Source organism: Pseudorasbora parva, chromosome 2 (genome assembly GCF_024679245.1).
Source record: "Pseudorasbora parva isolate DD20220531a chromosome 2, ASM2467924v1, whole genome shotgun sequence".
Taxonomy (NCBI): domain Eukaryota; kingdom Metazoa; phylum Chordata; class Actinopteri; order Cypriniformes; family Gobionidae; genus Pseudorasbora; species Pseudorasbora parva.
Window position 1 is genome coordinate 34,816,964 of NC_090173.1, and position 144,179 is coordinate 34,961,142.

General features: G+C 38.6%; 3 protein-coding genes and 1 long non-coding RNA gene across 17 annotated transcripts; 3 read left to right on the forward strand and 1 right to left on the reverse strand.

The window, feature by feature from the left end:
- The first annotated feature begins 262 nt into the window (after positions 1 to 262).
- slc25a23b (solute carrier family 25 member 23b) lies at positions 263 to 16,048 on the forward strand. 3 transcript variants are annotated; one of them, XM_067417727.1, is made up of 10 exons: positions 263 to 1,159; positions 4,352 to 4,475; positions 7,521 to 7,608; positions 7,828 to 7,939; positions 8,047 to 8,205; positions 9,531 to 9,677; positions 9,754 to 9,867; positions 11,663 to 11,830; positions 13,824 to 13,974; positions 14,146 to 16,048. In XM_067417727.1, exons 1-10 carry the CDS (start codon positions 959 to 961, stop codon positions 14,325 to 14,327), a joined length of 1,446 nt encoding a protein of 481 aa, XP_067273828.1. In that variant the 5' UTR covers positions 263 to 958; the 3' UTR covers positions 14,328 to 16,048. The 3 variants fall into 3 exon arrangements, with proteins under 3 accessions (XP_067273828.1, XP_067273839.1, XP_067273849.1); XM_067417738.1 differs by lacking the exon at positions 263 to 1,159 and having other exon boundaries at positions 4,353 to 4,475; positions 7,833 to 7,939; XM_067417748.1 differs by lacking the exons at positions 263 to 1,159; positions 4,352 to 4,475; positions 7,521 to 7,608 and having other exon boundaries at positions 7,845 to 7,971.
- Positions 16,049 to 16,912: 864 nt separating this feature from the next.
- On the forward strand, positions 16,913 to 29,271 carry znf207a (zinc finger protein 207, a). Of its 8 annotated transcripts, none has more exons than XR_010898096.1 (13): positions 16,913 to 17,045; positions 18,229 to 18,355; positions 18,442 to 18,580; positions 18,673 to 18,852; positions 18,936 to 19,011; positions 19,101 to 19,171; positions 19,268 to 19,413; positions 22,526 to 22,606; positions 24,456 to 24,677; positions 25,003 to 25,159; positions 26,281 to 26,465; positions 26,665 to 26,743; positions 27,833 to 29,271. XR_010898096.1 is itself a non-coding variant. In XM_067417780.1 (12 exons), the coding sequence occupies exons 1-11, from the start codon at positions 17,005 to 17,007 to the stop codon at positions 26,439 to 26,441; spliced, it is 1,401 nt and encodes a 466-aa protein (XP_067273881.1). In that variant the 5' UTR covers positions 16,913 to 17,004; the 3' UTR covers positions 26,442 to 26,465; positions 26,665 to 26,993. The 8 variants fall into 8 exon arrangements, 3 of the variants coding, with proteins under 3 accessions (XP_067273881.1, XP_067273862.1, XP_067273900.1); XR_010898094.1 differs by having other exon boundaries at positions 26,281 to 26,743; positions 27,833 to 27,887; positions 28,566 to 29,270; XR_010898095.1 differs by lacking the exon at positions 27,833 to 29,271 and adding an exon at positions 26,917 to 26,993.
- Positions 29,272 to 31,400: 2,129 nt separating this feature from the next.
- On the forward strand, positions 31,401 to 45,866 carry LOC137041464 (uncharacterized). 2 transcript variants are annotated; one of them, XR_010898097.1, is made up of 4 exons: positions 31,401 to 31,829; positions 41,373 to 41,720; positions 43,738 to 43,838; positions 43,923 to 45,866. It is a non-coding gene; the product is annotated as an uncharacterized lncRNA (long non-coding RNA). The 2 variants fall into 2 exon arrangements; XR_010898098.1 differs by lacking the exon at positions 31,401 to 31,829 and adding an exon at positions 37,270 to 37,345.
- A 5,405-nt stretch (positions 45,867 to 51,271) lies between these two features.
- Positions 51,272 to 112,092, reverse strand: tnrc6c1 (trinucleotide repeat containing adaptor 6C1). Of its 4 annotated transcripts, none has more exons than XM_067417830.1 (22): positions 111,257 to 112,092; positions 99,816 to 99,918; positions 99,283 to 99,304; positions 79,229 to 79,543; positions 62,998 to 65,376; positions 61,438 to 61,632; positions 61,005 to 61,168; positions 60,829 to 60,906; positions 60,538 to 60,595; positions 60,306 to 60,454; positions 60,080 to 60,211; positions 59,657 to 59,800; positions 59,399 to 59,518; positions 59,204 to 59,287; positions 58,721 to 58,979; positions 58,144 to 58,308; positions 57,850 to 58,038; positions 56,567 to 56,716; positions 55,529 to 55,744; positions 54,049 to 54,119; positions 53,812 to 53,951; positions 51,272 to 53,704 (listed from the first exon to the last, which is right to left on the reverse strand). In XM_067417830.1, exons 2-22 carry the CDS (start codon positions 99,876 to 99,878, stop codon positions 53,326 to 53,328), a joined length of 5,472 nt encoding a protein of 1,823 aa, XP_067273931.1. In that variant the 5' UTR covers positions 99,879 to 99,918; positions 111,257 to 112,092; the 3' UTR covers positions 51,272 to 53,325. The 4 variants fall into 4 exon arrangements, with proteins under 4 accessions (XP_067273931.1, XP_067273925.1, XP_067273936.1 ...); XM_067417824.1 differs by having other exon boundaries at positions 54,049 to 54,122; XM_067417835.1 differs by lacking the exon at positions 79,229 to 79,543 and having other exon boundaries at positions 54,049 to 54,122.
- Between the last annotated feature and the right edge of the window lie 32,087 nt (positions 112,093 to 144,179).

Sequence of the window (144,179 nt, forward strand, 5' to 3'; positions counted from 1 at the left end):
CTAGCTGTGTAGCCTATTATAAATGTAGGCCGTACATTTTTTTTATTATAATTGCAAAAAATAGGCTAGCTAGCCCTACTATTTAGCATTTGTTATAGGCAAAGTTTTAAGAACCACGAAAGGACGACATATTAAGTTCAGTAGCATATGCTGCGCGCTCCCGAAATCGCTTTCACCTGAAGAAGTTTCCAACACTCTTTTTTTATAATGTATGGTAGGCCTATAGCCTGACAATAGCCTTGCAATAGCCTTCAAATAATAAATTGTAGCCTAATTCCTGAAGCTGACCTAACCCAGAAACAGACCGAAGCCAATGAATCAGTTGAAGACTGCGCGTAAGTAGGCAATCAATGCCATTATCGCTCCTCGAGGCGGTTTCATAGATTTGGGTCCGATTTGTCCAGCGGCAACGGCCGGCGCTCATTCTGCACATAGAGCAGAGCGATAAAATTGAGCAAGCACGCGAATTGTAAGCGCTCGTGCGCATGTGAGCAGTAATTAATATGCGGGTCTCTCCGCGTCGCGCTAAAACGCGGTATAGCTAACCGGTGCAGGCGCGCGCTTGATGTCATCTGAGCCCAGAACAGCAGGACAATCCTGAGTTGATGGACCTGGGTGTGAGAGAAGCGATATGGAACAGTCAGTCTCGAGGATTATTATTCTAGCCAGAGGGGCAGAGGTTTAATACTTCCTGGATTAACTCTGTCGTAATTGGAACGGGCTACAGAACAACGCGCTGCTGATATTTTGCGCCCGTTTTCTTTATAATATTACACTGTAGCGGGACAGTGACAGCTTTACATGCGGCAGTTTTTGATTCACCTCAATCCACTCCTAAATCCTCGCAGTGGTGTTTGCTGAAGAAGCACCTGTATTCGAGAGGTAGGATGCAGATCCACTAACACAGCTCTGATTCTCGAGAACAAATTTGGCCCGTATTAACCGACAGCTGTTTCATATGGGCGAAGCGAGAACTCGGCTCCCTTCGTGTTGGACATGGGCTCGCTGTCAAGATAACGGTGCGTCCGACCCAGAGCGGGAGAAACGATGGGTCGAACTGTTCGACCAGCTGGATCTGAATAAAGATGGGAGGATCGACGTGAATGAGCTGCGCGCCGGATTAACCGCACGGGGGATACTTCGCAGTGAGGTAGACGAGGTGGGTCGCTCGGGACGGTAGCTACATTTGTGCACCCTAAACATGTTCATTTCTTTGAGCTGTAGCAAAATTGTGATGGATTGCTGAATTGTTTAAGACCAAACAAGACCCTGTGCTTACTTTCAGCAGGAGTGAAACTTATCCAATACTGCTGTGTCTTCGACCAAGGACAAATGATCCCGTGTAATTTATTTAAGAGTTAGACTTTCCACGCTGCAATATTGACAAACCATCAGACTCATTTGTTGCTTGTGTAAGACAGACTTGAAAGTGTTGTAAGGCAGGGAGATGTGACGTCATTAGTTTAACCTAGTAGGAGCCTGGGCAGTCAATCAATTAATTAAGTACAAAAATATAATTTAAATGAATACATTATTATTAGGCGTAATATAAACTTGTAAACTGGAATCATATTTCTTTTATATTTTCCCAACTTGTTTTAAATGAAGAATACAGTTCTGTAATACAGAACAACTTCTGTTACAAGTAACTTTCATAATCACAGTTAACTTAGCTTAGATAATTGAATATTGTGTTGGACAACAGGGTGCCTGTTTCGGGTCAAAAAGGTTGAGAACTACATATTAAAAAATAAGAAGTGTCAAGAAGTGATGAACAACACTCATAGATTTCCTGGGCATCATAACAGATTGATAAAGCATTCACATTGGCTGTTATATTTTTAAAGTTTAATAACATATATCAAATTTACAATTGATTCACAACATTTAAATGTCTCTATTAGCCTTAACCCCCCCCCCCCCCCCCCCCCCCCCCCGCAGAGACACACACACACACACACACACTATTTGTTTTGTGGTCTAATACTGCACTTTTGTTTTTAACATTCATTTACACTGTTTACACTGGGGGGAAAAAGATTTTACTTAATATTTTTGTCTTGTTTCTAGTTAAAATTTCAAAAAAATTCTTACATTAAGATACATTTACTAGACAAGTAAAAATTATTATCTTGTTTTGGGAAAAAATAACTCAAATTAAGAGAGTTTTTGCTTAAAATAAGCAAAACAATCTGCCAGTGGGGTAAGTAAAATACTCTTGTTTTAAGATTATTTTACTTATCCCACTGGCAGATTATTTAGGCCTATCTTATTTTAAAGGGGGGTTGAAACACTCAGTTTCAGCCAATCTCGTGTCAATCTTGAGTACCTATAGAGTATTATTGCATCCTTCATATCTCCGAAAAGTCTTTAGTTTTATTATATTTATAAAAGAAATATAGGCTGTACCGAGTCTTTCCGGAAAAAAACGAGCGCCTGGAGGCGTATCGTGTGGGCGGAGCTAAAGAATGACGAGCACGAACAAAGCGGTGACGTCCTCAAGCGTGGAGAAACCCATGGCTATCTCAGCTAATAGATCCAGAATCAAATCTGAGGCTGAAATAAATTGAACACGAGAAACAGTAACAGCAGGACGTCTGTGTCTGTGGTATGTACTGTATTTAGTGGCCTGTCAACATTTGTGTGTGTTTACTCGCAGTTTATGAGGACATGATTCGGTAAACCTTAGCAGTAGCAAGCGAAACGGTTTTGCACATCTGACTAGTGTAACGTTATACACAGAACAACAATGGAGTAACCGTTAGCGCATTTGAATGACGAAGCACGCGATCGTGTCGTTTACTGATGTTTACTCACGCGACGATAGCCAACAGCAGAGACATTTGAAGCAGTTTTACTCACCGGCTGCTTCCAAAGCAGGACCGACCCTTTATCGCTGGGACCGCTCGTCAAAAACACACTTCTTTGGTATGATTTGGTGAAGTCCTGTGACAGCAGTGACCGTGGAGATCCACTTTGCGATGCGACTGAAGCGATGCCTTGAAGCTTCCCGTCATTTCTGCGTTCAAATCGGTTCAAATAAAGCGCTGCCTTCCCGGAATGCTGTGCTGAAGCGTTGAAGTCGCTTGACGTCAACCATAGGAATAAAGTGGAGCGCGGCGCGCGACATAGGTGTTCACGGTCGACTGGATCTGCACCTGAGCGAGTGTTTATGGGCGTGAACAACCCCCCCCCCCCCCCCCAAAAAAAAGCAAAACTCTCTTAATTTGAGTTGTTGTTTCCCCAAAACAGGACAATTACTTTTGCTTTTCTAGTAAATACTTCTTGTTTTAAGAATGTTTAGATGTTTGGACTAGAAACAAGACAAAAATACTAAGTAAGAAAAGCATTTTTCGCAGTGTATAGTTAGAGGTTGTAAATAAAAAAAAATGAATTTTTTTTAACTAGCAGAAAAATTTGAAATAACTTTATAAAAATTTGAGAAACATTGTGCAAAATAACAGAGATTTGTTACAACACTAGTGTCCACTACTATTTAAGAAAGGGATAGGTAGGTGGTCCAATCATTTGACATAAACAGAAGAAATAAATCCACTGGGTTTGGCTGCTTAAGTTCCGGGACTGTAAGTGCACTTGATCGACACCTTGACAAGGGAAAGAGTTTGTAATATTGACAGTTTATTCACTAATACTTTGTTGTATGGCCTTATACAGTTATATTGGTTCCACTGAAACCACCTTTTATAAGACTGCAGTATACAGGATGGCAACTTGATTTGAGATAAGTGCAGAATTTAAATTGATGGCCTGCTCATAAAAATACTTTCCTAGTATAAAAGGGCTGCCTTCTTAAACTTGTTTCCACACAAATTTGAGTGCACCAAACTTTACATTTTGACTCCTGTTGCAAACAGCCTTGTTCTTGCCACAGTGACTTGAAAAAACAGTGCATATTATGTACGATTTAAGATGAAACAATGGAAGTGTCATTAAGAATGTAGCTTGGAGACTCCAAGTTTCCTTGGAAAGAGCAGCACTATGTGCCAGTGATATGTCTGTTTTGTTGGGGTGTGTGACTGTGTTAGTCATGTGCTGTGATGTAAGAGGAGAGATTAGCTTTAGCTCACAATGTATTTGTGATTCGAGCCACCAGACTACTGGCAAGGCTTTGCACACAAACCGGAACCTTGTATCTATAAGCTCAGAGCAATGCCTCTTCTCTTTCTCTTTCTCTCTCTCCTTTTGTTTTCTGTTTGTTTCTCTTTGTTCCTCATTCTACATAGGCATGGCCACAGATGCAGTGTTATATGAAGTTCACATAAGTTCACTCCTCCATCAAACCCTCACATTCTTGCCCCTAACGGCACTTTCCACCTCCTCCACCCCTCAGATTGTACGTGTGAGTGACACCAATCATGACGGCCAGCTGGACATTGAGGAGTTCACACGATATCTGCGCATACACGAGAAAGAGCTCCGACTTATGTTCCGCAGCCTGGACCGCAACAACGACGGTCTGCATTATCCTTTCACACATTATAATGTTACACTGTAACTGCAACCTCATAATACCTCACTGAAAATGCATATTTCCTTTTTGCACAGTATGATTTTTGTGTTCCATATATATCATCATTATATTAGCATTCAAAAAATTGAGGTCAGAAAGATTTATTTTATTGTATTATTTGAGAAAGAGAGGTAACACTTTATATTGATAGTGATAGTGATCTTTGGACGTTCTACTTACTATAAGTAACTTTGCAACTAAATGTCAGCATACTTTCATTAGAGTATTAGTAGACCGTCGGCTTAATATCTCCTAACAGACATTCTGCTGACTATATGTAACCTTTCAAGTACATGTCAAATTATTCAAACCAAAACCCTAACCCTAACCTAACTATCTATGAGTACTCTAATGAGAGTTAGTCGACATGTAGTTGCAAATAAATGAGACTTAACTGACATGTAACAATCGAAGTTACTTATAGTAAACTATCAAAAAAAAGTGTAACCAAGATGTCTATTTTAAAGGTCCCGTTCTTCGCGTGTTTTTGAAGCTTTGATTATGTTTACAGTGTGCAAAATAACATGAGTTCATGTTTCGCGTGTAAAAAAAAGGAGTTTTTTACACAATTTACTTATCTGTACAGTATGAGGTGCCACGTAGGATTTAAATCAAACTTCGCTTATCAATACATACATAACACACGTGCATATACACCTATACATTACTCGCATATACATGTATACTATTGGATGTTCAAAATACATATATGAAATACACGTGCACACTAATATGAAATCCATACTAATACATATAATGTTAGTAATGAATGCATACACACTTGTGAATAACTTGAATATACATATAAACTTGACGCACGCATAGACCTATAAATACTCGCATATACATATAAACTTCCATGCATATACACCTATAAATACTCGCATATACATATAAACTTCCATGCATATACACCTATAAATACTCGCATATACATATAAACTTCCATGCATATACACCTATAAATACTCGCATATACATATAAACTTCCATGCATATACACCTATAAATACTCGCATATACATATAAACTTCCATGCATATACACCTATAAATACTCGCATATACATATAAACTTCCATGCATATACACCTATAAATACTCGCATATACATATAAACTTCCATGCATATACACCTATAAATACTCGCATATACATATAAACTTCCATGCATATACACCTATAAATACTCGCATATACATATAAACTTCCATGCATATACACCTATAAATACTCGCATATACATATAAACTTCCATGCATATACACCTATAAATACTCGCATATACATATAAACTTCCATGCATATACACCTATAAATACTCGCACATACATATACACTCACTGCACGCAGACACACCTATACTCACTCGCACATACATATAAACTCGATGCGCGCGTACACATCAATAAAACACTCGCGCATACATACAAAATAAAATGTGGATGCATGCTTTAGTTCGATCTCAAAATGGGCGGGCACAAAATGCCCCTTTCCTCTGATTGGTCAACCAAAGATCCGCTCCGCGCAATCTTCATTTATAGGCCTAGCGCTTCTTACAATACAGATTATTTCAAAGCAGTTTTTACAGATAATATAAAAATTAATAGACATTGTTTTTTGGCTTTACCAACAGCTCTAAGATAAAGTTTATCGAGCTATTAAAGTTCTTGATTGAATCACTTTCGTTGTAAAAATCATTAACTCAAGACGCTTAAATGACATCTTTTTAACTGAAAACAGAACAGAAACAGAAATGTTTAATCCGCTCTTGCCGTTCATTTACATGTTTTAGAAACTATGAATTAACATTTTGCGTGTACTTGTGGGCCGAGGGTTAGTCAACAAACGGTGCAGGGGTGTAGTCCAAACCGGCTGTTCGCTGTAGGCTTTGAAAGGAAACTTCTGTTAAATAAAATATCTCGCTTGGCATTGAACTTTGAGCTTTATAATTTTACAGGTATTATTTATGCTCTAACAGCAACATTACACACTAACTAAAGTTTGAAAGATGGAATCGCGAAGAACGGGACCTTTAAACAACAGTTGTTCTTTTGAACTGTATGATGTCAAATATTCCAAAAATTAAGAAATATTAGGCAGCACAACTGTTTTAAACATTGATAATGATTAAAAAAAAAAATCTTGAGCACAAACTCATTATGATTTCTGAAGGATCATGTGACACTGAAGACTGGAGTAATTCAGCTTTGCTATCAATATCTCACAGTTAATTTATTTATTGCAATTCTGATCAAATACAATGTGGCCTTGGTGAGCCTTGGGGTCAGTTGTGGCTTAATGGTTAGAGAGTTGTTCGAATTGTTCGATTCTCAATACCGGCAGGAAATGACGGAGATGCCCTTGAGCAAGGCACCTAACACCCAATCCCTTCCCGCGAATGGCTGCCCACTGCTCCGTGTGTGTGTTCACTACTCACTGCTCCTAATGTGTGTTTGCACTAACTTGAATGGATTAAATGCAGAGGAAAAATCACATCACTTCACTTCATTAGAGACCTCTTTCAAAAACATAAAATAAATCTTACTGACCTCACATTTTGAACTATAGTATATCCTCTACGATATACATGTAGAATAAGCATTAAACGACAATTTTTTGATTCATCTTGATTGTTATACCTTTGTGAGTAATGTCTATAGAGAGAAAAAAAACGAACCGGATTGGTGCTTGCAACACGAAGCTGTTACAGTTAATGCCCAGAGCCCCCCTCAGCTAAAACGGCAGTTATGGGGGCATTAATGTAAAGGGCCTTGTGCCTCTAAACAGACATAAAATGCAAATAAATTGTCTGTCTAACAAGAACAGGTCCCTTACATGACAAAGAGATGCGTTTAGCCACTTAGCTCCGTGTTGCAAGCACCAATCCGGCTCGTATTTTTCTATAGACTGTACTCACAAAGTTATAACGATTAAGATAAACGTAAAAATTTGCCAGAGTTGAGCTTTAACGTATTTTATGACCTCAGGTCACATAGATGTTGCAGAAATTCAACTCTCCTTACACAGCCTTGGAGTGAATGTATCTACAGAGCAGGCCTCCAGAATCCTGCAAAGGTTAGAGTGCTTCAGCTTTTCACAAAACACTGTGGGTCTTCATCTTTTTTTTTTTTTTAGAGCTTAATCAATGTCATGCACACAACTACTCCCACTCTGGCTGTGTTTTCATTTGACTTTGAGATGTTTCTGTGAAGCCCACATATGTTGAGTCACACACTTTCAATGGACATAGAAAAAGCTTGTTTTAACTATTCTGTATTTCCTTTTGTGTGTCAGCATAGACAGAGATGGCACTATGACTATTGACTGGAACGAGTGGCGGGACCACTTCCTGTTTAACCCCTTGCACAACATGGGGGACATTGCCCACTACTGGAAACACTCTCTGGTTTACTTCCAGCTCTTTTCAGAAATTAGATTGTAGGCTTGATATTCCTAGATATTTTCGAATGTAAACTTCAACTGTCTTTTGAATCTGTAATGTATGTGTTTCAGATGTTGGACATTGGAGAGCAACTGACTGTGCCAGATGAGTTTTCGGAGCAGGAGCGGCGTTCAGGTGTGGTGTGGAGACAGTTGGTGGCCGGGGCAATGGCGGGTGCCGTTTCGCGAACGGGAACTGCTCCTCTGGATCGTCTTAAAGTTTTCCTTCAGGTTCAGTAATTTCTTAAAGAGGCCATATTATGCCCTTTTATAAATTCTTGATTTTGTTTCTGGGGTCTACTAGAAAATGTTTTCATGCTTGAATATTCACAAAACATTATTTTTCACATCTCACACTTTTACTTTGCTGCAGCACCTCTCCTCCCAGTCTGTCAGTAACTCTCTGTTTAGTCTCTGATTGGTCAACTGGACCAGTGTGTTGTGATTGGTCAAACACTTTAAGTGTGTTGTTCGAAAATGTCACACCCCTTACCATAACCCAAGATTAATTCCTTGGAAGGGAATTATTTAAATGAGTGATATAATGTGACGTGTACATTCGCTGAAGAAAACTCAAGACTAAAATCAAAGCTGTAATGATATTCATAGGCAGAGTTCAGGAAAGAAGGAGGTGGGAATCGGCAAATGTCAAAAATAAACAAACAAAACTAAAGTAAAGCAGCAGCCCCTCATGGACAACTGATGCATATGAATATAATAAAACACAACATAAGTAGTCCAGACCTGGCCCTCTATTGTCGTGTACTGTCTTCACTCTGTTTCTTCACAGTTTTTTTTCCAAATGTAAATTCATGTCTCAGTTACACTTAATGATGTAAAATAGACATTACTTTACACTACATTAAAAAAGAGAAAAAGAGAGAAAAATACACCAAATACAGTTCTATTTTGTATTTTTACATTAACAAAGTAATTCATGTTCTATTTATTAAGACCAAGTATAAAGTTTTTTATCGTTTTAAGCATTTTTACATTTATAAAAAGAAATAAAATAAAGGCAGTATCAATTTAAACAATATAGTTTATTTGTGAACTGCTGTTCTTTGTAACTTATTTTCGGATCATCGGTCATCCAGCTCGAGTGAACAGTGGTTAGGGGAGGCAAGAAAGACATGTTGTCCCACTGTAACTGTTCTGTTGGTGTTGCTTTTGGACAGTTACTTTAGGGAATTTTTTATGTCGCATTGTGTATGTTTGCATTGTTTTATTTTCTATTATGAATTATTTTCTCATCCTATTTTTTGAGGAGGCTCCCTTGCCCCTAGTGCTTACTGATAGAGAGAATCTCAATTAGTGGCTTTGTGCATTGTGGCTTTGCAGACTTTTTTCAAAGAGCAAAATTACACAGTAAAGATAGAGATAGAAGCATAATATGTCATCTTTAAAAGTGTTAGTATAAAGTTATATTGTCTCTGTGAATTACTGTTGTATCAAAGAACCTCAACAGGAATAAATAAATACTATGTTGGCAGTTCTGTTGTGAAAAGCACAATACTCATAATGAAAGGAGTGTGAACTGAGTGGGTTTTCAACAGGTCCATGGCTCCAGTGGTGTGAGTTTGTTTGGGGGCCTGCGTGGAATGGTGCAGGAGGGAGGATTGAGGTCCCTTTGGAGAGGCAACGGCATCAACGTCCTCAAAATTGCCCCAGAGTCAGCTATCAAATTCATGGCTTATGAGCAGGTAAGAAAAGTATAATACAGTAGCTACACGTTTAAATTGTCTAATGTTAGTAAACCATTTCAAATGTCTTGTGTAGATCAAATGGCTGATCAGAGGTAGTAGAGAGGGTGGCTCTCTAAGGGTTCAAGAACGCTTCATTGCTGGCTCATTGGCTGGAGCTACAGCTCAAACCATCATCTACCCCATGGAGGTAAGAGAAGAGGAGGAAGTGAGAGACATGAAGAAACGTTCACTTTTCAACTCTATAAGTAATGTAACCACAGACCCTTTTTGACTCAGAAATCAAAAGCCAGCATTCTAAAAACCCATTAGGAATTCCTGAGGGAATCCTTGGTAAATTAGCCTTCTAGGTTGGCCTACAAATTGACGACAAGACTAAATAGCTCTATAAAGATAAGACCTGAAGAACTCAATTGCTTTACTTCTAACTATATCGTCTTTTTATATCATAAACACTTCTATAGAAATTGTATAAAGTAGATAGATATGAGCAAAACAATCTGTCCCAGTTTAAGACAATGGACAAAATAGGGTTGAAAAACTTCAGTACAAGCTGTCAAGATGTTATCTATAAATTATAATTTTAATCATTATTATATATAGACATTAGTAGAGTAAAATACACATTTATAATGTTAGAAAATTATTTCTATTTTTCTGCTCTATTTGTTTAGTGCTGTTCTCTTCAAATTGAATTTGTATTCATTAAAGAATCCTGAACAAATGTGTCCCGGTTTCTACAAAAATACTGAAATTGATACTGAAAAATGTTTCTTAAGTATCAAATCATCACATTATAAGTATTTACATTTACATTTACATTTAATCATTTAGCAGACGCTTTTATCCAAAGCGACTTACAAAAAAGGGGAGAGTAATAGAAGCAACGGAACAGACAAGGCCAAAAACCTGTAAGAGCTGTAAGAAATCTCAATTAATTAGCACAATACACAATTTTTTTTTTTTTTTTTTTTTTTTTTTTTTTTAAAAAGACAGACATCTACAACAAAAACTCACGTCCGCACAGTGCCGAACACTGGATTTTGATAGCTAAGATAGCTACAACCCATTAGGACTAAGGCTGTTGCCCCAGCTGTTGTCGTTAATGCAGATTCAGTGGCCCAATGGGTTGGTTTTGTATTCTAGCTAAACGCGCAGCAATAGCCATCTACAACAAAAACTCACGTACGCAATATAATCAATATTTCTGAATGATCCTGTGACACCAAGACTGGTGTAAAGATGCTGCAAAATCACATTTGACATCACAGAAATAAATTACATTTTAAAATATATTACAATAGAAAACAATAGTTATTTTACTAAAGAAAAGAAAATTCAGCTCATATTTTGGATTTTCATAAAAACAGAGCAGTTAGAGGAAGACAGAACTGAAGAAGTAATGGGGAAAGGCACTAAATATTAAAAACACACTGTATAACCACAGTACATGATATGTGTAGTATGCTATTATTAATATCTGGAGGATTTGGATTTTTAAATTAAATCTTGTATTTGAACTGGTAGATTCCTTTAGTAGTCTAACTCATATAATGTCTTGCTGTTAAAGTATGTTATCTCATGTAGTGTAGTTTTTACAGCTGCTAATGTAAAGTCCAAACAACAGAGAATCATGTAACAGGGGTTTAACCAAGCTGTTCCTAATTGCTGTTTGCCTGTTTACTCGTGTTGTTCTAAATGTTCAAAGAGTTTAAATGAGCTGGGCCTAGTTGACAAATGCAAATGGAGATTGTCTTTCTCTTCCTGGTGTGCTTAAATGCAGAAAACAAGTTTCTTTTCAGATTCTGGTAATTATTTAATGAGGCAGATCAGTATCACATTTTGGAAGCCAAATCCTCTATTTATTTATTTAGACATCTTAACTAGAGCTGCTGCACTAAGTATCTGCAGCGTAAAGTTACCAGTAACCTCCAAACTTATATCTCTCAATATTCTCTTTCCATATTTTCCTTTTTGTTTCCCAGGTGTTGAAGACACGTCTAACCCTCCGAAAGACAGGGCAATATTCAGGCATGGCAGATTGTGCCAAACAGATACTGCGTAAAGAAGGAGTGCGCGCATTTTACAAAGGCTATTTGCCCAACACACTTGGCATCATCCCTTATGCTGGCATTGATCTGGCTGTCTATGAGGTATGGCTGTGTGTGCGTACTTTAACACATTTAAGTGTTTGCGAATTCCTGCTACTACTTACAGGCTGTGGGAATTCAATCAATCAATCAATCAATCAATCAATCAATCAATCAATCAATCAATCAATCAATCAATCAATCAATCAATCAATCCACTTTATTTATATAGCGCTTTTACAATCACGATTGTGTCAAAGCAGCTTCACAGTGTCAAACAGGATAATATTTCATCAAAATTAGATTTAGCTGTACAGTGATGTTATCAGCTTATTTTAATTTTAATTCATCATTCTCAGTTGCTATGGTTGGTAAAATGTTATGTATTTCACATTGCTGTGGTCTCTTTCTCACAACTCACAGGTCTTTTTTCAGGTGATTGGCTTTTCAAGCCCATGTCATTGTTTACCATTTGGTAAAAAAAGCATGTTTTATTTGTCCAAGGACACATTAAAATTATTCAAAAGTGACAGTGAAGACATTTATAGTGTCACAAAAGATTTCTATTTTAAATAAATGATTTTAATTTGAAATGTATATCTAGCAAAGAGTCCAAAACTGTATCATGTTTACAGTATAAATCAGCTTATTAGACTGATTTCTAATCGTGTAACACTGAAGACTGGAGTAATGACTGATGAAAATTTAGCTTTGCAATTGAATAAATGTATTTCTATATAATTCAATTTGTATGTAGACTGAAAATATGTTTTGAAAAATTGCCTAAAAAAGAACAAATGTATAAAACAATAACACATGTAATGGTGTGTTTCTGTTTTGAGGGAGTGTATCACACGGTTTAGTTCTGTGTCCTAGTTTTTCATTGTTTGATTATCAGTTACACCCGTTCGTTCATTTCATTGATTATTTTGTCTCCGAGGTGGAAAAAGTACACAACTCTATTACTTGAGTAAAAGTAAAAGTATTAGTGGTCAAATATTACTCCGTTACAAGTGAAAGTTGTAAAAACAGATTTTTATTTAAGTAAAAGTACAGAAGTATTTGTTTTAAAAAGTTCTTAAAGTAAATTTCCTTTTTTATGTCAACGCATTATTTTATTATTGTTGCAAAAATGCATGCTATGGCTAAACCATCATGATTTAAGCCAGTCAGTGATGCTCCAATCCAACATCTTAGCATACGACTACCTTAAACTCATTTAAATACTTGTATATAAGTCCTTTTAAGGCCGAATTCATGGACTCTATATACTGATTCAGCCCTATACACCCTATAAACTTCTCTTCCTGCCGGACCATTTACATTTTTTAACATTTTATGAGACATGCATCAAGTGTATGCCAACTAAACAAATTTTGTATATTTTCAGAAAACTAAAACATAATTTCTAAATATGGCCTTGAGTGCACACTCTGTTCCGAGGAACCATCTTCCATTTTGCTATAAACTGATCATTGTTCAAAAAATGAAAGGCGAAGCTTGAATTTACGGGTATGTCCCTCTTTGTCTAATGTACTTTCAAGATGGAGGGGCAACATGGCGACCGGCATTCGAACCCCTCCCCCGTATGTATTTTCAATGGCATATTATAAACTTACCAGAATACTTTATAACTTGGAAGAAGTAAATATACATTAATGAGCACATATAGTTTTTAAAGAACTAAGTGTTTTTAGCTAAGAATAAACTAAAAAAGTTACACAGTGTAACTTGAAGTAAAGTACAGATACTCAAAAAGTGTGCTTAAGTGCAATACTCAAGTCAATTTTCTTAATTACTGTCCACCTCTGGGGTTATTTAAGTCCAATGTTTCTTTGAGTTTATCGTCTGTTTTCGTCACATTATTCTGATTGTTTCATTCGTGTTCTGAGTATATGTGTTCTGAGTATTCTTGTTTTTATTTATTTTATTTATTGAGTTTTTATTTAATAAATTGACAACTGCTGTGAATAGATCCACCCCTTTATTTTGTTTTGTTTGCAACGACGTGCAACACAAATAATGTTTTATGTACTCTTTTCTGTTATTCTGACAGACTCTAAAGAATGCTTGGCTACAGCGGTACTGCATGGGTTCGGCTGATCCTGGGGTTTTGGTGCTCCTCGGATGCGGCACTGTGTCCAGCACATGTGGGCAACTGGCAAGTTACCCGCTGGCTTTAATCCGCACACGCATGCAGGCTCAGGGTGAGTGAGATAACATAACTAATTATGTAAACTAACACATAATTCTTATTTTATGTTATTCTGCTTATTTGCTGATATTTTTTTCTATGAAACCCAATATGTTCACAAAAATAAAAATATTTTAAAGTGCAAATGAAAATATAACCTCACTCCTCCTTTTCTTCTGAATAGCCTCAGCAGATGGTGTCCCACAGCTTACAATGGTTGGCCAGTTCAAGCACATTGTGTCCCACGAAGGCGTTCCTGGACTTTACCGTGGCATTGCCCCCAATTTCCTCAAAGTCATTCCTGCTGTTAGCATCTCTTATGTGGTTTATGAGCACATGAAGAAAGCACTGGGAGTGGGATCCTAAGGCAGAATCAGAGTGAGAAAAAAAGAAAGAACCTGTATTAAAATAGGAGCATTAGGGAGGCACAGAGGATCCCTAGAGAAAAGGATAAGGTAGACATAGTCAATGAATGACCTAAAAACCTACTCTACATTGTACATAATCACATTCCCATTGCAAAAGTATACTTCAGTAGGATGAAATGACAAAGGCAATCATTAAGAGCAATGGTTGTGTTAAGAGGATATTTCTCTGTGACTGGCAGCTTGTAGATCTCAGGTTTATTGTGCACTATAAACAGCTTCTTATCTTTAAAGGTGAACACCATACAAAGTACTTCATTTAACATGGAATAGAATGTCATTGGCGTGATTGTAAACGTGGGGTAAAAAACTCATAGGTAATGAAATACATCTAATGACAGAGAATGATGTTGAAAATAGTAGGCCTAATGCAGTATTATATATTTTTGTAATGAATGACAACCAAAGTTTCCCAACCAAATATTTAAGAAGGCGTTTTAATGTACACTGCGGCATGGAATATTTCAAATAGACTCTTCTGACTGATGTTTCATTAACATTTACAAATGAGTGATAAATAGTAAAGCATGTTTCTGCAGGGATTTACATCATTGTACGACTCATATATTTTTGTACAGGTCAGTGAGAGTTAAGCATGTTATATGCTTCAATTTAATGATCAAGGATTTGCACTCTTCAAATGATTGTGGAATTATTTATTTATTTAACCGGATCGTGGTGTTCTTTTATGACATCTCTGCTGCTTTGCCTTTTTGCAACTTTAGCCTTTTCTGATATTTCAGGCCTCATTGTTGTGTAGAGTACAGGATTTAGTGATAAACGGAAGTAAATTATATTACCGCCTTGAACAACACGGGCATTCGATGAGATGGTGACAGGGTCGTCGCTAGAGGGGAGAAAAGGGGTTACGACAACAACGTGCACCGGGCCTCGGAGACCCTAGCTACGGCCATGGAAGGGGAGCGTATTATTAAAGTTTTACATTAGATTTGGATGCTTTGTATTAATTATGGTTATGGTGAATGCTAAAAATGTGTCTCAAAGTAGTTTATTTATTTGTTTTAAGAGCTCTGGTTGTCTATATCAGAAATATGCAAAGCACTTATTTTTAAAGTTGAAAAGAAATGCATGTTTATTTAACATAAAACAGTACTGCTGTTACCAGACTGCATATCAGAAACACTATACAAACAATTGGATGCTTATTAGATTACAGGACTAAACTACAAATAGCAAAGTTATGTGTTTGGCTCTAATGAATGAACAAAATTCAAATTTTCTTATCATGTGTAATTTTATAGAATAGGGGTTCAGTCCTCTTGAAGGCCCTGGTTAGCTGCCTCTAATGCAGATTAAGCCATCTGAATATTTATATGCCTGCCTTTTTCATGTTTTAAAATGATGTATGGTTTTAGGTGTAAAAACTGTTTGAATGTAGTAATTTGAGGAATACATTTATAAATTATCTTAGAAAATAATTACCTCTGGAAACTTTTTTGTTTTTGTTTTTTTGTTTTTGCTTGGATGCATTGCATTGAGAGTAGTGTGCCTTGAGATGCTGTATTCACTTTAAAAGATGTGCATGCAGTTTTATTGCGCCAGTCTGGCAAAGATTCCCTGCTTTTTCATGTATAAATCAGAATAAATAAATTTGAGCGGCTATTAAATATATACTACAAAATAAAATGTTTTACTGATAAACGTGTGATTAATCAGAATCAAAATTTGCTTTCAAATGTTTTCATAAATCATTAGGCATTAATCAGAAAACACTGACTGAAAATATAGGGGGAGACGGGGAGTGTATTAACACAGGGTCAGTTATGACACTGTCAGTTTAATAAATCAGAAAAAGAGCTATGATGTCATCATTATCATACACACCATCATAATTGTTGAGCTCACAGGAGAAGTGACTGTGCAAAATTGTGGATTTTATGAAGAAAAAATATTTTTTTGGAAGGAAAGTAAAAAAAAAAAGTTTTGCTATAGCCTAGAAGTCATTGTATTATACAATTGTCCGACTTGCATTAAAGTATAGGTCTAGCTGTTTCTCTACTTTTAAACACAGTTGTTTTTGTGCTACATTTAAAGACCCAAAATTAATATGTTTTTTTGGCACTTTAAAATGTTATTATTTGTTTTTCAATAAAGTTTGTGCACATTAGATTGCCTAGTGTGGCTCTTAGCTCAGCAAATCACCTTTCCCTAGCCTAGCTGTTGCAGCTCACCCCAGAAATGGAATAGGTTGTTACAGACAGAACTCGTTATTTGACATTAGTCCTTATACTCTGTGCTTGTGTGGTACGTGTAAATGGGTTGTCTTTGTAGACAAATGTGGCTAGAACGTGTAGTTTGAGAGATCTAGCACAAACAACCACTGAGTTAGGCTACTGATGTTCAAAATGTGTATCATCTCCGGTTAACACGATATATTACGAAAGAACGTGAAGTATGGTATGGTAAAGTGAAAACAAGCTTAATTCAACATGTCCAAAGCTTTGCACCTCCTGTCCGGATGGTGGCGGCATTACTTCTGATCAGTTGTCAGTGAATGGGGAAAAAGCGTCGTCATGTCCTGTTTACTCCATTTTATTTCTGCTAATGGTGTGGTAGTTGTCAGTGTGCTGATTGCTGAAAAGGTTGATAAATAAGTCATGGGGAGAAAAAAGAAGAAGCAGATGAAGCCCTGGTGTTGGTATCCTTCTTTAAAAGCTATCGTACAGTTGTTCTATATGTTTCGACTTGTTTATTAGCAGGGATTGGCTCACTTCCTGTTTGCGAACGGCTAATGCATTGTTTCGCATGTTTCTCTGTTATCAAGGCTGTGTCTCAAAGCATACTGAGCTAGGTTACGTGTTTACTCACTAGACGTCATAAGCCTTTCGAATTCTATTAGAACGCCCGTTCGATCGCTGAGTGGGTATTAAAGTCACAGCCCAGTCTTTGTTCTTCAGCTGGGGATGATGGTGCAAACACGTTTTTATAATATACAGTCAGTCGGTCATTATCACTAAACAAGCCTACCAGGACCTACCAATTTATACATTCTCTTGATACATCATATATTTAGTGAGAGATGTAAATGTATATTTTTGTCTCTTTACATGTTACTTGTTGGTTTGTGCAACGTTTACACTAACAAAAACAGGCTATTATGTTGATACGGTAGAGAGTAGTCAACTACTAGAACATATAACGTTACAGTTTAGTGGTTGTTATACAACAATTTGACGGTTCAATTGCTCCATCGATCTTGCACAAAAACATTTGTTGAGAGCTTTATAATAAACAAATGTAACTGCTTTCATAGCCATTGTAGTGCCTAAATTCCACGTGAAACATTACCATGTGTAGAATATTTGGGGAAGAATACTTTTGGTCTGATTTCTAGACTGGAAAATGTAATGTTACTCTGAATTAATAAATTATCCATTTAGTGGAAATGTGATAAACTGTAAAATAATTATAAACATTTTCCTCTTAAATGTTTTATTGGGTAGAATAATCTTTATCTTCAATCCTTCTTTCATTAATTCCTCACCCTTATGTCAGTCCACTCCAAACCCATAAGACCTTCGTTCATCTTCAGAACACAATCATCTTTTTGATGAAATCTGAGAGCTTTCTGAGCCCTACATAGACAGCAATTTAACGAACACTTCCAAGGTCCAGAAAGGACCTTGTCCTTGTAACTCCAGTGGTTCAGCTTGAATTTAATGAAGCGATGAGAATAACTTAGTCAAAAGGCTTGAGAAACCGCTGTACTAGGGTGTTTATGAAAGAAGTGTGCCAAGAGATTTAAGCATCCTTATGATAACAATGTTGGCTTTCTGTTATGATTTATTTTTTTGTTTATATGACTTTAACGGCAAACTAAGGTACTGCAACAGGGATTTTGATGATGAAAAGATTCTCATTCAACACCAGAAGGCCAAGCACTTTAAGTGTCACATATGTCACAAGAAGTTATACACTGGTCCTGGTCTGGCCATCCACTGTATGCAGGTATGCGATGGGATTTTGTATTTTGTCCATATATAATACTTTTGAGTTACTGTATGTTCAAAACTATTTTTGTTTGTTTATTGAAGGTTCACAAAGAAACTATTGATGGTGTCCCTAATGCGATTCCTGGAAGGACTGACATTGAACTGGAGATCTATGGAATGGAGGGTATTCCAGAGAAAGACATGGAGGAGAGGAGACGTGTACTTGAACAAAAAACACAAGGTAGCACATTTAACTTCATATTACTTGTGCTCTTTTTTTTTTAAGCCCATGTAAACCCATAATAACTATATTCCTTTGCCTTGTGTGAACAGATAATCAGAAGAAAAGACAGAACCAAGATGACTCTGATGAAGATGATGATGATGAAGAGGCTGGACCCTCCTTCCAACCGCCAGCATCAACCGTACAGCCTCAGGCTGCCTATGCCCCTATGACTCAGCCAGGAATGGCCCCTGTCCCAGCACCAGGGATGCCACACGGAAGCTACTCAGGTATGCTTTGTAATAATACAAAAGACTCAAGCTTGTATGCATAGTATATTTATTATGTGTCTCTTAAATTACTTATCTCAAAGGAATGCCTCCAATGATGCCTGGCGTTCCCCCAATGATGCCAGGGATGCCCCCTGTCATGCCAGGGATGCCTCCAGGGTAAGCGTTAATGGAGTCTAAATATTGCCTTTCCATGTCTTAAATATTTCTTTCAATAACCTTTCTTTCCTGTTGCATGTAATCAATAGCATGATGCCAATGAGTGGCATGATGCCACCTACACATGGAATGCCCCCAATGATGCCAGGCATGCCACCAGGTACAGGAACCTTTAATATTAGGTCTCATTATGTATATTCTATATAAGAGAAATGTGTTTTCAGTTGTTCATGCTTATTTTTAATGTTGTGGTCAGGAATACCTCCTCCCATGGGCCATCATCCTGGCATACCCCATATGGCTCAGGCTCCTCCTACTAACACTCGGCCAGCTGTGCCTTCCACCACAGTGTCAACGCCACAGCCAAGTGTTTCCAAGCCACTGTTTCCCAGCGCAGGACAGGTATGCTGCCCTTCCTTGCTAGTTGCAGATCCGAAAGGCATTTGACAGAACCGAAAGTCAAATTAAATGTCTTTATTTCTTATGTCACTTTCAGGGACTGATTAGACTCGTACCAAGGGAAATACTGTACGGTCAGTTTTGTTCACTGTCAAGCATTTGGTTAGAAAGGGAGACCAGGATTATTAACACTTTTGCATCACTTCATACTACAGACTGTGATGTTTTCAGGTTTCCAGTGCTTCTAAATGTGGGTCTCAAACATAGAGTATCTAAGGCCCTGTTTACACCTTGTATTAAAATGCATTTTGGTTGATCCATTGACAAGTGGATGATACTAATTACAGGTGTAAAACATTTTGCACTTGTCCACTTTTGACCACTTCAGGCAGTCGATAACTCGTTTGGCCGGTTTGCCTTTTGTAGTGTAAGCGCTCGTGGTCGTATGCGTTCAAACAGCCACAAAAGACTGCCTACTCTCTGCCTACTGACCTAATGCACAAACATTATGGGAATCGCGTTAGCCAGGCAGGATTTAAACTTTTCCTGGATTTAAACTTTAAAATTTGCTTTTGAAGACAAAATGTACCAAGCACAATGTTCTCTCACCATTCCTGATTTCTAACACTGGCTGCATTCTGTGTGTTCTTGTGGCTATCAAGAGCAGTTATTATAAATGATGTGAGCTTATTTCATCCATTATTTCATCTCGAAAAGCCTATGCATTTACCCGCCAATAGACCTTCCCCTCAAAGAAATCAGGACTGAAGTGATTGAAAGTGGACAAAAGAGATTGATAAAAACATCAGGTGTAAACAAGGATGTGTTTCCCTCGTCTGTTTGTGTTCTGATTGATCAAAATGCATCTTAATACCAGGTGTAAACTGGGCATAAGTGCCAAAAGTGAAGTGCTGTTTTCCAATAAAAGTGTATGAATTCATACACTTTTTAGAGTTTACATTATAGTCCTGCAATTATTGCAAAGTGTTTAGGTTTCTGTTGCTGTATTTATTAATTTAAAAAACTTAATAATAATTTTAAGTTTTTGAAAACAAATTATAAAAATGTTCTTGTGTATATATGAAACGAATCGAATTTTTTTTGAAGTTGAGGTTGAACCAGTGGAAAAAAAAGGTCTACTATAACTGACTGAACCAGCAGAAAAAAACTCTGTTGTGGGAATCCTCAAGAGAACAATATATGATCTGAATAAACATTAAAGGTTGTCTGGCTATCACCAGACCAAGCTCAATTTAAGATCGAACATTGGTCTGGGGAGTCGGCTCTGTATTTTCTACTGCACAAGAGGTGTTATAAACAAGCATTATTCAAATGACTCTATGCAATTGGACAATCCTTTAACCAATCAGACCACAAGAGATGTGATCAACGGGCAACAACCCATCATTTCTCTAGCTGTGTCTCATTTAGGAAGGCTGCGTCCTTCGGAGGTCGCATTCAAAAGATCTATGCGTCATGATGGTGTATCCTTTCATAAAAGTAAATAGGACACTCCAAATGCGACCTTCGAATGTGCCCTTCTTTTACAGGAATTCGGAGTGTGCATGAGGTGTGTTCTTTGCTGCTGCAGAGAATCCACAAATATATGCGTCACCTTGACAACAATCATATTTTTTATATTATATGAAAAAACAGCACCACTGCCTGATATATATGTGCAAAAGTGGATGTGGTGTTTAAATGCAAGTAGTTTCAAGCTTGTTTGTTTTTAAGCTGTATTACCTCAAAGCTGTGGTAAACAGGATTACAAGTGTTTAGTGTTTTTTAAATGTTTAGAACAGTGCATTGCTGTCAAAGCAAGACACAATTCATTGTCAAATTGTCATTGTCAAATAATTTTCATTCATATAACTGGCGTGAGAGCGCAACGAGGCTGAACGTGTTGACATATCAACGTGATAATTCCTGCCTGTGTGTCCTACAAACAAAGGACGTCTCATTTAATTCTGATTGAGGGCAGTCCGTATACTGCATCCTTCACACGATGTGTCCCGTGGAGGACGCAGCCTTCAAAATTAAATGAAACGAGACACAGCTTCTATCTGTCATCGTAATAAACCCGCCATAAGCCTGTCTGTGATTGGTTCCTGCAAAAGTGTAACAGAAGCAGTAGAAATGAATGTACAGGTTTCCAGACTGAGTTGCCGAGCGAAATTAAATCGCCGGCAGATCAGGCTTGGTTCACCCAGTCTACATTAAAGTATTAGTTCACCCAAAATGAAAGTCCTGTCATTAATTCCTCACCCTTATGTGGACCCGTAAGACATTCGTTCATCTTTGGAACACAAAATCATCTTTTTAATGAAATCCTAGAGCTCTCTGACCTCTCCATAGACACCAATTTAATGAACACTTCCAAGGTCCAGAAAGGCAGTAAAAACATTGTTCAAATTGTCCATGTGACTCCAGTGGTTCAGCCTGAATTTTATGAAGTGGTGAGAATACTTTTGTGCACAAAAACAAACTAAAATAATTACTTTATTCAACAATTTAATTCTGGCCTGTGCCAGTCTCCTACGCAGTTTTCGTTGTGAATACAGTGCAGCTCCCGCACATGCGTCGAGGTTCTCACGTGACCAGCATCGGCTGCTGTAGAACTCAAAAGCACTCTGCAGTGGTTATAATGTAAACTTCATAAGAGACTGGCACAGGCTAGAAGAAAATGTTGAAAGTTATTTTTGTTTGGTTTTGCGCTCAAAAGGTTTTCTTGTTGCTTTCTTAAATTAAGGTTGAACCACTGTAGTCACATGGACAATTAAAAAAAAAAAATACTGCCTTTCTGAACCTTCAGGGGTCAGAGAGCTTTCACAATTTATAAAAGATATCTTAAATTGTGTTCTGAAGATGAACAAAGGTGTTCTGGGTTTGGGATGACATGAGGGTGAGGTATTAATGACAGAATTTTCATTTTTGGGTGAATTTTCCCTTTCAAAAGGGTCTATATTAACTATATTTACTCTGCTGGTAGTTTCAGAGCACAGTTTTAAATGAACTGGGGTTCAGTGTTAGGTGTGTTCATGATAGTTTTGGTGAGCAGCAGTCAGGTCCAGAATTAAATGGGGTCTTTATTGTGTGCTCTCTCTCCATGCTGCAGATGGGCACTCGAGCTCCAAGCACAAGCTCAGCCTCCTCCAGTCTGGACACTTTGTCAGCATCCTCTAAACCACTGTCCCAAGTATGCAATAGATTGCTGACTCAGTGAAAGAGCTTCTTCTTTATTTTCAACTATTGATAGAATGTAACTGCAGACAGACCTCAGAAAATTATGCCTCTTAAAAGTATTGACTTTGCTCTTGAGGATGTCTGTAGTGCTTCAGAAGAGTCAAAACACATTATTTTGAATTGAGGCTGATAAATGATAGATAGCTTAATTTTCTCTATTAAACTCAGTGTTTCTCTTTCTTAGTCTTCATAGTCCACCTTCATAGTCAATTTTAACTGTGTGTTTATATATATATACAGTGGCCCCAAAGAGTATTTGGACACATTGTAGTACATTCATGATCCAATTTCTACAACCAAAAAGTGTCCAAATACTTTATTTTGACCAACATAGCGGTTCTTTTATAATTTCCTGTAGGCCTTTAGCTATTGTTTCATCACATAAAACTAACAAACCTAATTTTGATAGAGAGGTACTGCTATTAAAAATTTGCCCTAAAATGATAATTTATAATCTCGTTTACATTTGTGTATATTTTTGCATTTAGCAGATGCGTTTATCCAAATTGAAGGAAGAGACAAACAAAACAAATTAGACCAGAGGGGAAAGTTTTGGAGAATTACATTATTTTTTTGTGAAGGACCAACAAGATGTCACTCATTCAGTGATCTTAGTTGACAGAAGTGAGCGTAAACTTGTAGGAGGGAATTGAGGTGGTCAGTCCAGAATGCCAGCACCAAAAGTGGAGTGAGGTCAGTAGGGTGCGACATGGGTTCTCTTTGGCTGATTGATGACCAGACGTGCTACTGTGTTTAGGATCATCTATAGAGGTTTAGTTGAGTTGGCTGAAAGGCCTGCCAGTAGAACGTTGCAGTAGTCCAATCTTGAAATAACAAGAGTCTGACAAGAAGTTGCGCCACATATTTTGACAGGAAGAGTCTGATTTTCTTAAAGCTACACTGTTTAACTTTTTTAGTTTTATTCTTAGCTAAAAACTAAAATATATGTGCTCATTAATGTATATTTACTTCTTTCAAGTAATAAAGTATTCTGGTAAGTTTATAATATGCCATTGAGAATACATACGGGTGAGGGGTTCGACTGCTGGTCACCATGTTGCTCCGCCATCTTTAAAGTACATTAGACAAAGAGGGACATACCCGTAAATTCAAGCTTCGCCTTTCACGTTTTAACACTCGATGGCATGGTGCCGAATGTGAAGAGGGGGATTGCCATGTTAATCTTGGACTAAATCGGCCACCGTAGGAGTTAAAACGAAATCAGAATTGAGAGGAACAGAAACTATTATTCACTGGATGGTCATATACCTTTACACCGCTAGATGGGGGGAAATATCACACAGTGTAGCTTTAATGTTGCAAGAAGAAACCTGCATGATCAGGTCATTGCTGAAAAATGGGTGGATTCATTTTATGGCTGAAAATAATCCTATACTAATGCCTAAATAAAAAATAAAACCCGTAACAAATTTATATTAAAGTAAACATTTTATTTTATTTGGGCATCACACTATTGTAATATACAGTATGAAAAATGATTTGAATATTAAATGAATTCAAAAGGAAATATTGACTTTGAGCATTAGATGGTGGCTTTTCACTGTAAAAATGTGTTTGCTCTCTATTTCTAGAAAAAAGTAAATAACACTTGATTTGATTGTTATATCTTGCATTTAAGTGTGACTCAAATACTTTGTGGGGCCACTGTATTCAGGTTTTTTTTTTCTTGCTCTGTTTTGTTTTTTAAAACTGCTTTGATTCTGTTAACTCTAGTACCTAAATGCAGCTTTATCAGAAATTAATCTTGAATGTATCTAATCTGCTATTTTGTCTCGCTTAAGGTCCAGCATGCTGGTTCTGGTGTAGCAGCCAGCTCCACTGCACCACCTTCCACTGCTCCCAAACCCACATTCCCAGCCTACACCCAGTCCTCCACCACCGCTGCTGCCAACAATAGCAGCACTGTGGCCAAACCGGGCACCCCAGTCACAAGTAAGCCCGCCACCCTCACCACTACCAGTGCAACCAGTAAGTTGATCCACCCTGATGAAGATATATCACTGGTAAGTGACCCTGTTTCTGTGCTTTGTTTTTCAAGCTTTGCAGAAATAACTGGTCAGATTTGGAGAGGTGCATGCTTGCATTGGATAAAGCAACTGGTTCATTATCTCGTTACAAACCTGTGTCTTTCTTTCCTCTGTGGAACAACAATCTGAAGAATGTTTTTGTCCATACAGTGAAAGTCAAAAAGGTCCAAAACAACACTTGTCCCCACTGACTTTCATTTCACAGTATCTTCTTTTGTGTTCCACAGAAGAAAGGGAGGAAGCTAAAAAGTCCAAATGTATGTCTTACCACCCTGCACCCTTTGCATTATCTGTTTGACAGGAGGAATTGCGAGCACAGCTGCCTCGCTACCAGTGTAAAATCCCTAGTTCGGGACAGGCCCACGTATCTTCCCCACCAGTTGCACCTATGGGAGGCGTGTTGCCGCCCCAGCAGGGCATTTCTGCGCAGCAGCCAGGTGTTAGGCATCCAATGCAAGGTATGGTGCATATGAGTGCTCTCAGACTTTTGGGTGCCCACTGAATATCAAAATAATAGCTCAAATTTTACGCTACTCTTTGAAAGGAGGCATAAATACATTTAGTATGTTACAAAAGATTTTTATTTCAAATACAAACCCGATTCCAAAAAAAATTTGGACACTACAAATTGTGAATAAAAACAGAATGCAATGATGTGGAAGTTTCAAATTTCAGTATTTTATTGGGAATACAACATAGATGACATCAAATGTTTAAACTGAGAAAATGTATAATTTTAGGGGGAAAATAAATTGATTTTAAATTTCATGGCATCAACACATCTCAAAAAAGTTGGGACAAGGCCATGTTTACCACTCAGGCATCCCCTCTTCTTTTTATAACAGTCTGAAATCGTCTGGGGACTGAGGAGAAAAGTTGCTCAAGTTTAGAAATAGGAACGTTGTCCCATTCTTGTCTAATACAGGCTTCTAGTTGCTCAACTGTCTTAGCAAACGGCATGGTGGATTGTGTTCACCGACAATGTTTTCTGGAAATATTCCTGAGCCCATGTTGTGATTTCCATTACAGTAGCATTCCTGTATGTGATGCAGTGCCGTCTAAAGGCCCGAACATCACGGGCACCCAGTATGGTTTTCCGGCCTTTACCCTTATGCCCAGAGATTGGTCCAGATTCTCTGAATATTACGATGATATTATGCACTGTAGATGATAATGATAACTTCAAACTCTTTCTAATATTGCTCCACTCTTTTTCGATAGTATTGGGGGAATTGGTGATCCTCTGCCCATCTTGACTTCTGAGAGACACTGCCACTCTGAGAGGCTTTGAGATTTGTAAATTCTCAAAAAAATGTACAAAAATTATTGCATTCCTTTTTTTTTTTTAATACACCATTTGTACAGTGTCCCAACTTTTTTGGAATCGGGTTTTTAAATGCTGTCCTTTTAAACGTTCATCAGTAGCACAACTGCTTTCAGCATTGTTAATGATAAGAAATGTTTCTTGAGTTTCACATCAGCTTTAGAGCAGTATTGTGTATTAGTGTGGAATCGCAGTGTAAAAAAAAAAAAACAGATTTTTGTTATAAATGCAACTAATCAGTTTCTTCTCATGTAGGGCCATATGGTGCTCCACCACAAGCAGTGCCTGGGTACGTCCCAGGAGGGATGCCTCCGTATGGGCAAGCCCCACCCATGGTTCCTCCTTATCAGGCCGCTCCCCCTCGGCCTGCCATTGGCATGAGACCTCCAGTAATGTCTCCTGGAGGCCGATATTGAAGAGTCGTCTCTGGTCTTCATTAGGTTTGGTGATTCAACCATTTTACCATCTAGTGGCGTGCTTTACAATCCAGATCAGTAACCGTAACCCTTCTTGCAATGAGGAGATGGAGTAATCAAACTGTGTAACGCATGGGACATTTGATTTTACCAAGTCTTTTATTTGGACCTACCCTTTGTTGCAGATCATACAGTTTGGCTTTTTTTCTCATGTTTTGTTTAGGTTTTTAGAAGTGAAGTGTAGTAAATATGGTTCGTAATAATTTGAAGCGGCTGGAGTTTCGTACAGCACCTTTATCAAGGCAAGTCACTGTAAATATACTACTGTACTAAAAGTGTGAAGCCTTCGCAGCACCCATAGGTGCTGTTGGACGTCCTGTCCCCAGCTTTGCTTGGTGAGGGCTTCAGATAGCTGTCACTGTTGAGTTTATTTTTCTGTGTCTGCTTGTCTACATTTACAGTGTTCTCTCTGTAGGGCCAATAACAAAAGGACTCCTGTGAATGATATCTGTACTGTTCCACTATGAATTGTAATAAACAATTGAAATCTAACGGCTGTTTTTTCATGAGCAAGTAAAGGACAACCCCGTAAGGTTTGTACTACAGATGATCCACATGATGGCTGTTATTTGTATGAAAGCTGTGTGTTTACTGTGTACTGGAATGCATTTATGGAAAGCCGAAGCGTTTGCATCCACGTTTGATGTTCTTTCATATTGAAGTTTGAGTTTAAAGGGGTCATATTGTAAGGTGCTCTTTTGACATAAATTGATTTTGTGCCATGTAAGCTTGATTTAACTTTAAGGCCTCCTAAAAGACCACCATCAAAAAATCTCACAATACTTGACATTTACACATTGTGATGCCTATTTGGCGTTCGGAAGCTTGGACCACCCAGTAAGCCTGAGTTCGGATGGGTACCGTTATTCCTGAACAACATAAAACCAACAATATCAAACTAACAAGGTCTCCGATCATTTCAGTCTGATCTTAGCAGTTTGAGCGGCACATTTTAGTGCAGTCGAGGGCGCTTTAAAGGTGCTACAACAGTAAGTCAATTAAATTGTAACGATCAGAGACAAAGTGGAACATTTTATTCTTGTTAGTAGGGAATAACAATGGACCTCAGAAGTAAATGTGTAAGACCCATTTAAATATTCAGCTCATTATGGAAGAACATATGGCTCTCAAAGAGATATAAACAACCATTCAGATGGCAGTCTTCCTGAAGATCACCGTCTTGTAAAAGAACCCACATGAACCGAAGAATCGTTCGTCCGGTTTAAAGCTTGTTACTTGACTGTGATTTTCAGAAAGATGCCCAGGTAAGGGTGTGACTGTAGTTCCCTGTGGTTGTTGTCCTAAACTGAGGATTTCTCTTCTCCTTGTAGCAATGCCATGGGACTGGCTGAGGCAGAGTCTCAGTGTTGCCCTGCACAGGCTGAGGCAAGTCTCACATTTTCTCTCTTTACTCTCTGTATTCAAGGGGCCTCACAGTCATTTGGCTGTTGGATGCAAACGTCCCCAAACTTCCTCTAAGTTTGGTGATGGCCCCCAGTTTTATTAATATCAGGGGAGTTTTCATAACTAACTCATAGTTTCAGCTAACATGTTAAATGTACACAAATATGCTTCAAAAGTTCGGGGTCAGAGATGAATGTTTCTTGAGCAGCAAATCATCATATTATAATGATTTCTGAAGGATCATGTGACTCTGAAGACTGGAGTAAAGATGCTGAAAATCCAGCTTTGACATCAATAAATTACATTTTAAAATATATTACAATAGAAAGCTTTTTCTGTACTACAGTTCTTACCGTATTTTTGATCAAACACATACAGAGTTCTTTCAAGTTCAAAAACATTTAAATTCTTGCTGACCCCAAACTTTAGACTGGCAGTGTATGTTAATATAACGTAATGTTATTATTTTCAACTTCATCTGTCATTCTGTCGATTACCACAGACAATGACTCGTCTCGCAGTTTGTACGAAACAAATGGGAAAGGAACATGCAGTACTTAATGAACGTTTAGCAGTTATGTCAGCTAATAAGCATTTAGAAAATGTTACTTGCATATAAACATTACATGTGTGTAATGTAATTCCCATTTTTACAAACAGAAGGATGTTGAAATTATTCAGGATGCCACAGATTCTGGCCACAAGCATTGTTGAAAATCCAGAAAAAAAAATTGAAATCCTTGTGGTAAGTTATAGTCTGCTTTTGATACAATGTAGTTTCATAATACGGAAATGATGCGGGTGACCCGTGGCACTGAGGAGTAATGTGTGATTTTGTTTCTTTGACATTTACAAGCTCTTTCATTGGTTTTGGAGATGTTTGCCATGGCACTAATGTATCAATCCACAGAACTACTTCAAGGAATCATTAAGCATCAAGCTAACTGTATAAATCAGATGGATTTGTGTTTTGTAAAGTACTGAGTCGGTTTACTTTTTCTTTTATTGGTCTGTTTACTACTTATCTGTTCCCCTTGATTTTTAAGGAAAACTTAAACCAGGACTCCCTTTACAGGTTAAGTATGATATATTTTGGATTTGTTCACCAGCTGTTGATGGGTAGAGATTTGATTAAAAGCTAACTACATTGCTTTACTGGTCACTGTCTACTAGTTGTTGTTTTTTTTGTTTTTTTGGAGTGGTAAGTTTGGTTAAGCTTATATAGTCCTTGTTTTCTAAACCATTGTTCATTTTCCTTTTTACATGATTTTGTTTTTCCTTTTTTGTTTTAGTTTCCATTTACTCATGATCTGTGTTTTTGTTTTTTTCCTGTGCAGCACAAAGTGGTTGCCTTTTCCTTTAGTCCTACTTGACAATAAAAGTTGAAATAAATAAACTGAGTGAGCTGTCTTTTGTTTATTTGGTCATATGTTGTATATTGGCTGGGTTTTACACACAGGCCTTAGTTTAATTAGGACATTTAAGTAGCTTTTGTAAACGCTTTAGGAATCATTATTGGTCTGAATCTTGAGAAAAAACAATGGCACTGACATTTCTTTTAACAAAGTATTTTAGTCTAGGACTATCAATCAATCAACTTTATTTATATAGCGCTTATACAATGACAATTTTGTTTAAAAGCAGCTTCACAGTGTTAAACAGGACAATATTGCAACAAAATCTGATTCGGCTGTACAGTTGTTCTGGAGAAAACAATGTTATCAGCTTAATTTATCATATAGCAGAAATGTTGGCAGACCAGTATTATAGTTTATAGAATTAAATAAAACCTAATTAATCCATTTTATTTCTATATTTAGTTGAATAACTTAACTTTATTATATCATAATTTTAGTGTCCCCAACTGAGCAAGCCAAGCCAAAGGTGACAGTGGCAAGGAACCAAAACTCCATCAGGGCATGATGGAGAAAAATAAACCTTGGGAGAAACCAGACTCAGTCGGGGTGCCAGTTCTCCTCTGGCCTATTAACAAACAGTATGATAATTATTCTGGCAACCATACAGGTCAGAAATCATTACATTGGCATATTAAAAATGTCTGGGTATCACGCAAGAGACAGGATTATTAAGGATGGCATGGCGATTACAGAAGAATATGATTATTTGACAGATCGGAGTCGTCGTGCCGGAGACAGGTTTATTGAGAATGACGTGCTGGTGAGGCAAATTCAGAGGAGGCACCAATTCATCTCTGCAGACACTCCAGGCTGCGCTGGTCATGTCTGCGCGCAGGGTCCACCATCCGATCCGGACACGGCCTGGATCCAGCTGACTACGGTAAACCTCGGGAAAAACAGAGAGTTGTATGCCATAGTAAAGATATGCGTTTTTAGTCTAGATTTAAACTGACGAGTGTCTGCTTCCTGAAGAGTTTAGTTGTTAAATAGGAAAAGGATTGACCGCCTGCAGTTGATTTCGATATTCTAGGTATCATCAACTGGCCAGAGTTTTGAGACCGCAATAGACGTGATGAGTATACTGGGTTAAGAGCTTGCTTAAGAACATGCCTTAAAGTTCTGCATAATTAAGGGCGTGGCCACTTTAATTGACAGGTGGATAGCCATTTATCCGCTGTCTGTTAGCCATCACATCACCTCAGCTCCGTCCATGTCCCGCTTCTTTGCCCATGTTCTATTATCCGGATGTGACGTGCAGTGATGCATTGCCAAGATGGCAACAGCCAGCTCGTCTCTATTTTGCACTTCAAAACTGCATTTCAGAATCTTATGGGTGATGTCATGGACACTACGTCCAGGTTTGTTTTACAGTCTATGGTTTTAATCAGGAGATTCTGTACTCATTCAGAAGATCTAACAGTGAAAACACAGAAACCCGGAAATTTCCGTTTTTGACCTGGAAGCGTTTTCTTACAAATAATGGAAAATTCAGTTTGGTGGGAAAAGAATTAAAGGGTTAGTTCACACAAAAATTAAAATTGTGTTACCCTAATGTCGTTCGACGCCCATAAGACCTCTGTTCATCTTCAGAACACAAAGATGTTTTTGTTGAAATCCGATGGTTCAGAAAGGCCTTCATTGACACCAATGTCATTTCCTCTCTCAAGACCCATAAAGGCACTAAAGACGTCGTTACAAAGCCCATCTCACTACAGTGGCTCTGCAATCATTTTATGAAGCGAAGAGAATAGTTTTTTTGCGCAAAAAAACCTAAATAACGACTTAAAGTGATGGGCCGATTTTAAAACAAAGTTTTGAACGTTATGAAGCAGTGTATCAATTCAGGATTCGGATTGCGTGTCAAATTGTTGACATCGACATCAGTGTCAATGAAGGCCTTTCTGAGACATTGGATTTCAACAAAAATATCTTCATTTGTGTTCCGAAGATGAACGGATGTCTTATGGGTGTCGAACGACATTAGGGTAAGTAATTAATGACAGAATTTAAATAGCAGGCAATTGATACTTTGTAGCACCAATTACAGAGAAACAACCGAACAATAATAACAAGTGTATTCTTTAAAACATCAAAAGGAAGAGAGAACAGAATGGGGGGGAAAAATCATGAAGACAAAAGGTATGTTTCCAGGAAATCTGATATTTAAATAAACAATAATCTGCTTTAAATTAATAATGGACGATGTCAGTGCTGGAAATAAATTGTCACAGAAGGAAATCATTTGGCACAAATATGGAAACATTTACATTTTTTATTTCTATACCGCTGTAATTTCAGTAGTAACACAACAGGATGCTGAATGAACTTCCTGTGCTTGGGTGGAGATTTGCTGAGATCAGTGTGCTGAAACAGTCCTAGCAGCAGATGGTGCAGAATCAACGACTTGAGAGATATGAAACTTGTCATGGATTTTTGGATTAAAAATATAATAAGTGCACTATGAGAGCCTGCTTATTTATGTGGATATTATTGGAGCAAACTTCAGGTATGTCTCTGAATGGGTACCATAATAATGTTTTTTTTCTTTTCTTTTTTTCTTTGTGAGCTGTTACATTTCATTCCAGGTTACTTGAAAAGCCGTTTCTCCTAATCTCAAATATTTTATTTAAATTTTATTTTAAATTTTATTTACCTAATTAAATTAACCTCAGATGAATGCTTGCTAATTTATAATATTGGTGTCTCTTCAGACTTTTGTACATGCCACAAAAAATGGGTGATTTAAACATACATTTTAATTATACATTTTAAGTATGCAGAATTTATTATATATATATATTATATGAATATTTTTAGTTGATTGTTGATCGGCCTACTTGTCTTTGTACAAATGCTGACCTACTATGCATATATATATATATATATAGAGAGAGAGAGAGAGAGAGAGAGAGAGAGAGAGACTACACCCCTGACAACGGGAATAATTATATATTTGGACAGAGCTTTCAACAAAACAGTGTTGATTTCCATAGGAATAACTCTGACTCCCAGGTAAACAAGAACGGGAGAGTGCTCCTTGAGCTCTGTCGAAGCCTCGGTCTGTACCTCGTCAATGGCAGGGTGAGAGGGGATTCTCTGGGGAGATACACCTACAGCTCATTTCATGGTTGCTCAACAGTCGACTACATGATCACAGATTTAGATCTATTCTCTTTCAGAGCATTCACGGTCAAACCACTAACACCCCTGTCAGACCACAGCCAAATTACTGTGTATCTAAAAAGGACAGAAAATACTAACATACATCCACAACCCAGTAAGCTGTATGACATTACAAAGAACTACAGATGGGTCCAAAACAGCACTGAAAAATACTTGACCGCATTCGACCACCCCCAAGTGTGCTTGCTTATGGACAACTTTAATGAAAATATTTATCCTCACAATGAAGATGGCGTAAATCTGGCTGTAGAAAACATAAATTACATATTTGATTATTTGGCAACACTATCTAATCTTAAAACCTCTAAGAAAATTCATAAGCAAAAACAAGAGAATGAAAAATGGTTTGATTCGGATTGTAAAAGAATAAAGACAAATTTAAGACAGCTGGCAAACAAAAAGCACAGACAACCAGACGATTCAGATTTACGTCTTCATTATTGTGAGGAGCTCAAAAAATATAAAAATACACTCAGAAAGAAGAAAGAACAGTACATTCAGAATCAGCTCAGAACTATTGAAGAATCTGTCCATTCCAACAGTTTCTGGGACAACTGGAATCTCCTGAATAAAAAGAATCATGATCAAACAACTATACAAGACGGAGACATCTGGAAAAATCACTTTGAAAAACTGTACAGCAAATTAAACATGACCATAGAACAAACACAGATATTCGAAAAATTAAATCATATAGAAAAAATAATTGGCAAATATCAAAATCCATTAGATTACCCAATCACAGAAAAAGAGCTGACAGATAAAATACAGGCCCTGCCCACAAAAAAGGCAAGTGGACCGGACGGCATCCTAAATGAAATGCTTAAAAGCACAAATCACAAATTCAAATTAGCCATAATGAAACTGTTCAACTTGGTTCTGAGTGTTGGTCATTTCCCTGACACCTGGAATAGAGGACTCATAACGCCCATATTTAAGAGTGGAGACAAATCAGACCCGCACAATTACAGAGGCATCTGTGTGAGCAGTAACCTGGGGAAGATGTTCTGCAGCATCATCAACACAAGACTCGTTCACTTCCTCACAGAGCACAATGCCCTCAGCAAAAGTCAGATTGGATTCTTACCAAATTACCGAACATCAGACCATATATTCACCCTGCATACCCTGATCGACAAACACATTAATCAAAACAAAACTAAAATTTTTGCTTGCTTCGTTGATTTCCAGAAGGCCTTTGATTCAATTTGGCATGAAGGTCTTCTGTCTAAACTTCTAGAATCAGGTATCGGGGGCAAAACATACAACATAATTAAAACAATGTACTCAAACAATCAATGCTCAATTAAAATTGGCAATAAACAAACGGAGTCCTTCACTCAAGGGCGAGGTGTGAGACAGGGCTGCCCACTATCACCGACCCTCTTCAATATTTACATCAATGAATTAGCGAAACTCCTCGAGCAATCAGCAGCTCCTGGCCTCACACTACATGACTCCTCTATAAAGTTCCTCCTGTACGCGGATGACCTGGTGCTGCTGTCTCCAACAGAAGAGGGTCTACAGCAGAACCTGGACATCCTGCATCAGTTCTGTCAGACCTGGGCCCAGATGTCAGGGAAAGAGACCCAGATGTCAGGGAAAGAAACACAATTTCACCCTTGGTATGACCAAAATTGATCATGCCACCAACTACACATACCTCGGGTTGAAATTCAATACAAACGGAAACTTCAGCTTGGCCGTGAATGAACTGAAAGAGAAAGCAAGAAGGGCTTTTTATGCCATCAAAAAATCAATCCAATTTGAAATACCAATCAGAATCTGGCTCAAAATATTCCAATCCGTCATAGAACCTATTGCACTATATGGCAGTGAAGTGTGGGGTCCTCTCCTAAACCATGAATTTGACAAATGGGACAAAAACCCAATAGAAACCCTGCATGCTGAGTTCTGTAAGAGTATCCTGAGAGTACAGAGGAACACGCCGAACAACGCATGCAGGGCCGAATTAGGCCAATACCCTTTACTAATCCACATTGAGAAACGAGCCATCAAATTTTGGAACATCTAAAAATGAGTGACCCCAACTCTTACCATTTTAAAGCCCTTAAAAACCATGAAGTGAACGCTGAGAAGAGTCCCCTAATTCAGCTGGTCCTGAGGCTGCAAAAACAAACTAACACGACTAACAATAATCAGCCTCAGGACACCGACACCCTCATCCACACAATCTGGCCCAACAAATGAGTAAAGCACAAAAAGAAAACTACCTGACCTATTGGACTGAAACAACACAAAAACAAAGTAAACTGGAATGTTATTTGGCCCTAAACAGAAACTACACAACAGCAGAATACCTGAGCGCAGTGAAAGACAGTGAGCTCAGAAGAAGAATGACGAGGTACAGACTGAGCAATCACACACTGGCCGTAGAGACGGGCAGATACAGACAGAACTGGCTGCCCAGAGAGAGCCGCATCTGCCCCGTACTGCACTGCTGGAGAAGTGGAGACAGAGACACTTCCTCACCAGCTGCCCTAACTATGAACAAATCAGAAATACATTCTATCCTAAATTCGAAATACTTTGCCCTGACTTCATAAAATCAAACAATAAAACGCAACTTCTACATGTATTAGGTGAACAAAGAGATTGTATCCTACTAGCAGCAAGATACATTAATGCCTGTCACAAAAAGAGGGAAGAGTCGACCAATCAGTGATGCGCACGCACACACACACACACACACAGAATTCAAAATTGTTCCTAGAATTCTAAATGTTTACAGATTGTTCAACTTATTACTATTATTATTATTTATTTTATTTTATAATATTCTTTATTTTATGTATGTATGTATATGTACATGTATGTTAATGCTTTGGCAATACATTGAAACAATTGTCATGCCAATAAAGCACATTTGAATTGAATTGAATTGAATTGAATTGAATTGAGAGAGAGAGAGAGAGAGAGAGAGAGAGAGAGAGAAGAGAGAGAGAGAGAGAGAGAGAGAGAGAGAGAGAGAGAGAGAGAGAGAGAGAGAGAGAGAGAGGGAGGGAGAGAGAGAGAGAGAGAGAGAGAGAGAGAGAGAGAGAGAGAGAGAGAGAGAGAGAGAGAGAGAGAGAGAGAGAGAGAGAGAGAGAGAGAGAGAGAGAGACCTGTAATTTTCATCATAGGTACACTTCAACTACAACTATATGAGAGACAGAATGAGGGAAAAAAAGAAAAGAAATTCACATTGTCTGATTTTCTGGGGCCTCATTTATAAAATGTTGCGTAGAAACTGTCTGGATGTTTGATCCAAGATTATGGCTGTGTCCGAAACAAATGCTGCTTTCAGGGGACACTTTTGAAGGCACCAAGGCATGTCTGAATCTTAGCTACACTTCCTGAGAGACCTTCATCTGATTGATTTTTGAAGGCAGCATACATGTATCCTTCACTGCCTTTGATATCCTGCAATCCTGTGCTTTCCATTCTGTTCCACATTATATTTCACCTGCAGCAGCCAAGGGGGTAATCTAGCGCTCGGAAAGCGTTCCACCCCTAGGGGCTGCCATTGCTAACCAAGCCATCACCTGCTGTTAGCATCCCATTGACTCCCATTCATTTTTGAGTCACTTTGACAGTGAATAACTTTACATCAGAGGCGTTTAAAGACTCCATTTGTCCATTGATTATTTCTAAAGAAACACGCCAATGCATAAAAGGCTCCGTTACCTTGTATCTTACACTGTCGCCCCGCAGAAGCTGTTTTTGTAAAAATAGGCTAACGATTGCGCCATAACCAACGCGACTCTGTCGCACAGTTGAGAAATTACCGTATAGACCTGAGGAGACGCTCGCAGGCAATCTTTTACTGTCTATGAGTCAGTCGGGGGGACGTGGAGACATAAAGTCTGATAAAGTCAAGGGGGAAGAATGGGGAGAAGCCCATAGTGAGCCAAAAGCAACGGGAGAAAATATTTAAAACAACGTGATTCAGATTTCACTTTCCACATCTACTAGAAGACCTACAGCTGTCAGACAGGAGGCTCACGTCACATCTACGTCGTCAAGCTCAGTCTGAGCCTGCGGCAGTTCGCTCAGCCATCAGGAAGTGAGTGCTCCTTTACTGACATCACTTAACGCCGTAGAAGGCAATGGGATCCCTCCGTCCATTTCTTTTACTGTCTATGGCAGCAGCATTGTGAACTTTTATAATGACATGTTTGGCCATTAACTTTTAAATGCATCATTATATTTAAACTGCAAACACATGATGACAGTCTCTGCATTAAAGGCCAACAAATGGCAGATCAACGAACAGCTACATTTCTCTCCCATAGGGTAGGAGATTAATCTGAATGTGGAGGATTTGAATTGTGACGAATCTGACGATGATTGACAGGACAGTTAAACGGTGACGAGATGCACGTAACTAAGGAACAGAAATGGCGAAGTAGTGTGTCCCGAACCTTGCATACTTTTCTGCTACACACTTAAAAGTATATACTTTTTCTTCACAAAAAGAGTACATACTTTTAAGGACGTAGTCAGGGGCGTAGCACCAAATTTTGGGCCCTGGGTACAAACCATCTTGCTGGGCCCCCGTACCATGTATGTGTATGTATAGAAAACTGACTTCTAAGGCCCCCCCCTGCCTCGGGCCCTGGTTACTCAGTACCCTTTATCCCCCCAGTCCCACGCCCCTGGACGTAGTATAAGTAGGCGAATTGGGACGCAGCATGACTGTTTGAGATTGTGGACAGGTGTCTTTTATACTTATAACGAGTTCAAACAGGTGTCATTAATACAGGTAACAAGTGGAGGACAGAGGAGCCTCTTAAAGAAGAAGTTACAGGTCTGTGAGAGCCAGAAATCTTGCTTTTGGTAGGTGATTGTTTTCCACCATAATTTGCAAATACATTCTTTAATTAAAGCTGCGAGCAGCATTTAGCGGGGTTCAAGCCATTTAAGGTTTTTAAGCATTTGACACCTTTTGCATGAAAGGCTTTTAAGCACTGAATGAATTTGAGAGATATCAGGTGAAATGAAGTGATAAACTGACAAAATGTGATTTTAAATATTATAATAGTGACTTTATAAAGTCTAAATATGAATTGATCAGGAGAGTGCAGAGAATCATACTGCTGTGGTTTGGTTCCTATCAGGCAAAAAACCTAGGACTAGTTTGCAAAACGAGGTTTTTAACATAATTGTGAATATTTAAATAAAGATTTGATTGACAGTATTGGTTATAGAGGCAAAGTTGTTCAGTATGAGAAGATCTATCACAATATATGCAATTACAGAGATGGAAAATACAATTTACAAGCAATTCACCAGAGGGAATACTTGGTTTTCAAAGCTTTTTAACACTTATAGCGCCCCCTATACTCCGATCTCTATAAAACTTTGCATGTGTCTTCAACATGTTATGCCACATATACCCAACAATTTTTGTGAAGTTTTGAGTTTCCCCTTAGGATTTATAGGCTTTTGAGTGTATTTTGCCACACCTCTTTTCTAAATGGCTCTGTTATAGCCATCCAAATGCAAGAAATCAACTTTTTTTTTGATAATTATTAATCTAGAGAGTCCAGAGAATTGTCCTAGACTGGTTTGGTTCTGATTGGGCAAAAAACCAGGGACTAGTTCGCAAAAGTAGGTTTTTAACATTATTGCAAATATTTATTTAACAAATTAATAGCCAAAAATGGTTCTAGATGCAAAGTTGTTCAGCATGAGGAGATCTATCATATGATATGCATATTTTGCCGATGTGTGCAACACCACGTGATTGCAGAGCCATAAAACTCGTTAGCGCCAACTAGTGGCCGATTTCTTTCAAAATTCTTACAGACCTCTAGGACCATGAGTCAAACATGCCCACTGAGTTTTGTTCCGATCGACCTCCGTTAACCCTGTCTAATAGGTGCTCAAATTTCATTGGCCGATGGCAGCCATGTTTTTTGAGATACGCCAATGTTCTCATAGACAGACATGGTACCTTGGGCCAAGACACTGCTTACCAATTTTCAAGTCAATCGGACTAGCGGTCGCGTGGTTATAGCCCTTTTTGTATTTTTTCCATGTTATAGCGCCACCAAGTGGCCAATCGTCGCGATTTTTTTATCGCGACCAAAGACTGAGCCCATAAACATGTGTACTAAGTTTGGTGAATATATCTCATTTCTTGCTGGAGTTATAGCCTCTTTAGTAAAATAGGCTCCGCCTTAAATGTACATTTCCACGCCCCTATTCGTTCATGAGTCAAAATTTCAACTTTTTTTTGATAATTATTGATATTCAGACTAGACCGAACATTTTGGCACTAGTTTGGTTCCGATATGTCAAAAAACCAGGGACTAGTTCGCAAAAGTAGGTTTTTGACAAAATTCAAAATGGCGGAAAAATTTTCATGACGGAAATGAAATCGGAGATATACGTTTTGTTCGCCAAGGTCTCCGCTTTCCAATGATATAAGACACTTGAGTGTGGACCAAACGGTTTAGGAGTTATGAGCCCTTTTGCACAATTGATTGCTATAGCGCCACCTATTGGCCAATCTGGCTCATAATTTGATAACCTTTCCTCGATTTTTGGACTACCTATTGACAAAGTTTCAAGTCTCTAGCCCTTACGGTTTGGTCTGCACGATGAGTTTTACGGCAGAATAATAATAATAATAATAATAATAATAATAATAATTAAAGCTGCAAGCAGCATTTGAGCGGGGTTCAAGCATTTAAGGGCGTTTAGGCACTGAGGCATTAAAGACATTACGTTTTATTTAGCAAGATTTTAAACACTGAAATAATAGATGGAAAAGTCCATTCACAGCCAATATAGGCAATTTACCATAGGAAATGCATGGTTTTTAAAGCTTTTTAACAGTTATAGCGCCACCTATAGTCCGATCTCTTTAAAACTTTGCATGCTTCATCAGCATGTCATGCCACATATACCCAACAATTTTCGTGAATTTTTGAGCTTCCCTTTTGGGTTAGCGCCAACTAGTGGCCGATTTCTTTCAAAATTCTTACAGACCTCTAGGACCATGAGTCAAACATGTCCACTGAGTTTCGTTCCGATCGACCTCCGTTAACCCTATCTAATAGGTGCTCAAAATTCATTGGCTGATGGCGGCCATGTTTTTTGAGATACACCAATGTCCTCATAGACTTATATAGTAACTTGGGCCAAGACACTGCATATCAATTTTCAGGTCAATCGGACAAGCGGTCGTTGTTTTTTTCACATTATAGCGCCACCAACTGGTCAAACGTCGCAATTTTTTTATCGAGACCAATAATTGAGCCCATACACATGTGTTCCAAGTTTGGTGAAGATATCTCATTTCCTTCTTGAGTTATAGCCTTTTTAGTAAAATAGGCTCCTCCCACAACATTCTTTTTCCACCCCTTAGCAACCGTAAATTGAAATTTCAACTTTTTCTCAATGAATATTGATTTTCAGACAACAGAGAACATTTTGGCACTGGTTTGGTTCTGATTGGGCAAAAAAACAGGGACTAGTTCGCAAAAGTAAGTTTTTAACATAATTGCAAATATTGAATTAATGACTTGACTGACAGCAATGGTTCTAGAGGCAAAGTTGTTCAGTATGAGGAGATCTATCACATGATATGCATATTTTGTGGATGGGTGCCACACCACGTGATTACAGAGCCATACAAATCTTTAGCGCCAACTAGTGGCCGATTTCTTTCAAAATTCTTACAGACCTCTAGGGCCATGAGTCAAACATGCCCATCAAGTTTTGTTCCGATCAGCCTCCGTTAACCTTGTCTTATAGGTGCTCAAACTTCATTGGCCGATAGCGGCCATGTTTTTTGAGATACGCCGATGTTCTCATAGACATACATGGGGTCTTGGGCCAAGACACTGCTTTCCCATTTTCAAGTCAATAAGACTAACGGTCAGGTGGTTATACCCCTTTTTATGTTTTTTTCATGTTATAGCGCCACCATGTGGCCAATCGTCGCGATCTTTTTATCGTGACCAAGGACTGAGCCCATAAATATGTGTACCAAGTTTGGTGACGATATCTCATTTCCTTCTTGAGTTATAGGCTTATTAGTAAAATAGGCTCCGCCCTGAACATCCATTTTGACGCCCTTTAGCAAACATGAATCGAAATTTCAACTTTTTTTCAATGAATATTGATATTCAGTCTCCAGAGAACATTTCTGCACTGGTTTGGTTCCGATTGGTCAAAAAACCAGGGACTAGTTCGCAAAAGTAGATTTTCGACAAAATTCAAAATGGCGGACAAATTTTCATGACGGAAATGAAATCGGAGATATACGTTTTGTTCGTCATGGTCTCAGCTTTCCAATGATATAAGACACTTGACCCTTAGGAGCAACGGTTTAGGAGTTATGAGCCCTTTCGCGCTTTTGGTTGCTATAGCGCCACCTATGGGCCAATCTGGCTCATAATTTGATAACCTCTCCTCGATTTTTGGACTACCTGTTGACAAAGTTTGAAGTCTCTAGCATTTACGGTTTGGTCTGCACGATCGCTTTTACGGCAGAAGAATAATAATAATAATAATAATAATAATAATAATAATAAAAATCAATACAATTACAATAGGGTTTCAGCACTTCGTGCTTGAACCCCTAATAAAAATCAGCACAAATACAATAGGTGTTCAGCACTTCGTGCTTGAACCCCTAAAAATCAGACAATGTGTTTTTCTGGAGTTCTCTCATTCTGTCTCTCATAGTTGAAGTGTACGTATGATGAAAATTACAGACCTCTCATCTTTTTAAGTGGAAGAACTTGCACAATTGGGGGCTGACTAAAAACTTTTTTGCCCCACTGTATGGCCAACAATGCAAAAGCATGCAATGATATGTTATTTTAATCCTTTCATTAACACTTTTCAGCATCTCAAGATTTTCATTACATCCAGAGGCTTGAGGGTGAATCAGTGGACATATTTTGTGTTGCACAATCAAGTAAACCACATCCATCGCTTCTGTACCTGCGACGAAGGTTTGCTCATTCAGAAAGTGTGCTGAACATCTCTGAAGATGGCATGAGAGCAGGTCCAGAAATTGAGAGACGCATCAAGATTTCCAGACAGCCAAATTTTCATCAGACAGCAGCATTTAATGTGACTCTTTCTGATTTAAGATGCACAGACACTGGGCTTTATGTCTGTGATTTCTCAGGAAATCCATCAGATCAGCTTTTGTCAAAAACAGCCCTTTTTCTGCTTGTGAATGCTGCAGGTTGGTAAATCTTTCTTTTTCGTTAATAAAAAATAATCCATCAGCATTTATTTGATCAAAAGTACCGAAAAAACCTAGCCTGACAAGCCAGACCCACATCAAGATGTTTGGTCTGGAAACTCACCATTGACAGGGCTCAATCCAAGGGGCGGGATAAACGGTTGTCTTTCAAACTCCCTCTGCACGCGATAGGATAGAGTTACACCAACCAGAGCAACGAAGGTGAAACAGAGCTTGTTGATAGATTAAACATTCACCGTATCCGGTCGGCTAATCTCAGAACACATCTTCCCTTTTAAGGAATGACTTCAGTGCCGTTCTTTGTTCTTTTCTCAGAGAAAAGCTTAACTCAAAGTCTTACAGAATCGCAGTCAAAGCGGATTCGAAAGACCGCTGCCGTTCACCAGTGTTTACTAGAAGCAAGCAAACGCAACTCGGCCATCGTCATTATGGCCCCGCCCGCCGACTCTACACGACGTGATTGGCCCGTCCAGATTGTGAGGAATACAGCTCAGAAGGCTATTGAGAGTTCCTAACACTTGCGGGCAGATTAAATTTGCTGCCACTAGGGTGCGTCTAGATTTCTAGGCTAGAAAAAAACCTATAAAACTGTAACTATAAAAAAATACACTGCTCAGGCATACCATTATGACTACTGACAGGTGAAGTGAATAACACTGATTATCGCCATCACGGCACCTTTAATGGGTGGGAGATATTAGGCAGCAAGTGAACATTTTGTCCTCAAAGTTGATGTGAAAAATGGGCAAGCATAAGGATTTGAGCAAGTTTGACAAGGGCCAAATTGTGATGGCTAGACAACTTGGTCATCTCCAAAACTGCAGCTCTTGTGGGGTGTTCCTGGTCTGCAGTGGTCAGTATCTATCAAAAGGGGTCCAAAGAAGTAACAATGGTGAACTGGCGACAGGGTAATGGGTGGCCAAGGCTCATTGATGCACGTCGGGAGTGAAGGCTGGCCCATGTGGTCCGATCAAACAGATGAGCTACTGTAGCTCAAATTAATGTTGGTTCTGACAGAAAGGTGTCAGAATAGACAGTGCATCACAGTTTGTTGCGTATGGGGCTGCATAGACGCAGACCAGTCAGGGTGCCCATGCTGACCCCTGCCCACCACGAAAGCGCCAACAGTAGACACGCGAGCATCAGAACTGGACCACGGAGCAATGGAAGAAGGTGGCCTGATCTGATGAAACCACGTTTTCTTTTACATCACATGGCTGGCCGGGTGCATAAGTGTGTCACTTAGCTGGGGAGCACATGGCACATAGATGCACTATGGGAAGAAGGCAAGCCGGCGGAGGCAGTGTGATGCTTTTGGAAATGTTCTGTTTGGAAACCTTGGTTCCTGCTTTCCATGTGGATGTCATATTAACACGTACAATCTACCTAAGCATTGTTGCAAACCATGTACACCCTTTCATGGAAACGGTATACCCTGGTGGCTGTGGCCTCTTTCAGCAGGATAATGCACCCTGCCACAAAGCAAACATGGCTTAGGAACGGTTTAAAGAGCATGCATTTGAGGTGTTGACTTGGTCTTCAAGTTCCCCTGATCTCAATCCAATCGAGCATCTGTGGGATGTGCTGAACAAACAAGCCCAATTCATGGAGGCCTCACCTCACAACTTACAGGACTTAAATGATCTGCTGCCAACATCTTGGTTTCAGATAGATACAACAGCACACCTTCAGGGGTCAAGTGAAGTCCATGCCTTGACAGGTCAGGGCTGTTTTGGCAGCAAAAGGGGGACCAATTATATGCCTGATCGATATATAAACTCAGAACTTTCCCAGTCAAAAAAAGACAATTTATTGAAACTGCAGCAAAAACAGTGTTACAGTGTACATTATTTTTTTTGTAATTAATGTTCCCTCACTATCTTCAAAAAAATCTAATTAAAAAAAAAAAAGTCAGAGGGTGAAATTTAAAAAAAAAAAAAAAAAATTTAGCTGGAAAAGTTAGCTCACATCTACAAACTCCCATTGTTTTATTCAGATGAGCCGTGCTCCTGTAGGATGTATTCTCATCTCATCTATACCATCTCAGGAGGAGCAAGTCTGCTCCTACTCACAGTCATCGCTCTATTTTTGACACATGTAAGGTCACACAGAACACTTCATTTAACATGTAAAAAGCAAGATTGTCATTCTTAATGGTAAAATATTCTTACTTGTCCTCAGAAAAAGCCACGTGTTCAGCAAGAGCATCAAACTACGGTTCCAATTTATGAAGACATGTCAAGTGCGCAAGGAAGCATTGCAAACCATCATCGGATCGGTCCACCAGAGCCTGAAACATCTGTTCCAAATCTAACAAAGCCTATGCTGGGAAAACCATAAATGCCCCAAAAGGACAGATCATGTGACATCAGCATCAGGCATAAGAAGAATAAAAAATGGCAGCTTTTAATGTGATATTCTGACCCATTTACAATACAGCATTTGTATTTTTTTTATTTATTTTTTTAGTTACCTGTCCTAGATATGACAAATAATAAAAAGTACACACATTCTACCTTCTCAATTAATATAATGCATAAATAACCATGGCAACATAATTGCAAATGACAATACACAGACAAGAAATATTATAAAAATATATTTAATTACAAGTACTAAAATAATGTTAGAAGAATTGTATAACCTAATTTATTTGAATAAAATGATCAAATTGGGTTAAAAGTTCTTCAATTAACCTAGTTGGTTTAAATGATTTAAGAAAAATGAGAAAATATTCTTTAATGTAATTTTAAATAAATATGGATAAATACAAGTCAGATACTTTCTGATAATTTCTCATGGGCATCTTTATTATTATTTGTTATTATTATATATCCAAATTCGCTAAATAAGTGTCATCTCGCACTACTTTACTAAAGCATTTTTCATGCTATTGGATAAGTAACCGGTTATTAAGCTTTAGTAACAACACATTATCTGTCTTCATCATAACACCACAGGACATGTGATGTCCGCCACAACACAATGACCAAAACAAATTCATTACAGCCAAGAACAAAAATGCAATTTATTAATTGTTTGAAAGAAGCTCCATAGTTCAAAACATTTTTTTTTTTCGGTGCATGTCAACAATCACATTCTATGAGGAGAGAGAAAAAGAGAGAGAGAGAGAGAGAGAGAGAGAGAAAACAAAACATTAAAAGCCACTGACTTCTTAAAATCTCAGTACAGACAATTTCCTTAACATTTAAAATCAAAAGGCAAAAGCAACCCAGTATCTCCACTCACACTCATCCCAGTTACACACACACACGCACGCACACACAGACAACCTTGAAAGTCATGGGCTACAAAAAAACCCCCACAGTGCTTCAGAATGAGACGTTCATTGGTTTAGGAATACACAGCATGGCGATGTACTGTATGTAAGAAACAAAAAATGGGAAATAAGATGGGGTCGGTGGGGGAGGGAGACAACAGAGCAAATGAGCACAATGAAAGGACACAAAAAAAGAACCCTTCTAATCCCAATGAGAGATGGGTCACAGAGGATTTAAGAACCCCACCCCCCTTGTGCATAGATCATGATCCGTATAAACCAGCTTTTTCTCTCTCTTTAAATTGATCAAATTGATACAAGAAACCCTGCCCCCAACCCCTTTTTTAGTTCTCATTATGTAATACCCGCCACAGGAGACAGAATGACAAAGAGGAAAGAAATAGTAATGCACAATGGTCCTGATTTCAACAGGAAGGGACCTCATGTTAAGAAAATACAATAAAGATTCAAACATACAGCATTCGTATGTTCTTTCACCGTCTTTTGAACAATCAAAATCATTGATCATTTTGTTTAAAATGTAAAGCAATTTCAATATAGAGATTTATATATAAAGCACTCCGTTTTTTAAAGTTCATTAAGAGTTCATTATTTGGTAAATATGTAACTGCTACGGATTTAGAAACAAAGGTATTTTCTTCTGAAATCCATAACCTTCAGTGCTTATGTTTTTCTGTAATTCTCTTTCCCTAAAAACAAACATTAAAATGGCGTGGAGTTGGTACTCTGGAACCCTTGCCTTCCTGAGACATGATCCACTTTTTTTGTGTGTGCAAGATAGTGAACAACTATGTCTTCTTTTCTCTTTTTTTTAAAAAAAGAAAGAAAGAAAAAAAAGGATTTTTTTTTTGCTTTCCCAAAAAAAAAGAAAAAAAAAAAAAAAGAAATACAGGCTTTGATAATCTATGAAAGTAACATTGCCAACATAAATAAAAACAAAAACATGACAACACTGATCAATCCCAGAGTTCTGCAAGTAGCACAATAATCTTCATTCTGTAAAGTGTTTTTGATTTTCATTTGATGGAAGTATGTCCTTTAGGATTTTCTTTCTTTTCTCTTCTCATGACAATCCCATCGCAACATTTTTTTTCCTTGAACTTCAGAAAAACATGAAATGCTTGTAAACTGTTGGTGGCCTTGCACAAAGAAACGAGAACAGAAATTAACATTAACAATAAAAAAAAAGCAAACCAGAAAGGTAGGCACCTCTGAAATGAGTCTTGTAAGAAACTCTTCTCCAGATGTCTATCCAGCTCATCGTGGTGTAACATGGGGAGTTACAAGTCCCTCTAAATCGTTCTATGGCCACAGTTCTTCAAAAAGATTTCCCCCCACATTTCATATTCATATATTTGTGTTTTTTTTTTTTTTTTTTTTTTTTAAGGTATTTTGCATTTTTTTCTCTTTATAATCTGAAAACAAAAATGGTGCAATACTCAAAATAATCCACTTCTTTATGGATTATTCCACAATAAAAGCCACTATAAGGTAGATAATCGTATTACAGATAAAAACACACTTGTTATTTTTCTCAATAAGTCCTTGAGTAAACATTAACACATGAATTGTCACCTTGTCCCCTTAGTACTTTAATATCATGTTGTACGATTAGCTGAATGAGGGGAAGCAGACACTCAGTGCAACTCTAATAACAAAGCTAATAACAAATACAACAACAATACACATCCGAATATATTTTAGACTAGCCAACAAAAGAAAGACAAAAAAACCCTCTTAAGATGAAACAAAGGCGCAAACAAATCAACCGTAATCACTAGCATACATTGGTTTGAACTCACTCACACCGTCACACGGGCAAACAAATGCATTCATCCATCATACAGTACACGCAATCTTGTGCAAACACTCACAACCGATGTCGTTTAGCATTTATTTTTTTATCTTTTTTATTTTTTTTTCAGTTTGAACTGATGTTATCAAAAAGCTTGGAAGTGTATGAATGACAAAATTATTATAAAAATTTTCACATTACATTATTGGCGCTTCTTTTGATTCAAGTATTTGTGTTTTTTTTTGTTTTGTTTTTTGTATAATTTTGATATGTTTATGCCTTTATCATCTAGGTAAATTCATGGAGAGAAGGAAACAGGGGGTTACTCAGGCCCATAAAAAAAAAAAAAAAAACTGAAGAAAAAAAAAAATATATATATATATAACCAGTTATATACATACACAGGATTTCAGATGTACATGTATATCAACCAGCATGTGCATATTCTAGCCAAAGGATTTGATTTTCTTAGAGCTCATCTCCACCCAGGCCCTGTTATTTTGTAAGATCGAAGCAGACGACTTATCTACACAAAATTGCATCTGAGCTGGGGTACATTAATCCTATAGATAAGACCCAGTATGCCCACAGTGGAGGACTGGCCACTTTTTAGCTAGCTAGCTAGTCAGAAAGACAGGCATTCCTCTGGATTCTAAACAGGCTTTGGACGCTCGTTTTTTGTCTTTTTTTCAATCTGTGGTCTCGAATACAGCTTAGAGAAAGGCAGTTAATATATATATCTTCAAAAACAGGCAATAGTGATTGTTGCTAGTGTCACAAGTGTGAAGTAAAAAAAAAAAAAATTCTTCCAGAAAGGGAGTTTCCCCTTTTAAGACTCTGTATCAACTGGCATGTGCCCCAGGCCTCTTGATACATTAGGTCCATGTGGACCTGGACCTGTTAAAAAAATAACAAAACTAAATTAAAATGTTCTGTACCGTTCCCTAAGTTCTGGGTCGGGACAGAATATATAATACCATCAATATAGCAACCCCAGAGTCATCTGTCCGCCACATCAGGGCGTCAAAGGCTTGCAGAGAGAAGCACTTCAGTCAAAGAGTGTACTACAGATTTAAAGTTTCCTTTTTCAACAATAACATTAATAATAATAATAATGAGACAAAAAAAACAACCTTTTTTTGGTTTAAAAAAAGATGTACCCAAATGTGAACCATCTACAGTGCACCTATAACATTCTGGATTCCCTGTTTAATTCTCAGCAGTCCTCCCAGGCGTATATTTGATACCTGGGACAAGGTGCTACCCGTCTGTCTTGGTGCCAACCTGCATTCTACCTCTCCATCTCCATGCGCTCTTTACAAAACAAAACACATTTCAAGAAGTAACGAGTCCCACTCTGATAGATTCATGTCTACACTGAAAAAAATGACTTTGTGGTATTGTAAAATCTATTACATTAATTCATGTAATTTTTACATTGTAAAATCAAGATTAAGTTGGAACTATATATCTTATGTAAAATGTACACAATTTATTAATGTAATAAATTAACTGAGAAGAAAGAGTACATTTTACTATATATTTACAAATAGTATTTAATGTTTTATAGTCACAGCACATTCACCTAAAAATACTAAGTAAATTTTAATCTGAAAAGCAAAGTGTGTTTGAATCTGCCTGCCCGTTTTTGTTGTTGCTCAAAAAGATCCCGGTTCAGTGGCAGAGACGGTCGGTTTGGGATGTTGCTTTTACATGGCTGACTTATTCTCGGTAAGTTCTGACCTTTCTATTTTAGATTTGTGATAACGATGTACTTCGTTTTGATGGTTTGATTATTGCATAGACGTTACGGTTTAAAATTGACTAAAAGTGAGTTTTAATCACAATAACGGTAGCTAAAGCTAAAGCTTTATCCACTTCTATAAAGTTGAGACTGGTGTTTAGTCAAAGATAGAGGGGATTAAATGTAGTTAGCCACGTTCTTGTCGAAAAAGTCACCCTGTCTGGTTAACTTCAAAATAATTTAATGTTAGCTGGCCGTGATTAAGTGCTGGCTGCCTGTGTGTGTGTCCTCTAGCTAATGTTAGCATTTTTTTTAAGTGTCTAAGTTAGTTGTTTTTATATCCACTGAAAATTTCACAGCAATTATTATATCAAAGCATAAGTTAGTCTGCACTCTGCACTAAAGAAGGAAAGTTTGGATGGCAGGTGAACTCTGATACCAAATAAGCATTGATGTATAACGTTAGCAACAAGTGCATGAATGTCAGCAAATTCTATTTTAGTGAGCTAACGACATGAAGGTCCGGTCATCTTTTTAATGAAAATAAAATGTAATGTTATAAATGTAATTCTATTTCTTAAATGGAATTGTGTTCTTTCTTTCTTACAAACTGTATGCAGGAGGACAGTCGCAGTGTTGCCGCTGAACATATCCTTAAGATGGTCGTCCATGGAGCTGATCGAGAGGATCCAGTCGATGAATGAGCATTAAGGAAAAGTGACCATTCTGTTTCAGCTGGACTATGCATGTGCTCGTCATTAAAGGGTTAAGTTAGTTCAGTTCAGTCAAAAATGAAATGTCTGTCATTAACTCCTCTCCCTAATGTCGCTCCACACCCGTAAGACCTCCGTTCATCTTCACACACAGTTTAAGATATTTTATATTTAGTCCGAGAGCGTATGCAAGTGTATGCACACTATACTGTCCATGTCCAGAAAGGGAATAAAAACATCATCAAAGTAGTCCATATGAGACATCAGTGGGTTAATTAGAGTCTCTTGAAGCATCCAAAATACATTCGGGTCCAAAAATAACAAAAACTACGACTTTATTCAGCATTGTCTTCTCTTCACCGTTTGAATCTTTATTTGAGGATTGAACACAAACACGGAAGAGAAGACAATGCTGAATAAAGTCGTAGTTTTTGTTATTTTTGGACTCAAATGTGATACATTTCATATTTGGCTGAACTAACCCTTTAATGTTAGTTATGCCACTGTTGGCTGCTGATGTTTAGTTGAACCATACATGGTTAATTCTACAGTTATTGTAAATTATAATGAATGTACCTTAACTACTTAATCAGTTGATGTGAACATTACTGATTTAATGGTTAATTGTAAATTTTGACATAATAAACTGTTCAACTTTATTGTATTTATGTGTGATTTGTGATACATGTATTTGATGCAGAGAAAATTATTACATTTATTTGGTTTAAAATAGCAACATTTACATAATAATAGTGAGTAATATAAATTAATTCAACTAAGTAATTCAAAATGTCAAATGGACAAACATTATAAAATCTACTTAATTACTTCATAAGAGTAAATAATACAGATTTATAAAATTTTCACAATAGTTATGCTCCTTTTAAAATTAAATTTACTTGATTACTTTTAATAAATACAACATGCTAAGTTAAATATAATTAAGTAACATTTACTTAATGTCTTTGCAAATGTTACATTTATAGTTAAGTACATTTTACTTAATATTGGCAAGTAAGTTGTACTTGATATCGCAGCAGTAAATTTTACTTAGAAAAACTGAGTGCAAATTGTTACAAAGATTTTATCAAGTAAATCTTACAAGTTGTTTTTATCAGTGTAGGTAAAGTCTACGATCGAGAATAACTACATTAAGATCTAAAAAACAAAAGGGACTTCCTGCATATCCTTCTCCGAGTCCACTCGCCCACCCATTTAGCATCTTTAAAGCCACATCGGATAGCGTGGATTGTTACGATAAAACAGTTTGGAGTTCTCTGAGACTGCCCTGAGACTGCATGTACGTAATGTAAGAGATCATTCAGAGAGTAAACAGTGAGGGCCTGGTCATCAGTTCAAATGAAGCGGGCCGGTTTCTTTCTTTAGGCTACACCGTAAGGAAGCTGCCTTCTCACAATGAACTGGTAAGCTGAAGAGTGGGCTTGGAGAGAACTACAGATTGAAGCTGAAGGCCGTGAACTGCACCTCTCGGTCGGTCTTTGCATAGAAGTGGAGCGCAGAGTCTCCGTTATCGTTTGCTTTTATTACTGCGAGAAGAGGCGACCAGGTAAAGTAGTGTACTCTGTCTGCCCTTTGTCGTAAGCACCAGTGTGTGGCCTGGCAGGGCTCTGACGCCGAAGTGGAGGAAAGTGCAGAGGAGAGGCAGAAGACAAACTGGGCACCATCAACCTACTCTTCTCGTTACGCCGCTACATGCGCGGCCGAAAACAATCCATATTTCCGTATTTCAAAAGCCACGGCGACGTCAGCGGCCGCCGTTTACGCTGAGGTGTGCCTCTTAATCAGAGTGTTTTCTGCATATGCGCAGCAAGAGGGGCTGGTGAGAGCAGCTACCATAGAGACCACTGCATTGACACACACACACACACACACAGACCAAAAAACAAAAAAGCGCAAAATAACGATATAACATCGACAACAGCAACAACGATAACAACAGCAATGTTGACCAAAAAAAAAAAAAAACAACACTGGCAATTCCAGAAGGGAAATACCCAATTGATCATAAAAAGTACATGAAACGAACCTGTCCACTTCCAGCTAAAGTGATCTTTGCATGAGAGGGAGAGAGAGAGAGTCTATGAGAGTGAAGTTGAGACGAGGTCGAGTGCTGGCGCAGTAGTAGTACGTACTGATTGGCCAGGTCTGAAGGAGCCACTGCTCCGGCCCAGGCAGGTCTGTTCTGGCATCTGGTGCGCCGGCCTGGCACAGAAGGGTCAAAAGTCCGAGCGTGGGCACCTGAGGCGCCACAGCAGATAGGCACTCAATGGCCACACTTATCATACAGGTAGGCAGGGCCACCAGGGCAGGGGACCCCGCAGAATCCATTAGAAACATTACAACACGTCTAGCATCTCCAGACAAAAAGGCTAATGATTTTGGAGTACTGTAACAGTGATATTTACTTTGATATATATCATCTGAAAGAAAAAGAAAAGAAAAGAAAAACACGTGAACGCTTCAGTCTTGTGGTGTTTTTTTTTTCTTCCTCGTCAGACATCGCTTCGTTTTGCTACCATTTTCGAAATGTCTGATTTCAAAGTCGAAAAACTGTGGAAAGACGAAGACGAAGAAGAAATTAAACGGCAAAATCCGTTTAGAGTTCAAAAAGGAGCATGGAGAAGTTCGGTAGATTGCTTTTCATCGTTGCTTTTTGTCAGTTTCACACGTACATGTGTAATTTGTTGGCATTAAATTCAGAGCTTGACGCTCTTGCTAAGTGCTATAAAGAAACCACGCCTTCTTTGTTTCATACTTTTGTACCAAATACAACAACAATGAAAAAAAAATGCACTTTGTCTACTGGGTTACAAGAAACACCTCTTATTTGGTTTGAAGCCCCTGTTGCCCCTGTAGTCACACTTGTCCTTGAGTGTGTAGAGGAAGTGCTAGTGAATGTTTCATCACCATGGGCTTACACACTGACAGAGTCCTCTTCTGTTCAGTCCCACGCTTGGTGGATGGGGCTGGAGACGAGTCTTCAACGTCTCTCCCCACCCCACCCGGGTCACCGAATGAGCTCCGACCGCTTCGCCGGCAAAAAAAATGGACGGAAGAGTCTGTGGCATATATTGCACGTCAGACGAACGACAATGAGGACTTGTGTTTTTCGAGAGACCGAGGTCATTAAGGAAAATTAAAGAGAAAAGAAAGCAGTCCATCTGAAAAAGTGTTTCCTGTACAGTTTTTTTAGTGAGAAGTGGTTAATATATTCCTCAGCTGTCCACGTCCTCTCAGTTTAAGAATAAATGCCTCAAATGTGCAGAGGGGTCACATACATGTCCGTCCTTTTGAGCGTAATGAGAACAAGATGGCAACAGGAGGGAAACAGGGAGGACGAATACGCGTATGCTGCGGCTAAGATCGAATCCATGACAGTCCTGGCTCAGAAATGAGAAAATGTGCAATTCTCAAGATGTTTCTTCAGAGTATAAGTGGAGTGGGACTGATCAGCAGTTAAGGCTAAAGTTTAGTGCTGTTAATTAATCCAAACAATCCAACAGGACAACTGAAAATAAACAAAAAACTGTCCAAAACACAGAGTCGGGAGAGTTGTTTTGGAATGACGCATATTTCTTCAGGGAGAGGGCAATATGCTCTGATTGGGCTGACAGGATGTGCTCGTGCCAGAGGAATTAAAAAAATGGCAGCTTGTCTCATCGGTTTGTAGTAAAATACACTTTCACACTGGTATCAGTTAATAGAGAAAAGTTTCTGTAAAGGTTCACTTCTCTTTTAGTCACAATTCTTCAAAAGAAGTCTATCGAATACTGTAACCAAGCCTAATGATCAAAATAACACAGATGAAAAGATGCAAAACCAAACAAAACCAAAAAAATACAAAAAGAAGAGGACGAAGGTCAGCAGCCTCTATGCAAGTGTGACCTCAGCCTCCTGTCTCTTGGTTTTTCACAGTTCCACTGACGCTGATTATCGCCAAATGATTTGCTTGGTTTTTGCTCGTGAAGTTTCATATTTCGCTGCGGTAGGGAATTGAGCACTTGGCGCTCTCACATGGACTCTCCGCTCAGCAGGTCTCCAGGAAGCAGCGTATTGATTGGGGTGGGGCTGCCGACCACGCGACCGTCCTCTGTGCTGGGCGGTCCCCACAGGCTGGAGTACTGCGGTACACCCCCCCACAGCAGCTCGTTGCTTGCCTTACCGCCGGAGCCCGTCCCGCCTCCTCCTCCTCCTCCCAGACCGCTGCTGTTCCAGTGGCCGATGGGGTGTGTGGCCGCTGTCCCTCCGCCTCCCAGCCGAGTTTGATTGGTGCCGGGGTTGGCCTGCCAGCTGGTGGAGGACGTGAGGGACTGACCCTGTGCAAAGAAGCGGTTCACCTCCTCTTCTCCAGCAAACTCTGCCAGTATAGTGGTGTTTCCCAGAACACACCTGAAACACAAGTGTTTAGAGAAAGAGGAGAGAAGGTTGTGATAATATAGTTGTGATTGATTCCTCAAAAAAGCAAAAAAAAAGACAAAGGTTAAAGATTGATGTACATGTGAAGAGACTTCTGGGCTTTGGCAGCCTCCTCTCTAGAACTGTAGCGCACCACAGCATTGCCCTGCGTCAGGTTGAGATGGAATGTGATAAGCGGGCCGTGCTGCATGCAAAGTGTCCGCAGTGTTGAACCATCAATCTAAATGTCACATAACAGAAAGAACAGATTTTTAACACTGCAGACAATTAAGAAAGACACTATAAGTCAATGATCATAACAGCAGCTACAAGAATACCTGTGGTGTGAGGTTTCTCAAAACCAACCAGATAGTGCTTCTGCTGGAGCTGTCTGTACTCCATGTGGTACCTACTTAGAGAGAGAAAAGAAAAACCTTACATGTCCAACCTTTTTTATAGCAGTCCATTATTAAAACAATCACAACATAGTCCACGGCGTAAAGTATGTGTGCCATTCAAAAGTTTGGGACAATTAAACAAACTAATAAAAAAATAATTATAATAATGATATATATAAGTGACAGTAAAGATATTTATAATGTTACAAAATATTTCTACCTCAAATAAAACCAGTTTTTTTTAAACTTTATTATTAAAGAATCCTGAAAAAAGTATCACAATTTCCACGAAAAATGTGAACAGTTTTCAACGTTGAGGAGAATGTTATTTTAAACTGTAGTAATAGTCACATTAATCACAATATTACTGGTTTTAAAAGTATTTTGATCAAATAAATGCAGCCTTGGTGAGTAGAAGACACTTTTCAACAACAACAACAACAACAAAAAATATCAAACTGACCCCAAACTTTTTATGAAGTAGTGTAAAAGACCTTCATACGTGGAAGGTCACCTCTGCAAACATTTGCTTTTATTAAAAACATGTTCTTATAAAATATATTATTAGAAGTTTACCTCGGCAAGCAAATTTTGCTTTCATTAAAAGTGTATTCTTATAGATATTATTTCTATATTATTCCATTAATTTTATTTAGATTACTTTAGCCATCATCAAAAGTGCAATTTTTTTTTTATAACATTGTTAAATGTTTAGCAAATGTCAAAATGATATCCATTTTTCTTGTTGTATATTATAATGTGATGCCTAAATCCACTTGTACAATTGAAACAGATTGATTTGATTTCAGTTTTTAGGGTTTTCGTTTTCATTTTATTTAGGCAAAATAGTTTTGAGTTTAATATTGGCCATGAAACCTAAAAAAATGTGTAACACATTTTCTGTATTGACCAAAACTTTAATATCGGTTCATTCCTATTAGTCATGAGGCACAACCCCTGGTCAACCCTTCTCTTTCATTATATGGAAAGAAAGCGATGTGAACATTATGCTAAACATAATAGCACAAAAGCCATATGGGTTTAAAATAACATGAGGGTGAGTAACTGTACCTTTTTAACGGTTCTACATCACTTTTTTTCTACAACAAAAAAAGTACGGTACACAAATGCTTCAGTTAAAAGCCAAGGAAGTGTGATCAAGCAACAGCGTGAGAATGTTGACTAAAACACGAAATATGCGAGACCACAAAAAAAAAACGTTTGCTACACCACCGTGCTTGTTCCAATTCTCACCTCATCTGACCCCCAATGTTTTGACTAGCGTTCACACCCACATTAAACAGTCAACTGACAAAATTCAACTGCTGCTTCAATTCGCCCACACCTTTGCCTAAGAATAGATGCACTCCGCTTGGGAATAAACTGCACCTTTCGCACACGCACACGGACACACACACACCTGAAGAGTAGGAGCTGCTCCAGCCAGCCACAAGGCCCAGTGTGTTTCCGCCCCATGTGGATGACGGCTTGGGGTTGGTCAAGCCCGGAGGTGGCCGTGTGGGAGCTGTTGTGTTCCGGGGTCCTTGTGGGACTTTCCAAAGCTCGTGAGAGAGAGAAGGCTGGGTGTGTGAGATGGGCCCTGGGGACCAAGTGGACTTCATATCAGACAGCTTTCCTGTAGATGAATGTGTTAACAGGTCAGAAGAGGAAACAGGCAAAGTATGCTAACAGACTCTTATTTCCGGTTTCTAATTCTGTGCACCCCATATGTTGTGGTGAAGGGTGTTCTCACAGCAGTCATTTAGACACGCAAAGAGAAAAGAGTGGGTTCAGCACTATGTGCGACACACAAAAAAAGAGTGCCCTTGCCACTTCCACCTCACAAAATTCACAGATAGCCAGGAACCATGCTGCACAAAGGGACAGTGTGTGACTAACACCACTGAGGGGATATCTGTAGGCGGGACAGAGGGGGAATCTCTAAGGGGGAAAGGGCCATACTTAACTTGGATGCACTAGAGATATATAGGAATGCGGCCACCATTGCTAGGTTGAACAGTAAGCATTAAGAAAAGTGTGTGATGGGGAGGATTGAGGACAGGAAGGGGATTCTGGGAGTTGTACCTGTGCTGTCTGCCTCGGGGGAGGACAGACTGAAAGAACTAGTGACAGGCCAATCGCTGGAGGGAGGCAGAGCCTCACCCTGAGAGGAAGTTGGGGTGGAACCTACAATGTGTTCCGATTCGAAGCAGGCAAGAATTCAAAGTGGAAATCAGAAAAAAAATGCACGTGAAAAAGAAAAAGAAACCTAAGTGATTGCTTTATGTGAAAAAAGTAATTCTAAACAAAACAATACTGAAATATGTAATACCTTTTATTCAGAATATATTAAAGTATTTAACTAGAGATAGCATGATGGGATTTGTTTAGGCTTTGTGCTAACGGTGTCATCTGAAAGATAATTTCTTTGAAAAGAAAAAGTGATTGGTCCTCTTACCTCCACTTCGGTCTCTTAGTAGGTAGCGATTAACATCCTGAATGTTGGTGTTGATGGTGGGCCCACTGGGAACACTCCCTGGGGTCACATTGGGGTCAGTCTCAGGGTCAATATTCTGCAGTCCTTTCCAGGGCACTCCTGGACAAAACTCTGAGGGATTTCATACAAATCAGATCATGCATGACACATTGTCTGATACCTTTAGTCAGACAGTATGTTTGGACACGCTTAAAAATGTGTGATTATCTTTACATTATATAAAAATGATCCAATCCTGTGGTTACTAAAATGACCTGACATTAGACATGTGCTGGTATAGGATAACACGGTACATCACAATAATCGAAATGCATGATATTGTTATCGTGGGCATTTCAAAATACTGTGAATAATTATTTATTACAAATGACCAATATTATTTATTTACCCATCAACTGTTTAAAAAAGTACAACACCGCTGTATGCAACGTCAAAAAGGCCAATGAGTCAAAAAGGCAAATGAGCAGCGCATGGCTGAACAAGTGAAGGAGACATGCTGAATAAAAGTATTAAAACGTTTTTCTTTAAAGTATTTCAATGTTTCAAACAGCCCTTCAGATTTGTGCATTCACAATGGTGTTCACCACAGCACCGGATACTTTATACTTAAAGACTAAAGGGTATTTATTTTTAAACTTAAAGTTTAAAATTTAGGCCTAATGGACCTGCGCTAACATTAACTAACAGTTGTCTTTTTTAACAAACATAAACAAAAAATAACAACTTGTGTAACCACTCTAGCTATTGCTCATTATTAATGTTAATGTATTATTAACTAACATTATCTAATGAGATGTTATTTTAAAGTGTTACCTATTGTTATTTATGTTTAGCTTTTCATCAACCCCAGGGTTTTGTGAACCCCAGTTTGGGAAACTTAGATCTAATCAATGGCATTTAATAAAAAAGAAATATAGCATAAAAATAAAGTTAAATTTGGTAAGTTACAAATGATAAAATAATAGATGTACTGCTCCAAAAAAATTAAGTATTTAAATATTTAATGGTTGTCACCTGTGTTTATTCTGCTAGACACCTAGGCAAACTTAAATGTCAGTTGAAATATTCATGTATTTTTTTGCAGATGTTACTTGATGTGGTATTTTTAAATCCAGTGTAATGAAATTCAGTTAATTTAAGCATGATCTAAATGTTCAAAAGTATCCAAATAATTTTGAACCCTTTCAGTGCTTTCATAATCCTACAACTAGTCCAAAGAGATTTTAAAGATGCCAGTCGGTCACCTGGAGGCCAGTTGACATTGGTCCCGTTGGAGATCTTGTCATTGGTGTTCTTTCCCTGGCCCCAGCTATCATGAGGTGCCAGAGGGCTGGCAGGAGACTCGGAGCTGGGAATCAGATTGTAGGGACTGTAGGAGTCATCCAGCTGTGGCTTGCTAGGTGGACCCAAACTGGGGCCTGCAGAGATGGCACCTGTATAACAGAGGTGGGTATGAAATATCATCAGTAAGTATCAGGCCTGATATGAATAACTATGCCACATTTTAAAGTACTGATAATTGTAATAGTGATGCATACCATGCTTGCTGTAGTTGGGCTCCATCGGAGAGGAGTTGCCAGATAGGTTCTCCATGGAGTTAGGGTGTGTCCACTGTGACAGGCGCGACTGAGGCTGAGGAGAGTCTTTCATGGACAGGCCACCCACCTCCATGCAGTTTACATTCATGTTGTGGTTCAATCCAGCTACAGAGAAGCACATATGCAAGGATCAGCGGAGGTGAATTTAAAAGAAATTTGGATTTTAAGAGAAAAAAAGGTAATGAAAATGTATGACCCAAAAATATGACTGAATAAGAGTTTATTTTTATTTTTATAAATCATTGTGATTCAGACCTAGTCGCCAATTAATCATTCAGGTCAATTTGTGAACCTATTTGACTGACTCATTGCAAAGAATTGATTAAAAAGAGAAGAAGAAGATTTGCTCACAAGTTGAGTTTTAAATATATATATTCCCATGACTTTTTCAGGATTTAAAAAATTCCATGGCAATTCCAAGATTTCTAGGACTGTGGGAACAGTGCAAAGAAGAACACATGGCTCTTTACTAGTCTAAACAGAAAGAATACAATAACAGACAGTGTTGGAAACTCACAAATAGGGTAGGGTGAGAAGGAGTTTGGAGAAGACTGTGGCTCTTTGGTCTGAAGGTCGGAAACAGAGAGGCTGGAGACCTGGGGATGGGATTGAAATGTGTCCAGAGCTGATTTGCCTGCGCTGGGATGCAGGCCCGGGTGTGAGGGGGGTGGCTGCTGCTGCTGCTGCTGCTGTTGTTGTTTCATCAGCAGAGCCTGAGCCAGCTGCCGCTGGTGCTGCTGGATCTGTTGCTGCATGTTATTGATTGTACGTGCAACCTGCAAGAGGACATGCTGGTGAACACAGAGTACACGGAACTTGCCAGCTTTAAAGAAGATATAAACAAATCAGTATTAAGAAAAGGGTTGGGAATCGGAAATTCATTCAAAATGTTTTCTATGCTAAATTGGAATTTTTAAAATTCAAACAATAGCCAACCCTAATTGAGAATCATGAGATTTTAATGCTATCATGATGACATTAGTTGGGAGGAACTGCTCACTTGCTGCTCTTGCTGTCGGATGGGGCCAGAAACACTGCGCTGTGCCTGCAACATCTGCTGCTGAATTTGTAAACGCTGGTACGCCTGCAAAATCATAGAGACAAATTTACATTAGGACGAGACAGGAGTGAAATTTAAGATTACATGCTGACAAATAAAAATGTATTCTTTAAATGATGTCAAATTGGCACTTACCAGTTGCAGCTGATAAAGTTGGTTCAACAGGGTCATATGCTGAGGGTTTATTGGTGAGGTTAAAAGTGCAGGGTTGAGACCAATGTTTTTTGCTGCAAACTGTAAAAGCTGTGCTTGAACCTGTCAGTGAAAAAAGAGTCAGAGTTCAGCATGATTTCATCACTCCCACACAATGCTCAAGTGGTGAAAAAATATGTCTCCAAATGAAGTCAGTTTCACAGTAAGGTGCTAAACCACTTTGTCCATGTCCGTGCATACCTGAGGGCTGAGAAACTGAGGCACTTGAGCGCGTAGACTAGGCTGGGACGAGTTGAGAGGTGGCACTGACGGCTGGGGAGGAGGCTGCTGCTGCAGGGCCCGGGCTTGTGCTGCTCCGCTACTACCAAACACTCCGCTCTGCATCTACACAAACACATGCCATCATACTTCTGGTTTAACATGGGCAATTTATTATCAATATCTATACAGCAAGATGGACGATGATGAATATAATGCTGAAAAACAGTGACCCCAACAAGTATCTAGGCAATTATAAAATTAATATTTGTTTGTATGACAGTCACTGTATTATATCAAACTAATATAGACGTAAAACACAAGTCCAATATACATAAACAAAACACAGAAGATATGGTTTAATATTGAAGAAGAAAATATATATATAGATCCTCATAGACCCACCTGTCTGTTGTTCAAGTTTTGCATTGCAACTCCAAGGCTCTGGCCAGGGAGTGCAGCACTACCCAATGGGAGCTTCAGGCTCGGAGAAGGCATAAACGGTGAGGTTTGGGCATCATCTGCTAGCCCAGCATCCTAAGGGGTTGAAAAAAAATCCACCACAAAGTAAAGTCTTAGTCTAGAGTGAATAAAAAGTACATGCTCTATTTAAAATGTAAGATTTATAAACCTTGTCCAAGAAGGGGGGGCGATCTGAAGAGGATTCTTTGGAGATGACTGAAGGCCTGCAGCCCATTGGTTTACTGACTAGGCCATTGTTGTAGTCAGAGATTCCCATCCCCCGTTTATCTAGTTCGGTCTTCTTCTCTAAAAGAGCGCCTACAACACAACTAATATTTAAATACAATACTCTAGCAAAGAAACGCTAAAGGATTTGAAAATTTAGGAGTCATAACACCTACTCATGGCCTGATCCAAGTTCATGTTGTTGCTCTTGAGAGCCTCTTCTGCAGGGTCTCTCTGCAAAGGCAAACACAAACACACAGTATTATTAAAACAAATATTCTGTATAGTATATACTGTCAGTATATTACATAGTATATAGTTCAGTCTGGTATATAATAATAGTCTAGTTATTTTGTAACTAGACAAGACATTTATGCATGCAATAATATAAAATTAGCCAGTGAGTATCACAAAAATCTACCCCAGGCATAACAGTTGGGATATTAACAAAGATAAGCAGCACTTACAGGGAAGCCCATGTCAGTCAGCTGCTTGATGAGACGATTCATTATCCAGGTATCATCCGGTTTGTTTGGGACTTTTCCCTTTAATGCCAGAAAACCAGAGACAGATGAGCTCAATCCACAGAATGTATTGTACATGTACATACATCACCTTCATTAAACTTGTGTAGCTTTTTTACCTTTGGTGGACCCTTTTTGGGTGGGTTTCCCCAGGAGCTGCAGGAGGAGTTGCTCTCCTGAGATGCAGTGCTGTTCCACATGTCACCATCATCCTGCTCCCACTGCCCTGCAGACAGGCCCATGTCCTCACCACCTCCCCAGCCATCTTGCATAGATTTGGGAGCTGGAGGAAGAAAAATAATGATTATTATTATCATTACTGAAATAGCAAATTATACAATCCTGCAATTGATTATATACAACAACAGGGGGCCCTGTTGTTATACATTTCAAAGCTCTGATAACTAGCACCTGACCAACATCGATTTCCAATGCTGTTCATTTGCAATTGTTTAATTGCACAATTTCTTTCTTCTTTTTTTTAATCACACAAAATCATTTAAAGCCCTAAAAACATTTTTATTTAAATAAACGTAAATTAATAAAACTAACCAGGTTTGCAGGGGGCAGATCCAGAGGGTCCATTGCCACGACCATACACCTCAGAGCCATTATCACCCCAGCTGCTACAGCTACCTTGGGGTTTGCCCCATGCTGAAGTGCCATTGTCCACACTTGCTGCAGGGGTGGCTGGTTCACCCCATGAGGGCTCAGGTTTTGTATGGACATTTGTCATCTCACCCCATCCTGCAGAGAGATATTGCAAACTTCAGGACAAGTGCACTTTATGTTATCACTGCATAATACACCATGTACTAAAAGCTTTTAAGGCTGGCACCATGCAGTATATACTGTTGGGTTCAAAAGATCTTCTTTTTTGCATTTTTCCTCTCTAAAAATTGGTATTACCAGCATAACATTTGGAGTACAAAGTTGAATTAAAAAATATTTAAAATTAAAGTTAGACTCCTCTGTCTTAAAATGGAATAAACTGCCATAATATTAAATGTCTTTAGTTCTTGGCACAGGAGAGAACTAAGGATGCCATGTTAAATACAGTTTTGGCAGAGGGAGTGCAAAGCTACACACAAACAGCAGAGGGCATCAGGTCTGTTCCAAGCATCCTGCTGAGGAATAGTGATACTCCCCACAGATGGTGGCCCAACTCTAATTACACACTTCCTCCTGGCTCAAACACTATGCTGAACTACACTCATAGACTAAATGTAAACACTATTTTGTTAGCATGAACAGTTACTCAGACTTTTGTTTCTTGACTTTCCTTATAATCAAAAATATTGTGATACATTTTAAAGGGTTACTTCAGCGATTAACATATGGCTTTGTAACAGTAGAAACCCTGGAGTATATTCGAATGATGAAAAATTACTCCGGTGAGGCAAATATCGTCAATTTGCGTCATCGGTAAAATGCTTGGCCAGACGCTAAAGACTACAGCCAGCAGAGGGAGCTATTTCCAATTTTTCAACTCGCACATCGGGGATGGGGTCGCACTCACAGCTCAGCTCGCAGCTGCTGGCATTCAGTGAGTATTTTATCTTCTCAAGTTATTTCCTATGAAAGTTAATCTTCCAAAGGAATGAACTGAAAACGCGCCAGACTGAACACGTGCTGAGAACTACTGCCGCGAGCGTGGACGCGTTTACCTCAGCTCTCAGAGCTCATTCAGCTCATCACGATGCGTGTAAAACTCCTGCAGCATTTGTGACACTTCCTCAGTGGCTAAATCACAATATATTAAACAGACACATTCAGTTTTTAATTGTAGTGCCTGTTCTCTAACTGAACTGATTTTATGAAGATGAAACCGGTGTTGGGAAAGTAAAAGTGATTCAGTAGCGGTGGCTTTGGGAGTGGCCTTGCAGGGCAGCGAAGCATTCTGGGAATTGTCGTCTTTCATCCCCATGAGACAAAAACACATTTTCTGTCTTTTCTCAGTCTAGAAAGAACCAAATTCAAAAATAATTTCATATTTCTACTACATTAATGACCCAGTTTAAATACAGATTCATCTTCTCAGCGCTGAAGTACACCTTTAACTAGTTAAAGGTCATTGACAAAAATGTTACAGTAAAAAGTATTGTTTCTTACCTGGATTCACGAGGGTTGTTCTATTGTGAGGTGGTCCCGTTTGATGTGGGCCAGCATTATCAGGGGAAATGTTATTATTGTTCGAGTTTGGCCCTCCGTGGCTGTGAGCCTGCATGGGAGGCTGGTTATGGTGGGGATGATGATGATGGTTGTTGGGTACATTGTTGGAATTGCCAGGTCCTGGTTTGCCTTGCATCCCAGGGTTATTCCTGTCCCAGAGATTGACTGTCTTGTTGTAATTGTTTGGGTCACCCCAAGCTGAGGTGCCATCATCGATCTCCATCTTTCGGCGAATAGAAGGGGGAGAGGGTTCCTCCCATCCAGTGGGCTCTCCAGTATGGTCAGGTTTAACACCTCCACCATTTCCTCCACCCCATCCAGAGCCACTCTGCTTTACAGAGCTAGGACCACCCCAAGAACCCATGCTTCCACTGCCACTATTGCCATTGGTGCCCTCCTGAGGTTTGTTATTCCATCCTTGTGGTGGCGCACTGGGACGTTGTGCATCTCCCCAGCTTCCCCCTACTCCAGGTGCAGGCTTTCCCCATCCCCTGGAGCCCTCGTTCCAGCTGGTACCCTCTCCACCCCAGGTAGAGCTGGAGGGACCATTTTTCTTTCCATCTGCAGGTTCACCCCATTCTCCTCCAGACCCACTTTCTCCACCAGGTCCATTGCCCCATCCGTGAGATGGTTTGTGCCCTTCAGCCCAGCCCTGTGGTTTGGCTTTAACATGACTATCTTCCCAGGTAGGAGACTTTTCCTCTGAACCCCAAGTTTGACCACTTTTCTGTAGGTTGCCACCTGGGCCTCCGGCTGGGGTACTGCTCCAATTTCCAGGTCCACTGGAAGGTTTCTTGTTGCTGGTTTGATCAGCCCAACCAGAGCTAGCCTGGGGTGATGGGATGGCCGTACCCCATCCAGGTGCAACTCCAGTACTAGGGCAGGGGCCCTCATTCTTGCCTCCAGAGTCAGGTCTGGATGTAGTGCCAGAATTTGGGTTGGCACTGCTAGAAATTGGTGTTGGTCCTAGATTGGCTGAATTAGAGGATGAGCCCCAGGCTTCAGTTCCACTGTCATTCTTGCGGTTGGAGCGTGCAGCTTCTTCGGTCTCCCAAGCTGTGTGCTGCCGCACTGGTGTTTGTCCCCAGCCTGTGTTGCACAGAACACGAGGGTCCATATCCTGGGCTGGCAGAATAGGGGGATCCTCATCTCTTGATAAGCGATCCCTCCTGCGAGGACGGCATTCCATGCTGTCACTGCTTCCCTCACTAGCTGCAGCATTGGTCCCACGGACCCAAGAATTTTGCTGCTGCTCTTGGGTGGGAGAGCTTGAAGAATCCCATCCTTTGGCCTCACTGTTGGAATGCTTACCCCAGTCCCCAGTTGAGGCAGCTTGTCCCCAGCCAGAAGTGCCCGAAGACCCTCCTTTTCCCCAGCTGTTACCCGAGTCCCAACCAGAGTCTTTTGAGCCACTACCAGACTTGGCATCTCCATTACCCCAAACAGGTTCCTCGTCTCCATTGACTTGTGAGGCTCCTCCTGGTGTTTGAACAAAGGAGCCCATGCCTGTAGGGCCAACCCCCCAGTTAGGCAGGCTGTGGCCTGGGCTTCTGGGCTCCTGCTTAGTGTGATTTGGTCCATCAGTGTTAAGGTTCTGAGGTTCGGAGCTGAAAGACACATTCGTGGATGGGGTGGAGTGTGGCTCTGAGGAGTCACTGGGCACAATGCTACCCCATGTGGTGCTGCCATTGCCACTGCCACCATTACCTGCAGAATTTCCATTGGCACCACCCATACTGCCACTGCTAGAGCCCTGGATGGGCAAAGAGCCCGGTGGACTACAGAGATTAGAAGGAGGAGGGTTGCTTCCTCCAGAGCTGCCGCCGCCCATGCCGGTCCCTTCATGTCCCAGAACTGGCCAGGCAGAGGGGTTAGCATTGGGGTTTAAGTTCAAGTTAAAGTTGGAGCCCCAACCCCTGGCTCCCACTGATGTGCTGGAGACTTCATTCTTCCCTTCTCCTCCACTGGCAGGAGAAGGGCCAGAGCCCCAGCCTCTGCTGGCCCCACCCTGACTAGAGAGTAGACCTCCTGAGTGGCTGGCATTGGCTTTGCTGGGGTGATTGGTGGAGAAATGGCCTTGCTGGCCAGCTCCTGTGGCCATGCTCATGCTGCTGATGTCACTGATACTTTCAGTGTCCAAGGGGCATCCTGCAGGGGCGTGGCTTTCTTTGCATGAAATGGAAGGCCACGCCTCCGTATCGTGCTCGTTGATAATCAGTGGATCCCAGCCGCTGCAGCTGTTGGTAGAGGCTGTAGTGGCACTGCGATTGAGGGATATATTCTCATACTGGGCTGCCAGGCCACTCTGTGGGTGCAGCTCTACAAAAAAGATTTGGAGAGAAAGAAAGAGAAACTATTGAAATGCTGTGCCAGTTGTATAAATTAATTGCATTCCATTATGAGATTATCACAAGGCAGCTTACTTTTCTTTATGGACTACGTTATTATAAAATGCATTATATGAATAAATGCAGAGCAATATAACATTAAATTATAATTAGAATAAAATTATAATTATAATTAAATGACATAATTATAATATTATAATTAAAAATGTATATTTGAAAAAAATATATAAAAACACTTTCTATAGAAATAAAAAGTTCTCAGAGGATAAAACATTTACATAAAAAAATACTTCAAATCATTCCTCTAAATTACCATTTTCCACATGAGATCTGCTTAGACTGATTAAAAAAAAGAAAGGTGTTCTTGTCCTTTAAGACAAATTGGGTTTTACATCAACATGATAGACATTGTTATAACATAAAAATTCACTGGTAACATCGGTGCATGTGCTGGTTCAAATGTATGTGCTAGCCTGGAGTCATTATTTTTCATTGCTGTCACCACAAAGCCTTGGTTCTACCAACCACAACCATCTCCCTCTGCTGGACTGACAGATTACAACCACAGACTTTGCTTTCAAAGATGCTCATTCTAAATCTGATTTGACACATTGATAACAACATTGAAAGCAGTGCAAATGCCCACATATGGATACTAGGATCCTGTTGTGTTAATTAGTTGGCAAATGCTGTCCAGCCTCCTGGCACTCGCTCAACTCTGTTGTTGTTTTTGTGTGGCTTTGCATGCGCATGCACAGCTCAGTCTGTGTCAGATCTGAGCAAAGCAGCAGCGTTTATGCACACCAAGCTTTCTGTCACCAACCACACAAAAAACACTTTCAACTAAAGATAAAAAAGAGGGGGTGTATAAAAGAGAATATTCAACAAAAAACACTGTCCTTCTGAACAGTCACTGCGTAGTAAAGGACGCCATTTTATCAAATCTGAACTGAAGCCAAAAAAGCTTAGAGCTGCCATCAACATCTTACAGTGTCTCGCCAAAGAAAGCTTATCAGATGAGCGCGACAAACCTCTGCCCTGCATTAATCTCTAACAAGCAATGCAATAGATTTAGGGATTTGCGTTTTATTTGCAGTTATTTGAATGGTATGCTTCCAAATCAAACAGCAGCAGTACAGCAGAGAGTAAAGCAAAAGGAAAAGCCTGTTATCAGCGCGTGGAGGATTGTAGTATGAGGTTGGAGGGGGTGGGGTCGCAGAGAAGTGGAAAAGTACCTGAAGAGAGATGTCGCCCGACCATCCTGAGAGAAACGCTAGGCTGCGCGCAGAGCACTGGCCATCCCTGTTACAATATGTCTGCTGCTCGCGATGCTTCTGAGGCTCATATTTGAAATGCTGCCAAGGAGCTGCAGCTCAGTACACGAGCGACCGCCCCGTTCGTCCCACACGGCTTCGGCAGGATCCGATCTCTTTTCCCTTACCCGGGCTTTATTTATATCTACCTCTATTCCTGATTCAGAGAGGAGACTCTCTCGTGAGGGAGGGAGGGGAAAGGGGTTGCATGGGAGTTGAAGGTTAAAGCCAAGAGCATTCCGCTGTGCCATTACAAGGGAGGAAAAACAAAACAAAACAAAAAAAAGAGATTCCTTTTCTTGTGCACCCCTCTCTTCTTTCATGCTTTCAAACTGTCAGAAAACATTTAGCCGAGACCATTCAGACTGCAATTAGCACCGCTGCTCACAATAGAGCTAGCTGAATAGATGCACAAAAGCAAGCCAGCCTCAAGAGCATAGGCTGCACTGCAAGGACTGCAAACATACACGCACAGCTCCCAGTCATAAGCGCTGATATTTAGTACACGGTCTTCTGAATATTAAAAGTACAGTGGGTGTGTTAAGTTGAGGCTCTGCATAGTAGAGGTGCGGTCCCAAGTTTAGAGGAAAACAACACTTCAATGGCTGAATGGGAAACAGGATAAACACACCAAATGAGGCTCACATGTAGGTGGGCAGGTGGCCAAGGGCTAAATGTCTGTGCAGAGTGTGCCCGCGCTTTAATGATGCAGAGGAGACAGAAAGACGACAGGAAAGCGTGCATGCTGGGAGGAAAGAAGAGATGGCTCCAGTACAGAAGAGACAGAAATACCGAAAATGAGATGAACACGTACAAAAGCACACTAGCTCTTGGCATCAAGGAGGGCATTGTTTACAAATGATCCCAGCGCCTCCCATTTACACAAAACACCAAAGTCCTATGAGAACAGACTCTTATTATACTCCAACTCAGTGTCAGCTTTTTCCAGCCAAATATGCAATGATGTAATCAAAGCTTCATTATTGATTATTCTCTATTCTGCAAATGACCCTTTTATGAAAAACCTCAAACAAGTAAATCTAAATGTTAGCTTTGGTTTTTACTACCTAAATAGTTATGTGTATTTTTTGTTTTTTTTTGTGTCTTTCTGAAGTAACTATTACAGTAAGAGTGCCAGAGTACTATCCAGGAAAAACGATGCAGCTGATGCACCATCCCATGTTGGTGACAAACTAGTTTCGGACAAATACTAGACAGATTTTTACCCATTGAATATTGAGCACTACACACACCCTTTTAACACAGCAGACCTTGCACATTTTCTGAACTCTACTTTCTATATAAATTCTATTTTATATAATAATTCTATATAATATTACTTAGCAACATCGAAGAACATTTGAAGGTGTAGTATTTTTGCAGCAAAATATCCCAAAACCACTAGGCCAGTGATATACATGCTGTTTAGTTGAATTTACAATATGTTTCCATCTATTTGTAAATTGTGAGAAAATTGCTATTTTAACCAAGGAGCCAGGACGCCGGAGGGAATCGCCTGTCAATTGCGTCATATCTGCGTTACCCTCGGTTTCCGGTTTTATTTTACAGAAATGCTTTACTTTTAGCAGTGTGAACACGTGTCATAGCAGCCGCTGAGCGAACGCAGAGTAACGTCATAACATCATTTTAAACACATTTAAATGTATCTAATATGATAAACAGCTGCGTCACCATATACTCACGACAAGATATACGCCCGTGACTGTGTCCCGTAGTAATACAATTCCTGTTGCCTGCAAGGCTTGTGTTTGAGTAACAATCTTTCCAGCAGCCTTGCTCCGCTCCACAACACCCGGTCCTGCTTTATACTACAATAACGTTATTAAACGCATCCATGAACATGATTTCTGTCAGATTCATATTTTCCACCGGCTGTGAGGTGAAGACCACATGTCCCAAGATTCTGAGCTCAAACTTGGCATCATCAAACTAGACCTTTGTTTTGAAAAGGCGCCCTCTAGCGGACGGAAAAGTTACATAGTGTAGCTTTAAAAAAAAAAAAAAAGAGAAAAAAAGGTGTGTAGCTGTGTCATTTGTTGTTATGATTAAAGGAATCCCATTGTTTTTTTTTAATATTTTGTGAAAAATATATTTTCCTCAGACTGAAATTAAGATTCCAAATAACAATTAGCATTGTTAACCTTAAATTAAACAAACTTTTAACTAAACTAAACACATCAGGAGTGTAAATGTGTATTTTACCTTAAAGTAAATAACCTATCTATATTCATACCATGCTAAAAATGGTATCTGCACTATAATTAAATTGTCTATATAAAAATGCACTAAATGTGTTTAAAGCAGTGTTGTTTTAGTATTTTTATATATAATAGTTTTGTATTACTTTTTGAGCTAGCTTTTTCATTTTAGTTACATTTTTAGTAACCATGTTATTTGCTTGCCCCTTTTTTAAATGCTTTTTAAAATATTTCTATAATTCTCTTCTTATTTAAATATCAAGTCTCAGGACCTCTGTATTCTATTCCTTCCCCCTGCAAATCCAGTGTGAATGGAAGCATATGCATCTGTACAACTTTTGCCCTGTGTTTGTATGCATTCATGTACAAATCAATAGCAGCGATACTGTGGGGCAAAGAACAGGGGGCTGTCATTTGCAAAGATGGTGGGAGAGAGGAAGGAGGGGCCAGCATGCATGAGGGTCTTATGCAACAACCATCCGTTTTTATGTACTATACCACACTCCCGCTCTTCCACAGCAGGATGCGACATCAGGAACAGGCAGACACTAGGAGACCACCAGCATCGGGCAGCAGGGGGCGACTAGAACAGATGTAGCATATGCATGATAATAAGAACTGAACCAACTAATCAAGACCAGGTAATAAAACAGTATAAACCGAGCAAGTTATTGTTATATAGATTGCTGACAAATCCGATTATCTTGATCTCAACTGTATGTGCATATTTGTTTTTTTTTTGTTTTTTTGTATTGTAAATAAAAGAAAGGGAAAGCTAGCTGTATTGGCTTGAAGCAAATTAGTCTACCAACATATTTTGTCAAATTTATTATTTAGCTTTTAGCTCATTCATTTCAGCAAGAAGATTCCCTCATTATCATTCCCTAAGCCTTCTCAGCCTGGTCAACTTCCCTTCCTGGTCACAACAATGTTAACGTTGGTGGGATGCATGCAAGTTGTATGGGCGTGACACGAAAAAAAAGAGAGAGAGAAAGTTTGTGTGGCTGGGATCAGTGCCAACACTTAGGTCTGTTTGGTGGTTGGGCGAAAAGAACACAGGACTCACTGAGGCAAACTGGCCCATAATGAGCTGATAATTCTTCTGCAACAGCAGGCCTGTAAGTTGAAATGCACTCCACAGAGCAGCCGGCCACACTGTGAAACATAAACCTCAAATCTACATACAGAAACAAATACACTAGGGCTTAAAAGCAAAGTGTGTAATGCATGTGCAACAGCAAATGCTACTGCTAAATTACTCATTCACACCATTATAAGCTGTATATCTAATCACACTATTACAGGCGTAATTGTAACACATGGAAAGGGAGCATCATGACATATTAAAGTAAAAATGTATTGATCTCCATAGTTTCTGAGGATAGAAGGCAAAGATTTTCTGTCCCTAAGGCTGTTTTACATTAGACATGTGACGACTGTAAGAAAGACAGGAGGGCTAAAAGAGCTAAAAGAGACAAGCTAAATGAATACAGCCTCTGTGCTGATGCGGCTTCTGGCTTAAAGCAAAGCTGTGGGCCATTCGGCTGCATTCCAGTGGCTTCCTGTAAAAACACACACATACAAAAAGCTAGGAGCTCTTATTACTTGCTAGGCTCCCACTGTTCGTTAAGTAACATTTAGCAGAACCACAGCTCAGTGCATGTGTCGGCTCAAAACATACACAAAAGCAAACTCATCAAGTGGAGAGAGACAGAAGAAAGCAGCAAAAGAAGTGCAAGTGTTGGTAGGTTTTTTTTTTTAAATCACCACAATGCATTCTGGGACTGACACTCACAGGCGAAACACATTTTGACAAATGCTCCAGTGTTTTTTTTGTGTTTACCCTCTGGAGTAGGGCTGTCCTCGATTAAAGATTTTTCTAGCTGACTAGTAGTCATTCATTTAAGCTAATAGTCAACTAATCATGTTTATATTAATAAGCCATAAATCATTATAGTGAGCCTTTAATTACCTCTATACACGGAAATGGCATAACAGGTAAAGTGAATAACACTGATTATCTCTCCATCACGGCACCTTTAGTGGGTGGGAGATTTCAGGCAGTAAGTGAAAATGTTGTCCTCAAAGTAGATGTGTAGAAGCAGGAAAAATTGGCAAGTGTAAGGATTTGACCAAGTTTGACAGAAGCCAAATTATGATGCCTAGACGACTGGGTCAGAGCATCTCCAAAACTGCAGCTCTATGGGGTGTTCCCAGTCTGCAGTGGTCAGTATCTATCAAAAGGGGTCCAAAAAAGAAACAGTGGTGAGCCAGGGTCATGGCTCATTGATGCACATGGGGAGTGAAGGCTGACCCGTGTGGTCCGATCAAACAGATGAGCTACTGTAGCTCAAATTGCTCAAGAAGTTAATGCTGGTTCTGATAGAAAGGTGTCAGAATACACAGTGCATCACAGTTTGTTGTTTGGTGTAGTTAATAGTTCAAATGGTTTGAGGAGCACAACAACAAGAGTTTGAGGTCTTGACTTGGCCTCAAATTTCCCCAGATCTCAATCTAATTGAGCTTCTTTGGGATGTGCTAAACAAACATGTCTGATCCATGGAGGCTCCACCTCACAACTTACAGGGCTTAAAGGATCTGCTGCTAACATCTTGGTGCCAGATACCACAGCACATATTTAGGGGTCAAGTGGAGTCCATGCCATGATGGGTCAGGGCTGTTTTGGCAGCAAAAGGGGGACCAACACAATATTAGGAAGTTATAACATCAAAGTTATGCCTGATCAGTGTATAATCCACTGTAATCAGTGCTCAAAAGCATGCATAAAGCTTGCCACAGTGCATGGGCAAATGTAAAGATTATGAGTGTCGTGAAAAAACAGAACGAGACTGTCTAAGCATTTGATTCAATATTGATCGTGTTTTCTGATGCAGAGATTAAGTCAACAATGCTGGCTCATCATCTCCACAGTGGACGGGCTTATATGCATGTTATTACATAATCTGATAATATTTGTTTTCCGCTTGAATTGGTTGAAATCCCTTAAGAATTCAAGCTTTTTATATATATGTATTTTTCATGAGAGTGAGGCAAGCTTCCACTGAGTTTCGGTTCATTTTTGTTACATGCTTAAAGGGATTGTTCACCCAAAAATGAAAATTCTGTCATTTACTCGCCCTCAAGTTGTTCCAAACCTATATGAGTTTCTTTGTTCTGCTGAACACAAAAGAAGATATTTTGAAAAATGTTTAACCAAGCAGATAGAGCAACATTGGCTACCATAGTAGGGAAAAAATACTATGGTAGTAAAATACACTGAAAATAATGACTTTGTATAATAATGACATAAATAATGACTACATTAATTCATGTAATTTATACATTGTAAAATCAAGGTTAAGTTGGAACTATATATCTTATGTAAAATTTACACAAATTATTCTTATAAATTAACTGAAAGAATACATTTTATAATATATTTACAAATACTATTTAATGTTTTATAGCCACAGCACATTCACCAAAAAATATTAAGTACATTTTAATCTGAGAAGCAAAGTGCATTTGAAATGTGCGTACAGTATTTTTTTTTTTACAAAAAGATCCCACTTGTTCAGAGATGGTCATTTTGGGATGTTGCTTTTATGTGGCTGACTTATTCTCAGTAAGTTTTGACTTTTAACTGAACGTGAGTTTTAATCACAATAACGGTTGCTAAAGCTACATAAACTCTTATTGAGAATTAATAGAGTATTTTTATGTCACCATTATGGTGATCAGTGTTTTCTTTAGTTGGGCAGTTTGATGACTTTTTAATGTTAGTGTTTCTCTGCCTGCTGAATCTGGGTTTGCTATGGGAAGAAAAGCAGAGAAAACGCGATCAGAAGCTGTCGGCTGCTTGATGATCAGAATATGATCATTGTGTAATGGCTTAATTCACCAGTCTTGTGACTGAGTATGAGCAATATACTATTAACTTTGTTTGATTCTAGAAAAGATCCAGCACGGTTTTAACCAGAAAAGTTGAATAAGTTTTATAACAGACTGTACACTAAGCACTTTGAACTCCTGCAAGCTTTTCTCACACACAGATATCAAGATTCAGCCAATGAATCTCAACAATTCATTCTGGGTCATCCATGGCTCCCAGAATGCATTGTGGCATGAAGCATGTCACCTTTTAAAATTAAATTTACTTGATTACTTTTAATAAATACAACCTGCTAAGTTAAATATAATTAAGTAACAATAACTTAATGTCTTTGCAAATGTTACATTTATAGTTAAGTACATTTTACTTGATACTGGGCAAGTAATGTATGCTTGATATCACAGCAGTAAAATTTACTAAGAAAAATTGAGTGCAAATTAGTAATTTACTTGTGTATTTTACATATAAAATAAGTGGTTCTAGTAAGTAAATATTACTTAGAAATAGCCTGAGTAAAAATTACAAGCACTTTCTGTGTGGAAAAAGTTGCCTAGCTTTTTTAAGTAAATGACACTCCAAATTTTTTTCAGTGTATGGTTGCTCTTTCTGCTTGTTATAAACATTCTTAAAAATATCTCCTTTTGTGTTCAGCAGAACAAAGAAACTCATACAGGTTTGGAACAACAAATTAATAAATGATGACAATTTTCATTTTTGGGTGAACAATCCCTGTGTAACAAAAAAACAACATTTTGTTGTTATTGTTAGTTTACAGAAATAAAAGTAGACCCTTTGCAGTTTGCATTACTCTTATGTGTATGACTAAAAATGTCAGAGTATTTTAAGTTAAATGCAAGTGATCACAAGTTTCAAGCGATAAGCCATATTCGAGATTGATGAATGATAGGCTAATGTTTGGATTTCCTGCTGTTAACGAATTGTCCATAACAACTTGTGTGATTTCGATTACTTTCTATAAGTTTTTTTTTTCTCTGCAACTAACGGACTAATACAATTTTGTTCCACCAAGCTTCTAGTCGACTAATGATAAGTAAACTATTAGGGGCTAGAGCAGTGGTCTTCACTATTTTTTTCATGAGAGCCGCACTGATAGCGCAAAATCAATAGGAGAGCCACTTTTATTGCAAAGCAGGGGCGTTTCTAGGATTTTCGTTTTAGGGGAGCTTAGCCCCCAGTGAGGGTAGGCTATGGAAAAAATAGTAACATAGTGTAGTGTCCAAATTGCACCATTAACTAGTAGCTTACAAACATGCATACCCAAACGATATTGGCTGTTTATTACTTATAAAGCAAATATTACCCCCTTACTGCATGCTCATACTTTAAATGTAATATTTGTATCCAATAGTGTTTATAATTACAGAGATTCAAAATGTTAGGGGGGTTCGGGGGGCATGCTCCCCCGAGAAAATTTTGATTTCTATGATCTACATATGTGCATTTTAAGATGTTCTGAAGGCCAAAAAATTAGATAACAATAGCACTTAAAATGTCTAATCTGATGAAAATGGCTTTGTTAATATTTCTTGTTCGTTAATTAGGCCTACATTATGAATCACATCGTAAATTGTGAAATTAGAGTAGACAAAAATTTATTAATTTGCCTGAATATTTTTGTGAAAATAAAACTTGGCCGCAAAAAGAAAATTGAAGATACAATACAAGAGAAAAATAAATGACAGATGTCTTAACTTTCATTTTTACAAAAAGTGCATATATCTACTACAGAGGCTCAGATGTACACGCACACACACCTCTGCTTCTGACGTGCGCTCTGCTCCGCGCCGCTGCGTATTGAAGAACACGCAGACTAAAAAAGACGGGACGAAGCCGAAGCCTCCCGCCATCCAAAAAAGCAGGATTACATTAATGCTGGGATGAGCGGAAGCATGCATGCATTTCCTTGACTTTCTTCATGTTGTATTTGTAGCTTGTCGTTGCAATCCTTGTGAGGCATGCAAGATGTCCATTGGTGAGGCGGTTTCTCTGTTAGAATCGTCCTAATTTAGCGTCATGGAATGTATTTGGCATGCATATGGTAAACAGTTTTTCGCCTGCATATGATACGCGTATTATACGCACACCCCCATCAAAGAGCATGTCATATACACGCCATAAAGTGCGTATCATATGCACGGCAAAACTCGTATACATTCCACGAGATTGCACACTCGTACTATTGATACGCATTCACATGTGATATAATGCGAGCCGCAAATTAAAGCTTGGCGAGCCGCGCAATGAGTAACACTGGGCTAGAGCGCTACACCGCTGCACTTCCTCCAAGAATGACGTCACTAGAACCGTTTGTTGGCTAACCCTCCACCCACAAGAAAACGCAAAATAGGGGGCGTGGTCTTGTTACTCTCCCAAGTGGAGAAGAGCGTGCATTCAGCGCTTGCATCTCCCCGTTATGGTAAGAGGCGTGACCTTTCTGGGCAAAGTGCGCTAAGCTGCTGTCCAATCACAACACGGGAAGCGCTGGCCTAATCAGAACTCGTTCCGTGTTTCTGAAGGAGGGACTTCATAGGAAATCATCAGGCCGTTTTAGGACAGAGGAAACAGCGCTGTAAGTCAATAAGTCAATTGCGTGAAAAATACTGTGTTTTTTTACACGCGAAGCATGAACTCATGTTATATTGTACACTGTAAACATAATCAAACCAAAGCTTCAAAAACACGCGAAGAACGGGACCTTTAAATGCTCAATTAATGTAGGGCTGCAGCTATTGATTCTTTTTGTAATCAATTAATCTACCACTTAATCGATCGATTAATCGATTAATGGGATAATAATTACTTTTTCTTTATTAAAGAGCAATAAGAGACAATAAGACTGGTATCTTAAAATTAACATCTAATTTGCTTTCTTTTTAGAAAAATTAAGTTTTATTGCTGAAATTGCATACATTAATAACTGTGAAACTAAACAATTTTAATGCATACAATTGCCATATTATATTAAATAAAAATCTATTTCAAATTACTTTAAAAAGGTAAACATAGTTCAATCTAAAACTAAACCTACAACCAATAAATCTAAATAGTAGTAATATAAATAACAATAATGCCAATATAAGTAATATAAATATTCTATAAATTCTATATAATATAAATATTCTATAAATAATATAAATAACTAAAAATTGTATTTATGTTGTGCAACTTAACTTTCATGTTTCAGCTTCAGCTCAGGCATGACATAAGCATTTACTGTCTTATTTACTCCTTTACTGAAGCAAAACATATTGGACAGGTTAACTTGGAACAAGAGATGCGCGGATCAGCTCTATCGTCACCGAATCAGCTGTTAGAAACAAACCATCCACCCGCACCCGGCAGTCACAACTTCAAATCCTCCGTGTTAAGCGCGATGCTATCGTCACATATTAGCTACACTGAAGTAGGTTGCTAAACAAAACAAAAAAAAACTTATTTGGTAAAATAACATTTACATAAACCAGGGTCGACAACCTATACATCACACGGAGGAATAACCGCTAGAACGTAATCAAACGCGAGATATGTTTAATTCAGATAAAGTACATCACACATGCTGATCTTTTGAGCTAATCATTCATCATTGTAACACAGCTTGTTTTAAGTTAGTAGCTATAAATATGATTAAAGTGTGATATTTAAATTACACAAATCAATGAAAGCACGCAGCTCTGAGCTCTGAAAGCACAAGCGCTGCTCATCACAAACGCGCGCGCGTTACAGCTTGTTCTGATGTTTGTTGCGCCTAGTATTGAGAACATCTAATGGTGCATTTCGAAGATATTACCAAGTAGGATATATAAAGTCTCATTAAAGATTTCACACACATCACAATGACGGTGATCCATGTGCAAAGCTGCAAACTCCATCGAGTTCATGTGTTTGGAGTCGCTCGTATCTCCTCAGCTGACGCGTGTAGGCTACTGCCGCAAATGAAACTTAAATGTTCAGCGTCGCATCCTGAAGCTCAACACACAGTTGTCTTAATTTAAAAACAGCCATATTAAATGATATTACCAGGGCTGATGCCCGCCCGTTCTCTCTCTCTCGCATTGCGGTCTTTGATCTCGACATGAGCTGAAAACGAAAGTTAAAGAACGACATGCATTCATTGCGTTTTAGCGTGATATGAGAGTTCCGCGTCTTTATTAAAATCAACATATTAACGATTTCTCTCATCCGCCTGCAATTTTTGGGATGTTTACGCACCTGAACCGCAGATATAACCACAATCCGCTCATACTCCGAGTCCTTACACAAAAAAATGTCTTTCTGCAATATCTGTGTGTAGTTAAATGGACTAAGCGAAGCATCGAGGCAGATGATTTTGCCTCGAGAATTTTTTTGATTCGATTAACTCGAGTTACTCGATGAATCGTTTCAGCCCTAAATTAATGCATTACAATTTAACTAAACTACTGTAGATTTAGTCAACTCAAATCTTATGATGTTTAGTCGACTAAAACTAGCCTGACAAGCCAGACCCACTTAAAATCAAATAAATAAAAAAAACGCCAACAGCGCGCCAGGTGGATGAGCTCGTCTGTGATTGGTTCCCGCAAAAGTGTAACAGAAGCAGAATAAATTTATGTACAGATTTCCAGACAGAGTTGCCGGGCGAAATCAAATCGGCAGATCAGGCTGGGTTTACCCAGTCTACAGACCCACATTAAGAAGAATAAATCTGCTGCCACTGTCTAGACTTCTAGGCTAGACTAAAACTAAATAGCATTTTAGTCAAAAGACACTGACTAAAACTAAATCAAAATTTGCTGTCAAAATAAACACTGGTCGTTGCCCCATGTCATTACCTAATGTGTCCTTGCCCTATAAAACGTTAAAGACCCCCTGCTTCAGAGCAGAACCAATCTATACTCTGGTATGGCACATATATGGGCCAGCACAATGACTATTCTTCTACCCTCCCAAAACAAAGACTCATGCACATTTACTGTAAGCTGTGAATCACTTCTGCCCACAAAGCTGATCGTCTGCCATCTCTCCCTTCTCCTCTCAAACTCGTTCTCCGCCACAGCAATCGAGAAGCCACAGACACAGCTGAAGACTGCCAAATCCACGAACAAACTACAACACTCTTGGCACACCCACACACCTCCAAACACAGGAAGTAGCAAAGAACAGCTCAGCATGACGGTTTCTATCCACCTAGCTTTCTTCGACTGCAAAACAGAGGCAGCAAAAAAAGCAGCATCCACTACTACCTACTTCACATGCACACATGAATGAGTTCAAACAACACTATAACAAAAAGACCATGATTAAATGTCAGCAGGAGATTTCAACAAGAGCCTGTCTGAGTGATGAATAAATAAGTCCATTTTACTGCCTATTGAACCACATATTTTGTGCCACACTCATTAGAGGCTGTTCACAAGGTATGCACTTTCATTACACTGTGCTACATTTTCATTGTTTTACATGTAAACATGTGCTAGACTGTTATATTTGACTGTTGAGCTACGCATCCCGCAAAACACACAGCACTGTAAAAATGCGGCACCCAAGTTAATATAAGTTATAAATAATAAAAATAAACATCTTAATTCTACTGCTTATGTCTTGCATTTTTAATGGCAAAATGTGCTGTGTGAATGGCCCCTTGGAATTTTCTTAGAAAATCTAAGGGGCCAATAAATAAAAATATTTTTTTAAATAATTTTTTAATTAAAAATAGCTTGCAGTAACAGGGTGGAATGAAAGAAGAAGACTGGGACTTTTTTTTTATTGCTCACTATAAATTACAAGTTGGATTTTTAATATTAATATATATTTTTTGAAAGTCTAATATTAGAGGCCTGAATATAGTTACAGATTTTCTTATTTGTTTCAGTTCCGGTTTGATTCTTGGGTATATTGTTGCATACATTAAGAGTGCAATTAATCATAAAATCTTTTTTTTTTTACCCAGCCCTATTCATTATACTGAATTGTCAATTTTATTTTCTTTGTGACTTCAACTTTTTTAAAAAACCTTCTGGAAACCATTCATCTCCGCTTAGAGTACGCAGTGTGAAAATTTAGCAGCTGCTTCTCATCATCCTACTTATTTGTAATTAGTTTTGTTGCCAAGTCTCCATTTATCAACACACTGGTAGATCGCTTTTTAAGAATGCAGTTTTATATTATTATATCACACTCAATGCTGGAGCAAGAGCCAATATCACCACAGCCTGTTCAGACCAGCACCCAAACAAACTCTGGCACAACCAGCTCATCCACTTTCCTTCAACATTACATAAAACAACAAAACAGACCACATGGTCGCCAATTTTGGCCAACACAAAGGGCGTGAGATTTTTCTGGGCTGCACCCTGATTCAGCATGCTGTCCTGTGTGTATCATGGAGGAGAGGCTGACCTGGGTGAGTCTGGCAGGAGAAGGGCTGAGGCGTAAGGCTGGCGGACACTGGCTGCGCGAGAGCCGTGCTCCCGGTGGGCAGAGGTTGACCCCGCTTCAGTAGCTGCTTGTGTTCGTGTTGACGGAAACGAGGGGGCACCTCTCTGGGCGGGTAGCGAGGGGCTGCCGGTGGCTGCTGCTGCTGTTGGTTGCCGGAGGGTGCGCGCTTGCCATTGCCACCGGTGCTGCTGTTGGCTGAGGGCACAGACGGGTTGATGGCGGTGCTGGGGTTGGTGGGGGGAGGAGGGGTGGGGCTGGGCTTGGCAGAGTCTGGCACTGTGGACACAGAAGAAAGAGCGAGAGAGAGAGAGAGAGAGAGAGAGAGAGAGAGAGAGAGAGAGAGAGAGAGAGAGAGAGAGAGAGAGAGAGAGAGAGAGAGAGAGAGAGAGAGAGAGAGAGAGAGAGAGAGAGAGAGAGAGAGAGAGAGGGGAGAGGAAGCATAAAGTTAATTTTAGCACATGCCATAATGAAAGCAAACAGGATCTGTCTTTAGAGGGATGGCTATGAGAGGATTCGGGAGGGATGAGCGGGTCCATTGAGGATGTCGGTTCGCCTGTCTCTTCCAATCACAGGAAGTCTAGACGCAGAGGGGCTCTCGGGGAGGCAAACGAAAAGAAGCGAAAGTGCCGTTTATCTTAATGCCTCGGTATTGTGGAGGAGGTAGAAACAGTTACACAATTAGCCATCATAGCTTGATCCAGGCAGATCTCTGCCTGAGGCAGAGGCAAAGATGAAGCAGTGGGAGAACAAACATCTGTGTGAATGAGTGCGGACTTATGTAACACTCCTATCTCAAAGACGGGGGAGATGCATATTCTGCTGGGGTATAAACCACTGCCTGTCTGGTGGTCGAGCAGAAGCTCGGAGGAAAAAATCCTAAAAACTATTTGATAACTCTACTTTGTGGATTTTTGGCCTTTCATTGATTTTAGGAGCTTCTGATTTTTTTTTTTTTTACCAGAATGACAGAGGGGGAAATATCAAAATCTATTCAAAAGATATTTTTATTCTAATGCATTGAAATTAAGACCTTGTTCAACGGACCACAAAACAAAACAACAACAAAAACAGCTCCGCAACTGTAAAATATATCAGGTAAGTTTTAAGTATGCATTTTAAGTTTACATATATAAAAAAACAGGAAAAAGACTGTATACCTTATGAGGGAATTAGCTACTCATTATATAAAGCACTGTGAATTACATAACTGCATCTTAAATGACTACAGAGGTTTGAAAGTGTAGGGAGAATGACTAAATGACATGATTAACTAATACAGTCTTCTCAAGGGGTTATGCGGTTCTGTACTTTTGGTGTCAACTGCTCACTGAACAAAACATTGAAAATACACTCAAAAAAGAGATTTTGTGCTTGAAAAAAATCCACTTAATCCATTAGAGGTGGGACTACACAAATTATTTTATTGTATTGTGTTAAAGTAGCATTGTTTAAACTAGGAAGAGGATTTCCACAACCCATCATTAATTTGCATTGGACTGGATAGGGAGAGTAAATGTTAACAAAGTGTTCTTTTATGCAGTTTTGAAAAAGGGGAAAAGTGAAAAGTGTTCTGTTACTCATTCATGATTAGCGTTCTTGGTGTTTTGGGGGTGTTACCATTGTGGTAAAGGTTAAAGACCTGCTAACAAGAATTCAATGTGCTTTAATAAAAAAGCAAATACTTGGACAACACTTGGGAATGCAACAGATGTAACCAGTTCCATATTTTGGCTGCCAACACCTAACATCAAGGGTCAGATTTACTAACAGCTTGTGCCAGCGCAAACACCCTTGGCGTTAAAAAACGACTGTCAGAATTTATAAAAGGCACGCAGTGAAAAATCGCCGCTAAAAAGGCATGAACAGATTATTTTTGAAACTGACCTTACTGCAAATGCATTTACTATAGGTGTTCCCCTTTCAAAAGCAAAATTTATGCAAGGAGGGTATTTAAATGAATCACACAAGATTATTTACTAAGGTTTGTGCTTGTCAATTTACTGGTATTTGTGCCATTGTTTATTTACTGCCCGAAAAAGTATGTTTTAAACCAGACGCTAATTTGCTCTGCTCTTGGTGGATCTCTTTGGTCATTATGAAAAGGATCCAGCTGTGTCCTGTGTTCTTCAATTTGCCAGTAGATCACGCATTAAGCTCTTGCGCTAATTTGCCCTGTTTAGTAAATCTGGCCCCAAATGTCTAAAGCCCCGTTTCCACCAAAATTCCCGGAACAATTTGTACCAGGAACTTTTTTACAGGAACTTTTCTCCCCCCCAGACCTGCAACTGTCTGCGTTTCCACCGCTAAATAAAGTTCTGTGAAGATTAGGCAAATTAGTCCGGTGATGTAGGACTGCGCAAAACTGCTCCTCCAAGTCAGTGACGGACAGTAATCATTTTTGCGTGTACCGATTGAAAGATTTAGTGGACTGTTTACATAAGACGTTATCTAAACCGATCTGGTTTACATGTAATGACTTTCAATCGCAATCATTTTGTCACATGCAGTTTGTCTGCCGCATCAAAAATGTCAACGCTGTTTTCTCCAGCAGCTGGAATGTGTTAACTGTAGCCATAGCAACTCTTAACGGCCACCAGGACTAATACAGTATTATATAATAAGCTATTTATTTGTTGTAAAGTGTAATAATCATGCAGAAAAAAAAAATCTTCTGTCAGGCGCAGTTAAAGTAAAAACTGCCTGGGGCAATATACGCCGTGTCATTATTCCAACATTATCTTCATAACTTATGAAATAAAAAGTTAACCCCTCAGAAAATTAGCTTTTCTCTCTTGTCAACATGAGCGCGGCACGCACTGTCACGTCATGTAAGGACGCACACTTAAAAGTAATCGGTCAGGTCGTTTACATAAAAAAATTACTGTAAAAAAATGAATAACCAGTATGGAAGAGATTCAAGCTGTGCTGCTTTTGCTGGTTATGTATAGGTTTACTAAAGAGGTAATTAACAACGACAGAAAAGAGCACTAATATGCAGATTCAGCAGCATATTCAGAAAGCTTGTAAAGCTAGATTTAAAATGTAGGTTGTCTACAAACCGGAAGGTTGGTGGTTCGATCCCCGGTTCCACCTGACCAAGTGTCGAGGTGTCCATGAGCAAGACACCTAACCCCAAACTGCTCCCGATGAGCTGGATGGCGCCTTGCATGGCAGACACCGCTGTCGGTGTATGAATGGGTGAATGTGAGGCAACATGTAAAGCGCTTTGGATGGCCATAGGGTCTGTTGAAAGCACTATATAAATGCAGTCCATTTACCATTTTACCATTTAAAATGACAATGTATATTATTATCAGCTATTACGGACATTATACGTGAGATGGCTGAGACGAACATGTGCCATCAGACAGAAAGAGCAAGACGGATATTTACTGAACGTAGACCGAACCTCGCAAAAGACTTTAAAAAATGCCGGTTGAAATAAAAAGCTAAACCAATCAGCATGTTCAGCGCCCAAGTCCCGCCCTCGAAGGTTCCTGAACTTTGAAAAAGTACTACCTTGCGAGCAGGGCCGTTTGGAGGGGGAAATATTTACCCGGAACTTCATTTAGACCCTGGTTCCTGCGGTCTAAACACACAGAGTACCACCCAAAGTTCCTGGTTCCTGGGTAAAGTTCCTGTGGTAGAAACGCGGCTTAAAGTTGTATTTAGCTTGGTAATATGTGTAATTGATAGCTAACAGTTTACTTCAAAATAAATTGATAACAAAATCATTATTTTGACACTTCAGTTTAGTTCACTTCAGGTTGCGATAACAAAATAAAGAGTTTTTTTAAGTGTACAATGAAGAGTGAAACTGGATTTGAAATAAGAACTCAACTCTCCCTCACAGCCTTTCACATTTGTGTCAGTATAAATATGCCATTTAAGCCTTTAAAGCACTTACTAAAGATCCTCACTAAAGAGGGTTTGTGGTAAACAGGTGAACTACATTCTCCAGCATCCCCTGCTTCTTTCCAACAGACTGAGAAAGAAGCTCACATTCACTATAGGTTATGCAGCTTGAACACTACATGAAAACATGAATCTTGAGCTAGCGTTGCACATGTCCTTTCAATTTCTCCCTTTCTCTCTCCCACATATGCAAGTCCCTCCCCCAGTCGTGGCCCCTTGCTCTCTTTCATGCCATGTTTACAGCACAGACGCTCTCCAGAGGCGCAGTCGCAGTGCTAAGCTGGAATCGGTGACGCCAATCCCCGATTAAGTCCAGCTCAGCCTGCCTGCCACAAGCTGGCCGACCGATCGCTACAGATTCCTCCACTCCTCTCACATACGTGCCATTGTTACAGTCGATTATGAACTCATTACATGAAGCATATGGACTGCTAAACACATGGCTAATTTCTCCTGATTATACTGGAAGTACCTGCACATTTACACTTTTACCCAGGGGCCATGAAAAAAGGCTGCAGTCAGGGCCTTTGATGAAAGGTATTCTAGAAGCTTCTATGGAAACTGTCAGCACTCGTCCAATCACAACGCAGCACTGGCGAGGGGAGGTTAGAGAGTGGAAGGGGAGGGAGATGCTATGAGTCCTCGAATGGGAGACAAGGGGGAAAAAATAATCTGTGTGTGTGTGTGTATGCATCTAAATCCAGCTCTCGGAACACTGGACACATGGATACACAACACAAACCTGTAAACAATTACACCGTTAGGAGATTCATGTGAACTGATATGCTTTAACCAGTATACTGAGACTTATTTTTAAGCTTTGTTGCTCTGATAAACGCTGTCATGTGTAAAAGCATTAAAGGGATCGTTCACCCAAATGTGAAAATTTGATGTTTATCTGCTTCCCCACATGGCATCCAAGCTAATAGGTGACTTTGTTTCTTCAGTAGAACACAAATGAAGAATTTTTTTTAACAACAACCGTTGCAGTCTGTCAGTTCAGTTGTATAATGTATGTGAACGTCCAACCAATTGTCCCAACTTTTCAACTAAAATAAACACTACTTATGACTGAATAATGAATGCAAGTGCTTTAACAGAAACATGAGTTTTTCATTTCTGCTTTGACACCCACATTGTGCAAGTGCATGACCCCATCTATTTCCATTGTAAGTGCCTCACTGTTACTTAAAAAAGAAAAAAAGTTAGAAATGATTTTCTATGGTAATGGGCATGCCATTAAATGCTGTCAATAAACATTAACTTATTGATCCCGGAGTTTTTTTTTAATCACCATTGTTCTACTGTATGCAACAGCAACACTACTACCACAACAAACACTACTTGTGCAGAAATGCAAAAGCTTATTCATCTATGAATATTATTTTATTCTCAAACAAACAAATAAAAAATGCACTGATAAATCATAAAAAAAGAAAAAAGGCTGGGTTGTTCATGTGATGCTGTCTCAAAAAAAACCCCAGGGACTGCTCTAGAAGAAAAGACTGACACAGGAAAAAGCAAACATCAGCTTCTTTTGGGGAAGTCGCATTAGATATTAAAGATGTCTGTGTGCGAAACAGCCCAAATGCACTCTGGATTCTCAGCAAATTAAGCAGCATTTCATTTCAAAGAAGGCGAGAAAAAAAAAGCATATCATATCAGCCCGAGGGAGTATTTTCCATCTCACGGTGCACCACAGATCTCTCTCTCGCTTTCACGAAGACAGCTTCATTTACTGTCTGATGAGAAATTAAATCCTTAAATGTTCAATTCTTTGACTTCACAGGACAGATGAAAGCACTAAAGGTACAAGAAAGGTGTAACGTGTCTTGGTAGGCTGAAATTACAGGACCCGAGCCCAGTCTAAGTACTGAGGAGACACCTTAAATGTAATTACAGCACACTGACTGCGCCTCCTACTACAGACACACTCCGTCCATGCTGCTAACACGTAATGACAGGCTTTCCAATATCAGCCGTGACTTCAAGCAGAGGCCAAAAAAGCGCTGAGTGGGTTTATTTTGATCAAAAGCACTTTCCAGCACCGAATTCAGACTGCGAGTGAGTTATGAGACAAGACGAAGGCATTGTGATGTGGAGATGTGAATCAGACCTCACAGAGAGAACAGGTTTTTGAGGTCAATATAATTGAAAGTTGCTTTCTCTCAATGGCACGATAGTGGCCATATGTGGAGGAGAGTACAGGCAGATATTTTGCTACCAAATCATTATCTGTCACTTTGACAGACTCTGTTGTAAATGCTGTGCCATGCTCTATTTTAAATTGTCCTTGTTTTCCCAAAAATTATATAGAGTTTGTAAAACATAGGCTACAATGATAGTTATAAGAAACTAAAATCATGTACAACTGCCAAGAGGGTTTGGAGAAAACAAAGTTATATTTATTCAGTCATAAAAAACACATTAGATTTTTTTGGTGAATATTTAAATGATTGCATCTATACAAAATTGTTGAGAAAATGCTTGGTATGTATGTATAAAAATGTATGTGACATTTCAGTTTTTTTTTTTTAACCTCTTAAACACCAGGACCATTTTTGGGATTTCCACCTGGATTTGGCCTACCCAAATTGAAAATCCTCCCATAGACACATACAGTGGTCTAAGTTCAAAATGTTGGTGTCATTTTACAGAAAACCCTTTGAAGTTACATAAAACACTGCTAAAAGTGATAAACATGTAAGTATATGTTGTCCAAGCTGTAATAATCCCCCCAAAAAGTAGGCACTTTTAGATCTTTTTTTTTTATATAATTTTTTGAAAGTGTGTAACTCAGGCCCTGTGTGCTCTAGGTGCCCTGTGCAGACAGTTTGGGCTGTTTCCACTAAATTACAGAAAATGGTGGAAAAAAGAAGTTTGTCTGTGTCAAGATTTATAAAAATGAATTTGAAGGGAGGACCCCCCTTTTTCCCCCTCTCCCTTCCACCACCCCTCCCCCCACCATATACAGTGATATAAATGCAATATCCCAGTGTCATAAATTAATTGACTATGCTGAAAATGGTACCAGAGTAATTTCGTGTAAATACATTACTTTGTCTAAAACAAATGCCAAAGTGATGCATATCTCCAGAAAGAAGAGACTCCAAGCTTTCAAATGGTACCACATATGATATTATAGCTCCTCCACAGACATTTCAAATTGAAAGTATATACATGACGATGTCATTCCCAACCCTGTACACGGTCTGTGGAGTTTTATTAAATCTGCAAAAAAAGTGCTGTGTACTTTAATGAAAGAAAAAATAACAAATGATTTTAGCAAATAGCTTTCTGTATGCATTGTGTGTGTTTGTGTGCGTTTGTGTCTGTCTCTCTGTCTGTCTGTCTGTCTGTCTGTCTATCACTGATCTACACCTTGAAATTTCTATGGCTTTTCCATGGCTGAAATATGCCTGAAAGCTCCAGGTTTTACTTTGGAAACCCTGTTCTGTGGAAAGAGCCCTCTTTCTGTCTGTCTGTCTGTATATAAAAGACAACAGAAACTTGCCATTGATCCGTTCGTTTCTTACACTAAAATCTCACTCCTTTATCTCTTTGTCATTACAACAATTATTTTTCATAATTTCTAACCCCTATTATTAATATTTCTAAAGCAGTGAAACACATCTGATATCTTTTTTATCATTAAACATGACAGAATTTTTCCATGAACATTTTATATTTAATTCAGTAAATTATATGTTTAGCCTCAGAGTGCAGGGGGTATCCTCTGTTTATGCACGTCCCCAGGAGTCAGACACATGGAGCATTTGTCCTTAGGGTGGCACTTACACAGACACCTTGTGAAGCCTTGTGCCTCCCCGGGTCCCAGACTAAGCTTGTTGCTATGGAGATACACACCTTGCAGTTGTTTTTTCTCTCTGCCTCTCATCACAGCAGAGCATCTGTCACTTCCTCACAAGACAAACAAACCTCACATAAGCTGCTACAAGATGCACAAAATGTAATAAACTGACAGGTCAAAATAAGCAGATGTTAACAGACAATATACTTTAAGTGAGGCAGCTTTATGTGCAGTTAACCAAGCAGCTGCCACAGGAAATGATGGGTAATGCTCTTCATGATAACTGCTATGTAAGAAACCATGTAATTTGAATGAGCTATGGGGAGGACACTGCATTTTTGTGCTTTGTCAGCAAGAGCAAATGCACTAACCGAGAACATCCTTCATGTTTATATAGAGCAACAATTTCCAAAAAATTTGACACTAACACTGCAAACTCAGCTGAATTTTGTTGAACCTTTTTATATAATTAAATACTATTTAAAAAAATGAAATGCCTTAAAGTACCATTTAAAACATAAATGTGTTAAGCATAAATTATTAGACTTGCAGTCTTATATTTCTTGAGCATGAAATCTTAATATTATAATTATTTCTAAAGAATCATGTGACACCGAAGACTGGAGTAACAATGCTGAAAATGAAAAAAAGAAACACAACACACACACACACACACACAGACACACAGACACACAGACACACAGACTGCATGTTTTGCAGTTTGCATGTTCTCCCCGTGTAAATGTGGGTTCCCTCTGCGTGCTCCAGTTTCACACACACACTCGAAAGGACATGCAGGTTAGATGAACTGGACATGCCAAATTGGCCTGTAGCTATAGCTGTGAATGTGCGTGTCTGAGTCCAAAGCCAGGTAATGGCTGAAGGGTCAGGAAAAGACCTGACAACCTACATTGGAAAAAACACTGCCAAGAAAATGTATAGACCAGCATATAAGAGTCAGACATGACTGACAGGGAACATTAATGCAGATTCACGTTATGTTAAAATTCAAAGACTCAAAAACTAAAATAAACTCGAAGTATGACTAGCCATCGTAAAATAGAAACAGTAGCAAACAGTTTTCTGCTTGGGTTTCAGATACCAGAGTAAATGTAACAGAATCTCAGTATCAGGCATCATAAAAATGGCTTGAGATCTTTGTGCGTGCTTTGTCAGCATTGACTAGTGCCAGTGAATAATCTTTTGTTTTTACAGTATCAAACTTTAGATGTCAAACAAAATAGCAAACTCGTGGTTCAATACCCTGCAGCAGCGAGATTAGCTCTAATACGATCTACACAAGCGAGAGTGACGTGTGACCCGACCCTGCCAATGGACACATTTCAAAGGCTTCACACACAAGATCATTAATCAGTGGAAGACAACGCAGGGAAATAATCATAACGCTCGCCTATCATGCTAATCTCATCGTTTTCCATGTTTAACCTTGCACGAACGAGAAGAGTCTGGAGATCTTAATTAGCAGCGTTTAAATATGTAGCTGTATTTAAGGCCTGCGGTTTCTCGCGGAGAGATGAAAAGACCCACACGACGAGGAGACTGGGAGCTGCTCTACATGAAAACTGGAGCGACTGGGGACGTGCCTCATGGGACGACCACAGAGCAGAGAGGAATCCTTACCATAGTCACCCTCAATTAACCACACTTCATAAGAAAACCCTCCTCTCCTCTCTGGCACATGAACTAACAAAGAGCAATAACATGATTGTCGCTGACACCGTACAAAAGCATTAATATCGTCTGTTTATTAATCACCTGCACAAAATTTTTTTATTTCAAAATGATTATTTTTTAATAACAAAAGGTTACATTTCTTGTTATGCAACTTTATATTTACTAGCATGACAGCAGATGAGCTGATTTCAATATGTTGTAGTTGTTCCAGTAAAAAGCAGTAGTATAACAATGTAAAACATCAATTTGGATTACAAACCAGCCAACTAAATCAATATCAAGGGACTTTCCTTCATCTCTCTGAAGAAAAGTTGGGAAGTCCAAATCATTTTAGTGAAATCGTTAATCCAGGTTCGTTTTTAACTAAATGGTTCATAAAAAGATTAATTGATTCATTTTAGTCATCACACTGGACAGGAATCTCTGAAAGGAGAATATTAATATTTAGTTAAATACTGCCATTTATTAATTTACACTACCGCACAAAGCTTCTTTTTTCTTTCTTTTTTTGGGGGATTTAGCAAGCATGCATTAAACTGATTCAAAGTAGGGCTGCACGATATCATTACCGCATTACCGATCATTATCGGTAGTCACATAGAAGGATCTGCGATGTGAAGTATAGGGATCATAGTTAATCCGTCATCCATACGTATTTATTTTATTAGCTGTATCCTCTAGTTATAGCAATTAGAATACGAATATGAATATAAATGCAGTTAGTTAAAAACAAAAAGCAGTGAGAAGTTTGTAGTGTAGAGATACTTCATAAAGAGGCAGACTAGTTTAAATACTTTAAACTATGATTAGCTTAGTTTCAAAGTATCTTTCCCAACATTGCATCATAGCAATGAGGCCACACATTTCAATGGGGAATTTGCTATCTCTGGACTGAGCCCACTTCTTAAACCAAGGCAATTTGTACAAGCCTCTAATCTGGGATGAAGGCCCGTAACTGCTAAACACAGAGGAACCACACAGTAACCTGCCGTGTCTGACACCCTAGGCTGGAATTAGACCAGGCCGGGTCTTATGAGCAAGAGCTTTATGATCAAAGGAACATGCGTGAAGACGAGCAGGTACACCCTGCGGAGCAGATTCCAGAGCTTGGCTCACCTGACCTGTGCTACCGGTACACATCCACCAGCGTTCTTTCGCTCCACATTCTACCAAACTGTTTGACATTCAGACAGGAATGTTATGAAGACAGATAGCTCTATTAGTGCTTCTCCCACCATCCATTTACTCTACTATTATTACTATGGTTGGCCATTTTACATGGAAAGTGATGGACCACAATTCAAAACACACACTAAAGCAAAGCATATAAAACATTTGTAAAATGTTTTTTTTTTTTTTTTTTTTTTTTAAAGGGAGATTGAGCTAGTGCGAATACACACACAGCAGGCAAAAAGACAAGATGGCGGTAGGCTGCACTGCCTGAGGGAGGCTATAAATACTGACCCAGTCAGAGAATGTTTCTGTCTCTCCACACAACCACCTTCAGTAGTTCAAATACACACTCACTCCGAATCAGAAAACCACCAGTCTTATTCGACCATGTGAGAAATTCAACAGCAGTAGACTCTCTCACACAGTGTCCTAACCAGGCACAACATAACGACAGCAATATGCGATTAAAATGTTCTCTTCTGTTTTGACCTGTGCTCGACAAGCCACACAGTATTTTTTTATTCAAAATAAGTGAACCTGAAGAAATTATATTTGGATGAAAAGATGAAACAAAACATACATTTGTCAGATTGGCCATTTTGTTTAGTGGCTCTCATGGTACTCTAGTAAGTGTAAATCATTCAGTAATTTGCACTTTCCATTCTCTCTCTCTCTCTCTCTCTCTCTCTCTCTCTCTCTCTCTCTCTCTCTCTCTCACACACACACACACACACACACACACACAAGGTTGAGAAAACTTAAAAGTTTAGGGCAACCAGCGTTTGAGTTGAGTTTTCTCAACTTAGGGTCAATAGTTGTACAAACTTTGTTTGAGTTATCTCAACTTTTTCATGTTAAGTTTCAGAGCTGTAAACATCCTTGTTAGTCAAAGAAAAGCTTTTATAGACACCAGGCCCAGAAAACGATCGAGTTGGCATCTTGACGTCATCGACTGACGAAACACCGCCTCTACAGAATAATAAGCACGTGTAGTTCAGTAGCCCCGTCCACCGACTCATCGGCTCACACTAGCCAGCAGCAATAAGCATGCTGAGGAATATAACAAGTTATTACATGGCTCTGTGAAATACTTGATTCTGATTGGTCAATCGCGCATTCCAGCGGTATATTATTTCCAGATAACACCCACTCATACGGGTACTACAAATTATCTTGACCAGTACTACTTCTATGCTTAACACTGGCGCCATCTTGTGGCTTAAACAGCCGTGGGTTACAATGGCAGACTTCAAGGCGGGTTTCCTTTATAATGTTTTTAATATAGATATTTTTCTTACACAAACGCATCGATTCGAATCAGAAGGCTCTATTAACCCATTGGAGTCTTGTGGAGCACGTTATTTGACGGACAGATGCATTTTTTATGGACTTCAAACACAACTACAACTAGGCTACTGCTTGGATTAACGTTAGCCTGGACTTTTTAAATATAACTCAGATTGTATTTGTCTGAAAGAAGAATGTCATATACACCTACGATAACTTGAGGGTGAGTAAACAGGCTTGGTTTCATTTTTGGGTGAACTAACCCTTTCAGCATTCATTTTCAACATTTAGCAAGGGCATATGGCAAATCTTCAGCAATAGATAAAGGCTTAAAGCAGGTTAGAACTGTTTTCCTTCGCGGAAGCTTTGCGTAAGAGCTAATAAAATATTTCATCTCGAGACAATATTTTGTGTCTAATAATTATTTATTTGAGACTAGTAGCCATGTAATAAGCGGGATAATGTACACCCAGCCGGTTGTTATCGCAGAATAAACCCCTTCAGAGTGATGCAAGATCTCACAATACTGTGCTTCTATACTGGATCCGACAGGAGGAATGGTGCAACACACTTATGTGAGTAAAATGTGTTTTTTATATGTAATAGTATTGCATTGTTATAGAGTGTTTTGCTTATGTGTACGTGTCTAACATACCTTTAGCACTCTGGACTCTGACGTATGGGTCAGGGCTCGAATAGCCCAACGTGCTGTGTGCTTATCAGACGGGCTACCAAAACGGTAGCCCATCGGCAGGGCGATGAATCTCATAATATTCCTTTCTTGTTCTGCGCCATTCTCTCTCTCTCTTGACTTGACATTTGAAGAGCGCGCACATGCATGCGTAGTGCACGCGGTTCACGCTTATATCGAATGATCATACGGGCTATGCAATACAAAAATTATAGTCCAATCAATCGCAGGTGGATGAGAAATAAATCATTGTGTTTGTTTGATAAAGACGTACTTGAATAATTTCGGTTCCCGCTTTCAAAACAATCCCTCCCTCATGTGAAGTGAACTGAACAGGGGAGCTGAAGCTCATTAATATGCAAATCTTCTCCAATCCTAGCTGTTGGGTGTTTACTTTCAAAACCCAGCGTTTTGGAGAGAGCCTCAAAACCAGTGTAGAAAATAGCCTATTACTTATTAGTTATGATGATTTTGAATGTAAAAACCACACAAACGTTATTAGTTGACCTCAGACAACAGTATAATTTTTTTTTAAAGCCAGTTCATGACACCTTTAAAAGCTGCATTTGTCATACAAAACATAAGTTGGATTTTTTTTACAGTGCACACACACACACACACACACACACACACACACACACACACACACACACACACACACACACACACACACACACACACACACACACACACACACACACACACACACACACACACACACACACAGCAGGCTGCCATCATCATATTGACATGAATTTGCATCACCATTTGTTGGATGTTGTAAAAATAGTTAGTAACCCATGTAAAAGCACACCAATTGAACCACAGTGTGTTTGGTTCTCTATGTAAATCAACAGGGCTTTTATTGAGAGCCTGCTGCTCCTCAGAGAAACACTCACTACTGACTAACATCCATGTGAATGTGGAGAGTTGGCAGTTTCTTTATGAAACTCAAACTGTGCCTGCCATTACAAATAAGAGACTTTGACAGTGACAAAAGTTGGCACGACACATTTTAAAACATGCCCAGCACATTTTTCATGATCTTAATGCACAAGACAACAAACATATTTAAAAACTCTTTCTATAGGAAGCCAAACATAAAGGAGTCAAAGCAAGCCACAGAAACCAAAACCAAAATGTCTGAATGTGAATAAAAAAACTGATTAATATATACATTAAGGAGTGATTCGTACCCACTTAAAATTCCATCCTTTCCCAGACTCAAGTTTGGTGCCTGTGTTACTGCCAAGAGACATTTCAGTAACAACAACAACAACAACAACAGCAGCAACAAAATTCTAAAAGCAAGTCCAAATAAAATCCAAAAAACATGTTCCACTAGGCCATGAGTCATCTTTGCACTCGCTGCTCTGCATGCACACAGTGGGTAGCGGCTGCTCTCTCAGATAGGCTGTCTGGGTAAGGACTCATGGAGCAGTAGAACGTAACCTGCTCATACAGCGGATGCCAAGGTCCCAGGGGATCAAACTCCTCCTTACGAACAGAGGAACTCAAGGACAAACAGCCAGACTGAGTCATTAGCAGTAATTAACCATGCCCTAACTCTGCAAATATGGCATAGGAAGGTGCTGTAATGAGCAGCTCCTTAAAGCAGAGCAGGTGCTAACTGACAAACAACCTGTGTGAGCTATTCAGCCTGACGTAGATCTGCTGGGTTAATACACTCCTCTACAACTGCCCCTGACCACCATAACAAACTAAAGGCTTGTTCACACCAAGAACGATTATAACGATAACTATCTTACCATCTAATCTTTCTGTTCATTATAAGTGTGTGCTGTGTTACATAATCTGCTGATTTAAATCCTTGCGATCTTTAAAGTCAGGTGGATTCTGATTGACTGTTGATGTTTTTATCATTCATCAGCTGGAAAAAATCATTCTGAAAGTAATTCTAACAAAATTGTTCATTAAAACTTGATAGTTACAGTTATCGTAACATTCCTTGTTATGAAAGGGCCTTAAGATGAGCAGGGCTCTTTGAATGACGTTTAGATGCAAGGCAATCTAAAATCAATGACATTACAATAAATAAATATAAACAGCAAAAGTCTCATTGAAATATTATAAAGATTAATTGACAAAATAACATTTATTTGACAACTCTCAATAACTACAGGATACATTTTATCATATGAACCCAAGACCTAGGTGTTCCTCTACTAGTTAAGGTACAATTCATAAAAAAATATGCTTCTAATGGTCCAACTCAAAGTAAATATATGTTCTGAGTTTTATTTTTGTGGTTAAGAATATGTTGTTTAGTTTCTTTAAAGATTGGATGACCTGAATAGTGTAAACCTCCTCAAACCACATCAGCTATTTCTTAAAAATACTTGCTTACACAAAACTTTATATCCCAAATAACTGATCGAAACTCCTAGGAATTGAACAGGACCCACTCAATCACATCACATTGGTGTGGGATGGAAGTGGAGATGTCATCCATTTTTCTTTTTCACAATCCATGACTGGTACTAGGGCTGGATATTACCAACTACCGCTCGATAAAAAACATATGCAATATTGCAAAACATTGCTATGCAGCTCAATATCATTATTGGATTTAAACTGAAACTGAGCTATGAAACAGGCCAGAACAAAAGTACATCTCTTCTTTACATGCAATATGCAACACAGTTCAATTTCTTTCTAAGGTTGACATTATGTCAAGGGCAACTAGACCAAAAGCATATAAGTGAGCAAGACAGAAAGTACCTGTGGCTGAAGTGGGAAAAAAAGTGCCTGAACCGAAACAAGTACATGCAGAAAAACTGAAGATTCTGGTTTAGCACATTCCGATTTAGCAATCTGGTTTAGCAACAATCAGCAGCAAATCTGATTAATCCATGAGGTTTATGTCTATGTGTGCACATATGGAAATTAAGTTTAAGAGAATGACTTAGAAAGTGAAAGAAAGAGATTTGGAGGAAAAAAGGGGAGGTGAAAGGGGGACGGTTGTTTTTTTTAGTCTGGAAATCTTCTGAGGTCTTTGAGCTTTTCTGAGGCCAAAACCAAAAGACTTGAGCTGACAGGAAACTTAAGAGGTTCTCACTCTCTCTTTCACACAGTTCCACTGCTCCCTTCCTCCATTGACAGAGTCCTTTTCCAAAAAATTTCTCTCTCTCTCTCTCTCTCTCTCTCTCTCTCTCTCTCTCTCTCTCTCTCTCTCTCTCTCTCTCTCTCTCTCTCTCTCTCTCTCTCTCTCTCTCTCAACCTCTCTCTCTCAACCTCTCTCTCTCAACCTCTCTCTCTCAACCTCTCTCTCTCTGTTGTGTGTATGTGTATAGGCCCCTCCTGGGCCTCTCTTGAAAAGAGAAAGATGGCCTTGCAGTCATTACTGCTCACTCAGTACCAGAGCACAGCGCTGCTTCCTCCAGGATACTTTTTAGAGATTCATGTCTGAGAGCTCACCTTCACCTTTCTCTAATGATCTCTAGGCGACATCAGGCTAAATTTAAAATTTCCTTTCAGTACTCACAGAACATAACATATTCAATATACTAGTTACTAGGGTGAGGCACGACAAGCTCATTTTAGAGCAATTTTGTTGTCAGAGAGGTCAACTAGTAAGTGATAAGTGAGGTCATCTCATTCTTTTTACTTAGCTTTAATATTTATAGTGGCAGGGTTTTAAATGGGACAACTTTTCAGTAGGCATGAGACGGTAAAGAATTGTTCCCATCGGAAAAACACACCGATAAAACCGGTATCCCCGGCTGGGGCTTTTAAAATTGTTAATTTTAAACGTAAAATGCGGACGGCCAAAGCAGTGCAGAGCAAAGCGAGTGTTTTCAATGAATTCCTTGGAAAGTTCCACTTCCATAGACAAGAACTGAAAACGTGCCACACTGGACACGCACCGTAAATGAATGCCTGTGTTCGGTTTAGAATTTGCACCAATTCAATTCACCAATTCACCAAGGCGGGTTGCTTGAATTGTGGGTTCTTTAAACTATTATTCTAATGAAAAACACAACAACAAAACGGTACCATGACAAACTCCCTTAAATAGGCTCTTTTACATTTTGCTTTGAAACCAAATCTTCAGCGATCATCTTGTTTGTCAGCTATTTGCTCTTGAATAAAATCTGACTCCTGGTGTGTTTTTGCTGTAACTCGTTCGGCTCACACTGTATTGAATAGACACTTTTTAGTTGTAGTGTCTGTTCTCTAACTGAACATTATTTTATATTACTATAAAAAATTAAAACGACGGAGGGTGGTGCCGTTGTGTCAATTTATCAAACTTCAGATTTTAAGGCAAAAAATGTCAGTCATCAAATCGCTGTTATTTATGTGTAGGTCTCTGTTTTTATAAGGACTGTCTATATTGTGCACTGAAGGTTACATCATTTAGATGAACACCTGCCAGTTAGCCCACTGAAGAACTACGATTAGCATCTAAACAGTTATAAATGTCTTCCTTTAAGGGACATTTAAATACTTATTTTATTAGAGTTTTGGAACAACTCCATGTGTGACTAAATGATGACAGAATTATAAATTTTTGGCTGAAATATCCCTTTAAGACAAACTTTTTGGCGCCCACATACAACCCACTAAATTGTGAACATTGTTTTGCACATCCTTATCTTAAAGCATGAATTACAAGGAAAATCATTTGGGGTGGTTCAAACATCACTTTATCTATTTGTTTGTATCACATTTGTCAGACTATAAAAGATCCATCACGCAGACAGTATCTTGGGTAAAGCATTTAGAAGGTTTAGGCATTAAAAGGTCAACATCGATCCAGGAGGGTTATGCTACACTATCACATTCGACTTACCCTTTTCAACAAACAAGCACTTTGGTCTATCTTACTTTACTTTACACAGAAGAAATCTAACAAACATGTCGAGCCAACCAGAACAGTTCATCCAATTTCAAGAAGATCTAACAGGCGGAAGGAACAGACATATCCTTATCAGCTGCAGATAATGTGTGTCCTCAGGTACCATAGCCCAAGAGGGGATAAAGAAAGATGTGAAACAAAGCAAAACCAGATTAGATCTAATTAGCAAAGCTCCGTGAATGCCCCTAGTGCACTCCGATTAAAGAAACAAGAGATTCTCAACACTGACTCACGCAGTTTGGATGAACGTGCGGAAGAAAGAGCTTTGCAACTCAATTCTCCAGAATATTTTGCAACGGAAGTTCCCTGAGCGCACTAAACCAGCATTCCCTCCTGTGTTAAGTCTGATGTTTGAGAGTTCCAGCATTAGCAGATGCTCTAATGAGATTTATGACCGTCTATCCCTCACATGACATAAGCCCCTCTCCCATCTGCCCCATGACAACCCTCAAAAAGCCCTTTCTGTCATCTAAAATTTACAGCCTCATACCTCATCCCTCTCAATAAAGACGGCGTGACCTGGCCAATGGGAGGCGAGGAAACCAGAGCCAAACACGTCAGCACATTCCTTCCTTTCCTGCACCCACTGTCTCTCTTCCAGTGCTGTCACACTCACTTCTCCTGTCATTCTAAGATCTGCTGCATAACACTGATTTAACCAAGACCTACTAACACAGAAGAGATGCCTTTGTATCAATGGGTGTTTCTTCTACAAACTACAAGCACTTTATATCAAGAGTTTTTTTCAGCTTGTTTCTTCTTGTAAAATTGTTAGGCTTTTCTTTATATCTCCATTTAATTGTCTACTTTGTACAGATTCTATTGTTATATACTTGTACCAAAACCAGATTGTTTATGTTAAAATATGAACTATGATTTGATAATCTACTATGATAATCTACAAAGAGCAAAAATGTAAGTATTTGCCATAGTCATAGTTGTCATAAACATTAAAAAATACCAAAATTAATAATAATGAGTTTTAAAACATAAGTGTAAAAATGTTACCATATATAATTAGTTGTGTATTTAAGACCAACTGATTGCTAGCTATGAAGACAATAAAAAAGTCAGTCATTTAAAGGGGTCATTTGAGAAATAAATTTTGAAAAAAAATCAAACCACCCCTTCAGCTTTTAATAATAATATAATAATATTCTGTCTTTTTCAGAGTTAAAGACATCCTTGTTAGTCAAAGAAAAGCTTTTATTGACAACTGGCTCAGCAAACGATCAACCTGCGAATGTGCTTCCTGTGACGTCAGAGTGCACTGAAACACCACCTCAAAAGATGAAGAAAAACGGCTAATTCTGTCCTGCGATTTGGGATCAGATTCGAACATAATATGGGCCAGGGCTTGCAAAACCCAACATCCCGGGCTAATGTGTTTACCAGTCTTAAATATTGAAATTTAAGAAATATTCGAGCGTTGTGCATGTGTGTGGCACGGTTACCATTATATCCACCAATTGGACGGGCCAAGTAATAAAAAAAATAACATTCCAATCATTCGCGGGTGGATGAGAGATAAATCATTTTGTTTGTTTGAAAGACATTTTGCGAGCCCTGTGGGCAAATCATTCCAGTTGCCGTTTTTCCGCACGTTTTCAAAACAATTCCCCATGTGTACTGATTGGGGAGCCAAAGCTCATTATAGTATGCAAAACTGTTATCCAATCATAGCAGTGGGCATTTACTTCCAAGTCGGCAATGCGACGCCCATGAAACCCAAGCGTTCCAGGAGCTAGAAAATAGACAAATACTCCTGGAATGCACTTACTTTGCTGCCCCACGAAGCCACTCCCAAGCCACTGCCTTGCAGTCACCACCCCACTGTCGTTTTCATATTTATAGTAATAGTAATATCAAAATAGTAATTGATTTCAGTTAGAGAACAGACACTACAATTAAAAACTGAATGTTCCATATGAATGCCCCAGCGGCCATACGCATTTACATTCTGTGAGTGAGATCCCACCCCAATGGGTGGGTTAAAAATATGCGGAACTAGCTCCTACTACTGGCTAATATCTGCATCATCTGAGCCTTTTTTCCAGGCATAAAATACATAAATCTCTCGTCTCGGGGGGATATGAGGGGGAGCAGGATCATCCAAATATACGAAGCGTAATGCTAATCGCTGAAGTATCCCTTTAAGGAATACAATCCTGATTTACTGCAGCGCCAGATAGAGCTGCTCAATAACATTCAAAATGTAAAAATTCCAAATGCTTCAAACTCTCAGCCGTTATGACCAGTCATGATTGATTTGTCTGTCTCTATCAACTGTTGTCTTGTGCCAGTCATTCAATTCACCCACATGAATAACTGCATTCCCACATGAAACTACCATTATAGTGGATGGTATTATGTTTGAGTTGATTCTGACAATAGCATTTAAAAACGACTGCAACACATGCAACTTAAGTTTTTCCACCCTAGAGGTGTTTAAGGAGATGCACGTGGTATGAACATATCTTTATGAAGAGAATATCCTTAAAAAAGAAACACTTTTTAACTTCATGCTTTAGTGCAGCACTGCAAAGAGAATTATAACTGACCTTTGGTTTTCTGTTCAGCAGCCTGTAAAGAAAGAACAAAAGTAGACTGAGAGATGAACACTTTCTAGTGTCTAGTGTACAAACGCTTTATAACAAGAACGTGTCGCTTATGTAAAAAAGTAAAACCAGTAAAAATGACTAGTGGACCATAACTCTTGGGACACAAGATGGATTATAATGGATATCTGCTTCAATATTATGCTAAATAGAGACCAAGATGGATGTGCTAAATCAATCCAAAGAGCAGTAGGATGTGGCTTGTGTAACAGCAGTGAATGTTAGCAAACACACTGACTTTGTAACTCCATGGTGATGTCTAAGAAGTGAGCAATATAATATCGATCTGTGTTTCACAGGCACAATTTGACATTTAACCGGTTGTTGTGAGCTCTAGTCTGTGCTTCACGTTGGTAGAGATGTCTCAGAAGCTTACGGCAGACTCAGTAAGGTGTCCGTTAAGCAGCTTTTATGAAGGGGACACAAGCACAAGATTCTACGTAAAAGTTTGTAGGTCATAGAAAAGAAGCCCTCACCTTTTTCTGAGCAGCTTCCTTCTTTTTCTTTTCCTCTTGCTTTTTCTTTTTCTTTTCTTCCATCAAATGGTTCTCCTTTTGTGTGACGTGTTTTGTCCCAAGGCTGTGAATAAGATCAGTTGTGAGTTGTTTTAGTCCCAATATTTAAAACAAACTGCTAACACATACACTCCAACTCTAAAATACAGTAACTCCGAAACATATTATAAACAACATTTATAATGTTTAACTCTAATAGAGCATTTTAAGCTTAACATTTTTTGCCAGTGATTTTTTTCTAATGGCTATAATTCATATAAGCACATTTCTAATTCATATAAGCAAATCACATTATTATGATCATACTAATTGGAGTATGATCTTAAATCTAAAAGAACCCAAGTATGCTAAAATTGTTTGATTGTGACTGATTATTAAAAAAAACAAACAAACAAAATGTCTGTTGATGATGAGAGGAAATCGACAAATGTAATCAACTGGCTTTTCACAGTAAATCAAAGCGTGGTTTATCTCCTTTAGTATTGAGAAAAACACCAACCAGCCCAACATAGATAAAGGTTCTCTCACTACCAGCACATTCATTAGATAGATAGATAATAAGGCAAAAATAAAGCAGAAATCACAGATTCAAACTAGCCTTAAAATAAATGAAAGCAGCACCAAGATATTCTAGTTATTAAGAATAGCTATCCATCTGTGAACAAATTTCAACCGTATAAGAGCTAGTCTGAATCTTTGTGCTTATGTTAACAATAGTCAGAAAAGGATGTTAACAAGAAATTCACAGGAAAAGGGATTTGCTTGGGATTCAGAGGACCATTACTTTTAGGAAGACAAACATTGACTTTGAACTTCCTTCATTGTATACCACCTGTTTTCATTAAACTCTTGCCTGAGTAGTTGAATTAGAGATAAACAAACATGACGTGATCCAGATGCACCAAACCAAGATTGAGAGAAGCCTATGAATGCTCTTCTTGTCTAATAATAATCGCTGCATAACTCTTTTAAACTAGAGATGTACAATATATTTGGCGCCGTATAGGTGCTAAGCAGATATTGCCTAATTCAATCTGTTGAAAAAAAGTCTTATGTTCATTAAGGATTTATTTATTTGATCACAAATAGAGTAAAACCAGTAATATTGTAAAATATATTATCAATTTAAAATAAAGGATTTCTATTTGAATATGTTTTTTAAATGTAATTTTGATGGCAAAGCTGAATTTTCGGCATCACTACTCCAGTCTTCAGTGTCACGTGATCAGTCTCAGTGTTCAATCGTACATCGATTACAATACTTGCCACCACTGCCACTGGCATTTCGGTTTTTTTTTTTTATAGCAATATAAAAAACATTTAGATCAGTTGGAGAACGGACACTATAACAGATTACTTTTAAAGATGACTGAAAAGATGTTTGTAGAGGATTCAAGTATTCGTTTAAGAAAGGTAAAGTTGTAAATATGTTAAAGGTCAAAGAAGTGCAACAAATCCTGAGTGTCATTGACAAATACCTTTTTGTCACTGCTCAAATTCAAATAAAAATGATAATAAATACATAATTTAATTTTCAAAATTATCAAATTACATTTGCTCTAGAAGAAAATTTAATAACAAATCCAAAATTGACAAAATAAATAAATAAATTCATATACTGCACATTAGGGCTGTGCAATATATCGTAATTATCGTAATATCGCAAATGAGCATATTGTAACAGCACGAAATATCTGAATGATTTTAATAGGGTACTTCAACATTGTGAAATGTGAACGTTTTAGGTTGACGCATATAGCAGAGAATAGATTGGGCACATGACATTGCTTGACGTTAAAAATAGTTATTAAATGCAATAAGTAAGGGATAATGTACACCCAGCCGGTTATTATTGCAGAATAAACCCCGACAGAGTGATCAGGACCCCGATGCGAAGTGGAGGGGTCTGCATCACTCTGAAGGGGTTTATTCTGCATAACAACCGGCTGGTATTATCCCGCTTATTACACGGCTACTAGTCTCAAATAAATTAGACATGAAATATTGTGTTGAGATTAAATATTTTATTAGCTCTTACGCAAAGCTTCCGCGAAAAAAAAAAACAGTTCCAAACTGCTTTAAGCCTTTATCTATTGCTGCTTAATGTTGAAAATGAATGCTGAAAGGGTTAGTTCACCCAAAAATGAAACCAAACCTATGATTTACTCACCCTCAAGTCATTATATGTGTATGACATTCTTCAGACAAATACAATCGGAGTTATATTTAAAAAGTCCAGGCTAACGTTAATCCCAGCAGTAGTTGTAGTTGTGTTTGAAGTCCATAAAAAATGCAGCTGTCCTTCAAATAACGTGCTCCACACGGCTCCAATGGGTTAATAGAGCCTTCCGATTCGAATCGATGTGTTTTTGTAACAAAAATATCCATATTTAAAACTTTATAAAGGAAACACACCTTGAAGTCTTCCATTGTAGCCATGGCTGTTTAAGTATTTACCAGCCACAAGATGGCGCCAGCGTTAAGCATAGAAGTAGTACCGGTCAAGATAACTCGTAGTACCCTTATGAGCGGTTGTTATCTGGAAATAACATACCCCTGGAATGCGCGATTGACCAATCAGAATCAAGTATTTCACAGAGCAGAGTGTAATAACTTGTAAAAAAAACACTCCTTGCAATCTCGCGCTGTCTGACACACACACACCAAAACGTACGCACAAGCCGCCTCACTGAAAGCAAGTGATGTGATCCCTTCAGTTCTGTTTCGTGTCTTGTTACACACTCAAACTGTAAAATAAGTCTTGATGAGTATTTATTTAAACAAAGTCAGTCATGCTTTAAACAACATCTCTGGTGAAAAATTAACCTAAGGGTAATTAAAGGAACTGTATGTAAGAAATGTATTCAATTAATCATAAAATGGCCCTGATATGTCACTAAACATTAAGAAATCATGTTCCTTTTAAAAACGTATATCACTGACAACAGTAGTCCGGCCAGGATATTGTCATTTAAAAACTAATGTTGATGTTGACTTGTTGTGTTTTGGCCTGAAGCTCCACCCTCCACCTATCGACCAATCACGTAGTCAGTAATGTCTCGGCATCCGGGTTGCCAGATCTGTTCTAGTTACTACAGTTGCAGCTACAAAACGTTCCTGCTGGAACCTGCAGCCTATCTGGCAACCTCGGGTCCGGGGGGAGGGGGAGAGGGGATACACCTCTCTACAGTCATTTGAAAGTGATTCCAGTACCAGTTTTGGCTACAATCTTAAATACACTTTCTTTAACACATGGTTACAGATCGGTACTTAGCACAGCGTTCGTGGCTCGACTGGTCGAGACTGTTTTCCAAGATGGCACCTGTACTGGCGTAATGTACTGTCTTTATAAAGTATCTTCTTATTAAACTGTTTGTACACTTAAAACTTTCTCAATGCTTCGGTTTGCATGTAGGGACCCTCATTATGCTACAGTGTTAGTGTGAGGCTATTTTGAGCCTTGTTAGTGGTATAAACTAGCAATTTAATTGTACTTATCCTATGCCCCATACTAGCGTTATAAGCTAATCTGTTTTTAGAGATAAAACTCGATTTTTACATTCGATTTTCATGAAAACGCATCCCAGAGAACGATCTACTCTGTAACCATGTGTTAATTAGGTTCATTTTTCACTGGAGTTGTCCTTTAAGTGAACAATATCAGATGGGGAAAGAAAACGAATATGCGTCAATAAGACTCTTTAGGCCTTAAAGGGTAGTCATGTTAGTAAAACTGCTAATACAGTAAACCTGCCTCTGTCTCTCAAACAACAAGAGAAAAAGAGAAAATCACTCAGTGCTCTTGGCTGAAAAACCTTTGTAGCTTTATTATGTATCAGTGTATATTTAATTAATATGAAGACCACTGTTTTTTTAATAACAAACTAATTAAAATAACAAAAATAATCAGCTGTCAGCTGTCTGTTTATGTTCTTGATGTTAAGTTTTAGGTTGATATAACTATACATTACCAAGTCAAGCAAAGAGTTTTTGGTATTTAAATATTTATTACATTTTTTGTTTGTTTACATGGATGTTAAAATTATATTATCAGATTTGTGATAGGGATGCACGATATTATCGGCACGGCATCGGCCAATAAACGCTTAAAAAAACAAATCCAAAAATACAATACTTAGGTTATAGCTGCATCTGCGGTGAAAAATTACTGGCTTTATTATTGTTATTTTCAGGGCTTTTAATATACTCTTATCATAAAAAGAACTGTATTAACATTTATTTATTTATTAAAGGATTATAAGAATCATTTTAGTAAGGAGACCTCAAAAAATCTGAATCCAGAATGAAAAAAAAAAGTTGTGCTCAAAATGGTGTTGTTTCCAAACAAAGGGAAAAAAAATTAACATCAGCATCAACCAAAATGAGCTGAGAAGAGGAAAAAAAAAAAAAAACATTCAGCATATCCAATTTTTTTTTTCTCAGCTCATTTTGGTTCAGGGATGCATCCAATATGGTGCATCCCTTATTTGTGACAAACACTGCTAAAACACTGCTGGTCACTTTCAAAAGTTGTAGCGACGCTTTCTATTCCCAGAAAGAATGAGAAACACATAAATGGTATTCTCAGTTTTTAAATATTTCTTTAAATGTGCCCTAGAATAAAAAAAATGAATTAACCATGCCATAGTAAAATAATAAGAGTTCAGTACATGGACATCACATACTGTGAGTCTCAAACACCATTGCCTCCTACTTCATATGTAAATCTCGTGAATCAAAAACACAACGGAAAAATAAGTGCTTCTCAACATAAACCCACATGTGACGCAAGCGTTGGGGATCATTTATATGTACACCCCCAACATTTGCATCTGTCCAAACATGTTCATTGTCAGGCGGAACTGACGGAGCCGAATCATCGGGACTGCAGGTAAACAAACGACACTCAAGGATATCAAAAACGGCAGATCATGGATACGAATGTAGGGCCCTATAATTTCCACCATCACGGAATCGCGGACGGAATCGCGGAATTGTCATATTAACGTGGAATCTGCATATTAATGCAGAATATAGTGTTAACGCAGATTTTCCTGGAATTTTACATATTTGCAATGAAATTCTGTTTTGTGTGGGAGGAGAACGTATGTCTTAGGAAAATGCAGACCGGGGGAAGCATATCTTCGTGACAACCCCTCCCGTCATTTCAGCTCGCTCTTCAAAACAATCAAAGTATGGCGAAGTTGGTCTCCACGGCTCTGCTTTCGTCAGCGAAAAAGTTAAGAAACTCAACGCTAACGGCGGTTTCACACTGCACGTGCAGGCAGTGCAGAAGCTTTGCGTATGGAGAGCGGGAGCCGCGCACCCGTTGTGCTTTACACAGGCAGCATTGGTCGCGCGCAGCTGAACCGCGGCTCGTGTATTGCAAATACCATAGACAGTAAAAGAAATGGACAGAGCTATCCCATTGACTTCAACGGCGGAATGTGATGTCAGTAAAGGAGCACTCACTTTCCTGATGGCTGAGCGAACTGCGCAGGCTCAGACTGAGCTTGACGACGTAGATGTGACGTGAGCCTCCTGTCTGACAGCTGTGAGTCTTCTAGTAGATGTGGAAAGTAAAATCTAAATCACATTGTTTAAATATTTTCTCCCGTTGCTTTTGGTTCATTATGGGCTTCTCCCCATTCTTCCCCCTTGACTTTATCAGACTTTATGTCTCCACGTCCCCCCGACTGTCTCATAGACAGTAAAAGATTGCCTGCGAGCGTCTCCTCAGGTCTATACGGTAATTTCTCAACTGTGCGACAGAGTCTCGTTGGTTATGAAGCAATCGTTAGCCTATTTTTACAAAAACAGCTTCTGCGGGGCGATAGTGTAAGATACAAGGTAACGGAGCCTTTTATGCATTGTCGTGTTTCTTTAGAAATAAAAAATGGAAAAATTGAGTCTTTAAACGCCTCTAATGTAAAGTTATTCACTGTCAAAGTGACTCAAAAATGAATGGGAGTCAATGGGATGCTAACAGCAGGTGATGGCTTGGTTAGCAATGGCAGCCCCTAGGGGTGGAACGCTTTCCGAGTGCTAGATTGTAGCATTTAAGAACATTAGTTTTATATATTTGTTTTTCATTATTTATTTAAATATAAATGTTATGAATTTGATACTGGCTATTTATTGGTTATCAGCCAAAACATGAAAACAATTATCAGTCTTAAGGTCTTAAATGTCTAGATCCATAAGACCTTCAATTTAGCTTTACATGTGCGTGAGATCACGGGAAGAATTAATTAGATAAACACACATCATACACTATAACTGCCTTGGTTTCTTCTGTATTTATAAGAGATGGTCCAAGACATAGTCAGTATGAAGTACTGTAGGAAATAGCAGTAGGTGGAGGAAGGAGGGGAAATGAGCGAGTTGAAGAGACGGTGGAGATGCAGTGGTAGGGGGTGGGGGGACCAGACGCTCTCTGGGCACAGAGCCAAAAAATGTCAGCGCTGCAAGACAAACAAGAGAGCTGAGAGCCCTCGGGAACCTGCTGGCTAGCAACAGCAGCCTACAGAGGAAGAAATCTGCAGCCTCTCCATCAGACACAATCAGGCATTAGAAACCCATAACTTCCGAGCCATTTGAGAAGACCAGACCTGACATGCCAGTAAACCCCTGGATAACACGAAAATCTCCTTTAGTCACCCAGCCACACTCAACAAATAACAGACAAAAGACTGGGTGAAAGAACCTTTAGAGTCTGATTTTATTTCCGCAGGCAACTATACAGCGGTGAAAGTGCAGCATGAAATTCCTGTTTTATGTATTCCAGACCATGTGTAGGACCCTTTTAATCCAGCAGAAGAAAACTTCCTAACAGCCTGAAAGCCAATAAAAAACCGAGAAAGGTGATTTTTCATATGTTCAGTTCCTGGCGGGCAAACAACCGCTAAAAATAGCTTTTTGGTGGATTGACTTGCATAGCGGTCTGATGACTTTCATCTTCCTCCAAAGTCACTAATGAAAGCACTTTCACAAGCTCTGCTGACAATTTATTGCCCTAATAGATCACACAAATGCCTTCCATAAAGACCCCTGTCATTATACTCAAATCACGTAGGTCTTTCAGCGATTGGACATTTGTCTCAATAAAATGCAAAACATCCAACAGTTCAGCACACTAATGGACTTAGCATAAGAGGAAACTCATGTAACGGGGGACTAAAATGAGAGTGATCAGTTCTGAGGTTATTAGTGATGCATCAAGGGAGAAAAAAAAGTTGTCAAATGAATTTTAGTGAGATTAGTAAAAACCCTGTACACAGCCATGGCTTTTCATTCTTCATTCTTTCAGTCTTCAGAAAACTTCAAGGTGTGTTTACACGACAACAATACTACATTTTTTTGCATACAGACAACATCACTGTCAAAACGACTCCCATTCGCATGGATCTACGAAACGACTAAAATCACTGTATTCTGCTTCTAGGCCAAACATTATTAATGTTACTTTGTAAAGAAACACAACGCACCTACTGAGCATGTACTACTTACGTGCATTATGCCACCTTTTTTTCACAGAGACAATACCGATATCATTTTCAAAAGCTATACTTTGAAAAGTTAGCGTTTTCAGGCTCCTAAAAATTTAGTATAGTTGCGTTAAATAACAGCATAAAGCGCATAAAAAAAATGTTTTTTAAAAAATCTATTACACTAGAGACCTATGGAACCTTGAAGGGATAGTTCCTCCCAGAATTTGTAGTCATTATTTACTCACCCTCATGCCATGACCTAAGATATTATTTTGGAGATTTACTTTTTTCTATTCTTTGAAAGTCAGTGGGGTGCAATATTTTCTGAACATTCTTCAAAATATCTCAATGGCTGAACTATTCTTTTAAGGCTTGAAAAGACCTCCAAGATAAGAGAAGAGAACATCCAAAGACCAAACTTTTTAAAATCATAAGCTCCAATCAGACTGGAGAAAAATAAATAAATAAATAACCAAATAAATAAATAAATACCATTATACAACAAGAATGCATTATAGATCAAAGGTGACAGTAAAAACAATTATTATTATAACAATTAAAAATAGGCTAAATAGGCTTTTTTTTCATAAAAGAAATCCTAAAAACGTATCATGGTTTAAACAAAAATATCAAGTAGTGTTTTCAATACTGATAATATTTTTTTTTATGAAAATTTAAATCTTTTTGATCAAATAAATGCAGCCTTGGTGAGCATTTTTCAAAAACAAAATAATCTGTTTTGGGCAAGCCCAAAGCGCATGCCTCAGTAGTGCATAAAAGCACAAGATATTTCGTTTAAAGGCACTAGCAAGCAAACTATATGTCTAGCTTTTTTTTATTCAATATACTTTTTGGAAAACAAAACACTGATTGTGGAGTCTATACACATTCCAACTGTTCTGGGAGACTGTCATCACGATGGCTTATGATTTATCTGTGCCAGTCTATTATTGTGCTATTCATCCATTTCAGATGTACCCACCCCTAAAATCCACAAATTGTGGTTCGCTTTACATATCAGTCAAAGGGTCTTTTCCTGTCTAAGTGGGCAGTTCTTGGCCAGAATAATACAATAATACTTGAAATACCATGAAACATGAATTTCAGATAAACAATAACTGTTACTTTCAGCACCTCACAATTGCTCTAGAACAGACAGTTCCATTTCTCAGCCCTGTGTGTTTTTATCATTTATGGTATTAAGAAATCCTCCTGGTAGGCTTGATGAACAGGAAGAACTAAACTCATATTTTGCAGGCAACCAGGAGGTAAAATGTGCCATTCTACGAATAAAAAATGCCTTTCAAAAGGTCAATGTATTCAAACAACTGCTACACTGAGTCACAGAGAGGCAAACCTGCCCTTGAAAGACTCATCTGAATGGCCCTTTAGCCTGAGGTTTTCAACCAATCAAAAAAAGAATGTAAAGCTTACAGCAAAAACATATCCCGAAGGTTCAAAAACTCAACCTCCCCACATCAGACCTGCGTGAATAAAGAAAACATTAGGATAACTTTTCATACACAGATAAAGACTCAAGAGAAATCTCAATCCTAGAAGCTTATGTTACGAATATATCAAAGAAATATCTACATCAAATGTCATCTATTATGATGAACATGCGGGTCAGTGGGACACAGCTCAGTCACAATCTTTAGAGATCAGCATAAATCTAACTTTGGGAAAGACAGCTGTTGGTTAGTGTCTTCTGTCCAAACAAATAAACAGATTGTGCTATTGATGAACCAGGTTGATTGAAGGCATTAATGTTGACAAGACACTACTGCACATACTATAAAATGTTTCAAAATGACACAGAAAGGATTGTAGGAAATAATTGGTCAATCCTGTAGATATATATAAAAACTTAGCATTACTTGTGATACCAGTGACTGTGGAGCTCAGATGGAAGTCCCTTTAGATTAGAATCAAGCCGCTAAACTGAAACATGTGCCAACAATGCCATGTCATCAAATGTAGAAAACAGCAACATAGTTGCATGCAGATGTATAAAAAAAACACACACACTAAAAAAAAACAGAAAATGACAGTTGTTTGCAGGATATAAGACAAAGAGATATACACACTTGCGTGTAACGCTGCCATCACAGTAATTTGTCTATGAAAAATAGCCATGGTTTTACTTCAACAAAACTTCTACTTTTGTATTTGGATAGAGTTGAATGTTGAATCAAACATTTTATTATAATTACAATTAGTATTATTTATTATACTTTCATTCATGGTTTTAGTTTTTTTTTTTTTTTTTTTTTTTTTACAGAAACCAGTTAAACCTAACATTGAGCTAACTATGGAAATTACAAGCAATTCATGGTTTTATCTGTGGTTACTATGGTCTTGCTCAAATCCCACAGTTAGGCTACTATACAGGAACTAAGTTTCATAAGGGAACCAAGAACCAGACTCAGCAACAATGATTTTACTTCAATAACCAACAGCTACAAATGACCAAACATGAAGCCACATGGAGCAAATCCCAAGCCATATAATGCTGGTAAGGCTTTATGAGAACAAGCTGAGAGGGGCAATGTGACCTAAGCTTTATGGTAATCTGAGCATTAAGTGGCCTCTTTTTGTCTGACCCTTTTTCACTCCAGGAGAACACACAGTCCTTTTCAAAGGTCTGGCTCTGACAGGGGGACCCTGACCCTGTGAGGGGAGCAGAAACTCTCCCTGCCAAATTAGCAACTGCACCACTACCACCACAGGAACAGCCATTGGGAAGTTTGACATTGTGCTGTCCTCAGCAGAGTTGTTATCCTGCACAGCCAAATGGAGTATTAAATGCGCTTACGAAATTTTACCATGGTAATATCAGTAGCCTACATCTAAATATGGGTTGAAGCTACTACAACAAAACGGTGGTAATTTGGTAAGTACTCTACTTAAAAAAGGGAAAACAAACAGTGACAGAAAGATTCTGGCAGCTTACGATGTTTGAATAATATTTATTATCAATTTACACATTTCAAAGTAATAACTGACATTTTGACGGAAACAAGACTATCACCAATTTTAGTAAACAAATTACTCTCAACTTAAGGAAAACATGATTTCGCCGATGCAACCTCTAATAAATATTTTCTCAAGAATAACAACAAATAGAAAACACAAACAAAATTAGAATCTTCAATAGAATTTCGTTAAACATTGAAATTGTTTCGATTCATTTGATGAATCTGAATCTTTCAGTATATTATAAAAATGACTGAGCCTCGAGCAGACGTTGAATGAAAAATCTTCAACCAGAAATAGCAGCTCTTCTTCCCGCGATATTTCTTCTCCGTACCCCCATGAAAATATAAACACCACCGCGGTTCTTTCTCTGCCGTTCATCGCCCAGGGTGAACGTCATTGTTGAAAGACTGCAACATGGTTTTCCATGACAAATAAACAAACAAATAGCGAGTTGCTTTCCTAGACAACATTGTATCATCAAAAGGACGTGACGGGACTCCCAGCAAATACTACACATGTTTACACAACACACCGTGTTTACACAAGTAAACGAAATGGGCAAATCACAAAATTGGTCACATTGCTAGACATTAAGCATACGCATAAGTCTTGAATACGACTGAAATCCGATAAGAAAGGGGGGCTTATGTCACATCTGTTTAGAAATTGGGCCAATGTTGATGTTTGGGGAGTAAACATTTGCACACGAAAGATAACCATCAAACCAGAAAAGACTATGCCTGATATTAAATACCCGTATCGCCAAGCGTTTGAACACAGTAACACATGGTTTAAGTGATTTCAGTAATTCTGTGTCCCAGAAAAAAAGCCCCAAAAGAAATTCCTAAAATGACGCAATATCACTGTATACCAAAAATCTCACACCCCGCCCACTTAAAATTTATAACCGTTTTAAAAAATGTCTGATCTTACCTTTATTTTCCACACGGAGCAACTGCGGTCTGCTGTTCAGATGTGATGCATGAGCTGCATGGTGAAGGTGGATGTTGTCGATACCCGTACTGACACAGATCAGATATTATTCAGTCGCAGTCAGGACAGGACACTCGCTCTTGCATTGAGCTGCAATGGCGAGCCTGACTTTCCAGTTGAGGAATTCACCTCTCAAATATGCAGGGGAATTTATCCAGATGCGGGAAAGAAAAAATCAAAAAATGCCAGTGCAAACAGACAGTGAAAATTACAATTTTGCACGTCAGCAAGAAAACTTAAGGTAGATCAGCTTTAACATTACGACGATTTAGGAGCAGCTACACACGCGTGCACCCACACAGACGCGCGCACACTGGCAGTTTGAGCTTTTGTATGCTTTTGGGTGTATATAAAGTGCGTAAAGGGAAATATTTCAGCATGCCTTCAGTTCGCTAACACGTATGTAAACGAGTCCACGCGAGTAAATGCCCCGATGCTCAGAAGGTAGGGAAATTCCAATGCATCCATTTAAAATGATACTGCACTGACGTGAAGCGTTCACTGGGTTTTCGTTTGTGGCGCTCCAGCAGCCATTTTGTTGAAACTGACAACAGCGGCTCAAGTCTCAGCAGAGTAAAACAGGAAGTGCCCCCATTCCCCAGCGGCACGTCACGTGACTTCAACTAACAAACAATCCAATCCCTATGTTAAAATATCGCTCCACCTTTATTGTTGCTATGACAACAAGGGTCGAGGGACTACCTCCTCCTCCCCCAACAACACAGACTGACGTAGCCTACACCAAGCCGTCACTTGTGTTTCTCTCATTCGATGTATTATTAAGCGGTCTCTCAGCAATGCCTAACATTATAAAACCACAGTTGTTCGAGAGAACTCTTGCATCCATTTTAGTTAACGTATCACATCAAATAGGTTTTTTTTAGACATTGTTCCACCGGCAGGGGGCGCAATTTCAACAAACCACTAGACATGACTTGACAATCATCGCTTAACTTCTTAACAGACACCTAATTGAACAGACACTCATTCATCGTATTCCCAATTATTTATCCATGACTAAGACTGACAGGTAGGATAGCCTACATCATTCCTGTTTTTGGATCTGCTAAAATACTCTCTGGCGTCTGGACTAAGACACTTCTCTATACAGAGTTATCCTATATCCTATTTGCATTGGACATTTCTCTCTAAAAAACACAATAATTACTATTTTAAAATGTGCTGTGTTCCAAAGTAATTTACAATTGGATAATTGTTATAAAAAAAATATGGTATTTGTGTATTTTATATAGCCTATAGCCCCTATTTTTGACATACAACTACACATTTCAATAGTAAAATCCACCATTCCATCAAACTAAATTGAATAATACTTAGGCCCACAAAAAAAAAAAGAAAAAAAAAAGAAGCTTATTAAAACATTTGCAAAGGAATGGACCATTTAGTTTATGTGATTTGTATTCATAATTAAAAAAAAAGTTATTTAAAGGACAACTCCTTTAAAGTTATTTAAAGCACAAACTATCTTTGTGAGTACAGTCTATGGGGAAAAAAACGAACGATTTTGTGCTTGCAACACAGAGTTATTACAGTTAATGCCCAGAGCCCCCACTCAGCTAAAACGGCAGCTTTGGGGGCATAAACGTAAAGGGTGTCTTTGTGCCTCTAAACAGACTTAAAATGCAATTAAAATGTCTGTCCAACATGAACAGGGCCCTTACATGACAACGAGATGCGTTTAGCCACTTAGCCATTGTTTAAATGCACCTGTTTTTGCCGGCTAGCTGTGTCTTGCGCTGAAGTCCCGTGGGAACTCCGTTGTAGCCGGAAAAAGTTGGAAAGAGCATCGTTTGTATGAAGAGGCTCTGCTCATCGGCTCGTCGGTTCTCAGTATTGAACGTGTCCGAAAGAAACTGTTTTCGATTCTATCCTGCTAATCAGATGCTCGTCGCGCATGCTCAGTATCAGCGGCTCGTGAGTTCATCGGTTCTCTCAGCAAAACATGACTCAGTTCAGTGAACGGTTGGAGTTACAACATGTTATTCAAGACATTAGTTTATTTCTATTCGGAGGGACTGTTAGCCTAGAAATCTAGACGCACCCTAGCGGCAGCAAATTTAATCTGCCCGCAAGTGTCGTCTGAACTCTCAAAACCCTTCTGAGCTGTATTCCTCACAATCTGGACGGGCCAATCACGTGGTGTATAGAGTTGGCGGGCGGGGCCATAATGACGACGGCCGAGTTGCTTGCCTGCTTCTAGTAAACACTGGTGAACGGCGGTCTTTCGAATCAGCTTTGACCGCGACTCTGGAAGACTTGGAGTTAAGCTTTTCTCTGAGAAAAGAACAAAGAACGGCACTGAAGTCATTCTTAAAAAGGGAGGATGTGTTCGGAGTTTAGCCAACCGGATACGGTGAATGTTTAATCTATCAACAAACTCTGTTTCACCTTCATTTCTCTGGTTGGTTGTAAGACAACCGATTATCCCGCCCCTCGGATAGAGCCCTCAATGGTGAGTTTCCAGACCAAACATCTTGATGTGGGTATGGCTTGTCAGGCTAAGGGACTGTCACTCATGTCAGAAAGTGAGTAACTACAGTTCTGCCAGAAAGACTCGGGAATAAATACTGTGACAATAATCCATTTATTAACAATCCAGCAAGCAATAAAGTACTTTGGCATAGGCCCCGTCCGTAGCTCGCAATCAGAGGGTATGGACTCTGCATATCCTGCCTGAAGACGAAGGCAGAGGCGCAGCCGACCCCCCCCCCCCCCCCCCCCCCCGTGAGGTATGGAAGGGACCATCCTGGTGGTGGTGGTGGGGTGGAGTAGGGAAGGGTTTGACTTGGAGGTGGTGGGGAGGATGGCAGTGAATTGGGGCGTCAGCATCTGGGAACTCAAACATGAGTAAGTACCGATCTTTTATACCCAAGTATTAGAATGTGATTGGATAGATAGAAGTTAAAGTGACGTAACAATTAAGTCTTCCTGGCAAGAACTTATGCTAAAGCTTTCATTAATGTGTGTGATCAGCGCTGATTTGAGACGCGAACCGTTTAGAACGATTCAGTCCGATTTGGAGGACTGGTTCGCCCGGTTCACTAAAAAGAACCGGTTCAAAAGAACGATTCGTTCGTGAACCGGACATCTCTAGAGGGATCGGGCCCGATCGGGCTCACAAGTGAAGAAGAAATGGTTCGCGTTTGTGCCTTTCCGAATTGTGAAAACTTGCAGCGAACACTTGACTAACTTACACAGACACGATACAGCAGGGGCCGGTTGAAGAAAAATACCATTCTGTGGTTAAAGACGAGTGCAGCCACTGTGGAGGTAATGTAAACTTTATTTATCCTTCCAATTGGGCACACACGGCTTGAGGAAAAATAATTGTGTATTACTCACACGACGCTCTATGGCTCTACCAAACTGGATCTGCCTTTTTTTTCGCCTACCGCTGAGTTCCCACGGGACTTCAGCGCGAGATACAGCTAGCCGTCTAAAACACTGTTTAGATGAATTTTAACAATGGCTAAGTGGCTAAACGCATCTCGTTGTCATGTAAGGGCCCTGTTCTTGTTGGACAGACATTTTAATTGCATTTTAAGTCTGTTAAGAGGCACAAAGACACCCTTTACGTTTATGCCCCCAAGCTGTCGTTTTAGCTGAGGGGGGCTCTGGGCATTAACTGTAATAACTCCGTGTTGCAAGCACCAATCCGGTTCGTTTTTTTTTTTTTTCTGTAGACTGTACTCACACAGATATAACGATCAAGATAAACTGAAAAGTTATCCTTTAAGTTTAAGACTTAATAAATAAATAAAAATTACAACTTTAATTAAAATTATTAATTCACAATATTTAAAGATTTCTCAATTCAATTTGATACTATTAACTGAAATTAAAAATGTGTAGTGTATGAAAATGTTTATATTTATTTACTTAGGTGAAAATTCACTGTTTTAAAACGTTATGTCAGCAACCAATTTGTTTTTACATGTCTGAAATGTTATTTGTCTGTTGAACTTATTTTCAATTATAAGATGTATAAAAAAAAATACATTCCACAATTGGAAATGGATTTCATAAGGCAATTACTCAGCTTATTTATGCTAAAAATAGAGGTTTAAAAGAATGTGGGCATGCATGGTCTCCACCCATAGGGACATTTTCACATTGCAACACTGATCCCCCTCTGTCCCATTCCAGCTTGCATAGACTGTGGAAGACAAATATGATCAGAGAGCTGGCCAAACATTTCGCTGAGCAATGAGCCAAAACCCGATCCCACTAAGGACTCATCTCTCTCGCTCTCATTAGCATTCATCCACCCAATGACAGCCAGAGCACTTCTGTTAGCCAGATGAATCTGAGAGGATGGCTGGGTCGCTTTAGGTAGTTAAAAGACAAGGGCTCGCCGATAAAGACGTGCTGACAGACCTTCAAGGGGCCAATTAAATAACAATCCGCCCTAATGTCATCTGCATATGGATTACGACTAAGATATGTAATGCGGTGGCAGAGGAGAAACGTGATTACTGAGTGCCTTTATTGATGGAAGTATGTATAGAGGCATAAAAAGATCAGCTTGGCAGGGAGGGATAATCACAGCTCATAGCAATTAATCTTGCTTGTCATGATAATTCAGGTTCATTATTCACAGAGTCACCTCTACAGCACAAGAGCAACATCCCAGAGTCGCAAAGGAGGCAACCCAGACTTCATCTAGGTACTGAAAAGCATCATGTCTTTTGGGAGCAACTTAAAGACAATAATATAATTACTTTTAGTGTGTGCATGCATCGGGAACATGTGTTGATTTACAGACCAATGATAGGTTGACACTATTACAGCTATTTCTGAGTTTTGTTAATATCTCTTGAGATCATTTAATGGATAAGGGCAGGTGATGGAGCAGGACCAGGCTTCCCATGCTGCATCGCAAATTGTGAAATTAGACAAAGCTGTCACATTCAAAGAAGAATATTGTTAAATCATGTTAAGAGAAGCCAGATAACAGTGGTAAAAAGCCATTTAATAATGAATCAACCATGATCAGGTCAATATGGAATAACAGGGTTGGTATTAATTATATATTAGAGTATTTATGTCACTTTTATTTTGTAGTTTTATTTAGCTCTAATTTAATTTTTATTGCCTTTATTTTAGCACTTCATCTTATAAATTTGAAATGTTGCTTTGTCAACAAAATGAAATAAAATATGTTTTTTAATAACGTTTACTGCATATATTTTTTGTTTTATTTAATAACAACTTTAACCTCTGCAGAATTTTAATATCCATCACTGTTTCAGCATCTTTCTTAATTTAAATATGCAATAAATGTTTCGTATTTGCAGCTCTGTTTAGCATATTTTACATCTATTATATATAATTACATAGATAAAATACCCTACATATTATTATATATAAAAGTTATACAATTATAATATAATTGTAAAATTAAATTAAGATTTTCCTCCAAAAACATCCACATTCCAGTCCATTTGGGCCTGTATAGCTAACAAAAAAATCCATCTCGGTTCTTTAGCTCATAGTTTATTTTAGATACATCAGCACGGGTTTACTTGTGTTCACACAGGCTTGTTTAACAATCATTAGACCTTTGTGGTCTCCTGGCATTAGGGGAGCAGTGTAGAAAGGTTAGTCAGTTTTACAGCACACATAACCATAATTGGCTTCTTTTATAGATTCAAATGAGCAATTAACTACAAGCCGCCTGTGTTGCACTTCCATTGGAAACCTGAGAATGTTCAGCAATAATAGTTTCGTGAAGAAGCCCACAGAGGCAATCAGAGCTTCCGCTTAAGCCTGCAAAGACTTGCCCATTTGGAATACTTCATTCTGCACTGAAAAAAAATTGGAGTGACATTTACTTAAAAAAAGCTAGGCAACTTTTTCCACACAGAAAGTGCTTGTAATTTTTACTCGGGCTATTTCTAAGTAATATTTACTTACTAGAACCACTTATTTTTTATGTAAAATACACAAGTAAATTGCACTGGCAATACTCATCTATAGATTGTAACTTTGACTCAGTTTACCATTGCATCCAATTATGTCCCCATTGTTGAGATTCATAGGCTGAATCTTGATATCTGTGTGTGAGAAAAGCTTGCAGGAGTTCAAAGTGCTTAGTGTACAGTCTGTTATAAAACGTATTCAACTTTTCTGGTTAAAACCGTGCTGGATCTTTTCTAGAATAAAACAAGGTTAATAGTATATTGCTCATACTAGAAACACTAACATTAAAAAGTCATCAAACTGCCCAACTAAAGAAAACACTAATCACTATAGTGGGGACATAAAAATACTCTTTTAATTCTCAATAAGAGTTTATGTAGCTTTAGCAACCGTTATTGTGATTAAAACTCACGTTCAGTTAAAAGTCAAAACTTACTGAGAATAAGTCAGCCACATAAAAGCAACATCCCAAAATGACCATCTCTGCCACCACTGAACAAGTGGGATCTTTTTGTAAAAAAAATAAATAATTCAAATGCACTTTGTTTTTCTGAGATTAAAATGTATTTAATATTTTTAGGCGAATGTGCTGTGACTATAAAGCATTAAATATTATTGGTAAATATATGATAAAATGTACTCTTTTTTTTCTCAGTTAAGTTATTACATGAATAGATGGATGATACATGGATTAAAGTAATAGATTTTACCATATCACAAAGTCATTTTTTTCAGTGTGATTGGTCCATAGCATTCAGCATTTTCATATATACCATGGCAGTATATGAGATGGGTCAGTGTACATTGTGGTTTTATGCTTGAATAGGGCAAGTATGCTCTGTAAATCAATCAAAGTAGAATTTGTCAGACTAGGCCAATAGCACATGATAGAGAAAATACCTCAGCCATGCACTCACATGAGCTGAAGTGACAGCTGTCATGCGTTGTTTATGATACATACACACATGTGTCAAGGGAAACTTCATTCAAATACATGTAGCTCGGATACTGTGTTTCCATGGGATTGGAGTCTGCCATAAGAGCTTGTTGACTGAAATCAGCACAAGCTTCCAGGCTTTCAGGAAGGAAACAGTCTACAAAAAAAAAGCAAATATTAACCACAATAGCTCTTCAAACATGAAGTGAAAAAGTTAAAAGGAAATATTTGAAAAGAATACATTTTGAAATGTTGATGGAGTCTTTGCTCAGCAACAGGAACAATTGGTTATTTTGAACGCATAATTGCTCATTCTTTCTTCACCATTAACTTGTATTCATTTGTTTTATGTACAAAAACAGAGGATGATAATATCTTTGAACTCAAAAGGTAGACGATAAATAGAAAAAGAGCATGACCGTAGATCTTCCTGATCAATACTCTGTCTGATAGAGTGTGTGTGTGTGTGTGGGGGGGGGGATTCTCTTTGCCATTTCTTATTCATTACACTTTATTGATGGAGATAGATGAAGGGTAGTGTGTTTATGTGTAATATGAGGCAGAGAGAGGCATGCTGGGATGAACAGTGAGGTCCAAAAGAGTGCTCTAGTGGAAATGCTTTCGCGTTTCTTATTAAATGCAGCATATATATCATTACAAATTATACAATATTGGAATGAATATTTAGCATAACAATTAGAGCGTAAAGTTTATTTCACTCTAAAAACACATGTTGGGTTGATTTAACCCATAGTTGATTGATTTTTATTATAATGATTTTTTTCATTTATTTCGTATACATGAATTAATTCCTACGGATTAACTTAAATCCTCTATACTTTTTTTCAAATAATCGATACAACCACTGGCTTGCATGATAATTAGAGTATAGCATATTTTAGTTTGTAATAGATATTTCCAACATTTAAAGGGGTGATGAATTGAGAAATCAACTTTCCCTTGAGCTTTTGATATAAAAGGTCATAGTAATATAAGATTATCCTGTAAATTTCCGAGCTGAAAACATTCCTTGTTAGTCAAAGAAAAGCTTTTATAGACACCAGCCAGGTGCACACTGTGCGATTTTGGCCACGATTTGGCCGTCTGAGACAAATTTAGCAAATCCTAAAAGATTCCTCTGATCCTAGGCTAAAATTTGTCTTTGGTCGTTAGTTTGACTCATGTTCACCGGCCGCTGATTAATGAGCGCTGAGATCAAATTTTACCTCAGATGAAATTCTGGCAGTGTCAGAAGATTTGGCACACAATCCTGCAGTGTGACTTCTCCTACGACAAGAGTCAAATATCTCCGTTTTTCAAGACAAACTATGACCAAAACGAGTGCTAGAGATTTCTTTGTAGCCAGCATTTCAGTCCCGTGTGTAATGCAGCTCACTGTCACCGAACACGTCATTCGTTGATGATATAAAACTCTGGACAAGTTTTCTTGCTCGCGTCCGTTTTTAGCGCACCTTCACTATCGTGCAGTCTGACATTAATGACAACTGAGATCTTACAGTGTGACACGGCTTACATCGGGGATCATGTTCGTACAGTCTGACAAGGGACATTCGCAAAGGATTTTGAAAAATCGCACAGTGTGCAGGACCCATAAGATATTTAATTTAATTTCCAAAAAATATTAGAAGTAATTCAAGTATAATTGAAAAGTCTCTGTTGTCCCAAAAACTAGCCTACCTACTTGCTAAAAACAAAACAAAAAAACAATGACCCAAGTCATAGTTTTTGTTATTTTTTGACCAAAATGTATTTTTGATGCTTCAAATATGTTAAACTAAAACCACTGAGGTCACATGGACTACTTTGATTATGTTTTTATTACTTTTCTGGACATAGACAGTATACCGTACATTTTCAATGGAGGGAAAGCTCTCTGTCTAATAAAATATTCATTTTAGGGTGAACTAACCCATTTAACGGTAACATTCATAGGAGATCCTTGCTCAGCTTTTACAGTGAAACCTTCAAAGTCAATAGCCTTTTAATAGTTGGCAAACATATTTTGCACCAATCTGTTATTGCGTCTTTTTCTAATTTCTGGATTAAATGATTTTTGAGTTTCCGGCACTGAAACACATTTTATTACTCGCCATGGTGGCAACTCTCAGACAGTTTTTAGTGGCAATGTGGATTGATGTAATTGGTGGTGCACTGAAATTCAAACAAGAGAATCAAAAATATTACAACAGCATCGCTTTTCTTGCACATCAAAAGTAGGCAAAGCAGCAAATTACTATTATTCAACATATCCTAGCTTTTTACAGAAAATATTCAGATGCAACCCCTTTTGTAATCATTAACATTTTCATAAGTAACTCTAATGGATTACAGTTACATTTAGTTTGCAATTAAATTGCGTAACTCAGTTACATGTAACTAGTTACTCCCCAACACTCCATATGATACATTTTCAAAAGTTTCTCTTGACTTAGAAGTACTGCAGAATGGTCTTGATTTTACATAATTTCTTCGCAGTTTAAATAAAAAACACAAAAACATTGTATTTATTTCCAGACTTTGAATCCCATGTGAACATTTGAACCGCACTTTATCTGAACTAAGGTGCTCTAAAATTATTCTATATTTTTTTTAGTGTTTTGGCCATAGGAAGCTAGTTATTGTGATAAATAAATAAATAAATAAAATAAAAAAACACTAGAACCATTAACAAAGTATAATATAGAACAACTTCCCTGACATAAACACAGTTGCATGTGCTCACAGAGAAGCAGAGAGCTAGTGTATGTTAATAATGAGCATGCCACAGTTGCAAGCCTACAGTTCCCCCTTTCCCCTTCCCCCATCCCCAGCATCACAGTGATGAATGCATCCCTCCGGTCAATGATCCCCAAGGTCACAGGAACAGAGTATGAAGTAGAGTCTCTGCACCATGCAACATGCTCCCAACCCACTCAGGTAACAACAGCATAACTCACTCTTACAGACAAACATCAGGCTCCCACCTCCCACCTCGATTTAATCTCAAATGTAATCAAACTGGTTGTAAGGCAATGTGCTCAAGCTGGAGTGTATTGTGAAGATTGAATAATGTAGTAAACATATAAAGACTCAAAAGTCTGAGATTACAGATATCTGGGATGTTATATACCTTGAAATGAACAGAAAGTTGTAGGCGTTTGGACATTTTAACGGCAATAAATGCTATAATGTAAAATTCACAAAATGATGTAGTCCTTTTATATTTCCCCGATTTGGATATTGTCCACCCGTGTACAGTAACACTCAACAGTCGGTGGGGTCGGCACTAAATTAATAATAAATAAAAAAAAGTTCAACTTTTCATTTGTAAATTATGCTAACGATCTATATTAAGTACCAGCCATTATTTTCCAATTTAAATTTAATAAAATAAAAAATATAATCATATTTACATTAAAATAAAATTATTACAAATATATTTTTTAATACATAAGTGCACATTTAATTTCATATTTAATTTGTACACCCATCAGACCCCAAAAAATAAAGATTTAAAAATGTGCTTCATGTAAAAACATCCAAATTAATTTATTTGAAATAAGTCACAAAATGTTTATTTCCAAATGAACCTAAATATTTTACGTTACACCAACAAAACTTTAAGGGTTGGATGGGCTCATTAATGAAACAACTGCAAATTACAATATCTGAATTGGTCATTTAAAAAAACTCAAATCAATCGGCCACTGCTGTATAGGCAACATGCAAGCAAAAGAACAAAGGCATAAACACATTGGCATGTAAACATGCAAAAAAGACATTCAATTTGATCATTAATGAGCGCAGTGGAAACAATATCTACCTAATGCAATCTGAATGAAAACAAGCTTTTCAGCCGACATCATTAGCAGTTTCCACATGCCATGCTGTATTGTTCTCAGACCCTCCGCAGCCTTATTACAGAGGTCTGCCATTCAAAAGCATTCCCCACGTGTCACAGACTGCAGGCCAAGCAATCTCACATGCCACACTGCAGAGTGACACCACATTTATTAAACTTCTCCACTGGGCACACAAGAGGACAAGCACACACACACACACACACACACACACACCTTCTCTCTTCAATGCCAATGGCCAGGGAAATGGTATCGGGGGGAGGGGTGATATGAATCTGTTTCTGCATTTGAAAAACCAAAGGTAAAATTGTCTGACCTTGACTTATGGGAGTGAAGGAGGGTGGGAGGGATGGGAGGAGAAAGGGTAAGGCTGGCTGGAGAACAGGGGTGTATATTAATGAGCTGACAACAGGAGCACAATAGCATGACTGACTGTGATGGGAAGAAAATGGGCCAGGCAGGAAACAATGGTTGATGCTACCCTGTTCTTGTGCTCCAACAACCATGTTAGTAAGGATTCACAATCAGTGCTATCGCCATTTAAATGAACCTCCTACTTCTGTTCTGGGGGATTGAATTTACCTCTTTAGATGCTTGTCATAAATCTGACGGTGTGTGATTGTACCAAACAACATTCCTGTCAGTTTTCTTTGTGCTGCTGTATCCTTTTTTCCTAACTGCTGTTGACTGATGATTCTATTTGATATCATTTGTATAATTTGTTGACTGATAAGGAAACTACCGAAGGTTTGTGGGAACCTATTATTATTAAGTTCATGGACTTGAGAACTACATAAAGATGTGCCACATTTGTGTTACAGTATAAAACCGGCCTACATGTGCTGAAATAATATTGCACTGTATTTACAGTATCATTATAAATTGTAGGGTCTTTCCTTTTTTTCCTTTTTTAAAGAAATAAATACTTATGTTGAGCAAGGCCACATTCATTTGATCAATATTGACAGTAAACACAATCATAAACACAATTTCCACTATATTTTTTACTATATTTTTTAATCAAATAAATGCAACCTTGGTAAGCATAAGAGACTTCTTTCAAATATGAAAAAATCCCATCCAACGTTTTGAACAGATATAGTTTAAATAAAATAACTTGTTCTTTTCATTGTAAACACACCTCTTTTCTTTGCAAATTTGGCCTACTCTAGAAAACTCATCACTACTTGACTGATACAATTACTAATAAAATACCAAAAAACAGGTGGTAAACCGGTTTTGTTAAACAAGTTTTTTACATTTTCTATTGAACATCATTAAATGATGGAGAACAGCATTATAATCGGGCATATATCCATCATGCACACTTTCTCTATTAAAGAGCTAAATCAGGATCACAGTGGTAGAGTGATGCCAGACTCTGGCAGTCTGCTATATCTGCCACAAGGTTATCAGAGAATACAATTTGTTAGTGAATTCATTTCAATATAATTCATGTTACCTCATAATCATATGAAAACTAAACCATGTATCTTTGGTCAGTTAGTCAGAGGCAAATGGACAAACTCTCAATATACACTGATTCTGCAGAAGTATATGAATTCAGATATTATATCTTATTCAGACTCGCAGCATCAACATCATTTGCAGTTCAGCTGGGGTTAGATCGCAGATAGATTCACAACGGCTTTTCTTCCATAAGGGGCGTTTACACGACACAGTTTTCAACAAAAAACCAAAAAAAATGTATGCCTTTTAGCCATTCTTTTACACAGTGTTGGGGTAATGCGAGTTACGTAATCAGATTTTGTCAAGTAACAAGTAAAGAATTGCATTGATTTTACAACAAAATATCTGAGTTACTTTTTAAAATAAGTAACGCAAGTTACTTTGTTTTCCCATGTATTGACTGACAGCTCTCCTGTCCCCATGTTGAGAGGAAGTGCAGAGGCGTTGTGCGCTGTGTAAACATGATGGTTATTGTAGATCTAGACTAAAAGTGAACATGCATTTACTAATCTCACTTGAACAAAAACATTCTGTATTTCTCAAAATGAATAAAAACAGTAAAATGCAAAATCAGAATATTATGCAAACCTGCAATAATCAAATATATTAAATTACACAAATATACTTTATGTATTTAACCTCACTATATTAAACCATGTGCTGCCTTCTGAGCTTCGATGATCCAATTCAACCAATAGAAAAAATGACTAAGTAAACCACTTTTGTGTTTCATTTTTATTGCTGAAGTAAGTGTTGATCATTCTTCAGCGAAAGGTTTGTTTGAGCTGTGCCCTCTACTGTAGGTGTGAATCTGGATTTCCCCCAGCCTGAGGTTAATTCATTTTTGTTATTAAAAAAACAAGCAAGCCCAGCTTAGATGAGGAAAAGTAACGCAGTGCATTATAAGCATTACTTTCAATAAAAAAGTAACTGCAAGGTTCATTGTTATGGGTAGAAGGAGACGGGAACCGGTGAACGGTTAACACTTTAATCCATAAACAATTAAAGTAAAAACGGCAGCCGTCCGTGAGCACACACACATAATAAAACACAAAACAAAAGACAACATAAAATCCAAGCCTTGTCAACTACTTTTTTGTAAGGTCAGCCTAAGCACACAATTTTGTGTGCAGTTCTTTATTCTTCACTAGCTCGCACCCACTCTCATTCTCTTCTCACCCTTTCTAGTCAGGAAATACAGGTGCTGGTCATATACTTATAATATAATCAAAAAGTTGATTTATTTCAATAATTCCTTGTAAAACTTGGATATTAAATGAATTCATTACACACAGACTAATATATTTCAAATGTTTATTTATTTAAAATTTTGATGATTATAACTGACAACTAAGGAAAATCCAAAATTCAGTATCTCAAAAAAAATTAGAATATTGTGAAAAGGTTCAATATTGAGGACACCTGGTGCCACACTCTAATCAGCGAAATAACTCTAAGGTCCAAGGTCAACGCAGCCGTATACCGGGAAGTTTTAGAGCACTTCATGTTTCCTGCTGCTGACCAACTTTATGGAGATGCCGATTTCATTGGCACCTGCACAGTGTCAAAGCAACCCAAGCCTGGTTTAAGGACCATGGTATCACTGTTCTTAACTGGCCAGCAAACCATATAAAATCTATGGGGTATTGTGATGAGGAAGATGCGATTTACGTCGGACCCAGCAATACAGAAGAGCTGAAGGCTATCAGAGCAACTGGGGCTCATAACACCTGAGCCGAGCCACAGACTGATCGGCTCTATGCTACACCGCATTCCTGCGGTAATTCAGGCAAAAGGAGCCCCAACTAAGTACTGAGTGCTGTACCTGGTAATACTTTTCAAGGTAATACTTTTCAGTTGAACAAGATTTCTAAAAATCCTTTCTTTGTATTGGTTTTATGTAATATTCTAATTTTCTGAGATACTGAATTTGGGATTTCCAGTCTGTGTATAAATAATGAATATAATATACATAGTTTCATTTTTTGACTTGAAATTTGTGAACTAAATCAACTTTATTTTTATTAATTAACTTTTTGATTTTATTCTAATATATTAACGGCATCTGTATATTAGAGAGTAATGAATAAGTGGGTACAGTAGGTCCATACAACCCCAGACACACTTTCTTACAATCCACCAAAATAAATAAAAAATAAAAACACTCTCCTTAAATTAAAGTCTATATGGGATTTTCTTTTTAAAAACTATGACCAAAAAAACAACAAAAATTGAATCAGTCTAACCATTTACATAAGTAATAGCACAACTTTCCCAACAAACTGCATGATTTGAGGGGGGCTATAGCACAAAAGGGCAGAATAAACAGTTTAGCATTGGCAGGTGATGTTTAGCACTGCCATTAGCACCTCCACAAACACCACTACTGACAAAAGCAAATATATCACAATATTAATTTCTGAAAAGAGAGTTTATTTTAATCAAATGAGCGAGACACATTTCCAGTGTTTCTTTGGTTTCTTGTTGTGTGTGTTTGTACTGTGGGCCTATGTGTGTTTGGCTTGCTCTGTTGACCTGTAGAGCTCTGCCAAATCGGCACAGCATGTCTATGACAAACACTGTTTTTTTTAGCCTTCTCCCAATGAGCTGTTACACTGAGTTAGTCAAACATAAGGCAGAACAGTTTCCTCTGAAAACAGACTGCCGGCCTCCAGACACACTCGCAGAAACACCATTGCAGCATCTGTTCTAACTATCACCGCTAAAAGTCTCATTCTCACACAAGCCCGGATTTCCTTCCTACTAATTAACGATTCTCGTAGAGTCCTTGAATCACAGAGTTTGAGGACTGTCACTTCTTTAGTTTTAAATCTTAGCACAGCCTGCGATTGAGAGGATGTGCAGCAGAACAAACACAAATGACTTCCAGCTGTGGTGACTTAATGCTGTGTAGGATACTTCATGATAATGTGTGCCTTTAGCAACAGAAGATATTTCAGAAAAAAAATGTTGGATATAAAATGGAAGACATTTTGAAGAACTGTTTTGTCCATATAATGAAAGTCAATTCGATCTAGTTGTTTTTTTGTTTCGTTTTTTGTGGAAAACTTTTATTGTGTGCACAAAAACAGATCATAGACATACAGTTTCGGAACAAAGAGGGTGAGAAATTATGAAAAAATATACATTCTTAGCTGAACTAGCCTTAGCTTAAAGCCCTGATGTAATGTAACAAGTATGTATCTGACTAAGCAGTCTGATGAATTCTCGGTAAATTCTGCATGTATTGTCCTGTCCTTTGTTCTCTTTGCGGAATAAAATATACCCTTTGTGAGTCCGGTGCTTTCCACTTTATTCCCTGCAGCTGAACTGCTACATGTCATTAGTGTCTTTATGTAATAAACCACACATTTGTTATGTTTCACTGAATCCAAACATCTCCAATAGACCCAAACTGGGTTCTTTGTTCTTTGGTGAGAGAGAAATTACATGACAAAATGCCAGGTCACGACTCTTGTGTGTATGTGCTATTCAGCCATTAACAGGGGACACTTTAAGTCTAACAATTAGCAAATACGATTACATCTTCTCTATATTCATTTTTCTATGTTAAATGCAGTTCAGCTCAAAATGTCAAACACGGGGCTGTGCATTTTCTCTAATGAGTATTCAATGACTGCATAATTCAAATTGCATTGCAGGAACAGAGCAGAATTTTAATGTGTGATGGCTTTTAGACTATGGCATTTGCAGTCTTGAGGTTGTTTTTTCCTGCAGCCAGGAATGAGGTTGAGCATTCTTAATTAATTACATATTACAAAATACTACAACCAAGCAATAAAAAATGTGATAATATAGTAATTCTAGTGCTTGTCAATTGATGCTGATCATGTGATCTTTGGATGTGCAGTTTTATTCAAAAATCCAAATATGAAACAAAGCTAACCTAGCAGAGCTAAACAGAAAACACTCACCGAACAGCAGGTTACAACATTAATACAAAGACACATGGCAACACACACATAAGCACTAATGACTACACACCTGTGAACAATGATCAAACAATGAACCAATGACAGAATATGACACAAGATCACATGAGGGAATGGGAATCACATGACAAACAGGAACACACTACAAAACCAGGGGGTATTCCAGAAAGCAGGTTATGTGACATACCTGGGTATGTTTAAGAATAAGTTTGTGGATAATCTCAGCTTTCGGTTCCAAAAATGGAGGTAACTGTCAGGGTATGTAACCATACACTCTAAAAAATGCTGGGTTAAAAACAACCCAAGTTGGGTTGAAAATGCACCAACCCAACAATTGGGTTGTTTTAACCAAATGGTTGAGTTGTCTTAACCCAATGGTTGAGTTGTTTTAACCCAGTGGTTGGGTTAAATGTTGCTTAAGACAACCCAATTGCTGGGTAAGAACAACTCAACCATCGGGTTAAAACAACCCAATTGTTGGGTTAGTGCATTTTCAACCCAACTTGGGTTGTTTTTAACCCAGCATTTTTTAGAGTGTAGCAACTCAGTCTCTGAACATAGCCTGCTCCAGAGCAGGTTATGTTCCAGGGTTAGTTTGCTTAAGAGGTATTTAGATGTGTTTTATATAATTAATATAGTTATTATATTAACCAAATTTGTTTCAGAATATAATATACTGTATAATATTATTTATTCATTTTAAATAATTATAAAAAAATAAGTTGTCAAAATATGTTAATGCAATTCAAATATATTTATTTGATGTCATCTCACACACAGATCTTCTCACACATTCAATTAATTAGCATCAAACAAACAATATAATCCTCATTCTCAGTGAATAAAGATTCAGGGTATATGTGACGGTAAGTTTACCTTCAATTCACATTTATTTAGTGCTTTTCACAATACATATTGCTTCAAAGCTGCTTTACAGACAATGTATGCGTTTTCTGTAAAGAATTATATTACAATTAGAGTGATTTGTTATCAGAGGAGACTGTGTCCAAGTTATGGATTTAAGAAATGTACATATACAAATCACACAGTTAGCTAACAATGTATTAAAGGTGTCATGAATTGGCTTTTTCAAAAAATATTATACTGTTGTCTTAGGTCAACTAATGATGTTTGTGTGGTTTTTAGAAAAACATCATAACTAATAAGTAATAGGCTATTTTCTACACTGGTTTTGAGGCTCTCTTCAAAACACAACCTGGTTACTTACTTTTTAAAGTTAAAACAACAATTTTTTTACAGTGTATGTTTTCAGTGGAGAGCAGCACTGGAGACTTGGAAGTTAATGCCCACGCCTAGGATTGGATAAGATTTGCATATTTAATGAGCTTCAGCTCACTTGTTCAATTCAGTTCATATGAGGGAGGGGTTGTTTTGAAAGCGCCAACCAGAATAAACATATTTATCTAACAACCACAACATAAGTACGAACCGCACGCCATACACACACACACACACACACACACACATGCGTGCCCTTCAAATGTCAAGCCAAGATAGAGAAAACAAAGCAGAACAAGAAAGGAATATTATGAGATTCATCTGCCTGCCGATGGCTTCCGGACATTTGCGAGCCCTGGCCCAAACATGTCTGCGTGCTAAAGGTATGTTCTGTTAGACACGTACACGTAATCAAAACAATCTATAACAATGCAATACTCTTACATAAAAAAAACACGTTTTACTCACATAAGTGTGTTGCACCATTCCTGTCAGATCCAAGCCTGACAAGCCAGACCCACATAAGGATGTTTGGTCTGGAAACTCACCATTGACAGGGCTCAATCCGAGGGGTGGGATAAACGGTTGTCTTTCAAACTCAGTCTGCACGCGATAGGATAGCGCTACACCAACCAGAGCAACGAAGGTGAAGCAGAACTCGTTGACAGATTAAACTTTCGCTGTATCCGGTTGGCAAAACTCTGAACACATCTTCCCTTTTTGAGAATGACTTCAGTGCCGTTCTTTGTTCTTTTCTCAGAGAAAAGCTTAACTCCAAGTCTTCCAGAGTCGTGGTCAAAGCTGATTCGAAAGACCGCAGTTCGCCAGTTTCTGTGAAGCACATAAGCGCAACTCGGCCGTCATTATGTTAAGCCCCGCCCAACGACTCTATACACGATGTGATTGGCCCGACCGGAGTTTGTCGTTTGCAACTCAGAAGTGTATTGAGAGTTGCTAGACGACACTCGCGGCAGATTAGATTTGCTGCCGCTAGGGTGCGTCTAGATTTCTAGGCTATAGTCAGGCAGATCCAATATAGAAGAAACAACACTGTGTTTTAATCTCAAATGTCTGCAAATCCAGCATCGACCTGAGATTTGTTAACAATCGATTTCACTGTGAAATGAAGTGAACACCATTTCTTCCCCACGTGAGCTGGAACTTCATTAAAAATAAAGTTCAACCACACATTCCTAATATTAGAATCAGAAGGAAGCTTATGCAATGACTGTGTTCTTCCACAACCAGGAATAGTGCAATATCTTGCTATATTCTTTGCAGCTCCATGAGTCGGTGGGTGGGGCTTCTGAATTAGACGCGCTGTAGAGGCAGTGTTTGGTCACGCGATGACATATAAATGTACACACGATCGTTTTCTGGGCCTGGTGTCTATAAAAGCTTTTCTTTCACTAACAAGGAAGTTTTCAGCTCTGAAACTTACAGGATATTTTTTTATATTACTATGACCTTTTATATATCAAAAGCTCAAGGGAAAGTTGATTTCTCAATTCATCACCCCTTTAGTAAACAACAATGAGCACATTGAAGTAAAGAATATTGTTAAAAAATTATTAGGATAGAAAAACAAATTTAGCACTGGTGCGTGTTGATCCAGAGCTGCATTATCTGAATCCTCTCAGGAGCTGAAGTCGTCTCTTCACAGGTGTTGGTCTTCTGAAGTCTTCATAAGAGGCTGGATCCAGACTGGAGCTGACAGATTCTCTGTTACCTTGAAATGGACATTCTGAGATAAAACGAAAAAAAAAAGGAAAATAATTAGCATAGCTGCTGTTCAACTTCAAAGCATTATGTGGATGCTTGGCTAAAGAAAAGCATCTTAAGATTTAAACTGGAAGACTGAAGCCCCAAACATTATCAGGAACGCTTTTCTACAGAAGAAGACTGTTTTTGTAACATATGAAATATAATTTTCGAAAAGACAAGTTGCTGTCTAATATAACACTCAGGTATTTTACTATAGGATGAAGTAACAGTACACATCCTTCTATATATATATATATATATATATATATATATATAATGGGATTATTCATGCTGCTAGTCCTTTCAAATCATGCTGGAGAACATATTCATCAGGTTTATGTCATTAACCCAAAATTGGAGAAATTCAAGATAATGTTTAATCATTTTATTTATAATGATAATCGCTGTTGGGTTGGGAAACGGAGGAGTGTCTGATTATTGACTCAAAAAGTGAAGTGACAGTTCAGAGATCAGAATATTAATCTCTGAGCTCTAAACTGGCCTTTATCTGAGCTAATAATACATTGCAAGTGGAAGGATTAGTAATTTTAATCAGACTTTACTTACCTTATTTTCTCTCTTTCTCTCACTTAAATGCTATTTATGTTGTATGTCTATTGTCCTCCCTCACATCATTTGTTTCTTCTCCCTTTCCCTATTTAACAGTAACATTTTAAATTAAATGTGTCATTTAAATTGTACTGTGCCCTGTGTATAAACACAGATATAACCATTGCAAATTAGCATATCTGTAGGTTTTCCATTCCTTATGAGAGAAAATGTGCATAAAGCGAGAACAATGTGGGTAAGAATCATATGTGTGTGCATTGAGGGATGGCTAAGACAGTGGCAAAAAGGCATATGTGAGAGAGAGAGAGAGAGAGAGAGAGAGAGAGAGAGAGAGAGAGAGAGAGAGAGAGAGAGAGAGAGAGAGAGAGAGAGAGAGAGAGAGAGAGAGAGAGAGAGAGAGAGAGAGAGAGAGAATAAATTGCATAAAGTGAATAAAGTGCACAGTCCTCACATTTACTGAGTTGGAGTGGTAGCCATCGCTCTGGTCCTCAGTGCTTGTAGATATGAATTACTATCACCAGAGAAACTGCACTCACATCCCCTCTCCTCCTGCACATCCACCTCTCCACGCCCACCAAGAACGCATGGGTTTGTCATAATACCACTAAATGTCATATATTCACTTGCAATTATAAGAGTCTCTGGTCTTTTATGCTCAGAGAAGTGTGTAATTTCCTGCCACTAACAGCACTAAGCAGAATCGGAAAAATATTTAAATGCAATCATTTATCCATTTAAATGAATAAACAAATGTATACTATCTTTAAAAAAAGCTTTTTAGATATATTTATGAACATATTTATCTAACTTTGTGTACATTATTGGTTGAGCCAATCTTGTCCAGTTAGACATTAATGTTAATATTTTACATTACTGCAAAATAATATACATTTACTTTGTTTTTCTATCCTGAGAGAAATAATTAAAAAAAAATAGATGTCAGAAAAAGGATTTCTCAAGAATAATCTGGGCAATGAATTCAAAGACTCTCAAAAGCTTGCAGAAATGGGCAGTTAATCTGTACATTAGCCTGACTCACCTGTCCGGCATATGTCACAACACTCATTCTAATGCCTTTGACTCTAATTGACATGAGCTAAAGCCACACAACTTGAATTTTAATTTCATGGGGTTTGTAATGAAAATCACAATATGAATAGCAGCCCTTTGACAAAGCAATTATACTTTAATGAAGGCATCTATGAGTCTGATTACAGTGGCGTGGCAATGCAATCCCCCTCCACCCCCGTTCAGTTTATAACACTCTTGAAGAGCCGTGGTTAGTACAGGATCCTGGTCTGACTCCGTGATACTGGGGTCTGTGCTCCTCTCAGTGACACAAGGGAGGTTTAACTACTTAAAAAAACAATGTAATTACATAGGCACTGGATGAAATCAATTAACTCCAATGCTATGATTTAATGCGGGCCTAATTAGCATGGATGTGTTCGGGGGTGGAGGTCCAAAGGTGTGCATTCTCCTACCGTTATGGCTGTGGAGCGATTTTCTTTCTCTGTGTTCTTTTAAATAAGGAAGAGAGAGTGTGGTGGTGGTGGTGGTGGTGGTGTGTGTGTGTGTGTGTGTGTGTGTAAGGAGATGGGTTCAGTTTTATAGTGAAGGGCAAAATATATGATGTGTATTTCTTGTGATATGGCTTAATGAGATTATAAGATCACAAACATGCAGTGTACATGTTTGTGCAGTGTGTTATACAGGTAAATATATTCCATGCTAAATTTGATTTGTTCCCAAATCATTCTGCCCTATTTTCTTGTGGTTAATATGTCACTTCAGTTCATACATTCAAAATTAATTGAGCCCATGTTAACAGATCAAATTTCAATTTGGCCAATTGAAAAATTTAGATGTGATCAGTCACTTGAACATTTTGAATTGGAGAGGCCTGATATTTTTTACAGTGTGAACAGAATTTTTTATTTAAGATCAAGTTATACCAAACAGTTCTTAATTAGTCATTTGATTGATTTTCTTGGCCCATGTCCGGTTTAAGCTCCGCCCACACCAGTATCCTGTTATTTTAGTATTATATACACAAGTATAGTATTTATACATTTTGCCTAATGTAGTATGATTTTGTTGATTTTGTTATTTATTTGTTATTCATATTAGTCACTGTAAAAAAATGTTTTAGTTTATTGAAATAAAAAATTTGAGTTGATACAATGAAGGAAATTGGTTCAGTAAATTGAAACTCAAAATATTACTGTATCTGAACCACATAAAAATTATAAATCATGAAAATAGCATTTTTCAAAATTGCTTCAATGCGTCATCACAAATAAAACACATTTACCCAATATGCTTACTTTTTTTTTTTGACAATATTTTAATAAAGGTTGTCGATTCTCAAAAATTTTCATTGTATTAACTCAAATTTTTCATTTCAGTTCACTAGTAACAACAGTGACCCACATCTTCTATCTGAATACAGACATAGATCTTTTTTTTCTTTTTTTATTGTAATGGACAGGCCTTTTACCAAAGATAATGGGGGGAGAGAAAATCGGCCATAAACACTGCTCTGAAGGTGCAGATCCACTTGTCCATGCAACACTCATGTTTCGCCGCGACTTTCTCCACTTTATTCCTATGGGTGACGTCAAACGACTTTAATGCGCCCACACAGCATTCCAGGAAGGCCGCGCTGCATTTGAACCGATTTGAACGCAGAAATGACGAGAAGCATCACATCACGCTTCGGTCGTGTCACAATAGTGGATCTCCACGGTCACTGCTGTCTCAGGACTTCACAAAATCAACAAGAAGTGTGTTTTTGACGGAGCGGTCCCAGCGATAAAGGTTCACGTCGTGCTTTGGAAACAGGCGGTGAGTAAAACGGCTTCAAATGTCTGTGTTGTTGGCTATCGTCGCGTGAGTAAACATCAGTAAACAACACGATCGTGTATAACGTTAGTTAATTTATCAATGGAGCATGCGATCTATGGTGTGTGTTTAAATACATTTGTTTAGCTGACCAATATAGGTGTCTGTTTGTTTATTGTAAAACCACCCAAACATAAACCTAGCGTTCTCACAAAGCGTGCTTTGTCATTCAAATGCGCAAACGGTTACTTCCTTGTTGTTCGATGTATAACGTTACACTAGTCTGATGTGCAAAACTGTTTTGCTTGCTACTGCTTAGGTTTAGTCGCATACAATAGTCCATAAACCGAATCATGTCATCATATACAACGAGTGAACAAACGCAAATGTTGACAGGCCACTAAATACAGTACATACCACAGAGACGGACGTCCTGCTGTTGCTGTTTCTCCTGTTCAATTTATTTCATCCTCCGAATCTGATTCTGGATCATACCTGTATTAGTTGAATCTGATTGATAGCCATGGTTTATTTAGGGTAACGTTTTCTTTTCCACGCATGACGATGTCAGCTTTCAGAATCTCTCGTGCATTAGCTGCGCGCTCGTCACTCTTTAGCTCCGCCCACACGATACGCCTCCAGCCGCTCGTTTTTTTCCCGGAAAGACTCGGTACAGCCTATATTTCTTTTATAAATATAATAAAACTAGGCTGATAGCATCCCTTTTGCACATCTTTCGTCCACTAGTTTGGTTACAGTAATTGGTTAATATCTGCCGAGGCACGAAGGGAAGAGAAGAGAGAGGGAAGGTGACAAGCGAGTTGAAAGGCTTTACAGGGGACTATAGTGGTGAAAGAAGCTCCTCATTAGCCCAGGCCTTTTCTGGAGGTTGAGCTCTCCTCTCTGCGCCTGTGTATGAAACACTCAGAGGAAGGCAGAGCAGGCCGTCCTGTCCCTCATCCTCCTCTGTGTTGATGAGCAATTACGAGCTGGAGCGCTCATCAGCCACACAAAGACGTGCTCTGCCTGTCTGCTGCCCATTTTAATAGGACACTTTTCTTTATTCAGCACTCCCCCTTCAAATAGGGACATCAAAGATGGCAGGATGGACAAATAGAGAAATATGCAGAGCTTTTCTGGGTCTAAGGAGAACAGCCTTTGCTTTTATGGGGAGAGGATGAAATTAGCTGACATTTCACTTCCGGAAAGGTTGATATGAATTCTTTGTTCTGCGCACTCTAGCTTTAAGGAGTGGGTTCCTGTGAGTGCTTAAAAGGATAGTTCATCCAAAAATATACCATTAGATACGATAAATCAACACTTTTTCACTCCCAAAAGGAAGAAATTATTGTATAAATATTTATACTTTGATATGTTGTAGCAACTAACCCCACAATAGCATCAATATGTGACGAGTTGGCATAAACCGGGAGAACTGTCAACCGATTTTATGGTATTGCAGTTACATTCACATCATAACATTGCCGGCTGCAACATCAAGGTGTATGATTTCAATGAGTTTATAAGCCTTGCAGTTTGAAAACAAGCGATTATAAACCATTCAAGTGCAATAAGCAGCAAAAGAGAACACATTTTGGTATGCAAAAGCTGTCTGAGAGATACATGTGAGTACTGCAATTAGCTTACATTTTTTGGATATATAGTCAAGTTTATTGTTTTTGTGATATTGAAATTGATGATAAATGTATAATTTCATTTGTAACAAAATGTGTATCATAAAAATCTTATAGGCTATTAAAACAAAAATACTATATTGAGATATTTATTGTTATTATGAAATGATAAGATAATTAGATAGCCTTTAAGGTCCGTCTTTCGACCCAATCATAAACCCTTGTGAAAGTTCTGATGCTTGAAGTCTGTTTGTTCCGCAATCACATTCCACTGTCCAAGACGATTACTCTCTTCAATGCTTTTTAAACAAAGCCCACCTTTAGATGTAACTATCAGACATATACAGTTTTTCAGACACGCATCCTTAATAAAAAAACAGGCATTTTAAGAAAAAATATTGCAAATACCACCTAACTGTCTATTTACGTGAAGGAAAGGTATTACATCATTATTCAGTTATAGAGTCTCCTGCATTAGGTGCAGAGAGACTGTGGTAATTATTGCAGTCAGGAGGCTGGAGGTTTGGGCCCGTGTGTTCTAATCTGAGGTCATTTTAGGTCGCAGGAGCATTTAGCTGACCATATGCTGGCAGAGATGGGGCCGTCTCTGCCTCTCCCAGGCCTCAGGCTCTCTCTGTGTGGGACTCCGCTTGAACAGCTCTCCCTACTGGATAATCAGATGGCAAATGAGGCTTATGAGTATTGAGTGAGAGAGGGGAAGGCACTCTTAACCTCCTAATATAGGGAAGCCAGAACTTTCACAGCTAAAAAATCTTTCTATTTTAAAACACTAATCACTTTGTATGGAATTTAGGTAGCATTTTCAGTAACTCTAACAACTTTTTTAAATTCAAAATAAAGTACAATGACTGCAAAGATTTCGAATTCGAGAGTAAAACAAAAAATAAAATACAATTCTTTACACTATCTTATACACAAAGCATGCAACTTCGTCTCTGATAAGTGAGAAATAAATTGGACTTCACATATCACTTTTTCACACCCTCTTCAGAAAAACACCTATTAACTCAACATGATATTAATGGCTTTCACCCTGAACTCATCAGCTGGAAAGGTGAGAGTACATTAGTCTCTAATTGAGAGACAGTAGAGGCTTGAAAGTGTTGTTCCTCTGTCAGACAGAGCAACTGGGGGCCCAACCGGATCTCATGAAAATGCGTATAAATAGTAGGCTATACGAGTGTGCAATGTCGTGGAATGTATACGACGAAACTCATTTTGCCGTGCCTTTGCTACGCTGTTTTCCGCGTGCATATGATACGCACTTTATGGCGTATTATACATAGGAACCCCCACCCCACTACCCTAAACCTACCCAAGATGTGTATCATATGCACGCGAAAAACAACGTATCATATGCACGCCAAAATGAGTTTTGGCGTATACATTCCACGACATTGCACACTCGTACTATATGGTAATCATTTTGTATGGAATTTAGGTAACATTTTCAGTAAATCTATAACAACCTTTTTAAATTCAAAATAAAGTACAATGACTGCAAAGACGCAAAACGATCCGAGAGTAAAAAAAACAAAAAAAAAAACGTCTCAATTTGAATACACTTTTATTTGATTAATTAATTTAATTTAAAAAAAAAAACATATTTTAGGGAATGCATGCATCAATTAATAAAATAAAATGAATGAATAAGTAAATGCATACATCTTAGGGAATGCCCAAAACACTTTCAAATTAAAATCAAATCAAATCAAATAAAACGTTAAGAGAGAATAGAACATTTTAATAATTAAGAATGTTTAATACAGGTGAGATTATTATTTGCCTTATTAAATATCCCTTCAAAAGGCCTGCTGAGGCTGCTGTCAGGTTTTGGAGAAACAAGCGCCGAGATAGACAGCCTATAGGGCAGCACTAACTCGCCAGCTGAGGCCCTGTGATTGCTGCCATGGCAACGGCAGGCAGGAGCTACACAACCTAGCAAACTGCAAATGTCAATTAACACAGATATGTAGATATAGTACTATAGTGGCTATGAGCAGAGACACGTTCTGTTCTGATAAGTTATGTTAATGTCCTGTCATTAGACAAGAGCAAATGAGTGAATATAGCATACAGCAATGACAGAAAGAGTGAAGGACTGTCTGCCTTGTCTAACACATCAGTATGTGTTCAGTTCTCTCGTCTCCATCTTGTGACTGGATTGGCATTTTGGTGATGAGGTTAAAGCCAAGGAGAGACAGGCAAAGATGCACCTGCCTCTACTAATCCAGATATTGATCATCATCCTTGCAGTAGATCAATGGAGACAATGAGATGCAGGCTGTAACCTCTCGAGAGGCTTGAGACGAGAGATGATTTACTGTATTCCAGGCCCTCTCCTACAAACCGTCTAGGGACTTGATTGGGACTCTGAAGGAGGCAACACAATGTTTACTGCCAGGATGCGATCTCAAAGGGGATATTATACAAATATAGAGCTGCACCAAAAACCACACACTCACAGACACACACATTTAATTGCCCAAGGGGGGATATCAAGCTGAGGGTTTCACTGCACATCCCCACATTTTCACATCAATGGCTGTCTGGAAACCTTAACATTCATCAACAAAACAAGACGATTAGACCCCTCTGTCTCTGCAGGCACTGATCTGTGGTGAACCACATGCTTGTGAAGATCTCTGTATATGGTTTAAACACCAGGTTTCTCTCATCTGTTTCCCCAAACTGAAAAAGGTGTAAATGACATCCCAAAATAGTTACTGGTCTCCTTTATGTAGACTTCAGGGCACAGTGATGTACATTGCAGCAAGCTTATGAAATTACAAAGAATAAACCTTCTAAATGCAGTACAAATAATGGTTCTATCTATCTATCTATCTATCTATCTATCTATCTATCTATCTATCTATCTATCTATCTATCTATCTATCTATCTATCTATCTATCTATCTATCTATCTATCTATCTATCTATCTATCTATCTATCTATCACCTACCTATCTATCTATCTATCTATCTATCTATCTATCTATCTATCTATCTATCTATCTATCTATCTATCTATCTATCTATCTATCTATCTATCTATCTGTCTGTCTGTCTGTCTGTCTGTCTGTCTGTCTGTCTGTCTGTCTGTCTGTCTATCTATCTATCTATCTATCTATCTATCTATCTATCTATCTATCTATCTGTCTATCTGTCTGTCTGTCTGTCTGTACAATTTGTTGTAGGAATTTTGATTTAGATTAAAAAGCTGCATCAGTTTGACCTGACTGACATTCTCAAAGGGATAATAGGGGAAGCAGTGAAGTGTAATTTGTGTGTTTAAATGCAAACACCCCAGACTTTTATCAGGCCCTCTGTAACCCACCGTGACAGAGATAGGCGTCTCTGTTCATTACTGTCATATATATGTACACACTGAGCCCTGGCAAGCATCAGTGTCACCAGCAGACATTAGACTGGCAGGGTGTTTCCTGTAAGATGCTGAAGTCTCAGAGTGTTTGCGCTGATGGAAGGGACTCCTAGTGTGTAATTTTTTTTACAGAATCCTTGCTTTCTGCAAAATAGTGCCTTGATGGAAGCAAGCACTCATTTGTTTTCACCTAATTAGTGGTACTCAATAAAGTTAATGGATTTGAACAAACTTGATACAGTATGTTTAAGTGGCTAAAGGTCACATTTACATTGTTTAATAAATTAAAATCCAGTTGTTTCAAACGGAATCCATGCAACTGGGAATTTCGCATTAGGGTCAAATATTTCCCTAAGCAAATATCACAATGGGTCAGTCATGCTGATCCTCTGTGCTGACAGAAAGCTGCTTGATCTATGATGCATACCTGCTACACTACAACAGAACATGGAGCTTTGTTTGCCTGCTAAATTTGGCTACACACATGAACGATAATGATGAAGAGGTGTGCTATTACTTTCCTAAGTGATAAGACTTTTCACTTTTCATCTGGATGGTAAAATTGGTGGAGAAAACAGGCAAAAAGTGCTGGAGAAAACAGACAATCGAGCTCCAGCAATCGCTTAGCAATGAGCTAAATACCAGAAAACATTAGCAACGCCTTGGTGACAGATCAAATTTTCTTTAAAAATGTTGTTCTTTTGTCGGTCTTGCTGTTGCTAAAATGGTTTATATGATGTCACTAGCAAAAAGCTAAGGATATTTGACAGACAGAAAGGAATTTGCAGCAACATCAAAGAGACGAGTGTAAACTACAGGGAACATCAAGGAGGAGATCACCAGTGGGACTGAAACAGACAGGGTTGGGGAACTAATATCACAGCAGCTCTGTGGATAGCCACAGATCTTTTTTAGTGACATATTAAAGATGACTGGCATGCCATTACACAACCTGGCCAACTTCCACAAGTGCACAGCCCAGTATGGGAGCCGCTCTGTCGTGGAGCATAATGTGATGAGATGATTCGCCACGGTGAGGCTCGTGAATCAATTTAGAGAAGCTCATTATTGGCTCTGGGCTACAAAATGTCCAGACCATCGACTCAGTTATACATCTTCATAAGACCAGGCCCATCCTTGAGCACTTCGATCATCTCAACCATTATCAAGAGCATCCTAAAAATAAACAACAGGCTGCAAAACAACATCTACTTTACCTCCAGGGCATGAACCTACTGTACCTTCAAGGGCATGGCAAGCTACTGCCATCTGTCATTGTCTAGTGGTCATGATATAACCTTCCTTTAATATAGTATTAATTATTCAATATGCTGATTTTGTGATGTGATGTTTAGTGTATTGCTGTAACTAATTTTAGTCTTTTACAATTTTTCTGTTAAATTGATTTGTTGAGGTGTATTTCATGACTAAAAACTTTAATACCAGTGAAATTATTTGACACAAAGTCTACCACCTTGTTGACTGATTGAAATTTCATTGAATGATGAGGAGAGGATAGACCCAATGGACATCTATAATTACTCTTCACAAGCCAAAATGTAGTTTTAACTCAAGACCTCTATGAGGGTTTGGAAGAACACACTGATGTTACAAAAGAGGTACTGCCCTCTACCATTCAAAAATGCATTTACAAGACAACAACAACAACAAAACACCAAAGGAAAATAAATTTCTTGGAAACATTACAGTAAAAATGGCTCACTGCCTTCAGTATTAACCAGTAAGACTCAAGACTTATTTAGTATGGCTTAAGGTTGTGTGCTAAGGTCACACAGTTGATGGCAGTCATGAAATAGAGGTGTAAAACTCAGTTCCTAGAGGGCCATGGCCCTTTAAAGTTTAGTTTCAACCTCCTACTAAACTCCAACACACATAGTTTTACAGGTAGTAATTTGTAATGCTATTAAAGGTAGGACAGGCAATTTTTGGAGTGGCTAGCAGTAGCGAGCCAGCTTTGAAAATATGAGATCCCACCCTCCATTCAGAGCAGCTCTAAAGCCACGCCTCCTTTAAAACAAATGAACGCGCAGAGTAGATTCTACAAAGCGTCACAAGAGACGCTGTTAAATTACCTCATGTCTCAAAGCACATAACACTACAATAATATGGAACATAAAAAATTTAAAAAGCATTGACCTGTATCATCTGACTGCTGCAGATTCATTTTGACGTTGATAGTGTTGCCATTGAAATGCATAGAGTAACGAACTGCTCCGGGTATAACGGCATGGTTATCCATCTCTTCCAAATTACTAATGGCATAAGTTTGCTGCTTTGGATCAGGAGGGACTGTAAAATGTGGCTGCTGTTTCGGTTGAGGTGCTCTGTGACTGATGTGCTATCAGAATGTGAAGATACTTCAACTAGCATAACAATAAGCGCTGCCTTTAATGTTTATAAGTAAATAATATTAAAACACAGCCTTCAAATGTTGTTCATAAACATTGCATTACAGATAAATCTAATGAAAATTTAGTAATAAAATGAAAAGAAAAAAAGTAAACACATTACAGATAACAGACCAACTGGCAGGTCTATTGCACTTAATGGGGTCATATAATGCCATTTTTGTACAAGTTAATATAATTCTTTAGTGTCTAAATAAAAAAAAGTTTGTGATATACTTTAATTAAAAATTATCATTAGAATTGTAAGAAAACACAAATTTTACCTGGTCAAAAACAGCTCTGTTTTCAGCAAGCCATTCTAGTGCATACGGCTTTAAATGCTAATGAGTTGCTTTGACAACAGTTGAGGTATATTTTGGAGAAAGAATGGCAACGGGACTCTGTGAGGACACATTGTATCAATTTGAACCCATAACAAGATGACGGCCCTGTGAGCTGGACGTTTCTGAATTGTTGGTTAATGTAATGTCACTTTGATCTATCTTCACTGGCAGGGTAACATTAGCGTAATAAATGCTGATGCATACGTTAGTTCATTGACAGATTGATGTTACAGCTACTGGTCATGAAACACTTTTTTTCTGTAATAGGCTTGTCAGTGATGTGTCACGTTATCTATGCAGTGTGAGGTACAACTGTCAGGGCTGAAGCACTGACATTAGGTCACCACAGGAATGTTTCAACAGACACCATTATAAACCATCTACAGAAGTAAGCTTAGTATAGTGTTACCACATTACATTTATCACCAGTGTACACCATTTGTAATACCACAATAACCAAAACGCGTTGTTCATAAACGTGGGATTATGAATTATATTGAGAACGTCATGCATAGAAAGCATGCCGAAGTATAAGTGCACGTTTCAAAAGTTACACTCACTTCTTCTGGAGGTGCAGCAGGAACACGAATAGTTCTTCTTAGCAAAACCTGCTTCATACTGACCATCGTTTTTAAAGCAGTCTGGTGAGAAATGATTTGCGTGGTGCAAACATGAAATCATTGAGGTTGATCAGGGGAATATTCCCTTCGAAAACAAAACCCAGCCACTGCGTCTTCAGCGGTTTGGATTTAGGAACATCAGAATGATTGCTGTGTTCGTTATTACACCCAAAAACAGAACCCCACAATTACTTAGATGCCATTCTGCTCCAGCGTATCAACAATGGCGGACTATGATGAGCTCGCTCAGGGCGGGTCTGAGGTGAAACGTTGCTTGTCAATCAACAGTCGTGGGAGGGGCATCCAACCGTGTGACATCACATGGTCGAATGGCATGAATTGAGACAGGAGAAAACATATAAGGAGATTTTATTTTTATTTTTTTATCATTATAGGATATATATCATTATTGTGTACAGGTACTGCCAACTCACATTTCCATACAATCAACTTGTAAAAGTGCACATACTTTTGGCCCTCTGTAAGACCCTTTTAAGTCTTAATGCGCATCTTCTTTTGTGCTCCATAAGAAGGTCATTTAGGTTTAAAATGAAGGTGAGAAAATGATAATATCACTACTACACAAATAAGACAAACACTAAGTAACATAATTCAGGTTGTCTTCGCTTCGTTCGCCTGTTAAATTGTGTATACTCACATATGCATGTGTTTACTCTTGGTGGTTTGCGTAGACATAACCTGTGTGCGTGCGTGCGTGCGTGTGTGTGTGTGTGTATGATTGCATATGGCGTTTGTAGCGCCGCTTGCACCCCGGCACAGCTAATGAAATGCAAACAACCCAAGCCGAGAGCAGCAGTGACGTGATATGGTCTGCTGCTGAGAGAGGAGGAGAGGAAAGATGTTGCGTGGTGTTTGTCCATTTGCGTCTGAGTGTACGTGCGAGCCCTTTGGGACAGCGTGCACTAAGAAGTGTGTATGAGGTTGGAGGGTGGGGGGCTGTGCAGACAGAGGCAGGCTGGTGAATAAATCATGGAGCGATAGCGAGAGCGTGTGCCGCAGCCGTGACGGCTAGTCCGACTGCAGCTCTGCCAAAGGCGAAAAGAAAAGGTCAAGGAGAACGGAGAGGAATGTGTTGAAGAAATGTTCACAAGTATGGTGCGAAACGTAAAATAGGTGAAACACCCAGCTTATGTGATCATGTACATGTGTGCGAAAGGTTTTGGTTTGTGTGCTTTTATGGTTTTGACACCTGCCTCTCCAGGTCAGCCAAGTGTGCATTTTACTTACCAGGAGTGATCCACCCCCCTCAGGCTGTGCAAGTGTGTAATTAAAGCTCTATCATTCCGCACACAGAACTGTGGGGGGTGATTTAACGTATCTGCAGCGAGGCATTTATGCAACCTATGACCCACTGCTGAATGCTATTATACAAAATGCACCCCCCTAGAAAAAAAGAAAAGAAAAAATGCAACTCACAGCTAGTGTTTCACACTTCAAATGCACACAGTTGCACACAGCCTTAGGGTAACTAAAAGAGTATAGTGATTTATTGATCTGGCAATGAAAGTTGATCAGTTTCCGATTTTTTTCAGTGGTCATACTATAAACCTTTAGGGGGTCTAATGCTATTTCATGCATTCTGACTTATTTACACTGTTAAAGCAGTCTGCTAGAGACAAGGGCACTGTGAAGCTGTGTGCATAAATCTATGGGTCATCAAGTGTCACCGGATTCATTTTGTGAAATTAATGGATTACATGACATTAAAGGAAGTATTCCGTGACAAAATGCAGTTATACTTCAATCCATTTGTTCCAATGTAGTCAGAAAGACAAGAGCCAGTTGCATTTCGTTAACAGAAATTTAGTCGCTGCATTTCGTACACAAAGCGCTAAACCTAAAAATACAATTTG

What these genes read in the sequence shown, in the direction of transcription:
- znf207a (XM_067417761.1), top strand. Translation starts at nt 17,005, where the DNA reads ATGGGGAGAAAAAAGAAGAAGCAGATGAAGCCCTGGTGTTG. An exon ending in CAGATGAAGCCCTGGTGTTG is followed by an intron (nt 17,046 to 18,228) that starts GTATCCTTCTTT and finishes CGGCAAACTAAG; the next exon opens with GTACTGCAACAGGGATTTTG. An exon ending in ATGCCAGGGATGCCTCCAGG is followed by an intron (nt 19,012 to 19,100) that starts GTAAGCGTTAAT and finishes TGTAATCAATAG; the next exon opens with CATGATGCCAATGAGTGGCA.
- slc25a23b (XM_067417727.1), top strand. Translation starts at nt 959, where the DNA reads ATGGGCGAAGCGAGAACTCGGCTCCCTTCGTGTTGGACATGGGCTCGC. An exon ending in CCTGGACCGCAACAACGACG is followed by an intron (nt 4,476 to 7,520) that starts GTCTGCATTATC and finishes TTATGACCTCAG; the next exon opens with GTCACATAGATGTTGCAGAA. An exon ending in CACACGCATGCAGGCTCAGG is followed by an intron (nt 13,975 to 14,145) that starts GTGAGTGAGATA and finishes TCTTCTGAATAG; the next exon opens with CCTCAGCAGATGGTGTCCCA.
- tnrc6c1 (XM_067417824.1), bottom strand. Translation starts at nt 99,878, where the DNA reads ATGGAAGAAAAGAAAAAGAAAAAGCAAGAGGAAAAGAAAAAGAAGGAA. An exon ending in GAGCAGCTCCTACTCTTCAG is followed by an intron (nt 54,123 to 55,528) that starts GTGTGTGTGTGT and finishes TCTCTCTCTAAG; the next exon opens with TAGGTACCACATGGAGTACA. An exon ending in TGAGAAACCTCACACCACAG is followed by an intron (nt 53,952 to 54,048) that starts GTATTCTTGTAG and finishes TGTGACATTTAG; the next exon opens with ATTGATGGTTCAACACTGCG.